Source organism: Spea bombifrons, chromosome 4 (genome assembly GCF_027358695.1).
Source record: "Spea bombifrons isolate aSpeBom1 chromosome 4, aSpeBom1.2.pri, whole genome shotgun sequence".
Classification (NCBI taxonomy): Eukaryota; Metazoa; Chordata; class Amphibia; order Anura; family Pelobatidae; genus Spea; species Spea bombifrons.
The window spans coordinates 98,541,918-98,684,505 of record NC_071090.1 but is presented as its reverse complement, the minus strand read 5'-3'; the positions used below and the strand labels follow the sequence as shown (position 1 = coordinate 98,684,505).

Genomic DNA, 142,588 nt, shown 5'->3' with positions numbered 1-142,588 from the left:
ATAATTCTTAATATGTCAAAAAATATCTTACAGTCCTATTTTTACAGGAGGACTTTGCTAATCATTCTCACATTTTCCATATATATGGGATGCTGTTTATTGAATTTAGGATATATTTAATCCTATGTTGTTTTCCTAGAATTATAGGATGGTGCCTCCAGTGTCTCATATTGCACAGAATATAGTATATATCTACATATATGATATATACACACATATTTGGGGATGATATTTCTTTAATAGTGTCCTAGGGATGCTTTTGAAAGTCAAACCAGACCTTGTGAGTATAAATCTTATGGTGGCACTGATCGGGAACAAATGAGGAAGATGTTTGTTTAATGCTCGACTTGTAGAAGCGTTTGACGTATCACTGAGATTGCGTAACCTTTTAAGCAATTAAAAGGCACATCTAAGTGTTGTTGACTAAAGTACCGTAGTTACACAAGAACTTGTCCTGTGACTCGGAACCTGAGCCGTGCTGCGTGTCCGTCTCCTAGCGGTAACCTCCGTCCTGTAGAATGATCGGTTTTACCGCTAGGACCCGTACCCCCCAGCACAGCGCTTCCAATATTCACATAGTATTAAAGTATACACGCTTCTGGCCGCGCTGCTCCTACTATACATAGCACTGTGTCCTTTCTCTCAATCACCCGTCGCGTTACCCCTATATACAACATCATTCGAGAAGAATCTATATGTACAGCTCTGTTCCTATGTTAAAGATGCTGTTCCAATCAGTGGATACGCAGCAGATCTTTTTTGGAGCTTCTTTTTTGTGTCGTTACCTGGCTGATGGAAATAGTTGAAATATAAGAAGTTAAGAGTCTTCAGGAATATGGGGTAACGGGAAGGGCTGACGCGGTAGGAATTGCCTCTTTCTGCTTGCCTGGATTTCTGGCTACCTGGAGCAGTATGCGTTTGTGTTACTGGTGTGTAATTTCCCGTTACCACCGGGTTGTCCAGCATAACGTGACTTTTAGTCAGCAAGTACACCATGGCTGGTAACTTTTCTGCATCCTTATTTGAGGAGCCCAGACGTTCTCTTCTGGTGGATAAGTGTTGGGCAGGATGGTGGATAGGAAAGTGCGTGTGGCACAGGATAAACCGAATCGCCTACACTTGCTCTTGGACCTAAGATTTGAAATGATCTGAAGAAGAGACATATGAGGTCCTGAAAGCTCATGTAACTTTACACTTTTTTCACTGTTGGCCCAATATAAGGGATCAACTTCCATTTTCCCTTGGGCTAACGTAGCTCCAGTTTCTCACAATGCATCTTGTGACATAAAGGTAGGTATAAATTACAATAACATCCAATGGTGTCTGACGCCCCACGCTGAAGCCATGTTTTGCAGTAAAGGCAGCTAATTGCGTTGTTGTTTCTGGGAATTTCTTCACGCAATGATTGTCTGATGTCATAGCGGGATGTCACCGCTCCATTAGGTCCGCAGCCCGGCTAGGGGAGGCGACACTGGAGAGCAGTAAGGGAGGACACCCAGGGAAGACGAAACCGAGGGAGCTAAGCACACAGTACTACTTTAAAGGCGAACTCACATTTGCATCCCTCCCAATATATCAGGTATCCAAAGTGGGAAACTGACCCCCCCCCCACACAGGAAATGTTATGACTTTAATTTTGCCCAGCAGGGCAAATTTATTTCAAATTGCCAATCCTCCGTATCATTCTGATGTCACACCGTGTCGGAATGGGAAGTGTATGTTATCCCCACTCATGCTTCGCGTTATCCTGCCTATATCTCACCCCTTGGGTGGATACCTAGCTAATCCATCCATTCATTTCAAGATGAATTGAAAGAGAACTTCAGGTTATGACATCATACCGCAGTGCTCTGCTTCTATACGTTGCAGGGTGGCCACACGGGAGTTGTCATTAAAGTGCTGCAAACGAGCATCCCGTTCTTTTGATTTTACATCTCGGTGGGTCCTATGATCTCCGCTAACTGCAAAAGCGGGCGAGTGGGGCAACTTCCTGGGGCAGTGCTTGAAAATCTGGACTGTAAATGGGACACTTGGGAGGCATGCGCCCGAGATGAATCCCATAAGTGAATCCACCACTGAACGCGACATCACTTGAGGGTTTTTTTTCCATTTTCAAGTTATTTAGCTTGACGTTTGCCATCTCTGACATCCCATCGGCTTCCGCCAAAGGCAAAGCCATGATAATTCATGGAAAGTCTCCTTTTTGCATTATGCCTAAGTAATGGTGCAATGGAATATCACCACGTCAGCCCAAAGAAGTTGTAACACACTAAACAGTTACAGAACTTAAAGCACTTTTACGAAAGTGCTGAAGAACATGTAGAAATCCAAGAGGACACTATTTCCCCATCATTAGCATGGCTGCATTATTCTAATTACTTTTAAAGAGCTGGTGCTTAATTAAGTGTAACTTTTAAGTGTCTCCATTAAAGAAGATCTAGTTATCTTTTAAAACTAGAATATGGCAGCTGCAGTTTAATGTTGATAAATGTAAAATAATGCACTTGGGATGTAAAAATTGGTGACGCTGTATGTCAGTGACAACAGAAGAGAGGGACTTAGAAGTCATTATTTCTGATGACTTAAAGGTAAGCAGGCGATTCAATAAAGCGTCACAGGGTGCTGGGTTGTATGGCAACGGATCTCTGCTCAGGGCTCTCCTAGAGTATTGCGTACGTCTGGAGACCCCATCTCCAGAAGGATATTGATATATTGGAGAGAGTTCAGAGGAGGGCTACAAAGATGGTGAATGCTTTGCAGGAGAGAAATTATCAGGGAAGAATAAGAGACCCTGTTATGTATAGCTTGGAGGATAAAGGAGAGAGGGCAGATGTGATAGAAATTTTAAATACATAGCGAGATTTAACAGGAGGGAAGTTTATTTCAAAAGAGGAGATGTGTTAGATAAAAAAAAGATCATAATGTAAAACTAGAGGTTTTACTGATTGAGTTGTAGATTAATGGTGCAGCATCCCAGCAGAAGTGGTAGAGGCAAAAACAGTAAGAGGATTTAACCATGCATGGTATAGGCATAAGGCGATCCTGAACGTAAGAAAAGACCAAGGACTGATTAAGGTCTTAGTCTCTACATCGTGGGAGATGGGCAGAGTAGATGGGCAGCTGAGCTGGGATGGGTGGCTGATTTAGAGAGATTCAGAAGTCGTGGATTTGCCAAGAAGGGCGCCGGAATTCCGACGAGCTGCAGTAATAAGTGTCCATGACAAGGTTTATGGGGGTAATTAGCGTCTGTGGAGCAGTTGCTGAAATGCCTGTTGTTCCTACACCTGAGCAGAGTTTTATTGGCAGAATTCTGGAAATGGTAGAAAACCGATAGTGAGAGAGCTAACGTGCGATGGTAAAGAAGAGAGACCACTCACATCACTCACATCACTCACCAAAAGGGAATCACGATGGACGCACAGTATATAGACTACAATCCTGGGAAAAGTGAAAGAACGCATTTTATTCCTTACATTTCTTTACCAAGTTCAAACTTCATCTTCACTTTTCCTCCGCTGATACAAAATAAAGAAGCCGATACCACACCGTGCTGCGCCCGTATCAGCATTTCATTTATAACGCTCTGTAACGTATAGAATAACACAGGTGCGGAGTTAAGGGGCTCCCTGTATGTTGTCCTCTGGAGGCCGTTGTGTCTGCTACTCATTCTGAGCGTTACAGGTAAACAGACAAGAGCGGCTAAAGCTGAAGAATCACGAATGTAATTTACGGTTGGCATTTGCGTGGTAAGGTGTGGTGGTCCTGCCCGGGCCAGGCGTTATACATATAGGTGACAACTGTCATTTACTGTTTATTAGAAATAAACGAATAAAGTCTAAGTGCTGCTGCAGTCCGCTGTGGGAAAGGTTGTCTCTTTAACCCTTTCTGCGCCACCCCTCTGGCACAGATGGGGTTAACGTCTGCGCAGAAAAACTAAAAAGTGAAGTCCTGTGTTCAGACAAAGAGAAACAGTAAAGAAAGCCTTTGTTTTTGGGCAGCCAAGCAGGACCCAGGAGGTGGAAGTGAATGGGTAATGAGATACGATGGGATTGCTTTGTTTACAGGGGGATCTCCTGGAACACAGAAGGTCACAGTGCAAAACCCGTAAGAAGGGGTGACATTAGAGAACAGCAACTGTTCGCCCCATCCAGACCTAAAACCTTATACAGGTTTTTTTTTATTTCAGCGTGGGTTTCACCAATCCAATGCATGTATCACTCTCTTCACTGTATTGACCTTTACCACTTCTGCAGGGAGGCTGTCCCGCTTATCTACCACTCATTCAATGAAGAAGTGCTTCTTTCATCTGTGCCTCTGACCTAGATTTAGACTCTGACCTCTTGTACTTACATTTGTCATTTGTTTTTAAGTATCCTTCAATCTTCTGCGTTGTGTATTTAAGTGTTTCTATCGCCTCTCCCTCGCACTCTTCCCTCTGAGCTGTACGCGTTGAGATCATATAGTCGTTCCTGATATGTTTTATTTAGTTAGCCATTTCTCATTTCAGTAGCCCTTCTCTGGATTCTCTCCAGAATATCTATATCCCACTGGATAGCGAGTATATATAGACTGCGATGGCAGATATGACCTTTTTGGCTATTCTAGATGGTTTGGCCTTTTTCATATCCCCTATAAATATGTTTGATCATGTATTAGAGCGCCAGGGCTTCAGGGTCAAGCACCCCCAATTACTATCCATAACAGATCTATGTTTCCGCTAACGGAACGTGATTTCTGCTATTTGTGAAGGTCTGTCTATGAAAAAAGGCGGATATTCCCTGTTTTGTTCCTTACCTTCCCAAGGGAACCCCCCTTCCCCTTTCTTACCACGGAAAGAGGGCAGGCAGTGCAATGATCCTGAAAATTGGCACATCTGTATGATTTGCTTTTTTTATTTTCTGCTTCGTCAACCTTTATTTGCAAATATTAATCCCCCCCTACCCCCTCCCAAAAACAAAAATCACCACCTTTCCTTAACTGACTCCCATCACTCTTAATCCCGGCTCTTTTAACCAACCGCTGACATTATATTGGGCGGGTAGCGCAGTAGACCCTTAGTTCACAATAAAGTGGTTTTTTTTGTATGTTAACTGAGAAGTAGATTTTAGTGTGTGTGTGTGTGTGTGTGTGTGTGTTGCGCCATTAACACTTTCAATGCCAGAAGGAGAGTCTGGCTTATTCGCTTACGGCGCATACCAGACCATTCTGGAAATGAAAGGTTTGCCTGTTTAAGAGGGGGGTAGTGAAAAGTAGCAATATGGCTTGTGTGCATCCAGCTCGCCATTATCATCAAGGAGGGGGGGGGGGAGAATATTCTGATTCTTATAAGAAGGAAGGGGGGAGAAAGGAGTATGAGAGGGGGCTGTGCTGAATGGTGGGTGTAATGTTTCTGCTTCCTGCGGTTACTGCTTTGATTTATTCCTAATGAGTTCTCAGCACATGAATGATCACAGCTCTCTAAGGAGCCTGTCCCATAATGCAGCATCACGCAGCTCCCTGCCAACTCCCTGCAGCTTCCACACTCAGGTTACTGCAGCCTCGCCTGAGACCCCTGCTCCCGATACCTCCGCTCGCCATTCCATGCACACACACACACACACGTATATATATATATATATCTTTGGTTCTTTCGTAATTAAAATTTGCTGACTAAATGCTCCGTGTGCCGTGTTTCATCATGCAATATACTGCTCAACAAGATAACCAGAAACAGAGGCATAACTGTAACATATAAGTGATAATGTGTGCATGAGTCCTGCTGATGAAGACGGTGGATACCGAAGTACCAGGGTATTTGGGGACAAACATCCAAATATCCAATACTTCTGATTAGAACTCCCAGCCCCCCTCACTAAGAAGTTGGACGCTGATGTTCGGGGGCTACGTAACTAGCTAACATGGAGGAGTCTTGTGCATTTGGGATTAACCAGACATTTCACCAACTCAACCGAACGCTTCTTGTTCCTCTAAGAGTTTCTACCTCAACCCCTGTGGTCACTACAGTGACGTAATCCCGGCCTAGGTCTACGGCAGCAAGATGGCGGCTGGGGGTGCTGCCCTAGACCTCTTCTAGTGCCAAAGGCATATACACCACTGGGTAACAGATATGGGAAAGACTGAACTTGATGGACAAGTTAACTGGTGACGTTGACATCTCCTGCCATTTACTTTGAGTTATACGGAGTTTCACTTTTATCTTCTTGCAGGAGGCTCGCTGAGGTTGGCCCTTCATATTGCATGGCGAAGTTGATTTGAGGAGTTCAGTTCTTCTGCAAGCAGTTTAGTAAATACAGTTGGATAGACCTTACTACACTTCATCCAAAATTCCTCACATTATCCTTTGTGGCATATCCCAGAATTCCCTGCAAATAGTTCTAGCATATTCTTTAATGTACATACCTGCCAAGTGTCCTGTCCCCCGTAATGCCCCTCCAGTGGAGGCGTGGGAATGAATCACAGCAGGTTATCTCTCAATAATGTGTGTGGAACGTTCTTTAACAATTTATACTCCTTGGTTTTGTGTAGATTTTGGTTCTGTCCAAACTGATTCTCTCAACCACACGGTGAATACATAATGAAGGAACATAGACTCTAGATCAAATTTTGGCACTAGAGTGCCAAATAGTTTGTAATCTGACGCAACTATACAGTAAGGAACAGGAGGGCTGGCACATTATGGCCCAAGGGGCAGATAAAGCTGAGTGCCCCCCCTCCCCTGGTAGGTGACATACACACTAACACACACATGTTCACTCACACTTCTGCGCCTCACACCTAAAACACCTTAATATTACCGCAGAGTCCGGTAATGTTGCGTTACATGGCCACCACTATCCTCCTGCCTCCGCGAGTGGGCCAGATCATTTCACCTGCTTAAAGACTTTTGGACTAGCCCAAGGGGCAATTGACCCCCTGGCCAGCCCTATCCAGTTAGTTAACTATTATTGAAGATGCTGTTCCATCTAATCTTCTCAAATCAGCACTTTTCAAACTATATGCAGCTTTGGAAACTCCATTCTTATGATTGTTGAATGTCCAAACCTTCCATCCCTTAAACTCTTTAATCGTTTTTTTAGGGATTGCTTGTCACGTGACACAAAAAGTTGTCACAAAAAGCTTATGAGTTCCCCTGTTGTTTTTATGTGACTAAACCTTTAGACGATGATGGATCAGTTCTGGTTCATTTGTTTGACATACTCAGTTAATGTTTTGTCTAAGTGAAATAGCAATTTGGGCACTTAGGTGTTTTTTTTCAGGATTATGCATGGTACAAATATCCTACAGGCTTCTAAACTAATATTATTGTAAAGGCCGCATTATCAGAGATGGTTCCTCCCAATACTTTGAACCCAAAATGGAGTGAAACGTAATTACTCCATTGATATATTTAGACTATTATCTTCTTGAAGTCCTGTCCAGAAACACCACCAGCCACAGTTATCATCATGCTTTTTTATTTAAAATATTTTGCTTTACAAATATTGTATTTACATTTTTTTCTGTAAGTTAGGTATATACACAAATGCTTCAATCTGGTAAAGTGTGCAGAGATGCCCCCAGAATCCTGTAAGAACCCCAGTTCCATGCATTGTTACAGACCAACAAGACCATCTGGTGAAGTTCGGTGGAGACTCACTTAGGTAAACGGATTGGTAAGAACGGTCATTTATACCCGGGCAAATATGAACCCATGTTAGGCATATTTGACAGCTAAGCAGCACATGGGACTGATTGTTATTAAATAATTTAGTGTTCTTTTTTGTTATATACTGCTTTATGTAGATCTTTTAGCTGTTCAGTATTAAATGGCTGATCTGGTAACCCAAGTTGAACATAAAACATGGTCATCCACAAGGCAACAAAGGACATCTGTGTGACCATCACAAAACATGGTGACAAGATGGCTTTTAGATGGGGACACAAGTAAAATATGTACCCAGCGGGGACGCACAACCCTGCAGTGGTGATGCATTCTGGCATTGGCCAACTGGGCCTGGGGTGTTGGGAGCCCCTTTATCGCTGGGGCTGATTACAAGGGAGATCTATTTTACAAAATGAATGAGGTAAACATGGTTACTAATAATGTGGCTATTTCAAGGGAGGAAATCTCAGCCTGTAGAGTGTTGGCCATATTCCATTTTGGGTGCTATGTGCTACAGCACTTATCTCCAGTGGCGTGGTCAACCCATACATTGATAAATCTAATGTATGAATTACTTTCATATGTGGCATGCTGTGTATCACCGTGGTTCCTTTATAGAATGTAAGGGTTGTGTTGACATAACAGCCAGAAGTCTGCCTTCGTTTGAAGTTCTTATAAGGAAATTATACAGCGGACACTAAGTTAGGTCATAGCCACTTCTCTACAATTGATTTGTCTGTGGCCACCCTTTAAACACTCAATGGTGCATTGTTAATATTGCTGCTAGCACCATCAATATGCCAGTGCACATACACATATGGAGATGTATTCGCCTATACATTTTTCCATGCACTGTGGTTTCTGCCAACGTAACATAAAGATGGAAACTCGGTATCCGTGTACGCTGTTGAAGTAAACGGTGGATCCCACGGGTTGTACCATATCTTTCGGAGAGCTCAGAGGTGCTGAAGATAAAGGATTGTCCAAACAGAATAAAGTTGCTTTTGTTGTCACTCATCCCAGATATCTTTGGGTTGGCATGGAGATGAGTTCTTTTGCCCATCATTAAGCAGCACTCCCAAGGTCCAACTTCCCTGTTGCTTGAGATAGACTATTAGGTTTGGTAGACACTACAGGAGATCGTAAGCCCCCGCGGGGGTGGGAGGCGGCGCAGTCCTTGCAGTGGAGCTGTAATAATATGGGGAGCCTATGGAGAGAAATGGAGAGAGGACAGTTACACATTGTTAATAAGTCAACTTTAATCTACCATTAATATCTAATCCCAGCTCATCATCATGGAAACAGCATGGGAGATAACCTAATAAACAAAGGAGGAGAGGAGTCACATGATGTGTGTGAATCCAAATATTACCACATAGAATGAATTCCATCACAGAGGACACAGTCCTGGACTTCAAAAAAACATGCAAATACTTTCTCGGTGTACACGGTATTATAACGATGTGTACAGATCAGTCAGACATGTTCCTGGGAATAAGGCCAGCGAGCATTTTCCATCCATCTCGAAAAGAAACTTTCTCCAAATAGCACTTCTGCTGCAATGTGTTAGAAATGGATGAAGTCTTCATGTAGGCTCTTTAAAGTGTCCTAATGGGACACATCTCTCTCAATGGCCCCCTACTTAACAGACTATGAGATCTTTATTGCATTTTACTTAACCTAATACAGAGTGTAAGCGGTGATTTAATAGCCGAGTAGGGATTTCTAGGATAGAGGAAACTATTATTTCTCAAAATGTCCAAGCTCAGTAACAGACTGCCAGTAAGTAAAATTGGCCAACGTGGGCTTAGAACGAGGCAGCTGGACTATTTTTCTTTTCTAGAAGAAATGGAACTGGCATTACATTCCAATAAGTTGCCAGACTGATACATCTAATCCAGATCTATCGAGTTTCAAAGGAGAACTAGTAAACCCCTGCCTTGACACCATAAGCGTGTCTACCTAAGGATTACAGGCATTGTAGTTCAACGGCAGCAGGGGTGTTACTGTCCTCCATGTCCAGACCACTTATTCTGGTTCCATAGATGTAGCATTATGACTAAGAAGGCACGATGCTGTAATGTGAATATCCGTGTGAAATCCCTTCCTTGTAGTCATCGCATTACTTACTAAGAAGGCTGGAACTGGGGAAACGCCAGCTCTCTCCGTACGCAGCGTATGCTCCGTGGCTGTATGCATTTCCAGAGTAATCGCCTCCTGCTGAGAAAACACAAACTGTAAGGTCACAGTGACAACGGGGTAAGAAATGTCTTCTCTAGCTACTGTAGCGACACTGTACGCAGCCCAGCACGCTGTGGGGGTTATATATATAAAGAGTAATTCTGGGGCAAAGCGCTACAAATCAAGCAATCAACATGAACATTCTTTTTAGTTGCTATGGTGATTTGTTTCACAACTTTGCACCAGAATTTCTCTTTATACATAAACCCCAATAAGACATTAACAAAATCCTAAATCCTTCTTCTACCCCCCCCCCACACACACTTAGCCTTAGAGCAGCACTTGTTAGCATATGTGACGTGTTTGTGCAGAACATATCTCATGCGATGGGAACATCTGTGGTATGTCTATGTGTTTTAAACCATATTTTGTCATGATTTATGCTTTAGAATCGTCTTCATGTTCACGTGCCGCAGGGGCATGCATTGAATGATGCAGAGCTAGATGGGGTCTTTTGCTAACTGTGCCCACCAAATATTATATGGTCTTTATTGTAGGACATAATTACAATACTAGGACCCAGCCCACTCCTGCAAGAAGAATGATGTCCAAGGTCTTTTCTTTTAATAAAAACCTCTTGTCTATCACGTTCATTTTTAAAGGTTTTCAGTTTTGCCCTAAAACAACTTATTTAGTGGATTCCGCATCCTAACTGCACTTACTGTAAAACAAACAAGCTATCCAATGCTAAATATGACATCCCCCAGGCTTACTTATAGTTCCTTCTGCGCGTCTCATTTAAAGAGTAAATACAACGAATGAATTAAAATATTAAGTGATTATGTGAATGCAATCAATGGAGTGTGCGTGGGCTGCTCGGGACTGCAGGGGGGGCGGTAGAATTGTGTAAATGTGTGGATGTGTGCGGTTAGGATTGGGATGTGTTCTTGTGTGTACGTAGATCAGTATCCCTCTATGTGCGTGCAGATTATAGGGTAATGGGAATGCATTTGTCTCTTACACATACACAGTTAAAATATAACTGCTCCTTTTTATTTATCTTGACCAATCTCATTTCACGCTCCAAGGGAGGAAGGAGTGTGTGTGCGTCGTGCGGGTGTGTAGTGTGGGGGGGGTATAAGTACTTTATATTTTTAACGCTGCATTAAGCGCGTCTCCGTGGTAACGCAGTAAGACGCTGGCTCAGCAGGTTACGGAGCTATGAGCTTGAGAGTAGCGGGGGTGTTCTGCACGTCTTTCTCATTTAAATGTACCTGCGGAGGTCATCCGAGGTCACCCCACCAAGCACAACCCATTGAGTTCTTTAGGATGGTGGTGACACCTATGCGCTTTCAAAATTTATGGATCATTCAACAAAGCATTGGCGGCGGAAGCCGCTAAAAAATATATCGAAATTCACAAGCGCTTAGGGCTAATCCACTGGCAATCAAAAAATAATAACTTGTGCTTTAACCGGGTTGGGCGCATGAGGTCAGATCTGGATTCATGTAGAACACCAGTATGATTGCTGATCCCCTTAGAAACAAGTTTACAGTTCAAGTCTCGCCAGCTTTGTAAAAAAAAAAATGACTTGTTAAGTCCTTTCCCTATAGACTTTCATTAGTCAGATGGACCCCCTGAAAATTAATAGATGCCAGAAGACAATCTATTTATTTATTAAGCTGCAATAAAAGGTGATATGGACTTTGTGAGTTTGTCTAGGGGACTAAGAAAACGCACCTAAAACATCCACAGAAACTACATGATGAGCAATACGGAGAATTTTTGAAGGAAAAAAGACACAGGATTTGTCCTTAAGGATTATCTCGGTACTTGGACAGCAAATAATGTATATTAAATAAAAGCTAATAATAATATTTACTGTGATATAAAACAGCCTTTTGCTACATCAACAAGGTTTAACACAAACGTTTTACTAACACAGGGACGTTTCTCAAATTGTCTTTTGGGCATTAAGTTTTAACATCCCAACTTAGTGATCAATAAACACCAACCAGGGAAATTCAGTTGAAGATTTTCTCTTACAGTGAGGATAGTTAATATATGGAATTCACAGTTACGTATTCTCAGCCATGTGGGGTTTTTAACAAATACATGTAGCCAAAATCCCATTTTCTTCTTATTCCAAAAAAACCTTAACATTTTATAAATATTCTGTTGTTTTGTTTTACAGACTTGATAAAACCATCTGGCACACTGGGCAAATGCCTGGTGGGTTGCTGGCCTCTCTAGTGGCAGATCGGGTGCTGAAGCGTGTGGCCAGTGGATGGATATGAAAGGCCGCATGCTACGCGAGCAGAAAGTCGCGTGTGGCCATGCATCTCAAACTGTTGGCTGCACATTTCATCACATGGCCATCAGCCTTAAAATGCCATGGCCGCCTGACCATCAGCAGTCCAGCACTGGGTATTCCATCTGAAAAAGTTGGCGTATTGTATTTTATGCCCCCCCCATGGCACCCATAACTTACCAGCTACCATTCCAGCAATAGCAGACGATGCATAATTTCCTTGGCCACTTGGTATGTGTGGGGGGTACCCGGGCAGTGTGGATCCAACCATATCACGCCCTGTGCAAGAAATAAAAAAGACGTATTAAACCCAGCTTTCCATTGGCCTCAAACAACCCAAAGCAGTATGAAAAGTGATAATTCCAGCCCAGTAATATTACTTCTTTCGGGTTACTTCTAAACAGCAACTTACGTGCAAAGCTTTTACATTGTTCTTAGAAACACAGAATTTAATAACAGATAAGAAACATTCTTCCCATCTAATCTGCCTAATGTTTTCTCATGTGTAGTCAGACCTTGGTCTAATCTTATGTTCAGGATAGACACATGCCTATCCAATGCATGTTCAAATTCCCTGACTTCACTAGCCTCTACTTATCTCACACCTTCTCAGTAAAGCAAAGGTTAAATCTAAAAAAAAATTATTTCATTCTTATCACTGTAGCAATCAGTGTAATTTTCCTTTAAGACTTTTCCACTGGTTGGAATAAATAGTCCCCTATGGTGCACAAAATGGTTTGGTCCAAGCCTAAGGTGTGCATCTTGTCACCCTACCCTTCAACCAGACCCTACCTGGAACTGCCTGGCTGGTGAACTGTCCATAAACAGGTGCAGAGTGGGAAAAGGCACTGAAGGGTTGGACTGAAGCTCCTGAGCTGATTGGCTGAAGATCCAGGAAGGTGGGGCTATATAATGATGAAGGGGTGGAGCTAGTGCTGGAACTGTCTGATGTCTCTTGTTTTATGGAGAATGCAGATAGTTCTATGAGGAATGAATGGGATGAATATAAATGAATAAGCAAGCAAACATAAAAACAATGATGATGATCAAGATGAAACAGGATAAGTCCTCCTTTCCTATTTACATAGTTACAGAGGTGTCATTTTTTATTGTTATATATTGGAATAGTGCTGTATATTTATTTGCAATACAGTCAGTAGTTACTAGAGGACATCAATCACCAGATTTTAGACAGTATTAACTATAACACTGGATCCTCTATATGATCTCTCAGTTAGTGTGTTTTGAACTGGACTAACCAGAAGACATTTACACAAGTGTGTTCATGGTGTGCTATAATATGGAGCATTGTTGCTGGCACATCCTTTGGGTTAAAAGGCTGAGTTGCACCAATATGAAGCCTCATTGAGGTTGCTGTAAATTTGGTTTTAGAGAAAAGCTTAGAACTTGAAAACTACAAATTCTGACAGCGTTGAACTCAGGGGGAGAATTTTGCCTGAACTCAGAAAGGAATCGAGTGCTGAGGATTCACCTGGTGCAAAAGGCCATTTCCCCAAAACTGAACCACAGCCACCTATGGTTATAGCAAACCGAGTCCACCCTTAGGTATTAACTTCTGGTCTCTGAGTTCCCATTTCCCCCCTGCTGCACCTGGTTCATAGACAGTCCAAGTGTGCACTTGATTCAATATTAGGATTTGTGGCACAGTAAGTTATGCTGCATTATATTTGTTTTATTTAAATATTTGGTCTATATATTTTTCTATGTACACCTACCAGACAATGCAGAATATCCCTGGTGTGCGGTGAGGTTTCTGCTGAGTGTAGCATTGCTGGAGGTCAGAGCGGATTTTCCATCATCCATTGCGTTGTTAAGCAGCGGTAAGGGATACAAAGCCTGGAATAATAAAGTTGCTAGTGATCATCCAAGCCATGCTTTATCATAGAGAGCGTTTTCTTCCTGCCCCTGTACATACCTGCTCCGCTTTGCTGTGGCTGGAAGAGGGGTAGGAATCTGAAAAATGTTGTCTCTGAAAATGACATTCAAGTCCATCCAAAGGATGTTGTCCATAGGCGTCCGTGCGAAGCTGCTTCCTGCTAAGTCCACCACTACCTTGGGAGTCAATGCTGAGTCTGCAGCTGTCCTGGTCACCTGTAGTCATTCATTTGCAGATATATCTCAATAATGCATCATTTCAAACCATATTCAGAACTTTTATATTGTGAATATGCGCGCTGTGTATTAACAGAAATATGATCCCCTACAGCTTTTCTTTTTATTCAATATTAGTCCCAAGGGTTTGTCACGGTAATCCTATAGCTACGTATATTAATGAAAATTATACTGCTCTACTTACATTGTGCCTATAACTCCCCCTGTCGCTCGGTACTAACTTTTACTGACCTAATTCTGTTACCATAGAACTTCTCTTACAGGTCCGTGGAACCCATCTCAATATCTTCTGCTGTTGCTCCATACCACCTCCCCCTGTGTGTCCTTCATATGATTAGATACATGCGTGGCACCTAAGGTGAAATACGTCTTACTCACTGTCATCTAGCTTTCGTTTCCCATCAGAGCTGGCTTGAGCAATTCCCAATAAGCCATTAATAGAATAAGTAGATCCAAGCGAGTCGGAATGTGGAGACTCAGGAGGAGTTACGGCTGAGCTGGGTACTGTGAAGAGAGGAAAGATTAGGATTCAGGATTAGGCATGAAAACTTGGGATGTATTGATTTTTTTGCACAGGTGCTTTTCCAGTATTCCATCACTAAGTAGAAGTTTATCCTTCTTACTGCTAATTACATGTTAATTATGGATATCTTTAAGCTCCATCAGTATTACACCCCTGAGGATCATGTAGATCCCCAACTTCAAGCATTATGCCTGTAATGTAACACAAAGTGCGGCCAAATGTCACTTACTCAGCGTATGTCCAGGGCTTAATGACTTTACGCAGCTCTCTATAGGCAGATTAAAGAGCTGCTGGACCTTGGTGCGGATTATTCTGTATGAAAGAGAAAACATGTACAGTAAGAATAATCACAGCTTCAACAACACCCAGCAAACATGCATTTCCACCTTATATTTGTAGCAAGCTACAGTCCACACATACCTGTTGATGGAGCTGACACTAGGCACAGTGTCATTGTCACACACTCCTTCTGCTAGCAGACGGTCCCTGATCTCCCAGGCAAACATGGTGGGATTCTGCCGCTTGTAATCTCCAATCTTTTCTACCACTTTAGGAGTGGCAACTTTGGGCTTGGAACCCCCAATGACACCTGGACGGATACTGCCTGTCTCATAGTACCTACTCCAATACAGAACAAGGTATAATTATCCAAAACCGACAGTTGGATCCACCTAACATATGGTTCCACTAGGCACCCTTTAACAAATGATTGTACTCCCCTTATTGAGTGACAGAGGCATGCAATCCATTAATACTTCTTTCCTTACTATGTAGTCCCTATTTTGGATACATATCATCTAGGTGTCCGAGCATTTTCACAATGATATATAATTGATATATAATACATTATATATATAATTATTATAATAAATGATCTAAAATATACAATAACCTTCCATTATACTATGACACTGGCATTATTTAGTACAAGCGTTGCTAACATACCCATCCTTACATATTTTATTTGACTTTCACATTTTATTTTCATTTTAGTTCTTGTCTATCTAACAAGTCATAATCTAAAACTAGCAAGTTTTAGGCTTAGATGTAATATAAGAAAGCACTGAGATGGTGGTACATAAGTGGAATAGCATCCCAGCAGAAGTGCTAGAGGCTAATACGGTGAGGGAATTTAAATATTCATGGCTAATACAAAAGAACAACCATGGGGAATTTTGCAATTTTTTTCAGTCCTACCCTCTACCACCTCTGCTGGGAGTCTAGCTCTTGTTACATTTCCTGGCTCCTTACCTGCCGAGTATCTTGCTGACACACCCATGGCTGACCCTCAGTTGCCGTGAGATGTCACAGGGACGCACACCTTGATGAGCCAGGTCGACGATCCTTTGCCTCACTACCTCTGGCAGGGGGCGCCCATTCACAAATGCCCCACCTAGCTGATTCAAGCCTCCATGACCTGAACGGGCCGAATAAAATAGAAGAATTAGTCTTTGTGTTGCAAGTTCAATGCAATGGGCCCCACATCAATAAATAATATTATTAATAGTATTAAATAATTTTAAATCAACTAGAATATATAATTGTCCCACTTGCACAATGAGCAATACCCCCCAGTTTTTAAGCAATAAATATACCTGGTATGCCTATATAACATACATAAACAGCACTGTAATAATGGAATATTTGATCTATATATATATATATATATATATTATATTATATCTAAAAACTTATATGATGATGTGTAACATATGTATAGACACACAGAGGTTTTTACTTCCCATCCCTTATGTGCAAAGAGCAAAAAGGTAAAATGAAAGGGGGTGAACAGTCTGTCATATATAGAATAATGTATACAAATGTTATGTATGCAATAATAACATGTACCCAGTAAGAACTGCCGTGTGGTATGATAACAGTCTAGTTTATTGTATAATTTCTATAACGTGTACATCAGATCTCGTTCGGTTATATACAACAATTTTCCCACATTGTGCTATACATTGCCAGTATGCTACTGTATCCACTTTTTAGCACATTACATCATACACTTGAGTGCATTTTGCTACATTAAATTGAATGTAATGTGCCTAACCCGTGTGCAAGTTACAATGAGCTCACTAAAAATTACCCAAGGGCACAAAAATATCAGCTTGCCTTCATCTACATGTAGTACAGATCGATATAGAAAACACCTATATACCATACATATACTGTATGTCAGCCTGCCTAGACAGAGGACACCATTGAGGCATTATAGGGCGTCATGGAACATTATTTTAACTTTGCTGATATGAAAGATTTAGCCAAAATTTGTCTTTACGGACATTATGAGCTACAAATGGGACCCAAAAAGTTTGCTTAGCCGGTAGACGTGTCCACAAAACAGTACTCAAGGCCACACCAGCCATAGAGGTGACCTGAGCAGCTGAAGGCCCTGATACATCTTCTCTTGTGCACTGGAGACAACGTTCTCCACCCTGAGACCAGCTCTTACAGTATGGCTGCTAATAGGGAGTTTTTTTCAATGCTATCTATGTGGTTAGTAGACAGTACTGGATGTTGCTGACGTATGTGGGAATATTCAATGCCTGCTTATTATACATGTAATAGAAGGAGCCTCTGACCTATATGCAGTGAGCTGGTGGGTCCTGTGCAGCCCCTCTCTGAGATGAGTTCTGTGGACAAATGAATTGTTTTAGACAAAAAATAAGCAAACTACATGCTTTATCGGGATACACATACACCAAAGAACACAGGGAGATCCGCTCCAAACACACTTCATTTAGTTATATATATTTTTAATTTTTTTTGCTAACAAAAATCATATTGTCCTATGACACAAGGACAAATTATTGTGACACCTGACCATTACACAGGGAGTTTAATGACATTGCATTCCAAATACATAGATATTAATATGTAGTTGGTCCCCTTTGTAGCTATAACAACAAGATTGTGGAGAGTTTCTGTGGGATTTTTGCCCATTCATCCAGTAGAGCATTTGTGAGGTCGGCACTGATGTTGGACAAGAAGGCCCGGCTCACAATCTCATTTCCAATTCATCCCAAAGGTATTCGATGGTATAAAGGTCAGGGCTTTGTGCGGCCGGTCAAGTTCTTCCACATCAGACTCACCCAACCATGTCTCTAAGGACCTTGCTTTGTGCGCTGGGGCCACAGTCATGCTGGAATAGAAACGGGCCTTCCCCAAACTGTTCCTACAAAGCATTGTATTGTCCAAAATGTATTGGTACATCTCCTTCAACAACCAACTTCCTATTAATGTCTATGTATTTAGAATGTGATGTCATAAAAGATAACAATTTTATGATCAGGTGTCCCAATACTTTTGTGTCCATATAATGTATATTTACTTAAGGTTGAACTGTGGTAACATACAATATGCTTCCCAACCACCAGGGACATGGAAAGTCAGCGGTAATTTATTGCAATCAGATAATCTCGCCATAACTTGTGTTATTCAATACATAGTGATTGGTCCTGACAGTTTTATGTGTATATATACCGTATTATAGTTCAAACATATAACGTTAAGTACAACTTACTGTAAGCTACAAATAAACTATGGAGGTATTTTGTAATTGGTGTTGTATACTTGCAGTAGTTATTACCAGGAAGAACATATTAAAGTTTATCTGGGTTTCAATATATCCTGTAAAGCATTCATGTTGATTGTTGCAATGTAAGTAATGGCGATTATCCCGCACATTACACATCAACTCACAAAGAACATAACACAAAAACTACCCCATGAGAGAAGCAAGCAATGGGAAACTGCTTCACTCTGTGTCTTATTGGGATGTGAGTCCCTATGGGGTGATCTGCCCCACAAAAACTGCCCAGGTGCTGCCACCACCAAGGAAGAATAGGCAGCTACCAAGAAACTGGTCCGGGTATTAAATGGGTATCAGTCCTGCTTAGGCAATGGTTTAAGAGATAAATAAAAGATAATAATAATAATCATCCTCATCATATATGCCATGGACTTTTATGGAGTAAGGAAACACAGTAGGTACCAATGACTTGTACTGACTTGGTGAACAGAAGATAAGAGGGCTGCTCCCTTGGGGGATTTCTAATGCATTTGTATGTTTATCTATAAACACTATAACACATGGATATTTAGAGAAGGGGAAATGTATAGGGACAGTAACATATCTGATTCTCAGCAGTGTTTGGAATCCAAGTAGTTATTCCGACTAGTAAAAAGTTACCCAGATATCTCCAAGTGTTTCTTGGATTGGAAGCTAGAACTCAATCACAGCAGCACAATAAATACCATATATTATTAGCTTTGATTTCCAAGTGATATTTATGTGTAATCTGGGTTTAAGTGCAGAATGTTTAAATCAAGTGACCTATTATTATTATTATTCATTGATTTATATAAGCAGTATATATTCTGCAGTGGTGCACAATGGATAATATAGAACACATTTGCCTGCAAACACACAGTGTGCACAATCTGGTCCTTTCCAACACACACTCACACACAAGATAATCAATAGAATGATAATAAAAGTAAATAAAGGGATCCCAGAAAGGATGCAGACCTCCCTGCAGCTATATGTGGGACTGCAGGAGACACACAACACATACTAATATGCAGAGTCCAAATTGTGTTTACTGGCTTGTCCATGTGCTAGGATTCATGTCTTGTAGTTCAATTGAGCTTATACAACATATCAAGGTTTATAAATCACATGGAGATGAGGATAAAGATAATGAATCTTTTTCATATTTTTAAGAAGACCCTTCAAGCTGCAAACTGTGCCAGCCAGGAGTTTAAAACTATAGCAATTTCAATCAATATAGATAATATCCAGTAATTAAAACAGCTCTCTTGCTGACACTGGCAAGTAGCCAGTTGCTCTGGACTACCTCCTGGCCTGGCATCATGAGAGTTGGGGTCCTCAGTGGTTGGGGTACCACTTTGCCTGCCTCTCTCTTGTAGGAGCTCAGAGATGCTACTGAGGCTGCTACATGATGAAGATATCTCAGGACGAGACTCATGACGTCATGCACAATATTATGACGCTGTCAGCACATAAACCAAGTTGGTGCAAGCGTCTATATAGACTGTAATAGTACATATGGTTTACATGCGCTACTGAAATTACTGGGTGTTAATGTATGTGATTCTCTGACCAATGAGTCGATGAACATGGGGCAGCTCCTGCAACAAATATAACATATAGCTGAACATAAAACTTCATAGGATACTGTTTCATTCATAATCAATGTTCTCCACCATCAAACCTTTTCCGACTTTAGCACTTTCAGTAACAGAAGAATGCCCAATTCCCATCTCCCTGGCACTGAAAGGGTAAAACATGTCACTTCTTGCTGCTGTAGTTATTTTATTAGAAAAGGCTTGTTATAGATAACATGCCCAGTGATGGAAAGAATCGATTAAACAACTTATTTATTTAACTTTATTCTGGCTAATTACTGTATCTTTCCCTGCCGGTAAACCGTGCATTTAATCCACTACTCTAGGGAATTACGTGCATTCCAGCAAACAAGTCTGTCTGAGCTGTATGGTGTATACAAGGATGACAAATATATAGCCACGAAAAAAAATTATATCTGCCCTGATGTATCCATATGATCACTTATTAACCCTTATTAACATATCAAATGGACACATACAGAATATATATTTATTATTACATAATAATATGTATTCTATTATAATATTATAGTAATAGTCTTGTTAGTTAAATAATTCCTGTACGAGTTGGTAAAATATATTTAACTATTTATATCTGAATATTTCGTTATTAATAATAAACTCGATTTTACAGGAGACACAACCGAGATAAACTCCTCTAATGTCTTAATACCGGTGTATAGCCGCAAATAAATAATGGGTAATGGTTCATTGGACCAAAATTGAATTTAGTAATAACATGTTATCAGACCCTTATTTTTAAAAAAGACAAATAGGAAACGACCATAAAATGTGTATTGGAATAATAAATGGCATTATCTGAAAAAGCATTGCCCAAAATGCCAAAAAGCAGAGAGTAATATACTAAAGGGGTTTGCTATATATATATATAGATCTATATGATGTTATATTTAAATATATATATATGTAATCAAAGCAAATGTGATATATAAATGACTATTGACATTATATGTATATATATATATATATATATATATATATAAAAATATATTATATATATTATATATCTATATTACATGATAAGAATTGAATTACTACTGCATTAATTCAAATTTATTTTCTATGAAACATTTCTAATGTTTAAATTGGTCTCCAGAAATAACTGGAAAGGTTCAGATTTTCTCTTTCTGGAAAAAAATATTAGTTTTTCAATCTTGTGCAAAAATTTTACATTTATGAGTTACTAAGTATTGAAGTTCATGACCCAAAACTAGCTCTTCATTAGGTAAGGTTTAATCTTTAACTATAAAAAAATATTGTTATTTCCATCTGTCCAAATGCACAAGGAAATTATCATTTTTATTCATAGAATATGTAGATTGAGATTGTATTTAAGGTATATTAATACAAAATACTTTGATTAGACTTAATAATTGCTTTTAATTGCGTAATAATAATAAAAAATGAATCCGCCTTCACAGATCCGTTTATAATTTAATTTTCCCTTTAATATGAAATCCCTCCAGATTATAAACTCAACTGTTCCTGAATAACCAATCTTTTTACTGCATACTGTGCAGCGCTACGGTACATGATGTCGCTACCAATTTATTATTATTGTATTTCGAGCTGCCCCAATTTCCTGATTTACTTAGTGAATATAATCTTCTTAAAAATACATGATTACCCCCCCAACTGATCGAAATGTGAAGAATAAAGTATAATTCGCTATGAGTAGAAAGGGTTTTTCTTGATGTTTTTCTTTAATTTTCTAAATTTTCAATTTATTTCTATATTTTTTTAGTTTGAGATTCAGTAATAAAAAGTTATGTATATATGTATATATAATCAGTAGGTAATAGAGCATTTGTACTACATAGAAAGTCCTGTGGATATATATATATATATTTATATATATTTATATATATATATATATATATATATTTAGGAAATAAAGAAGTAAAGGAATGAGAGCCCCAGCTTCAGGTAATGGAGGGGTGAATTATAGCTGCAGCCCCCAGCCTGGTGTAACTTTAGATCCACAGAGATAAGTAACCAAAACTGCCACTTAAGGCACTGAATAGTTCTCTTGAATTGAGATGACATGAAAATTGTGATCTCCTCCTCAGATCTTCCCTGAAGCTGCATCCATCACAGGGGCAGTTAAAGTGTCACATAGAGCTATAGTGATCATTCTGCAGCCAAGGAAATTATCTGCTAATTAACTTGTATTCAAATTGAGATATGACCTCAAAGCATCTATTTCTGATTCAACAAACACCAGAGATGCACCCAGGATACTTCAACCCACGGAGAGCATTTCACACCTGCAGGAGATGCTGAGGTCCTTCATTCCCACTCAGCATTTCTCCAATATTATATTATAAATATATATTATATTATAACAATAACACATAAATAACATCCATAGTACATCCATATTATCTTTAAGAGTCGGACACAGCACTAACTCGAATGGTAGCATTATTGTTATTGAAGGATTTTGTCTGTATGATTTTTGTGGGTTTTTTAATAATTGTGACATTTTCTGATAATTTGAAAACCAAAATCCACAGAACACATAATGTTAAAATAATCCCACGCCCTATACATTATCTTATTCTCTAACAATAAACAACTATATAAACAATGTGGTCATTTTGTGCAAGAAGCGACATTTGGATTAGAAATCGCATCGCATGCCCTAAGAATTGTAATCATTCTCAGAGCTCAGCGGACTTCAATTTAATTGCAACTATCTGTATAATGCTGCTGCACGATCGTAAATAAATGCGATAAATAGATCGCAAAGTATAAAGAACGCATACGAATACATCTCATTTATAGAAGGGAAATAATACGAATGGGATATTCACAGATAAACGAATCGAGTAAAATAATCAGCCACCGCTACTGGGCTGTTTGGGGGGAAGTTAAAATATTCACCCCCTGATTGAGCTTTTTAATGGATATGGGGACCATTCAAAGAGAATTATCATTCTATCGCTCTAACGAATATTATTTTAATAATATCCCAGATTCCTTAGTAAATAATGTGATATACTGATAGATCGATGATAGACAAATAGATAGATAGATAGAAGATCGATATAGATAGATAGATAGATAGATAGATAGATAGATAGATAGATAGATAGATAGATAGATAGATAGATAGATAGATAGATAGATAGATAGATAGAAGGTGGCACATGCTTCCTGGTCTAATAGAGACATAAAAGGACACAGTTGTATCTAGACGGCTCAATGTATCACCGCGGGGCCCACACACAGCCGCCCCTTCCTCACCCTAATGTATTGTGTACACAGAAAGAGCTATTAATTGAACGAATTTATTATTGATTAGCACTGGGAGGAAAGTCAATTAGAGTATTTTTTTTTGTACGGCACACAATGTACATAGAGCGATATGATATGTAAATATTCATGATATTAGATATATCAAATATATAAATAAACATATGAGTATGAGGAGACCGATCGTTTCTGTAACTCGATGGATTTCCATCGATCTCTATGTAACTGTCCGGATAATTCTATTAGTCTCTCTCCATTCACTTCAATTGGATTATCTGCTTTTGGGTTCATTTCTGTTTCTTTAAGTTTTGCAAGTAATTTAAGGAGTTTATATGATATATAATAAGTCTGTGAGCCGATCTAAGCGATATCAGTATAGCGCACGGTATATATACACTGTAAGGGTACATATGGATGTCAGTACAGGTAAAACCGCCACCCGACAGCACACACAGCGACTATAAACCCTCTGGCCGGCTAACACGAACCCGGGTTTGTTTTTTCTTGGAAGTCGGTATAAGGGTAAAGAATTGCCCCTGTCGGTGCACTTACCCGATCTCATGCTGTTATGGGGCATATTCCGGGCAGATGCCAATATATCCTCGGTAAAGTTCCTTAATGAGAAAGACAGCAGCTCAGCAGCCAGTACCCAGGGCACCTGTGAACGGGAGACAGCGCTGATTCATGGGGCAAAGAGCAGGGGGTAAGGGGCATAGGCGCAAAGGGCAGGGGGTAAGGGGCATAGGCGCAAAGGGCAGGGGGTAAGGGGCATAGGCGCAAAGGGCAGGGTGGCAGAGAGGTTAGGCTGACACAGCATGTGGAACGGCATGGGGCAGGGGTTATTGGCAGGGGCACTGGCAGGGGCTATTGGCAGGTATGTTGGCGAGGGGCATGAGGGGTGGCTGGAAAGGGTAGCAGGAGGTTATAAGCTATCAGACAGATAGAGGAGACGGGAGAGTTGGGAAGGAGATGCACACAAGGCTTGCCGGGAAGGGTGAGAGTCGGGGTGGGAGCGGGTGAGTTGGCAGTGAGAGGACAGCACGGTGAGAACCGAAACAGGTACTGAAGGTTATCCAGAGATCCCTCATCTCACGGCGGTAAATGCTGCTCCTGAGCGCTAATAGTGCAGCGATAAGTGACGCAAATGGTTAAACGCAGCAATCACACGGAGGTGTTAGTGGAATTAGTCGGTGGCTACATGAAGCAGAGTTAGATGGACAGAGGGGCAGACAGAGGGACAGACAGAGAGGTGAGGGGTGCCGCTCACCCGGTAGCCGGTCTCCGGAGATCCCGCACACACAGCCCGCACTCTGCGCGAAGTTTCTGCTCCCACCATAGGCTCCAGGTCGGGGGATTTATCCCTCGGAAGGGTCTCAGGGCTGCCCCGCACTTCGTACTGCGCACTGATTGGCTGCTGGGGATTTCAGAGGTGAAGGGAGGCGGGGCCAGCTCACGGGTGGGTGATTCCTAGAGAGTCAAATCCCCCGAATATCTACATGTGCCTATGTGTGTGTCTATATATATATATATATAATCTATCTATCCATCTATATCTATCTATATCTATCTAACTATATCTATCTATCTAACTATATCTATCTATCTATCCATCTATCTATATCTATATATCTATCTGTCTATATATATATCATCATATATCCATCAATTATCTATTATTTATGTATATTCTATCTGTTCTGTATCTATCCTCAATCTGTTAATTCATCTATCATTTTAATTATTGAAGCCGCATTTATATTAATTCATATAAACATCGCCATGTTTTCATATTACAAATTATTCTTTATGTGACAAACTTTTATATAAATGCGTATAACCGGCACAGTTTTATTTTATTTTCTGAGTTTTCTCTCTAGATAATGGCGCCAAATTAGTCACCAAGAATAACAAAGTCCTTATGTTGCATTTATTCGTCCATTTGAATGTATCTATATGTATATATATATATATCGTGGTGTTAGACAGATCTGCTCATTGTATATGTGTGTTAATGGATGTACTAAAAGCGTTACGTGTTCTCTATGATGCTGTATATTTAGTTGGTCCCGGGCCATTTCATACATACAAGCCTTTGCTCTGCCCCAGTTGCCCATGCGCAGCCCTGTGCACACTGCCAGACTCATCATAGGCCTCATTTCTCCGCTCAGTCGTTTTGTGAAAACAACTAATTGATTAAAGGGCCGCTTTGTATCACTTGGGGAGTTTGAGTCCAAGGCCTGGGCGCTCAGATAATGTAATGCTACAGCAATAAATCTGGCCTCTCCGCGGGGTGCACGGCATTTGGGCTAGTTGGCTAGCTCATAAGGACCCGGGCCGGGGAGGGGCCTTTTCCCATATCACACACAAGCGGAGGGTCCCCGGCCAGCGGGAATAAATTGTCAAAGCCTCTGTTCTGTCAGCTTTATGACCCTGGGCCTGAGAAGACAAAATCTATTAGTTAATGAAAAGAAAACGCACTTTATAATCCGTGTTAAAAAACTTTAATGAGCCGGGGCAGAGGTTACATAGCAATCGTTTGTTATCTTATATTTGTACATACATGACATGCGCAGCACCACACTTTCTTTTTTTGTTAATGTCACTTATATACGTAAGTTGATCAATAGAGCTTACAATTTAAAAAAGCTTGACCCAAGAGACCCTCAATTAGAGTATACATGCCCACCTCATCCGACCTCAGATAAGAAAGGGAATTATAAGGTCAATCGAACAGGGTCACCTTTGCTTACGCTTTATGGCGGTTTAGCTTTGGCACTAATTGTTGCGTGCGTTATCTCTCCAATGTCCGGCATTTGTCCGCACTCGATCTGTGAACGATATTAGGAACAGCCATTTGGCTTGTAATGTTCACGGTGGGCACCAGCGTTAACTCAATGGGCTTACATTTATATTGTATATTAGGCTTTCTAGAATATCAAAACCTAATCTTGTAGAGCAGCCATCTTTTTTTTTTATTTCCTTTGATATGTTGGAGATTTCTTCTACGCGGAGATGGATTTTAGGTTAATAATGCCTCTAGGTGCAGTATGTTAGGTGCAGAGTCATTTTAATGCACCCCTTAGCAGAGGGGGCAGCAGGACCCATACATCAGACATAGAGAGCCCAGCGTGCAAGCTGTATGTTTTGGTAATATTGTATATTTCGGTAATGCGTGTGCGGGGGCATAAGTCTGCAGGTTACATGGATTTGTTGACCATGCCTGATGACCTGGTGGCAGGGCAGTGATATTTGTCCCGCTCCATGTACAGACATACCTCCTCATGCTCAGCGTCCAATAGAGTTTTGGACCTAGGATGGTGCTGAGTTATGATGTCATATTTGCATTGGGTTGATCTATTTTAAAATTTTTGACCACCAGGGTTTTAGTGGAAGTTGACTTCAGGCATCATATACACGGTGACTGGATTCTTTATATTCCACTATACCCTCCATTCCTTTCTGTTAATGAATTTTGGGCAGGACTGACCAGCATACCTTAAGCATCATGACTGTCAAATGTGTTGTTACATATTACATAGTTACGTGCGTCCATCGAGTTCAGCCTTTCCTATATCTGTTAATTTGTTGTCTTTTTATTCCTCTTAGCTGGACCAGCCCCCCCATGCTAAATATTGCCAACCTTGGCTTACAATCTCTCTACAAACAGGTCCAATAAGGAGCAGAAGATGAGAGATCTGTCATGACAGAGCCACTGAGCACATCCGAATATTTGCCACATACTTGCCCCTGCTCTGTTGTAGGGCCACTACTAGAAGTCTTGTGATTTGTTTTACTTGTGATAACACATGTAACAATCTAAAGTCTTTAGACAGAACTTCATTTACTCACTGGCTAGATCCTTTCTAAGTTCTGTCATGGGCTTTCTGCATTTCTCTTTCTGTGACAGGATAGTGAGTGTTCTGTCTGCCAGAATATTGTCTGCTTTATCACTGGGTTGAACATGTACCTCCACCAGCTGAATGGTACCAGTACTCCACCAGTTATCCTACTGGGTATATTACCGGCAGATCCAGTGCTAGTAAATGATGTCTGATGTCTCTGTGACTCTCTCCCCAGACCTTGCATGAGCCAAGCAAAGCTACCAAATGCGAAATCCTTTTTATGACTTCTGATAGCAAGGATTCCATAATTCTAACGCTTCTAAAACTCATCACAACATTGTCTCATCTCTGCGCGGAGTTTCATCCATGTATTTTTAATGTTTTGGGTTATTTTCAAGAAAAATAATACTGGCCGATGCTCCTTGGCAACTTAAACATACTTCCGAGCTTCAAGCCACGCATTTCACATTGGTTCATTCATACACTTTTCTTCAAAATGAAACAAACCCTGTACTAGAAATCAGAAGTATTCGAGATCTCACCCCTCTGCGGCTGGGAAGATCACGTGAAATGTTAATTCTTAAACAAGGGGTTAAAAAAATGGCACTCTGTCCTCTAAGTTATAAGAGATATAAGAGATATGAGCGATTGCCGTGGTGTGAAGTCTCTAATAAAATGGTCATGGGGCAGATTGATGCAGGAGAGTTGAGTCCTCTGATATTTTGTTCAAAGCTTTATCCTTATCAGAGGAAGTGCGAAAAGTGACCTTTATTCTTTTGTCGCGTCCCATAGATCTCCTAACCCTGCCTTATCTGCTAGATCAGAGATGCTGATAAGGACAGGGGCTTCCAATTAAACCTCTACCCCCTTGGATATTATCCATAAACAAAAGGCAAGGTGTTTGTAAATAAACAGGCGCGTTACAAAACAAGGGCAATAAGTTTCAGATCTTCCACAATTATTCTGGAATTTGGGGAGGAAAAAACATATTTGCCACAATTCTGGAGCCAAACTACTTTCTAGAGCAATCGTACAAGAAACAAGGAGATTTTCAGCTTATTGTTGCGCGTTAAGCATTTTACCCCGGCATTGCTCCACTTCTGCCTTGATAAATATGGCGAGAAGTTTGTGACCTTCAGGGCGATGATGTCCTCTCCCGGTTTCTGCATTTTTCCATATAACAAGAATTGCCCTGAACACATTAATAGTAATAAATATTATATGCAAGCGCGATAACTCAGCCGAGAAAACAAACAGATTGACAATGGATAAGAATGAGCGCATCATTCGATGTACCTAAAAGCACCTAATAATGTGTTCTTCCTCATACATTGCAAATTTGAATTTGTTGGTAATTTTTAGTATACTTCCTCCCCTGGGCGGTTGTTTCAGTTCAAACTACTTTCGCACTCTGCACCTAGAAATATTTAATGTACTCAAGAGTTACAAAATATCAAGTTTCTTAGTAATTAATCCGTCTCTTTGTGTCCATAACTCATTAAAGACAAATGATGTGAAGCCTGAATTAAATAATAAATAAGTATCCATTGATATAGTTACATCTAAACATATATATATATATACATCAGCCTATGGATTCCAGCATTTCATACCCGGTGCTGTGTAAAGTACTAAGTCAATCTGTGCTGCGCTATCAATAAGTAGACTTGTCGCCGGTGGAAAAGTTTGTGTTTGTTTTTGTGTTCATTTTCAAGGGGAAAAAATTCCTCTTATTCGATTAAATTCGTCCGTCTTCTTTCCGGACGAAATTTGTCCAACATTTTTTTTTTCCGGAAAACCTATTCGTGCGTCCGGGTTGCCATGGGAACAAGAAATAAATGCATAGAAGAAGTTGAATTAAAATAGCGAGATTCTCCTCCTCTTAGCGTAGTTACAGCGGCGGCCGAGGCCACTCAGACGAAACGGTAAAATTCGTCAGGAAAACGCATTCGTACAGCAAGTCTATAAATAAATAAATCATAATTAGCATTTTTAAATGATAATTATTGTGTAAATATATATATATATCTACAGAATTGTAAATAAGTGTAAAAAGAAAAAAAATGGAATATTGTTATTTATGTATAAAACAGTAAAGGTTAAACATACTGAAAAAGATGATGTGACAATCCCTGCTCGTGATATAGAATATTTCACACCGTGGATTCTGCATGGATTGCTCATCGATGTCGCGTGTGCAGAGAGGTCTGATGCTGAGGAGTTCACATGAATCTCCAGCCGGGATGTAGGGAAAGGCGGTTAAACGATGTCCCGCAAATGCAACCCTTACAAGGCCCCCCATAAAGGTACCTGACCCTGCCATTAAATCAAGTAACTGAAAACGTCCTGCAACGCTCGCCCACATACTTAGGTCATGCCCAAACGGGACATCTGGCAGAGTTGGCAAATGCCCAATGGGCCAGTGCCAGATGGCATGGGTCACTAGACCTTTACTGCCTCCGGTGCATCACAATGTGATGGCCTTAAACTGCGAGGGCAGCTTGATTTCCCAGTCTGACCCTGATTCAGAGTCTACTGGCGTGGGTTCCACTGGGATTTTGGGAGGCTGCAGGATCGCTGAGTAAATGCATGGAGGCGATGCTGGACACACAGTTTGCATACTTAAATTATATACCATATACTATAGACTATAGACTTATCTATAAGCCCCAGGGCCAGCCCTGGTTTTCCACATCTGCACAGGACATCACAATAACGAGAAGACCCCAATATACCCAATCCCAGTCCCTTTACAGTATAAGAGTAATAAGAGTAATAATGGTAATAATAGTAATAGTAACTATATATTATATCCGGGGAATGGACTGGGCAAACCGTGCTAATGTGATGTCATGTCTCACATGCCAAGCACACGCATCTCAACGCTACTGAACAAATATCAACAGAGAGATCAACTTAACAACAACTTAACGCGAGCAGACATAAGACATATTGGTACAGAAGGAGAAGAACCGGTTCTTGCGAGCTTAACATCGAGATCATGAATTCCTTTGAAGACCTTCCTAACATTTTGTTTTTGTAAGTCCAGATTGCTATGTTATGTTTGCCCATTGTACTGTACTGCGGCATATGATGGCGCTATATAAATCAATAAATAAGAGTAACTATTATAATTATTAGAATGTGAAATGGAGATAAGCAGAGGACAGCCTCCTAAGAAACTGGAACACAAGCATCGTCACTGCTGGAGAAAAGCGGCATTTTACTGTCTCGGTTTATTAAAAAAGATCTGGAATTCTGGAAAAGTCTGCGCCGGTCGGAAGGACAGATAATTCTAGATAAGAAAAGAAGACAGAAGAAAGAAATAGCGGCTACTGCCAGCAGTGAGCCGTCCCCGATGCTCTAAAGACAAACCGATATCCTGTATATGAAATATGTATTAAAAATAAAAGTTTTCGTATATAATAATAAAACGGATATAACATAAATATCAAATGTGCAAGTGAGCATAGAGAGCGCTTCCAATTCCACAAACTCTGCTCTTCAGATTGTACAGAAACCGAATTCTCAGAGCAGAGATAACGCTCACACGATCTATTTTATATATATATATATTTACTTATTTATATATATTTATATATATATATATATAGACCTGACATACTCTGCAGAGCAGTACAATAGCAACAAAAAAAAATTCTATCCCAAATTCTAATCCACAGCAATTCTTCATATATTCACCGTATGCACCGTATGTGCTGTTCCGTGATACTAGCGTGACGTGTAGTGATATTAATTATAATTTGGAATGAATTCATCAAATCCCAAACTAGTGATGATATGCAGCGATAAAGGGGCTTATTCACTAAACTGCAGTAAACAGATCTCAATACACAATCCTCCCACATTATGCAGAATACAGGGGAGGAATCAGCTCTGTGTAATCAAACCTAGGCATTCTCAGGGGTTGCCCCTAAGTCTTAAGGGTTTTTTTGCCCACATCCCAGGGTCATAGGGTGAAGGGGCCGATTCTCAGGGTCACACAGTCTGGAACGGAGTCCTTCCTATTCTACACTGAGGGGATCATATATAAAACCGCCAGTTGATGTTTTCGCTGTCAGTATGTTACGGCTGATATCCCTGCTTGAATGCAGGTGACTCAATTGAGTTTATCTTTGCAGGACCTGTTTTAAGGCGTTTGTTTAACACACTTGGTGAGTCACTAAAAAGAATCTTCACAGTGGGCTATTAAAGGGTTAATAATGCATAGGCGTGTATAATGCATAGGCGATGGGGGTTTAGTCATTTATAACGTACATCAAAGGCTGTGAGGCGAATGTTTCATTACATGTTTCGTTGCATGCTGCAGCATCAGGAAGGCTGGATTAGAGTAATGGGATTTGTGATCTATTCCTACATTTAAATAATTAGATAACCCTACCCTACTAAATATTGCTCTGCGTTTACTGTCCAAACCGCCATGCAGACCGGGTGACACCGGCAGGTGCCGGGACCGAGGGGGACATCTTTCCCAGACTGAGGAACCTGGCCTCGCTTGTCACCGCTACAAAGGGCTTTATTCACTAACGGGAGAGCGAGTTGTGCTTTTAACTCTCACTTCACTATATAGAGCCAACACTAGCAAGAATGGCTCAGCTGGCCCTGTATAATGTATAATGTATATTGGGTCAGAAGACTTTGGAGGAATTTCACTGAATTAACTATACATTACACAGGACCGGCCAAGCAGAAGCTTTACATAACGTATAGTGAATCCCAGCGGTTGAAGCAAGACTCTCCTTTTAGTGAATAAACCCCTCTGCTGTAACACGACCATATCAGGGTATTTTCGCTGCTGCTTCCAGGGTGCCCTCACACCGCTCCATCCCGACAAAGGCTAGGAGTAAAGACTAGCGATTGCCCAAGTCAAATGTATTTGAACACCACAAACATACATAATAACACGCACACGCAAGGCTAGTATAAATGACAGCATGACAGACACACAAGGCTAGGAAGAAGTTTCCATAGAGCGCTTTCCTAATCTCCCTCATTTATCTTAAGTGGCTGGGCTATGGCTGGGGGACCCCTTTCATGCGTGGCACTGTGTGTGCACTGGGGGGGTCCGCGGTGTGCCCCCCACCCTCCCTCCACTCCTAGAGGAAGCATCCAACAGCAGAAAAATCTCATTTTCCAACAAATAGTTTGTCAGAAACTGCAGGACTGGCCATAAATCATAGAGAGGGAGGAGGGGAGGGAATTAAGAGGCAGACAGCTTGTATGGAGAGCGAGAGAGTCAGGCAGCTCTAAGGTGCGACACGCAGGGACAGGGGAGACCCCCAAGACCCTGTTATACGGGACAGAGAGGGCCGCCAGGGACGAAGATCAGCAAAGCCCATCCACAGATCTGGTCATCCAAACCTAATAAAAGTCAGAGCCGATCACACAGGGATGGCCCCCGTCACCGATATTCCTTTATTCATAATTAAAGAAATATACAGCCGCTGGCATGCACTTATTAATTATTGGTTTCTATATAGCGCCATCATATTCCATAGCGCCGTACAATGGAATTAGTAGATTGTCAGCTTGCGAGCAGGGCCCCCTTGCCTAATGTATTGGTTGTTCGTAGTCCGCCAATTCTAGACCCTTTCAATAGAAACACAGAACTTGACAGCAGATAAGAACCTTCTCGTCTGCACATTTTTTTTTTAAACTCTACCACTTATGCTGGAAGGCTGTTCCGCTTATCCACCACCCTCTCGGTAAAGAAAAACTTCCTTACATTACACTGTACAACAAGTACTAATAGAATAATAACAATAATAATGATGATGATGATAATAATAATAATACTGATACTAATAATAATTGCCCTCTTAATTACTCTTCTTCCCCCTATACAGCCTATGTTGATTCTGGTGCTGTGCATTAGAAATCATTCTGTATGTTGAGGCAGAGAGAGTCCTGATATGAGTTATTATTTTTTATTATATGTTAGTTTGTTACATAGGACTGCAAAGAGGTTAAAGTACGACATGCACTACTCTGCAGTTTAAGGAAAGTCTGCCATTAAAACATTATATTGGAAACACCATAATTCTCCCAATGCCTGGGCTCCGTATAAGAGATATACGGTATGTGCCTACCTCCCACATGAGTTTTTAGCCGTGATAATATGTATATAAAGGGCAGGACATTTGTTAATTGTGTAGAACGCTACTCTGTCTCAAAATAACTCAGCTGAATAGGTCACAAAGTCCACATACTCCTAAAATCTCAAACCACTAACCCCGAAAACCAAGTGTCCCTCTTTGGCTATTTACAATGTTCTTGGAGAAACATGTAAAACATACAATTAGCTGTAATGTCCCTCAGCCCAATATCCTTATTATGACATTAAATCATCCAGATATCATAATTAACAATAAGAAAAACATCATGAGCATTCAGAAGAGCCCAAAGGCTCTGCCCGGTTTGTAGGACCAGGAGCTGAGACAACTGAAACCCCATCTCTATTTCAGCCTTTCGGTCCTTGCACACTCCGGCCAGTCCAGCAAACCTGGGCTCACCCACCTCTGTCTTTCAGATATCACTTTACGCATAATTCATGACAGGGAGGATGACTTTCTGAAACAAAAAGTACCAGATGGCCACTTTTGGGCCATTACTCAGCATTAAGTAGACTTAGGTCCCCATGCACATGAAGGTCTGATACACCCTGAGAAGCTCACCAGCATGTCCATCCTGACTGGGCTTCAAGCCCTGCTAGATTGTCCCTAAAAGAAATCATATGACTCCTTATACGTGAAGCAGAGAATAAGAAGGATTGGAAAATGCTGTAAATGATCGAGTTGGTCGAACATCGTGTTCAGCGGAATTAACATTTCACGTGTAAACACTCAGTAACTCTCCATTTCTTCATGTAAATCCAATTTCTAGTTGTGGTGCCAGATCCTGTTTTGAACGCATATCTCCAAAATGAGCTACCGTATGTATTATGCATGTATCAGTTTTAAACATAAAGTATGACAGTCTAAGGTGGCTACAGTATTTACTGTATATGAAACTAATGAAAGTATAAAAGGATCTCCCGTGATCCACAAAGTCTGTAAATATGGAGGGATCTCTCATGTAAAGAGGAGCAAAGTCTAAACCCGCAGCCATGGAGAAGACCCAGAAGTGGATCTGTATGCGTATTAAGGTCTTGCTCTGACATCCGATGTGTTACTGGATGGACTCCCATTCTAATTAGCTGGAACTGGAAGCCACATAAAATGCACTAAAAACCGAGGAGCATAATATCTATGCGTTAAAGAAAAAAAAGGTATGAAGCCAGGGAGCAACATACGAGCTGATAACATAGGTGTTACATATGAATTAGTTCAATAATGGCGGCTTTGAGATCCCAGGCAGAAAGCGATATATTGTTTCATACTAAATCCATTGTTTTTTAATTAATTCCTCCCATTCCATACACCTCTGTAAATACAAATCGTTCTTAATTCTGTACATCTGAACGGAACAGGAACAGTAAGAATAGAGAGGTCCTCCTGGGTACCTCGAATCCTTGAGGAAATGGGCCGTATTCACTTACTTTATATGCCTCTTTGGGAGAGTACTCTGAACTACACTGCGCCCATAAGGGTAAGGTAGACACTCAAAGCAGCATGCGCATTACTGTTTCTTGTTTTTAATATTCTCGTACATTGTTTCAATCGGCACATGCATCTGTCACCCGTTCCTTTGTAGACACCCTCGATGAGATGGGGTATCACTGATCAGTTAGGTGGTGGGCCTCGTATAAGACACTGGACCTAATCCTGTTTGTTGTATGCATGCTCCTGCATGACCTGATTCCAATGGAGAAGGGACGTTTTACACGGACAAATGTACCACCTTTATATGATACATTGCTCTCATACACTCATACTCATATATACAAACAAATGGAGGTGATCATCCTTTAGACCTAAAATCTCATAGTTGAAACTAATCATCTAGCCACTTCCCCTGTGAGTGTTGATTTAGCCACTACTCAATGTGAGTGGGGATCCAGCTCTTTTTGAAGGTAAGTGTTGGTCTAGCCATTTCTCAAAGTGTGGATGTAGCTCCTTCTGAATGTTAGTGTGAGTGAAATCTGTTCTTGGCAGTAGTGGGGGTCTCATAATGTAGCCCCTTTCTAGCCAACAAAATACGGGAACCCTTTCATCTTGCCTGTTCCCCTCATGTCATTTTGCCCTCTTTGCCCACTTAACGTCCCGTCATCTCTTCCTTATTTTTCTTTTGCCCCCTCCGTGTCAATCTTATCTCAAGTTCATTTTTTTCCTATAGGTCTTTATTCTGCTAAATCTTGTCCCATACGCACTCCTCATCAATAAGCTTCACTGGTGACCGTGCAGGATCTCCTTGGACATTCCATGGAATGCAGAGAATCATTGACATCACCCTGCGCTCCTAGCTGGAGAGAGATGGGGGAGAATAAGAGGCAGACTGTGGGAGAAGGAGGGAGAGTAGAGCCTGAGAACTAGAGGGAGGCGCAAAGCTCAGCTGAGGAGTCAGGATTTAATTCAATGCATCATTAACTAGTCCTCTGTATGCACTGTCCCCGATATATCATCCATGCTCAGTAAACAGCCGCCTGACACTGCATTAGCCTGGAAATGAATTCTCACTTTTATAGGGAAATTGCAAATCCGCCAAGAAGAAAAAAAAAAGAGGGAAGAGTGAGAAAGAATAAGAATGGATGGAAAGGAAAAGAGAGAGAGAAAAAAAAGAGAGAAAGAGAGAGAGAAGGAGGGAGAAAGAGAAGGAGAGAGAGAGAGTGAAAGAGGAAGACAGAGAAAGAGAGAGGAATAGAAGAAGTAGAGCGATGCAAGAGAGAAAGAGAGATGGCCGGAAAGGTGGACTCAGTGGGGTAGTAAGAGATGAAGGGCATTAAAAAAGAAAGGGGGAGAGAAAAATGTTATAGAGGATGCAACAATAGTGGGAGAAGGGGAGAGAGGGAAAGAATGAGAGCAAGGCAGAGAGAAGAAAATGGGAAGGCAATTATCGAAATCATTAGCCGTGGAGTTTCTCCTCTGTGCTCCACAACACTTAATGTTTAACTCCTTCTCATCTGAGATAGCTAACCAAATGCTTTTAAATCACCCGGTTTTGTATTCTCCTAGCTATACACACCAACAAGATTACATTTTTTTAATGATTAGTAATCGCTTTTAACTTTTTAACGGGAGGTATGCACTCTCAAAAGCTCTGGGAAAACCTGAAATTAAATGTTTTATTACATCCTACAGATCACGCTTATGATAGAGATAGATAGATAGATAGATGATAGATAGATAGATGATAGATAGATAGATAGATAGATAGATAGATAGATAGATAGATAGATAGATAGATGATAGATAGATAGATAGATAGATAGATAGATAGATAGATAAATGGATACATAGATAGATATAGATAGATAGATAGATAGATAGATAGATAGATAGATAGATAGATAGATAGATAGATATAGATAGATAGATAGATAGATAGATAGATAGATAGATAGATAGATAGATAGATATAGATAGATAGATAGATAGATAAATGGATAGATAGATAGATATAGATAGATAGATAGATAGATAGATAGATAGACAGATAGATAGATAGATAGATAGATGATAGATAGATAGATGGATAGATAGATAGATAAATGGATAGATAGATAGATAGATAGATGATAGATAATAGATAGATAAATGGATAGATAAATGGATAGATAGATAGATATATGATAGATAGATTAAATGCTTTCATGTAGAAATTAATATTTTCCCTTTATCGAATACTTGAAAATCTGTCTCCCAGTTGGTTATTTGGAGGTGCCCATTTTTTCTCACAAGTTATAGCCCTGACAAACATCATAAACCAACAGTGTCCCTTGAAGACAGGTGAGTTCATCGGTTTCAGCCGGCCATCTCCAGAGGCTTTAATCCGTTCTTCGAGCCCTAAGGCCTACAGTAGGGCTAGGTAGGTAAATGGCTGGTTAAGTTTAACATGTATAAATCACAGGTTAGGTATTGTGCAACAAAAATTCAGCCAGATCGAATGAGAACAATGTTAGAAGAAGAGGTTAAACGCCAAACTTTAACGAGAGGGTGGTAGATACATGGAACATCCTCCCAGCAGAAGGAAATGTAAACATGCATGGGACATGCATAAAGCTATCCTTAATCTAAGACAAGACCAAGTACTAATTAAGATCGGGGTCTCTACGTCAGAAAAAATGGGCAGATTAAACAGGCAGAATGATTCTTATCTATGTTTCTAAACTTATAGCAGTGCAGATGGTGCTGTAAATACATTAACTGCAGCGGCTCTCAGGGGGTCTCTGACCAAGTGGGCACACTAGGCAGCTGATTATTCTGGTTATATGGTAGCCACCGATAATGTGCGCATGCGGCGTGTGATGCAGTACACTGCATGTCTCTGTAGATGTGCCATGATGCACCTGCGCTGTTCTCTGAATTACATTGTTGTATATAGAATGTATACGGTACTTATTACTTGTGAAGGTGCGTGTGATATACCGTACCTACATTATGATGCAATACATGATATTCTGCATTATGCTTACCTGCTACTGTGATATGTTTTCTTTTTACATTGTATAATATATATATTGTAGATATATTGTATACATTTCTGTTGCTGTACATGCATATAGAGATACATCTGAATTTCACGTGTATGATGTATATATTATTTACATACATTTACAATGATACAGCCATATTGTTTTAGATGTCTCTATAATAAACTCCTTTCCAACCCCTCTCAAGACTTTGCAGCTGGTTGAGTAAAGTATCTACATTAATTAACTCCCAATTTCCTTCCCTCCTCTTTATCTTTTTAATTAGCCCCTTAGTCTTTCATGTCCTAGTCAGCTGAAGACCAGAGGTCAGATGGTCATCAGTCAATGCCCAAGACACAGGGACCCATTCAAAGTTCTCTCCCAAAACTCCAAATAGTCCTGATTAACCCTTTTTACGGCCTGAGGCTGCAGGACCGGACTGAAACTAAAAACAACAGCAAAAACAATGCATACTAAAAGAGAAAAAAAAACTGAAGATAAACCAAACAAATATACAAAATGAGTTATTGGCGCTTGCAGGGGCAAAAAGGAGAACGATCCGAAAGTGGATCAAATGGAAAGTCCCACTAGTGCACCTGTCACTCAAAAATGATGCGTGCCTGCTGATGATAACCACAAGTGATTTACGTATTGGGCATGTCAAATCGCTAAGCAAAGATTATTTTATGAATGCCGCTGTGCCAGGGAATGCAAACACGATTTATAAAAAAGTTATTAGCAAAATTATCTTGCGGTCTATACAAGCGCAAGCAATTTGGTGAAAGTGTTCCACAGGGAACACACCGTTTCTAAATACCAACATTTTATTTTATATAACATCATTTTTAAGATGGAATAATTCATTTTTAACAAAGCCCTCTGTTAGAAAAACATTATTGTAAACGTAACATATTCCTTGATTTAACCACAGTTTTGAGAAATGCATTTTTAAATATTTTGAATTCTTGCTACATAAAGCTCAGCGTTGAGATCGAATCCGTGCCCAGCTGCTCAGTACGCGTGCCCAGCCGGTCAGTACGCGTGCCCAGCCGCTCAGTACACGTGCCCAGCCGGTCAGTACGCGTGCCCAGCCGCTCAGTACGCGTGCCCAGCCGCTCAGTACGCGTGCCCAGCCGCTCAGTACGCGTGCCCAGCCGCTCAGTACGCGTGCCCAGCCGCTCAGTACGCGTGCCCAGCCGCTCAGTACACGTGCCCAGCACATTAAGGTGCCTTTACCACACTACTTACTGACGTTGGGTGCTCTTCGTGAGACTCACTGGTGTCCTGTGCTGATAGAACATCACATGTACAGCAGCTTTAAAACATGTTAATTACATGTCATTAATGACCTTTAGACATTATCGTTATTTTGAAGGACTAATCGAAATCATACAGAAGTATGCAGTCCCAAACATATATGACTGGTGGCACGTAGACGGAAAATCTGGTCAAAATAGGTCTCTAGGTATCCTTAGCAAAGCTTGACCACTGTCATATGTAAACAATTTTTTTCCGCACTTGTTAACCCCTTAATGACAAAGTCCGTACATGTACGGGCTCACAATGCATTGTTTTCAATGGGTTTAGGGACCGCCCATTGTCCTTAAGGGGTTAAAATTAAAGATTTGAGAATAAAATAAATCTGAAAGGTGGTCAAATCCCTTCTATGGGACTAAGACATATTACTCCCAAGGTGTTGAATAGTGAATAGCCTGGGTTAATTGTCCACTAGAGTATCTACACGTCAGAGAGCTAGCACGCAGCATAATACCAACAATAAAATAGAGTAGACAACAAAGCCCATAAATCTTGATGGTTTCCCCAAAAAGTTTGCCTAGACAGCCCAAAAATGTCAAGTTCTGGTGTTAGACTGGAGGCAATGATATCTGTACAGAATCAGTGTTGACAATTGTCTGCTGCGTTGGTCCATGGGGAATGATGGCTGTCCAACTGAATGGCCAGGAACATTTTAGTCCAGGAGACTTCATTGAGCATCCTTCGTCTGGTGTTGTTGGAACCAGCCCTGACAATGCCATCCATGACTAAAAAATCCTTCATGCCTGCCTCCAATTGGGAGTATGCCAAGTGTTAGCTTTATTGTGCCATTACAGAGGAAAAATCTCCATCTATCCAGTCTATTCCTGCCCCAAGGGCAGTCCGAAACCAAAATGTGAGGCAAATTTGCACCGCATGAGGGAACCAACAAACCTCAGACGCAGGTTTTGGCCTTCATGGCCTCATCAGTTGGATGGTCCCGGGTTGGGACTCACTGTAACACATGCTATAAAGCGGGAAGCAGCTGAGTTTCTCATATTTGTTTTGCATAATATTTTACCCTTTTGGTGATCTCTTTGGGTGGATACAGATGTGGACCTTCTTGCTCTCTTGTGCCTAGAGGGATACCAACTGTGCACCACTGGGGAGGCAACTGAAGGCCGAAACGTACGTCTGGCACAAGAGAGCTAAAACTTGAGATGCTTCCAAGCAGGGACTCACCGTAGGACAGGCTATCAAGCAGCTGTGCATTCTTGGTTCACCATTCTTAGTTCAGCATGGTAGACAGTGGCAGCGGAGGTAAGTGGTTGGGGCGGCAGGGGAGCTGCCCTCGGTCAGGCCTAGGGCAGCCCAGTGGTTTATATTTTACAAATATGGTCCTACCTGCCCCAATGCAGAAGTGGCTCCGCTTGCTGTCAGCCTAGTAGCCAGAACACCATTTCCCAAAACTATTCTACAAAATCTATGCGGCCTATGTAATAAATCACCATTTGCAAAGTGGACTTATCACCAGAGTAACCAAAGAAATGTTTATATTATAACATCATACTTTAGCACCAGACTGACATAAAGCTCTGTGTGTAACTTATTCTCGGTAGGTTCGCATAGCCCCTACTGAGAAAAACGTGTACAATATTGCCACCTAGTGGTGTAAATATATATCGTATATGCTGACACGTATACAGTACTGCCCCCTGCAGTAAAGATGAAAGGCACTTCCCCTGGAATTTAGAGCAGAATATACTTTATATTGTTCTATGTACCTTATTGTTCTTTCATTAGATATCAGAGTCACTTAAAAAGCCTTAGTAAAGCCAACCCAAACAAACCATAAACTTGAAATGTTATGGGTTATTTCTTAATATATTCGCATACATTGGCCCAGACAGCAACAAGCAAAGAAATATAGATACATCAAATGTAAAACATGTATGTAACAGAATTGTATTGTTATTTGCACATTTTTTACCCAAAAATCTATAATCCAGGACACAAGGTAAGAATTCAGTGTATATGTTTACATAAAAATGCGCGCAAGCAATGTAACAACAGAAGACTCCCACGTCCCAGTCTGTCTTTGCCCTCTTCTCTCTGGGGCCCAATGGAACATTTATGGCCTTAGGGTCACATTCCTCAGGTTAGGCACTAGCATAAAGCATGACATTGCTAGGGCAGGGGAGTGCTGAGACGGGTGCTGAGTGCTGAGACGGGTGCAGGGCACCAACGCTGGCCGCTGGCCAGAGGGGTCACAACGTGTGTATCACGTGACCCTTCCGTAGTATGCAAGCAGAGATGCTACAGTGTATGCATAGTGTTAAAGTGTATGTATAGTGTTAAAGTGTATGTATTGTGTTAAAGTGTGTCTATTGTGTTAAAGTGTGTGTATGTGTGTATATATAGTGTTAAAGTGTATGTATAGTGTTAAAGTGTATGTATTGTGTTAAAGTGTGTGTATGTGTAGTGCTAAACAAAACTCAAAAAACATGGCATATGTTTGAGTCAATATGGTATTTATTAATGCCCAAGAAAGATCAGTAACTAAATGTACTTTGGTTTATTCAGTGAATATTATTCCTGGAAACTTGTGTTTCTAATATAGAAATAAGCACTCAGCTCAAAATAAGAAATATACCCTAAAACTGAATGTACTGACAGTGTTTTGCAGGCTGGGGCGTCCTTGCAGACGCCTGTAAGTACAGCTTTATCCATAGGTTTGCACATACGTGTAGGCTTTCTCCTTGTTCCAGAATTATGTGTTTATCTCCTCCCGTTACATGCATAGAAAGAATTGTGTAAAAGATACCAAACTAGATGGGAAAAATGGTTCATATGAACAAATTCTATATTTTAAACTTTGCAGTAGGCGCTATATGCATTCCGGCAGGTATTGTCCGGTAGGAAAAGGTTGATTTATCAATCCAGAGAACACGTTTCAGCTACTCCAGAGTCCAGTGGTGATGCGCTTTACACCACTTGATCCGGCGCTTTGTATTGCGCTTAGTGATCTTCGGCTTGTGTGCAGCTGCTTGGCCATGGAAACCCGTTTCATGAAGCTCCTGACACGCAGCGCTTGTGCTGATGTTGCTTCCAGAGGCAGTTTGGAACTCTGTAGTGAGTGATGGTACCGATCATTTTTATACACTACGCTCTTCAGTCCTCTGCGGCCTGCTCTGTGACTGTGTGTGCATCGACTGCTTTGTGGCTGAGCTGTTACTACTAGACATTTCCACTTCACAATAATAGCATTTACAGCGGACCGGGGCAGATCTAGCAGGGCAGAAACTTCACAAACTGACCGGTGGAAAAGGTGGCATCCTATGACACTGCTGCATTTAAAGTCACTGAGCTCTTCAGTACGACCCGTTAAACTGCCAATGTAATGTTTGTCTATGGAGATGGCTGCCTGTTCTATTGATTTTATGTACTTTTTAGCAACCTGTGTGTGGCTGAAACACCTAAATTCAAAAATTAGGAGGGGTGTCCCAATACTTTTGTCCATATAGTCTGATTATTAGGCACCCAATCCTTTGATCAGGGCCGCCATCACTAGGGTACAACCAGTACCTTTGTATAGAGTCCAGACAAGCAGGGGCCTGGCATCCCTGTTCTGTCACATGCCTCCCCATTGGCCCTTGCAGCCTTTGTGGGCTTTGGGGCCCCAATAGATCCCTTTCTGGAATTTGAGGTCTGGTGTCCCCAGTGAATACAGGACAGGGCAGTGGCCCTGTTTTATGGTGTCTTCTGGGCCCCAAGATTTCTGAGGGAGGCCCTGCATTTGATACTTTTTTCTCTCCTGCCACTGAGCCATTAGATATCCTCCTGGAAGCTCCAGTGAGTGAGATTCCAATTGAACGTTGCAACCGCCCAATGGTGCTGTGAGTGACTACAACCAGTGATGATACTTAATTTGTTTAAAAGAAATCCTGTACAGTAGACTTGTGAAAAAGAATCAAAAATAATTTGGACTCATTTTTCGTTTCATTTTTGGTCCATAAGGTTTCGGACAACAAAAGGGCAGAGCCTCCAGACACACCATCTCCAATTGGTAGAACGGGGGAGGGGATGTACCTTTGACTCCGCCCTTTTTTTGCAGAAGTCCACAGAGAGGCCAGAGTATTACAGATTCTCTTTCTCAGTGAACCTGTCTTTATTATTCTGGCCTCCTGGTGAACTTCAGCAAAATGGCGGATCGTCTGGGAACATCCCCTCCCCCCATTGGAGGAACGAAGGAGAGGGCGTGCCTGGAGGCTCCGCCCTTCCAGTGTTACATTGTGTGGTTGTGTTACATTGTCAACTAACAGTAAGAAAAACCAAGTACCGGTGGATTGGAAGCGCGTTCTGCTAATTTCATATTTAAACCATTAACTAGGTTTATGTGAAATAGACTTGGATAGTTTATGATTTGATTTTGATTTGATTTACAGTGTCCTGAGAGTGATCTGCTTATCTGCCTTAAAACATATTATTAGTAAAAAAAAAAACTAGAATACAAAAAACAATATTTTTGGAAACCGACTTTTAATACAATACTAATAATAGGATTTTTGTGAGCGTCACTGAATATCAACAGAATACCCACAATTCCCATGACAATATCTCTGAAGAATAGACATAGCCCATTATGGTGCCATCTTTACCAAGGTTGCTTGTTTTCTTTCCATAGCTGATGCAGTACAATTCTATACCTTTACCTTGGTGGAGCATCATGGGAGTTGTAGTTTCCTAAGAGACAGATAGCTGTTTGCTACCATACGGTCTCCTGCATGACAAACGCGGCTCTTACGGCTTTCTTTTTATTTCTATTCTGACCAGAAACTCCCAGTCTGTTCTTACTCCCCTGCATTCTCCCACATGGTGGGTGTTTTGTAATACTGACACATCAAAGGCTTTCTATGTTCCGGTCCCTTTCTTATATTATATAGGAATAACATATAAGAGATCATACTGTCTGGACGGTGTGCTCTTAGTTGTGCAATAAGTAAGGAGTGCCACAAAGCTCTGCTTATTTGTGTTTCTAACACTTCAGATGCCGCCTATATGTCGAGCCAGAAAGTGTCACCTGCATCACTCACGTGCTGAGTAAAACTCACAGGAATAGTGTGCGCGGTGGCCTGTAGTGTGCTTCTTTTTCCTAAATTAGATGGCATTTCTGGCTCATAATAACATGAATAAAGATATCAGAATACACACAAATACTTTAATATATACATGTTTGTGTATATTAGTAAAATGCCCTTAAACACATGTATATGGTACAATTCAAACATTGAGAATAGCTTGGGGACTCTCAATGATTTGGTTGCTGCCAGTACCGGTCGTAGACCAAACAAAACTCCCTGGCTGTAGAACATTATGATTCATACTCATACCTGGGAACTGTCTGGGTTTGATCTGGAATTTGATCTGCTGCTTTCCCGTGTTTCCCAGTCACTTTCCTCTTTCTCCAGGCAGGGGCCGGTGTGGACAGGCCAACCTTTCTGGCCACTTTTCCCCAGCTCTGCGTGACCTATCCTGTGATGATCAACTCATACCCAGCAAACATTCTGAGCTCTTAGCAAGGATGGACATCAGGGTAGGAAAGAAAGGCACAGTTGCCACCACTTTGGACCTGTCTGCGTATGAAGAATATGTCTAGTTCCTCCCTGATTTAGGTGATACCTGCTGCTAAAACCAGGCCTGGCTATTGTCTTTATCAAGATGTCTTAAAAATAATGGCGCTTCATGGAAAAAAAATACTGAATTTGACATTTTGGGTAAGGAGCCAGTGGACCACTGAGTCTTCAGGCAGCCAAAAACATTGTGCCACCAGATGTCCTCACTAAATGTTAATCACCAATCCATAAAACAAGTGTTTTTATTTTTGTAATAGTTCAGCCCTAATGAGAAAGCATTTCAATCAAAGATTGGCTTTCTAAAGTATTGGCTTGGGCACATTGACCAGCGCAATAAAATTCTGCTCAGCCAGCCACCTTCCGATTTTAGTCACGTTGTTAAGTAACATTTAATCGGTACATGTGTACATTTCTTCCACTCTTCAAGAATGTAACACTAATTTATATTCCCTCTGTATAGCATTTTTAGTGTTAGAAAAAGTATGTTTCTTAGGGGTATTGGTTAAAATAGATAAAGGCTAACCATTAATGATACATTCCTTAGCGTGTACATCTGGTGCCATCTTCAACATGTACGCCATGTTCTTCTTGCAATACATCACATCCATTCTCCATTGATTGCCCTGAAGCCACCATGTAGCTTTCCAGCTATTTTTTAAGCTACTGTAATAGGCATTGATTATCCATAAGGCGAACACGGCTGCTGCACAGGTCCTCTGGGAGGGTTATAGATGAGTGGGACAGCCTCCCAGCAGAAGTAGTAGAGGTTAACACAGTAAGGCAATGGGCCGGGCATACTGTTCCTAAATATAAGACGTGACCAAGGACTGATTAAGGTTTGAGGCTCTACAACAGGAAACAAAATGGGTAGACTAGGTTCTTATCTGCCGTCAAATTCTGTTTCTTTGGTTAAGTGGCGCCCACACAAAGACTACAGCAAGAATTCCAGGCCTGTGCGTTCCAACTGCAGCTCATGGACCGGGGTGCTCTACTTTAATACTTTGCTTTGGGCCCAGCGGCATCCCTCCGGTGGAAATGTGTTAGACATCTGCACAGTGATGTTGCTCCTATCGAGGGTCGCAAATACAAGTTAACATTTTTAGGTTTTGCAGCTTCAGCGCAGGCACTTCAATGAAACATTCATAAAGCTGCTTGTTTTCAGGCTACAAAGCACAGAATGTCTGGCTTGTGTGTGGACCTCGAGCACCGGCGTTCGGAAGCCTCGCTATAACCTAAAATGTTAATAAAAGAAAATAAATAACTCCAGCTACTATTAACTGTACATATTGCCCCCGAGGCACTCAATGACTAAGTTCAGCTGTGTCCGCAATATACAGAAAGTACGGCCAAGTGGTATTTGCAGAACACTCCATGAGAAAAGGTTATGTAACTAATTATGAAATATTAGAGAGCACACTTGACTTAGAAGTGTGTTGGTGTGCGTGAGCATGTCTGAGTGTAAGATTGACCAAAGGGTAGCAGACGTGATCTCGGGTGTAGTAAAAAGACTCACTGGATGGGAAGGGGGTGCAGAATTGGTCTTTAGGAAGCGGGATATCAGGTAATTTCTGCTTAAGGGGTCACTCAGAGCTGCATGGACCTCTAGGCTGTCACTTAGTGCTGCATGATACTCTGAGCTGTCTCTCGGTGCTGCACTCAGACCTGCATGGACCTCTGCACGCTGTTCCACTGTCCTCTGCCCAGATATATGTGATACTTCTGGACAGAGAATCCTGCTGATGCCACGTTCTACGAGCCAGACGTTGGGCACAATAATTATGCACAATGGCAAAATAGTTATGGCATTACTGTGATATGACGTGAGGAATCTGGGAAGCAATGTATAGATCTATTTTCTTCCAACCTCTGAGGCCCTAGCTTAGACTAATGGGGGCCCTACATACATAAGTGTGTGTGAGCATGAATGTGCATGTGTCCGTGTGTGTGTAAGCATCAATGTGTGTGTGTGTGTGTGTGAAAATCTGTCAGCAAAATAAATACATAGTCATTTGAGGTTTATCATCTTACCATAATTTACCCACAACACCCATCTTCCTGTTGGCCAGCGTTTGGTGTACATACATAGAAACCACTACATAACACTTATGGAGTACTTAAAAGTTCCAAATATTTCTCCAGTCAAGTGGGTTATTGATCCATATAATTATACAAATGGCTTAAATGTTTTAAAAATGCGGACAAACACATCTTCAATGCCCCAGAACTAGACTCATAAATAGATGAAGAATGGCCCTGATGACATAGGTATAAGGAAAGAGTCTCAAACTCGTCGAATTGTAACTACACAGTCCCTTATTACACGTCTCATGTTAGAGACGGGAATATGCAGACCCCCCAGTCCTGATCACTGAGCGCTGACCATACTTACCATAAAATATCCCTAAATCCACAACATAAAGTGTGCCCTAAAGTGATCACTAAACGGAATATAATTAATGCACTACCCTGCCAATATTATGAATTGGGACTGGAACTGATCAATCAACATAAACCCGCCACGCGTTTCCCCGTACACGCCACTACGGCATCATCAGGAGATATTCATGAACATAAGCATGGCGGAGCAGAAGTGTAACAAGGGATTGTGTAGTTACAATCAACAAGAGTTTCAGTTTTTACTGGATCAAGATTAAAAAATAAGTTTTCATGGATAGGATTTGCTGTTAATCAAGCATACCTAAACCTCATGTCTCCTCAGAATTAATATAATAAATAATAACAATTATTAATAATTAATAAATGCACAGATGTAAATGACAGGAAATGTTCTGTGTCTTCCTCACTTTTATTGCTTTCCAGTCATGTTTGTGTGCTGTATTCAATGATGATACATTTTTCAGGATGGGTAATATAACAAAGCGTTAGGAAATGTAAGCAGGGCACTGGGTTCTATAGCTTACCCCTAGTAGAAGAGGAAGGTGGCTCTGTATCTATCCCCTTTCTTTTATCTCTCTTTGTTCTCTTTATCCCACCTTTTTTCCATTTCTCCTCTTTGTTTATCTCCTCTCTTCTTTATCTCTCCCCCTCTCTTTCATCCCCCTTCTCATTATCTCTTCAATTTATTTTTATCACATTTCTCTCTTTTCTCTTTACTCTCCTCCTTCTTGTCTCTCTTTTTTCTCTGTCTCTTCCATTTCCTTATTGTCTCTCCTCTTTTTCATTTCTTTCTGTCTTTTCTCTTTATCGCTCCCCTTTCTCTTTAATCTCTCTTTGTTCTCTTTATCCTCCCATCCTTTCTCTTTATTTCTCCTCCTCTTATTCTGTGCCCTTTTTCTTTATCTCCCCATTTTTATCCCTTCCTCGTTACCTCTCTTTTTTACTATCTCTCCCCTTCCTTAAGTCTTGTGGTTGCGAGTTCTGTTCATACAGTTTTTTTTCTCACTGCTCCATCTTGGTGCGCGCGGCTTCAGTGGCGATCAGCATTAAAAGCCGGTGTGCTTCGTGAGGGAGCAGGGAGACAAAGGTCTTTATTTTGGGCTGGTTGGAGATCTATGATCTCCCCGCCTGCCCTGGCGTTGGTGGGCAGTATGATTGAGTATGAGATTATGTAGGGTGCACGGCCCTCTCTGGCCACCCTAGCGACGCCACTGAAGAAAAGTCCAAGGACCAGATAATGTTTGGCAGGAGGGCAGACTGGATGGGCTGAATGGTCTTTATCTGCCATCAAATGTTGTGTTTTTTTAACAAAACAGCTGTCACATTATATTAGTAATAGTATGATTGCTCAAAGCGATTCCGGGTAATAGTTCTAGACACTGGGGTCAGTATGTAGATTTGATGCCGTGCTTTAGGTTCGGGCAGGATGGGACGGCATGAATGCAATGAATTGGAGGATCATCAGACTGTTTTCAAATCATCCGTGCGAGTAGGAAGCGCAGACTTCAGGGCAGCATTGAGTAAAATGTAGATTCCATTCCGTATATTGCTGAAATCATCCCTGAAGTGCGCTTTTCTTTAAGTCCCTGATCAAACAATGGTTTGGCAACCCCGCCGCATCATGAAAGTAGCGTGTAGGAGAGGTACACACGTAGCAGAGGGGGGCATGTGTGTGTCGGGCTCTCAGCCTCACTGACTCATACATATGGGCAGCTACGTTTGCACACCTTCCTCCGGCCGGAGTATAAAAGGCTGTGTTTGGAGGGGACCCTGCATACTACGTGCGAACATGGAAGGGACACGCGTCACCTGGGTCTGCGTGCTGTGCGTCATCGCAGGTAAGGATTCTGCACATGCACACGCATGCCGCACACATACACATATGTAGTAACAGAATACATCCCTGATTTCAACGGGGTTTTCTCTGGCTACGTCTCCAGCCATGACACGAGAACTTTCTGAAAGGGCTGCCATTGAGACTTTTTCGAATATTAACCCTTTAATAGCCTGTCACAAATATTTTGTAGTTACTGGCAAAAGGGTAGAATTCACTAATGGTCCTTATGAAGAATATTACTTGGGAGGCAGTAATATTCTGAATGAAGTCACCTGTAATCAAGCAGGGATTTCATCTGTGATGTACAGGTGAAAGGCACCAATATCACTAAATCAAAATTAGTAGCGGAGTCATCCAGAGGATGTGAGCTTAAGAAGCTGCCTTTTCCTCCTAAGACTGAGGCTAAAAACCTGAGAATCTGACAATTTCCAGGTACCACAGACTACAACACCTGTGATCATTCTTCCAGCCTAAAATGACTGAAAGTGATCATTTCTATAACGTATCTTGTTAAACCTTATTTTTAGCTATATTGACTGTTTGTTGGTTTAATATTTGCTGTTATTTTATAGTTTTTTGGTTTTTTTTGGTTTGTATTTTATTGTTTGTGCATTGACCCTGTTCCTCAGTTGATGATATGCCGCTTGATATACGTCTCAACTGATAGATGTATTGCTAGTATTTAAAATGGATATCACATAAACTATTTGTGAAACACCAGATGGAATCCACGTCTGTTGAGTTTATGTGTCATCATTGCTTGTTTAAGAAGTTCATTCTCTGATTCCATTTTGCTTGTCCCTTTAGGTGTTTCTGGCAACGTCCTAGTGAAGGATGGATGTGCCCAGGGTCCAGAATTCTGGTGTCAGGATCTGGTGACGGCTGCTCAGTGTGGAGCCATCGATCACTGCAAGGACACTGTTTGGAAGGAAGGAGAGGTAACATCAAACCCGAGATACATCGGACAGCATGTGAATATCCAGAGGCATTAATACAATGCAGCATAACACACAGGGCTGCTTGGCCCCTGGCAGCTTTATGTCACAGTCCAACCAGAAATATATTAAATAACGTCTGGATTTATTAGGGAACACCCAGACTTATAGCTGAGATCAGGACTTGTAGGGTGTTGGCATTCACAAAATAAGAAAGAGACAAAGAATTGGGTATAGGGGACATTGCTGTTGAGCTATACATTGTGCTGTGTGTGCGTAGGGTAATGTGTGAAACGCGGGTGGTGTATATAAGCTACATGGGTTAGGAGACTTGAAAGTTCTATTGAGGTTAGTCAATTCCTCTCTATCTTGGTTCTTGATGTCTAATTTCTTGGCAGGAGACCCTGTGTGGGGAGTGTAAGCAGATTGTCGCAATAATGCTCAACATGGTGAAGGCATCGTCTATCCAGGTAATTGTTATGGTTGCTGAGCTTACAACGTCCTGTAAGGACAGCATAAATTAGCAATGTTAATTTGTACCATTTTGTCCTAAATACGTCTGTATCCCATCCAACGTAGGACACCGTCAAGAGTTTCCTGCACAAGGAGTGCTCCCACTTGCCTATTACCCCTCTCATTGTCCAGTGTCACCAGTTAGTGGAACAGTATCAGGGCATCCTGGTTGATGTTTTGGAAAGTCAGATTGTGAGTATAAGCTTTGTGGCCTGGCTATCTTTTTAGGGCTAACCTGAGGAAGCGTTTCACAGCCTTTACTCAGAAATTGGGTGATCTCGGGGAACTCAATACATATAGAACCGTAGTTTCTTCTGCTACTTGGCGGTAACAGCGAATCGCTGTCTCGGACAGATGGAATTTTATTTACAGTCTTATCCCATTTATCTCTCCCGTATTGTTCCTCTTACATTGCAAGTCAACATGCCTCAACACTATGCCTCCTTACTCTAACTTTCCCCTTAACCTCAAGTACAGTTCCCTCTTGCGCTTTGATGTCGGAATGCGCGTAGAGATCAAGGACATTAATATTTGGGGTTTGCACTCTCTCTAAAGCCGTAAAAACCACTCCTTTTAATCTTAAATGGTGGCCTCCTGTTATTTGATCAGTCCGAGAGCTGAAGAATTCCTCTGAGAGGTCCTTGTATTGCCATTGAATGTTCTTGTACACAGTAACGCACTTACCTCTTTACGAACCTCTTGAAGAGGGTAAATATACATATTGCAGCTGTATACCCTTCACCATTCCAAATTCCTCCTCCCCGCCCCCATTTGCTGTCTCATATTCTCAGGTTTTTTTGACACAAAGGATTTGGGACACTGGCACATTGTTGCGTAGTTATTCTTCCCATCCTTGTTTTACAGAAGCCACAAGCTATATGTAGCTCCCTTACCTTCTGTTCATCGGACCAATCGAACAGCTGGAATTCGGATCAACTGACCAATCACATCCTGGAGAAAGTATTACCCCTTATCCAAGAGAATGTACACAACGTATATACCAAAGCTTCACAGGAACAGGTAAAGCAAGTGCTATAAAATGTTATCCAACAAGAATGGATCCAGACTCTCAAATATATGGATCTCGCATGCAGGATATGCAACATTCACTACTTAGTGTGAAATGCGACCGGGAGACAGAAGAAAGAAGTAGATATTGGGTATTTCATGTATGTAATAATCCGTATGCAGGTCTATAACCATTTCTTGGTGTTACAGGGTGGAAATGGAGACTTCCCGATCCCAATGCCAATGTGCTGGATGTGTAAATCCTTCATTGGCCGCTTCGAGGCAGCCATACCAAAGGTGAGTCCATCAGCAGGTTTTTTTTTTTCTTAATCGTGACCCATTAATAAAGGGAAAATGCCCCAACGACGTTTCTTCTCCCGCAGGATGCCATTGCAAAGTCAGCCACAGCGCTGTGCCTCGTCCTGCCCGGGAAGATTGCTGGGGTGTGCCAGTGCTTGGTGGAGAGATATACCGTCATCATACTAGATCTCATTCTTGGCAAACTGGGGCCAAAACTGGTCTGTGGACTTCTGTTCATGTGTTCCACTGGTGAGAACTGTGGGGCAGGTAAGGGCAGCCACGGGTGAATGAGGTGGAGGTTGTTAATGGTGTATAACAGAACCCGGGGGGGGGGGATTTTCAGGCAGAGCGGGGCAAATCTGATAACTACATCCATTCCGTGGACTTTCCACCTTAGACATCAATGATATAAACTCTGTAATGAAAACAATCAAATTTAGCAGAATTTAATATTTTTGGGGGATGAGGTGCATATAGGAAAGCTTTCTAAAATCTTTGTGACTTTATACAGAGCTACCAGTAATGCCGGTCCTGAGTCACGATATCACGTGCGATATGTGTCTGGCCGTCACGTACAAAGTGAAACCCACTCTGGGTGAAAATGCCACCGAGGCCGACATAAAAGCTGCTCTCCTGCGAGTCTGCGCTGACCCGGAGCTGGACCGGAAGGAGGTGAGGGGGGATATGGACTGAACCTGAAACATAGAAATGCTGAAATTCCTTAAACATCTCTTATTTTACCCCAAAACGTGTGAATCGAAATCTGTATTCAGATAGTAGGAGCAACTCAAAGCCAGACAGTCTTAATGAAATACGACTTGCTTGAATAGCTCCCCAGCTGCTGTCATATTAGAACTCACTACTATTGCCCCACCTTGTCAAGAAACACCACTTATTAATTACACCAGCACCCATACAATAAAGTGTTATTAAACACTCCGCACTCCAGATGCGGAAAGGGTTATAGCACACCATGCCCAGGAATATGTAAGCGCAATAAGTATCCTCAAAATAAATCAGCACTGCATTAAAAAATGCATTTATAGTAATAGTTACATCTGATGAAATTATAATAAAATGTAGTTCTGAACATGGAATGCGGCAAATAGTAATCCTAATCCGATACCTGTAAATATATTCTGTAATCTAGTGTACAGGCATTCATTAATATGTCTTATTCTCTATTCAGTGCCAGAACTTTATACAAGAGCACCTGGCGCAGCTGATCCAGATTCTCCAGAAGCCGTGGGACGCCAAGAGAACATGCAAGGTACAGATTACACAAATATTAAAAACACATTGTGAATGAGGATTTTTGTAAAAATGGACCTGCAAGAAGCTCATTTAACATCCCCAGGAACAGTGATCCCCCTCCCCAGAAATTAGTAACACAAAGTCAATTATTAATATTATATTCCACAGCGTTGTAGCGCATGTGTTTCTAAGGGGAACAATATAAACAGCAAAGAGTATGTCGTTCTTAAAACATAAATTAAACACATTGTCCTAATCCAGAAGTCTTGCTTATATATAAACCTCTCTCACTCTTATCACATGACATTTGGATAAAGCGGACCCTTTGTTCTGTATAATCAATATACCTGCTAACCAAATCCCCTGCATTATGTATTGTTAGAGAGAGTGCCAACGAAAAAGGCCAGAGACTAACAAAAAAAGCCTGAAAGCTCAATGATACAGAGTTCATCATCCTAACATACAGCAAACATTCAACTGAATGCAAAGCTGCACCAAAAGAGACGTTACACACACACACAAGAGAAGAACGTTTTAATATAAAACTCAGTTGCCGCTCGCTTATTTTCTTTTTGGTTTCAGGATGCAGGTTTTTGCCCCGCCGTCACTAATCCTGCCCCAGAACATACGGGGTGTGCAGCGGGACCATTGTATTGGTGCAGGAGCCTGGAAACAGCCAAAGAGTGCGAGGTGAGCGAGAAGACAACAATATCCACCACCGGCGGAGTCAGCAGCCATATGAGTGTGCTGCACCATGGGAATATTTCGAGTTAAATCAGTTTCATTTTATTTATACATTAATAATTTGCAATTCCAGCGTACAAACTGTCAAAATATAGTGTTGTCTACATCGCTACTAAAACAGAATGTTTGTACGGACGCAGGTTTTTTCACGTTTGGCCTCCTTGGCGCAGTGCATAGACTTTTTCTTGATAACAGAAATCCACCGGGAAGCCAGAGGTTTTTAACAAATATATCATCTTTTTCCCCCCCAGGCTCTTGGTCACTGTCTGACCCACGTTTGGCATTAAAGTCTACTATAGCAACTCCAGACGTCAGCACTGCGACTCGTGGCTCTGAGATCGCAGATCCAGCAAGCTTTACTTCTACTCAATTCCAATAAAACACTTTATAAAAAGAACCACCGTCTCCTCTTTCCACAGTGAAACCAGGGAGATCCTCACATGAAGGGTCATTCCACAAACAAGTTATCCCATTAATACCGCAATACTTTCATACTAGATGTGATGGATCATGACATATTAAAGTTAGGGAAACAGAACATGCTGTAACATAGAACCCCAGTTGGTGTGTATTTCACATGATGCAGGATCTTCCACACACACCTTTCAAAAAGAGTACACTAATACAAACCCCTTCACTCCACTATTCATTACGAAGGGCCGACTATGACAAGAGAGGCTGAGCTGGCCCTGTATAATGCATAATTTAATCTATGAGGAGACAGGAGAAATCTCCACGATTTAACTAAGCATTATACAGGACCAGCAAAGCTTTTCTTTAATAATTTTAAAGTTTAATAGGGATGATCCTTTAATGACACATAGCGAAGTCGAGGAGCTGAATCTCAACTCTTCCTTCAGTGAACAGACTCCAAAGAGATGGCCGTCTTTACAATGATGTGTTTTCTGAAACAAATATTCACGAGAGGGATGAGGAGGGAAAATCCTTAGAAACATACATCGTAACGTATAAAGGGGTTCAAGTACAAATTGATGGATTTTACTTAGATTTTTGATCTATACATTTGCAAGAGGTGTCGTGAGGTTTTGACGGCTTAGAGTGACTGTACAACTTTTTGTCCTAAAATATTGATAATTAAGAACAAATACAACATAATTAACCTGTGATGAAACAAGTTTAATAAAAAGACAAAAAAAACAAAAAACAAAATATATATATCTTTTTTAAAATATCAAAGTCTCTGACCCGTGGCTGCAAGCACAAACTGTGAGAAGATTTATCTGTACAGACATAGCTGGTTCTACCACGCGACGATCAGAGCACACGAAGGGGACAAAATCAGGTTTTGCCTATTAGCTTCACATAAACCACTCTTCTCAGACACCAGGTAGAAAGGCATCGTCACACCGGAATGAGATGAGGTCAGCACGCATCGCTCAGTTTCCTACAACCTGTTTCCAGCATCTGATCCTGCTTTATATAAGATGTCTTCAAAAATGATTGGTGTTCGGGGGGCGGTCATGCCCCCTGTTGGTTTTTCTCCTCATTGTCTCTTCTCTTCCATATCTATGGATATTTACATAAGGAACAGAGAGCCATTACAATGAAAGATCCACAAGAAGATATTATTTCACATGTGAATGTAATGTTGCTGTATGAAATTAAGGCCAACACAAAAAAACATCCATAACCTGCTCAAACATCCTGAATTCTCACACCAATAATTTAGTATTACGTGTGTGGCTACAAAGATGCTGTACAGAGTAGCCAAACGAGAGAGATGAAGCCTTGAGGATGCGGCTCAAAACCTTCAGTAAATTATGGGGGTAGATTCTACTAGAATAGCAGTTTCCAGTCAGTCCTCAAGTCACAGACTATTTATATATAAACATTTTAAACTACTTACTACACAGTGACATCTCCTACTGCGATATCCTGAACAGGACTTTCTTCAACGCAAACCAGTTAGAACAGAACCTTCTATTTATATTTTCTATCGAAAAGTGTGTGAGAATTATCCCTGCCTGCTAGCTAGGTCAAACCAAGTACTTCATTTTCAAAAATAATCTAATTTTAAATTCCTCACAACCATTTGCTTGCATTCAACCTCCTACACTGGAGAATAATCAAGGATACCATGAAAACTTGCCCCAGTCAGGTTTCGCCTCGAGAGCATCCCGATAAGACCATTCTACGCGTACACGCACCGCACACAGATAATCAATATAGACTTTACACACATGTACAGATGGTCGAATGGTCTCGACAATACACACCTGAATGTAGGCCTCTGACAGAGTGATCATCTGGGGCAATATGTCTGTTACTTGCAGGTCCTGCATTTCGTACCACTTTCCAGTGCCCTGCGGAAACACAAGAAACATGAGAAGTAATCCCAGATGGGCTAATAACTAATAATCAAACATAAAACTACAGTATATAAAGTTAAAAACCAGATCAGAGCCGATGTCGTAAATCATGGACTATGGAACACGTCCCCAATGCACCAATAATGGGGCTTTAGAGAAAAAGCCTAATGAACCGGTGAAGAGTTCATCTATATTAGCAATTTCCAACCGTTAATCATCTGACAATACATTAGAGGCTCTGTACATTAAGTTATTCCTTCTATTAGCAGGCTAGGACAAACATGGACTGCTTGCCTATGTATTCCTTAGGTCTGTTTCATAATTTAAAACATAAAACAGGAGACGGTTGTACAGGACACTCATATGCTAAGATAAAAGTGAGCCATAGTAAATCCAATGTGATGAATTCCATTTCTTCTCTCATCTGTGTAATCTTTACATCCTCCTCACTTTCCTTAAGCCCCACCACCCTCTTGCACCAGCAGCTCAGTAATAGACACAACATAAAACAAGGGAGAAACCCAAGTATCTAACTACACAGTTTAGAATTATCATTATTAAAGAAATATCCTATCCATAAGCTGATGAGCAGCCCCTCTACAGTAGGCTTCTTCAAACTTTTTTTGGTTACCTGTGACCCAGTGCAGAACTCTTGTGTACAGCCATCTACTTACAGGGGAGTGAAGGCAAGTCTAAGACTATCGGCCAAGGCCAGCAACATTTGGCAGAGAGTAAGCAGATGAATCCGATCAGTATTGTAGGTCATGTCAGAAATTCTTTAACAGCAGGTACAGCGTTACATGCTGGGATGAGCAAGAGAACCGTTAGCAACCCAGCGATGGGCATCTCTCAAACCAGTACCGGACCCCAGCACCAAAGTCGAAGAAACCACAAGCTGTGGGACTTACGTGATGCAGGACGTGTATACGATAAGATCCCTCAGTGGGTTTCCCATCATGCACTATGTTTGCAACAAGGTCGTAGGTTGTGTTCTTATGCACAGACTGAAATTCCTCTGCCAGGTACTCTCGCAGATCTACATTCCTGGATACCAACGAGAACCAGACATGGTTACTGCAGCACAGATCAAGTGCATTAACATGAATGACAGCTGCAGTCACGAGACCTGGCCCTTCAATGCTTAGAGTCTGTGGACCAACTTACGTGATGGGGAAGTTCACGATGGTAGGATTCTTCTCTACAAAGAAATTATTCTTAGTGAAACGTTTGATGCAGAAGATCAGGTATGGGGGCAGCTTAGTGAGCTGGAAGCGCTTCAGAAAGTTTTCTTTATAGGTCTTGTATTCCTGTAGAAAGAAATTAAAAAAATAGATACATGAACATCTACACCGGCCATACATCCCGATAACTAAACAGCCATGGTCCTTAACATATAATAGTTTAAAGATATATTCAAGGCTTTAGGGTAAAAGCAGTTTACAAAAGGCACTTTGTATTTTTTAGATGTTTGGAAGTTCTGGCAGCTGCAATGAGTCACTTGTATGCATTCTAGCTCAGTCATCTTAGCCCAATCTACGGAACAAGATTCCTTATGCTGCCTTGAGCATTTGGTTTCTTCTTGGATTGCATTCAGATAACTGCAGCAGAGTACCTGTTCCTCTTTCATTTTTGAAGTATATACAATATGAGTCTCTCCAAATCAGCCTTTTCCCCTTTGCCAGTACCTTTTCAGTGATGCCATTGAATTTAGCCAGGATGCTAAAGAGAGGGACCTGCGGGATAATTAGTTGTTCTTTCTCGTCCTTGTAGAGAGGGGCAGTGGGGAGGTCCAAGGTCAAGAACATGAAAGGAGAATCCACCACAGTCTCCTGGTACTCGTCATTATGCAGCAATTGCTCCTTCTCTTCTGCAGGCTGAGGATGCAAGAAAAAGAAGAATCAAAGCCAGACCACAAAACCTTGGGAATTGCCTTATCAGCTCAAAAGGGAAATCGAGGCAGGTCGATGCGATATAACAGATAAATGCAAGCTAATATGTTATGGGAACATTAATACACTCACAACATAGATATAAAATGTAGTCAAAGTTAAGTTGAGGTTATTGCAAACTACAGACTAGGTAAGAGGGTGCATTTTCAATCAGTAGATATACCATTTGCCTCTATGTAAATGAATATTAAGACCTTATGTTAAAAGTGAGATATGATTTGGCTTTTTCTTGCTTCATATTTTTAATGCCATTTTCAAGAAAAGGTGAAGAAGCTGGGTCTATGCATTTGAATGCATTAAAATGGTTAATTCAAGGAGAAATTCAATTTTTTCAATGACCATAAATATGACCACTGCCCATAGAAAACCGAGGTACTTAAGTATGTGGTTGAAGTGTCATAAAGGTCAAAATAAGAATAAGTAAGTCTTACCAAATCTGGGTGTGGGAGCTTTTTGGTGAATATCCTCATGGATCCCTGGAACACATCGGTTACAGTAGCTGGAAAAGATCAGGAGTACAGTTAAGGTATCAAGACTGGGTGACTAAAATTTGATGCCAGAAAGGAGAAAAAAAATAATCAATTGAGTGATAAATCGAAAAGGAAAGAAAAAAAAAAAAAAACTTCCAACCTGTATCCATACAGCAATAAATTACCAATAATCACACATCAGGGAGTTTAAAGTTTGGAAGTTTTTAGTAAATTCACAGGTTTAGATTATGTAGCTAATCACACAGATGGTAAATAAAGTCTGATTGTAAATTAAGTCTTCAATTTACATTTTAAAGAGGAAAAATTGTTCCGTTTCTTTGTCAGAGCTGTAATTTCTAGAGACTTACTCTTTTTTGTCTTGGTCCCACCGAGTGCAGAGTTAAGAGCATTTAGGAACCAGGACAGAAAATCCACCCCATCACCTGTAATATTAAAAAATAATAAAAAAAATAGATTAATCTGCAAAACATTCTGCTCTATATCCCAACATTCACGCTGCGTATCTGTATCCTTTAATTTGCATCAAAATACAGACACACAAAGCTGCAAACTCTCTGCATACATATGGAGCGGTTACATGTTTTTTTTTTTTATTAGATATGTAAATGACTACTTAAATTCTCCAGTACATGCTGTATATTCTACTATAGACGCATTAAGGCTACCATGAATATAGAAACAGAGGAGTTGATGGCAGATAGGAACCAATTGGCCCAGCCAGTCTGCCGTTTTCCTGATGCAGACTCAGACCTTAATCAGTTCTCAGCCACATCTTAGATTTATAACCACATCTGTAGGAAAGCTGTTCCGTCTATCTACAACCCATTTAAGATTAAGATGCATTTTAGGTGTAACCTTTCCTATAAAACCGGGGAGCACGTTAACTGATCAAGAATAGAATGCAGCCACGGAGCACTGCATGTATTTTGTGCAGGAGTCAGCCTCACCTTGTTTTGTGATCTGGAAATTTTTCTTGCTGCATAGAACCACAGCTTGTAGCATCTCGTGGGGGGAAACATGGGCCTTAAAATTCCTGGGGTTCCACAACTTGCGCATTAGCTCCCCAAACCTCTGAACCAAAAGGAACATGATGTCCCCTGGCGGGCGCTTGATATCCCGATAATTCTTCTCCTCCAGGAAATAATTCCGCAGGGGAGGAACATTGGAGAGAGCCTTCAATGACAAACAATAATTCAGATTTAGGGCTGTACCGCGGTCAGTTCCATCGCCTCATATGCTTAAGTCACAGCTGGATAGTCTTAACCCACAGCAGTCACAACTGCCCAGAAATCACTGCATAACTGCAGCATACAAATAATAAAAGTCCAATGTGTAAGGCTTTCTTATACTTACTTGTAATACGGCGTTTGCATAATCATTAGCTTTGATGTTGTTTAATCCAACAATGCCAGGGAGATATGTGGTTCCATCGTACGCTCTGGAAAGCTTGGCCTGTTTGTCCATGCTAGAGATCAGAGCTTTGGTGAATGTTGGCTTAAGAACGTACTGTAAGCAGCAAGGAGAAAGAGGGTTAGGACAAATAATCAGGTACCGAGTGCAGACAATACAATGAAGTAAACAAGAAAACACTTGCTTATTCCTTTAACTACAAAGATGAATCATTGCCACATATAAATTATTTATAATTTACAGATGCATACAGATACATATGCAATGGGGGGTGTATGTAAACGAGCAAAAACACAAAATAGTATTAACTCAGATGACACTGTATGTAAAGTCAGTAAAGAAAGAGTGTTGCAGTTACCGTAATATCCTCCAGGGAAGAGTCAATGATGTTGTAGTTATCAGGCAGGCAGTAAAACTTCAGAGTGTGCAAATTGAGGAAGACATGGTGGCTGAGTTGCACACTGTGGATGTACGCATGAGATTTCAAGCCTCGACCTGGAATCAGAGGAGGTAATTTGATTATTCAGTTTTATATACAGAGCAGCAGCAGATTTCGGACTGCTGGGTAAAGAGACATGGTTATGACAAGATAAGACCTTACAGGAAAAGCTGGTAAGTTGGAGGAAGAATAAAAAATAAATAAGGTATTGGGAATATTACAGAAGGAGCAGATGAAAGGGATAGTTGGTGAGAAGAGGAGAGAATAAAACAGATAATGTTAAGCAGACACGGGCTGTGAACAAGAAAAATATACCATACAGGGGAACAAAACGATACCGATAGAAATAAGCCAGTGAAAGGTAAAATGCATAATGAACTATTGCGAAGGTGACAGGAAAGTCATTGTGGAGATGCATAAAACACTGGAATAAAGAGAAGCAAATAACATTAAACAAAAACTTATTATAAATCATTTAGGAGGACCAATGTACACACAGATCAATAGAGATTTTGACAAGAACAGTACAGCAGAGGATAATACGCTCCAACGGCTGAATTCACACAAGCATTTACATAACGGGGTATTTGTTAACGTGACTTACCCTGGAAATATTTGCCGCATACAAGGCAGGCATACACATTGATGTGTGACAAGGAGATGGAGCACAGCTTCTCGAAATCAAAATCCAGGACACTCCTAGCAGCACAAGAAGAAAACACGTTATTAGCCTCATCTTCCGGACCACGAAGCCAGCGATACACAGAGCCCGTATGCCACACTGACCTGTTGATTGTGTCCAGGTACGGGCAGTGGCGACTGCGACGGTCTTCTGTTTCATGGCGACCTTGCTTCGATACAACTGTCAGAAGAGAGAGCGTTATTACAGCAAATCATAAACCGACATGCAACGCAAAATATCCAAAAGAATGAATGTGCTGAGTGCTGACACAACGGTACTACAAATAACACAAACGTGTTTTCATAAATACAGATTCCATAGCGCTGTTACAAGGAGGGGGACGGTGCAGATTAACAGCAACATTACAAATGATACAGAACAGCGACACATGCTACTACATGTTTCTGTTCTTATGAGCTTACAGCCCATACAACTTCCAAAACAAATAGACTTATATGTGTGATCGCTGTACACTTGTGATCATACTGTCTGTGTGTGTAAGACTTGTGTTTGTCACTGAGGAGAATATTGTTTGCTACACTTCATTGCAGAAAAAGATAGAGAAGCCATTCAAAAATGTTACTTAAATTGGGATACATTCAGGTAATTTGGGCTCTGGAAATGTAACCAATTTTAAGGTGACCGTTGTTTTGCGTTTATACAGCTACCAGTCTCGAACTTTCTGTAAACATCTATGACCGATCGTTTCAGCCCATGAATCGCTGCGCTTTCTTTCTACCAAGCCTACGCCGCCATTTTATTTCGCTCACCTTCGTCTTCATCCACATCCTCCTCCGGTTCCCGCTTGATGCGCTTTTCTGGGTTCATTCTCCCGGTATCCCTAACCCAGCGTCTCAACCCTCGTTGATTTCTTCTGGCTCCACCTCTAACGCGTCCAATGTATTGATAGGTTACAAGGAACACCACAACGAGGCTTGACACACAGCCGTATCGTAGCCTATAATTGGCTGCTCAATATAGAACGCACTGATTGCTCGCATTGCAGGCCAATCAGCGCACCTTGTCTTTCTGAACGCTAGCGAGCAAGGGGCGTCACTCCCTAGCCAATCATCGCAAACCATTGCGGTGTGTGCCCAATCACGTTTTGTTGTGTGGGGAGCAGGCTTAGAGAGGCGTCTGGGGGGCATGGAGGAGGATGCGGACATTCGGGGCAGACCTGGGCCCGGGGGGAGACTTGATATGAGCCACGGTTTTGTGCATCATATCCGTCGCAACCAGAAAGCCAGGTAAAGGCAGGAGGAGGAATCAATGGGTTACAGCAGCAGTTACATGCGAGTGATGGCGAGTTACTCGGTGCGGACTATTAGAGCACTCTGGAAAAGGAGAGTACATTCCTATCCCAATCTGAACGTGTGAGGAGACAGGGCGCATTATTACATATGTATATATATATATATATATATATATATATATATATATATATATATATATATATATCTCCCATTGTACAGCTCTATGGAATATGCTGGCGCTATATAAAACATATAGTACGGGTGGGTGTGAAAGTAGTGCTGCACAACGAGTCCCCAACGCATTTTGTAAGCAGTCCTGGACTGGCTGTCTTGCAAACCCGGCAAATGCCCACCGGGCCCCTAGCATGTGGTGCCGGTCACTTATCGCACATCGCTTACCGGCTGTGGCCACTCCGGCCCTGTACTAAGTATCGAGACGGGAAAATAAATGTCGGGAAGAGGTTTAAGTGCGCCGGCCACAGGTGGTCCGTTTGCTAGAGGTGGGTGAGTCGGATACTGTGGCCTGTCCGGAGCCGCCCCAGACTCAACACCAGACAGATGGCACGAGGACCAAAACTCGGTCCCGGCTTGCGGTTCTCGCTCACCTGCTCTATGGCCAGAACCAAACGGCCCTCTGCCGCGGTTCATCCTTCTGGCTGAGAATTGCTAAAATGATTGTCCTCCTTGTACATGCAGAGATGATTATGACAAAGAAGTGAAGCAAGCTAAAGAAAAGCAGAAGAGGAGGTGCACTCCGGGACCATCCCGTCCCAAGAAGCCCGACCTGCAGGTCTACCATCCTCGCCCAAGAGGTGAGAGTGAAGCGGAATGGTTTAGGTGGGATCCGTCCGTAAGTCGGATGGGGTGTAGATCAGCGATGTGCTTGCAGGGGCTTTACGGACGTGGAAAAATCCTGTATCTGTTTCTCCTGTTAGGAGGCGCTCGCCCGGACGGTGCTTTACACGACGATGACTCCAATAGCAGCGAGAGCAGCACAGACCCCGAGCAGCCTGGAGCGCAGCTCTTCTGTTTGGAGTTTGAGGCGGATGGAGGGGAGATCACGTCCATCATTGTATACGAGGTAAGCGGATATGGTAAAGCCATGCTATATATACTGGGGAATGAGATGTATAGATGCCCAAGGACCCTGCACTACTTACATCATAACTTTCATTCTTATTATGAGTCTTTGAGCAGATCACTGTGATCTCAATGCTTATTTATCAACCCCCCCCCATATCCTTATAGGGCTTATATCTACATCCTGTAGAACATAGAATTTGACATCAGATAAGAACCATTCAGCCAATTTTTCATGTTCTAAAGTCCTAATCAGTCCTTGGTCTCATCTTAGATTCAGAATAGCCATATGCCTATCCCATGCATGTTTAAATTGCCTTACTGTTGTAGCCCCTTTCTCAGTAAGGTGTCTTTTTTTTTTTTTATTATGACATTTTGTTTTCCCACATAGCACTGCTTAAGGGTTTAAAGAACTTGCCATGATGTAATACGTCTAAAATACTTTATCATCGTATGCCCCTCCTCTAGGATGACGATGCCGATCAAGTGGCCGGTAAAATCTGCGTTCAGAATCATCTGGAGAATAGGATGAGGGAAGCCCTGAAACGACGAATTCAAGAGGAGATTTCCAAGCGAAGACAGCACCGCTGAAGCCATCCCCTCGCCCCTCGGTGGGGGTTACAATTAATCGGTCTGTGTTCGTGTGACCCGTCGCACTGGCCATCCACGGCTCTGCATCGGAAGGAGAAAAGAGCTGAAAGGAGAACGTAAAGGCTAAGGCTCTGTTATCAGCTGCGCTCTGCACAATCCGGAGCAGTACGGTCACGGGATCGGCCGGTCTGCTAAACGGCACGCTGACAGGCTGCCGGTGCCTCTGAGATTAGTGACCTGGGTGGTGTGCGCGTGGCTGCGAGCCGCGATGTGTGTCAGAAGCCGCTGTTATATGAAGCGCCAGAATTCTGCGGGAGGATCGGAAACCCTGAACGCCAGCAGACCGGTGCTTCTCTCTTCTTAACATTAGAAATAATATTTAAGTTTTTAAAAAATACAAAAAAATACAGAAACATTCTGTTTAGCAATTTGTGGAAAATAAATTGCTATCTAATGTGAAGAAAGTGGATAATGTTTGTGTTTTGGAAGCTTCTGGATTTTTTTTAATAATGTATAAAGTGGAAATAATAAATACATTGGCGGTGTCGCTGTTGATCGGCATGTATGTATGTTCATTATTTCATATCCGAGGCGGTGATCCGTGCCGCAGCCCGCTGCTGATGGAAGATGTTGGCCCGGAGCGGAGACCGGCGTGTATTTTTAACAGTGCGTTGTGTCTTGTGTATTTCTGCCTATGATCTTAAGTATTGGTTGGAAAAATGCAAACAAACCTGTTTTGGCTGCAGGCAGTCCCTACACGCTCCTCCTCGTGTTGATCTCAGCCAAAACATGTGTTCCCCAGGCAAAACCCGACACCTAGCAGGTAACCCGACACAGGATCGTTTTAAGACAATTCTTCTTGGGGATCTACGAGTCGTTTCTACCATGAAACCCGATCTGGTTAGTGCCTCGCTCCAGGCTGTAGGTGCCTCTTGACAATGGTCTCAGCCTGGTCAGGAATTCATAAAGATGTATATTTTTTATATGGCTATTTGGACTGCGGTACCAAGCGATGCTTACATCTTCTTCACATATATTATTTATTGATTTTTATGTCGCCATCATATGCTGCAGCGTTGTACGTGGCACGTATGCAATGCTATATGTGATGCTTTGAAATTCTTCCTGGTGTTCTACAAATAAAAACATAGAATCTGAAAGCAAATATTCATTCATTCTGCTTGGATTCGCCTTATATTCAGGATAGCCAAATGCCTGTCACATACATCTTTGGATTCCCTCACTGTTTTAGCCTCTACCACTTCTGCTTGGAGGCTGTTCCACTTATCTACCATCCTCTCAGTAAAGTAAAATCAGATTTCTGCAGTTGAATACTATAAGAAGCAGTGTCAATTTTTAACGAAAAAATTTTTGAAAGACAAGCCGATACGGGCACAAAGATCGCTCGTACCCTCACTTTTAGGACAACCCTCCGTGACATTCACTTCAAAGAGCACACCTTGCGGACGTAAAGCACGTTACCACAAATACCTAGACGACGCGAGTACGTATTTCAGCCTCTCTGGCGCGGTTCATGATGGGAAATGTAGTCTTCGATTCGCATTCAGGCAACGAGCGCAGCAATTCCTGGCACCACAACTCCCAGGAGCCTTTGCAGTGATTGCGAGTTTAATGACTTAAAGGTCTCCTCGACGGAGGCTCTGGGGGATCCGGGGGTTGCGGGGGTAAGGTATGTATACAGGGGTAGTTGCTCACATATACGTTAGCGGTAGTGCGCATGTATGGATAGTGTGTGTTTCCGTGTTTTGTGCGTATCTTGTAATGTATGAGTTTGACGTGCAATGCTTGTAACGTAAGATACGGAACTATACAGACATATATTGTGAGCTACGGAAGCATACGCGCGTATCATGTATGTATATATATGTATATATGCATGTACATATATGTGTGTGGGGGGGTACAGAAGGAGATCTCCTGGGCTTGGCATGCACATACATGTCTGATCCTTAAGGAACACGTTGTTTACATGCCCTATTCATGCACACAGCCATATGCATATTGTGCAACAAAAGGCTGAGCCCAAGCTGGATGTGGCAGCCTAATCATCCCCCTCTGCTGATCTCCTAAACCCCTCTTTGGCTTTACGGCGTTCCCCCGGGCAGCCGGGTATGTGTTTCTGCATGAGATGTATAGGGTGAGGGTATAATGACAATGTAAAGAATGGCACAGGGCATTCCGCACACCAAAAAGCCGTTTGGCCCGTCTGTCCGCCCGTTGGCCTGCTGTGGATTGACGTATCGGTGTGTGATATAGAATGCTTGTATTGTGTTATTATTTATTGTGTTTTTATAACGTGGAGTGTTTTATGCGCCAGCGTTGTTGGCGGTTCCCATCAATGACTTGTGTTTGGATCTCGCCTTCGGAACCGTAAACGCGTTTCTGTGATTGCGTGAGAATTTAGGAATGTATGACGTATTAAATCTGTGACATTATCTCGTGGTTATCCTATCTGTTAATGATTGTTAATGATTACGCTGTGGCGCTGTACAATGTGTATGTATGTATGTATGTATGTATGTATATATATATATATATATATATATATATATATATATATATACACACACACAGGAGCCGAGGACCCTGCCTGAGAGCTTGTTATCTGGCTTTATGGCGCGTTTGTACAAAGCTTGTGAAGATCAGTAAATAGTCATGTTTGTGTAGTTTATCATTGTACGAGGCCGGGCAAACAAACCCCCAGAAGCCAAGTGGATTCTAAAGTCCCGTTATTTTATTGATCTCCGATGTTGCACCATTTCCCGGCATTTGAAACAAATAGGCAGCCCTGTTTAGGTATTAAATCCGTTACGTTCTACGCGGATTTATCTACTCCTGCCGGTGTCCCGTCGCTTTTCGCGTACCCGGTGCGTTAATACGGCCTTAATGTCCGCTCGCCCTGTTCTTGAAGATCACTTCTATAGGTGGATCGCTAGCTAAGCCGGTTCTATTCCCTTTTGTGTAACGGCGCAGCAGTGTCTTCAAAAGCAGTATGAATAATTACTGCAAAAAAAGGTGAATTGTGCAATTATGACAGCAATTCCAAGCCCTGATAGAAGGGAAGTCCTCAGTGGCCACCGTAACCTCTTGGTCTGGATGTAGAACTAGTCGTCTCGTTGCCCCGTTGTTTTTGATGCCCCATCACATGGTCCATGACGGTCCTCCTTCTTCTTCTTTGTAGGTGATCGCAGCAGAGTCTTCCCCGGGTGGTCAGAGGTAAGTCTGGCTGTGTTTCCCTGCTCATTCCTCCTGTTCTACTCCATGCTTGTTTATCATGTCCGGCATTCCCAGTACGTTCCAGTTAGAATGTCAGTGGTCTGTCTCTTCTCTTCCGTAGGTGGTCAGTGAAATGTCGCATGTCCATACAGTGAATGCCTGCTGATGATTTGCTGCAGAGCCCCCTGTTCTCACTGCTTGTCCCCCACCCTTGATCCCCGGACCCTCCTCACTAATGACTGGCTGGATTGTCCTTCCCATCAGCCTGACAGCGTTCTCAATCCCCGGGATATGGATTGTGTAAGGAGCCTTTTTTTGACGCATCTTTTAGAAACAGGACCGTTCACCCCTATTAAAGAGAAGAACTTACATGGGGGGCAGCACATAGCGATTCTATGCATTAAAGTGGAGTGTCCCTTTGAGGCCAAGCCTTTCATAGAGTGGGGTGTATACTAGTGGTATATGTGTGGGTTAGGTTATATATATATACTCGTGGTGTACATTATGGGGCAGCATTGGACTGATTTCTGTGTTTCTTTATTCTTTGTTACAGTTACGCTATGGCTGTGATGAACCATCATGTGTGTCCGGTGGAGAACTGGTACTGTACACACATCAGTCCACAGGTTTTATGTATATGCGCGCGTTCACAGGATGTATTTATCTCTATATGACGTTACAGCGTGGGGTGTAGTTTGAAGGGTAATGAGATTAGGGCCATGTCGGCCAAGGTAAATATTGGAGGTGTCTAAAGGGCTCGTGTATTGAGACACCTTTGCCTATCCCCTCGCTATCCCTATAGTGGTCTTATATTCAGTAGTCTGATCTGTTAATACACAAACAATTCATAGAGCGGTAAGAATACGGCAGGGCAAGATCTTAAAAGATACCCATTGAAAAGAAATATTTTTTTTAAAATGATGTTTTTGTCTAAAAAGTGATTGTGGTACAAGTTTGGGAAGTGGTTTTATCACCATTCCAGCCCCTTGGATTATCATATGACTGGACAGGTAGGGTACAGATTGCCGAGGATGGTTTTGGGGGACCCTCAGTATGTTTCAGTATGGATGTCTTTGAACAACTCTATGACAAACTTGATTTTCATGATTCGCTGCCGCCCCGCCGTTCTGCTTTTGTGGGCAGCGGGGATCATGGGCCAGTTGAGTAGATCTTCTGACGAGCCCAGGTAGATGTAAAATGAGGAGAGGTCTTTGCTGTTGCAACTCTTATGTGGCCACGTTGCGACACTCTGAAGATAAGTTCCATGAAGGGCTTCTTTGGATATGGTGGACTGGTTGTCCCAACCATACTTTCTTCCTCATATAGCCAAGGCCCAATACAAATGTCCCAATTTCGACAACTGAAATATATAGGGGGTTATCTTTTGTTGAGTGACTTCTTTATATCTAATGCCCTTCAATACGCATGGTAGTGTCCATCCATTTTTTAATCTGTTAATCTTTCTAGCTTCTAAGTTGATAATAATTGATAGTGAAAATTGTTGACAACTATTTTCACTATCGATTAGTTTGTTTATTCGGTTAGTTGATGTGAGTGCAGCACACACTATTGTTTTAAAGTTTAACTTAAACTCCGCTTCCTCCCATACTTCAATCTGATCTAGTCTAGTGTCTCTCTCATCCCATCATTAACCCCCCCATTCTCATCATTAACCCCCTCCCACCCTCTGCTCTTCAAATTAAGTAAACTCCCTCCCATCCTTCGGTCTGATCTGGTTACCAGTCTTTCTCTTATTCCATCATTAACTCCCCAGTCCCCTCATTAATCCCTTCCCGCCCTCCTTTCTGCAAATTAAATAAACTCCCTCCTATCCTCTGGTCTGATCCAGTCCTCAATCTCTCTCTCATCTCATCCCATCTCCTCTTCTCATTGACCCCCTTCCACCCTCCGCTCTGCAAATTAAACTCCTTCCTACCCTTTGTTCTGATCCGGTCCCCAGTTTCCATCATTAACTTCCCGGTTGCCCTAATTAAATTATTTTAAATAATTGCCTTTTTTTTTTTTATCAGATTAATAAAAAAAAATAACTGTTAGTTGCAGCACTAATAGCTTTATCTGTCGTATGCGTTGGTCGGTTCTATGAAGCTCACATAGTCCATGGGGAAATAGGAGACAGCGGGACTCCTGGACCCCATATAATTATATAGCAACAATCCTCACGTTCCATCTCTTTCTTCCTGGCAGGTCATACAACCTAACGTGTGCCGATGATAACACCAAGCAGGGGACACCCAAATCATGCTGCACCCTGGAAGATGTCCCCCTCATCAGGTGAGACGTTCTATACTGCTGAGTCCCACCACGGTAGAGGACTGCATTGGGAGGCCGGAACCGCCAAGAAAGTTGCGGGCGGTCTTGCTGGGGTTGCAGGCGGGAGCGGGCGGTCAGGCACAGTACCTGCGGGTCCCGGTAATCCCGCGCAGTCCCGCAAGGCTGCCTTCTCGCTGCTCCCTTACAGTGTCTCCTGTCTTGCTCCGCCCAGGAACAAAACAGAGTCATGTGATGTAACCTCACTTCCCGTGACTCCGCCTTGTTTCTGGGCGGAGCAAGAGAAGAGACGCTGTGAGGGAGCAACTCGAGGGCAGCCTTGCGGGACTGCACGGGAAATCTGCAGTTCAGGTAAGGAGGTGGGCTTTTTTGGCCACAAATGTGGCGGGTGCGGGCAGGATTGGCCACAAATGTGGCGGGAACGGGCGGGATTGGCCACAAATGTAGCGGGAGTGGAACACCCACATTGCCGTAGCGGGCGGGATTGGGCAAAAAAAATCAGTGGGAGCTGTTTTAAAAAAGCAGTCCCGTGCAGGGCTCTACACCACGGCTCCTCTGTCCTACGCTGACCTCTATGCTGTTCTACAAATATATATATATATGATTTATTTGCTTTGATGCCGTGTCGTGAGAGCTGCTCATGCTTTCTGCTCTGCTTTCCAGCAAGTGTGGTACTTACCCTCCTGAGAGCTGCCTCTTCAGTCTGATTGGAAATGTTGGTGCATTTATGGGTAAGTTGGCTGAGAGGAATCTACACCCCCCATTTCTTCTAATGCCTACCGCCGTACCCTTTTCTCCCTCCCCCTTTTCTCCCCCCCTTTTTCTCCCCCTTCCCCCCCTTTTCTCCCCCCTCCCCCCCTTTTCCCCCATCTCTTATGCGTCCTTCCTGGTCCCTGACTTTCCTCTCTCTCAGTGGTGATGATCTGTTTACTGAGATACAGCCAGGTGATTGAGCTCAGCCACAGTTCCTGGCTGAACACCGTTGCTTTGATATCCGGCTGCACCAACGCGGCGGGTCTGGTCATGGTGGGAAATTTCCAGGTAAGATTTATTAAAAATTCTATCTTATACCCGTGTCAGTCAGAGTATGAGGAGACGCGAGAGGCTGTGTCTTTTACACATGCTATAATAGTCTTAATGGATAAGGTTGCAATTACTTAGGAAAGATACTTCACACCGGGTGCTGGCAGCTTTGATCCAAGCTATGTAACCCTGCTTTAGTACAGGTGAGTCAGCTTCTGCCTACACTCAGCGGAGGGGTTTCTAAGAGAGACACTCACTTAGGGGCCGTACGGAACTTAGATATTCAAGTGTAATGCAGATCTTCCCATGTGCATCATCCGCGCACTGTGTCACCTGGGATGTAATAAATGCCTGATTTAGTACAATGAATTATGGCGATAGCCGTGCATTGTGTCACAGTCTAGAACTCTGGAATGAATTCAGCTTTTAAATCCTCATATTTGAAGCTTGGGGTGGGCATTTTAACTATTTACTACATATCCTTCTATCTTGTATATTTTCTATCCTTCTGATAGAAGCCCCAGGAATACCCACCCATATCTCTAAATCTAGTTCAGCCTACAGCCCACATACCAGCAGCTCCCAGTCCAGTGTGTGTATCGTGTTGAATTGGTGGTCTCGTACTTGCAGGTGGATTACGCCAAATCTCTACATTATATCGGAGCAGGAGTGGCGTTCCCGGCAGGCCTGCTCTTCGTGTGTCTGCACTGCATCCTCACGTACCACTTGGCGACCAATACGCTGGACTTCTGGGTGGCTCATCTACGTGTCAGCCTAACCACTGTGGCCTTAATATCCCTCGTTCTGAGTATCCTTCACGAGCCAAAAACAGCGCTGTGCACACTTGTGGGTGTTGTGTGTTTGCGTGTGTGTTTCATGTTTTGTCCCTAGACTAGATGTTAGACTGCCGTGTAGGGTTTCCATTGTATATCATCGCTGCATGTACGGTGGCCGTTAAGCAGACATGGCTTTTCCTTAACAAGTCTTGTAGGTGGGGTCTTCTTCATCCATGAAAGTTCCCTCCTCCAGCACCTGGCTGCAATCTGCGAGTGGATATTTGTCCTGGACATCCTGGTCTTTTACGGAACCTTTGCGTATGAGTTTGGCTCTGTCTCCAGCGACACTTTGATGGCGGCGCTGCAGAGCGCCTCTGCGCGCAGCTGCAAGTCTCCTGGGAGCAGCAGCACCTCTACCCACCTGAACTGTAATCCTGAACGGATTGCCATGATCTGAGGGCGCTGGGACGGGAACATCCGATTACCGCCCTCCCCCAACACTCAGGACGGCTTTTTATTACTTTTATTTTCTTTTACGTATTTACCAAATATATATATAGAATATTAAGCCAGTATTAACTGATTCTCTGCCGAAGGGAGCTAAAAATAACAGCCCTCGGCAGCGAACAGGTTCAGAGAACTAAAGAATAGTATTTGTTCTGGCTCACTTTATTATTTTTCACATGTGCTTTTTCTTTAACACTCTCTTGGGGCTTTTTTTATATCTAATTTCTCTTTCCGATTGTATTGTAAGCATTGCTGGAAGAATGCAACTTGTCATGTTCAGGAGACTATTGGTCCTTGTCTACAACAAGAGTAGGGTTAATGGGCAACATTCTAAACTCAAAATACTGGTGCCAGACTCAAAGCAACTTTTGTACTTTCTACTGCCTCATACTAAAACACAACGCACTTTGTACTGATGGTGGTTATGCTTGTGTTGTATGCATAACATACACACTAGCAGGGTTGTGCACCAGCAACTACCATTACCCTTAACCAGCAGATTGTAACCCATCACTACCTGGAGGGTGACTGGTTGCCTAACCCCTGCGCTGCATAGTATGGTGATGCTGAGTACCTGGTTCTCAACATTCCACATTTGATTCGAAATGCTGATGGTTTGTACACTCACGTGAAGAAACTAACCCTCACTAATATTTCTGTAATCACTACATATAGTATGCTGCATATAGTTGTGTATCAATGACAGCACAGAGTATTTTTGTTAGTGACCTCACAAATGAAATTGTTACCCAGATGCTCACAACTTATATAAATATGTAATGTATGTATATGATTACCAGATTACTTACAAAGCCTAAAATTACAGAAAACATCCGAGACCCATTTCTTCGCAATAGTAACAATAACCTGCTGTACCCTAAATGAGCCACTAGGTGTCGCCTTGTTAGACCTTAGCAAGCAATTGTATTTGTTAAATCCCCAGCCTAAGGTCGCATTTCCACAAGCCTTAAATTTTGTATTGTATAAATATGTCAGGTTTCTACATTTTTTTTCTCGTTTTCTCTTCCTGGAGAGTGACTGTTAATTCTTCAGATGGGAGGGAACTGATCTTCCTGTACAAAACTGTTATTACAGGCTTCCTCACTGCCACTTAACACATACAGGAAACCTCAAATGCAGCAAAGCCAGGATTCCAGTCCCCGGGGCTCCCTGGGGGGCCCTCCGCAGTAACATGATGCTGTTCCACATGGATCTGGGGCATCGTATGTGTTTTCTTTTTTTTTTTTTATCGATAATAAAAACATTTTTTTAGCACATTGTTGCGTCCCTTTCGTGCGTCTGGTATAAATTGGTAAAGTATTTCTCTACACTAAATAATCTCATGGACAGATTAAAATAAGTGTATACAGAGATCAGCCATATCATTATGACCACTGACGGGTGAAATAAATAACATGGATAATCTTGTTATATATTAGGCAGCAAGTGAACATTTTGGCCTCAGAGTTCATGTGTTAGAAGCAGGAAAAATGGGCAAACGTAAGCTTCTGAGCGACTTTGACACGGGCCAGATTGCGATGGCTAGACTACTGGGTCAGAACATCTCCAAAGCTACAGCTCTTGTGGGGTGTTTGCAGTCTGCAGTGGTCAGTACCTATCGAGAGTGGTCCAAGAAGGAAAAGTGGTGAATTGGCGACGGGGTCATGGGCAGCCAAGGCTCATTGATGCATGTGGGAGGGTGAAGGCTGGCTGTGTGGTCAAATCCAACAGACGTTGGCCTGGTCTGATGATGGATCACGTGTTCTTTTACATCACATGAATGGCCGGGTGCGTCGCTTTCCTGGAAAACACGGCACCAGAATGCATCCATGGAGGCCGCTCCTCGCAACCTACAGGATCAGTAGCAGTTGACCTGATCCATTAAGGACTTAACTGTAGGTCCTACAATTGATGAAGCACGTCAGGTATGTGGCCGGCTGCTGCTGATATATTTTGACATCTTGTCCACGCGGCCGCCGTGTCCTGATCTCCCCGACGCATTATCAATAAAGACAAACTTTTCTCTTGGGTACGGGTCTAGCCTCATGAGTGACTGCTTCTGGATTTGTCAGGACAACCAACTTGGAATTTTTCTCCTCACTAGCACCTCTAAAGTAAACTATTTTTCCTTCTACGTCTAAGACTATGAGGGAATCTCTTTGCTGCAGCTGATCTGTATGCCTTCCATAGCATCGTTTCAGGATAAATTCCTTCCTAACTACACCCGCGTCAGACATGCCTGCAGAGCGCCATACAGAGCCGCTGGCATAATGGCCACGTAAGGCACGGGGTAGTTGCACAATCGGGTGTATAAAGCAGGAGGCGGATGGCACTGATCCAGTTTCACCCGAGAATTGTTAGATATTCAGCTTCTCATATTTCAGGGCAGGATCTGTATTTAGTAGCAGAGCTGAAAGGGAGGTGATTTACAGCATTTAAAAAACATTTTGTTTTGTTCGCATCAAACTCTTAAAGGGACATCCCAGCATTTTAAAGAAGATTAATATATATTTAGTAAAGTAAGTAAATCTAAAAGCAGCAGTGAAAAGCCTGCTCTGGGTGCAGAGAGTGGGGACTGGGGGTGCAGGGGGGACACCAATAAACTTTAAGGGACTATTCATGTACAACAGGCTGGATTGTGCCTTTAAGGCAGAGATGTGGTTTCAGCTCCTTGATCTCACTATACATTATGAACGCCCAACCCCATTGAGTTCCTGCTGCAGGAAGAGCTTGGGCGGCCCTGCATCATGTATAGTTAAATCAGTGAGATTTCTCCTTACACATTGAATTATGCAGGAGCAGCTCAGCCATTATTGCTAGAGAGATTTGCAAGCATCAGCCCCTGATAATGAATAGTGAAGCTGGAGTTAAAACCACAACTCTCCTGCAAACTCTGCCATTAGCGAACAGACCCTAGAGATGATCATTAAGCGCATTACATTTCCTACAGCACAATCATCTGAATCCATCCACACCAACACGTATATTCCCAAATACCAGATCTACTCTTCAAAAGAAGCAGAAAGAACGTCAGATCTCTCTAAGCATCGGGATGCAAACTATCCGTAGCATATATATTATATATATATATATACACACACACACACACCGTATATATGTTTGGAATTGTCACACATAATCATAAAAAATAGCATTTTATTGGACAAATCAGAAGTAGTATTAAAGAGCTCTTTTATTACACTTTAAATGATTAATAATTAATATAAAGTGTTATGCATGCATGTGCACCCAGCTCTGTTGAGTGACCGATGTTAGGAAGCAGGTAAGTGAATAAGCAGGGTTTCTGCCTGAATAAAAAAATAACGCACTGAAATAAAAAGATGGCTGCCCTCGCAAATCCGGTGACACACATACTGCGTCCTCCTCGGCAGCATTTTTCTCAGGTTGGCCACCATCAGATGGAATACACAGAGATCTGAGAGAGACAAACGTACTAATAAAACGCCACGGCTACATTCAGAGGGATTTCCAAAAACGAATACACCGTCAGAGCGAAGCCTGGCCAGTCCTCATTACTGAACAGCCCTGTTTAAGTGTCTCTCTTTCCCGCTGCCCTGGCTCACGCAGGTGGGCGATATGTATTAATGTATTAATTCCTGCTCCGGGTTCTTTATTGCTGGATTTGAGCTCCCCTGGCGCAGCAGGGAAAGGGATTTAATAATATTCTAATTAAGACTGCTGGGTAAAGGAGGAGAGATGCCACTAAAGAATGTCTCAGGTGTACATGGCTCCATGCAGATCTTCCAGCCGCTGTTCTTGCTGCTTCCTCCTTGCCTAAAACAAACGAGAGAGGGGATCAGAGACATTCATCTGGTATAAAGAAATGGTAAGGTACAAACCGTTCCCCTTTACTGTTTGTGCAGAGAGGGTACCTTGTCCTTTTTGTATTCCTCGTACTCCGGGCTGTCTGTGGGAAGCTCATCTCTGCACAGGGGACAGGAGTTGGTCTGTGAGGCAGGAGGAGACAAGATCTCACACATATAATAACAGTGGGGGCTTCCTAATAGGACACCATTTCCATGGACACGTCACACATATACAGGAGAGAGGGTAACCAGCAGCACGAGAGACTGCAAATAACAGGGATCACCTTCGGAAACCCATTGCTGATATCCGCTGGAGCAGAATGCTGGGTTGTATAGCGAGAGGTATTAGCAGTAGAGAGAGGGAAGAGCTCACGCCGTTGTACAGATCACTGGTGAGACCTCACTTGGAGTATTGTGTACAGTACTGGAGACCGGATCTCCAGAAGGATATAGAAATGCTGGAGAAAGTTCAGAGAAGGGCTACAAAAATGGTTCATGGATTACAGGATAAACCTTACCAGGACAGGTTAAAGGATCATAACCTATATAGCCCGGAGGAAAGACGTGACGGGGGGGGATATGATAGCAACATTTAAATACTTAAAGGGAATCAACAAGATAAAGGAAGAGAATAGCAGTAAAGACATTAAAGCAAGCATGGGATAGGCAGAAGACTAAGTTAGATATAAGATAAGGCCAGGTACTATGGAAAGTATTCAGACTGGATTGGTCGAATGGTTCTTATCTGCTGTCACTTTCTATATTTCTATGAATACATAATATCATATTCTCTAAACCCGAAAATGTCTTTAGCAGTGTAATCCATGATAGCCAAAGAATATTCTAATCTCCATATCAAGACAATGTTACCTTTACAATATGCAACTGCAGGGATCACAAATAACGCGCAACATGTTTTAGGAGATGATTCGAGTGAACGATGCTGTTAACCCTGAAAATGATACCCATTAAGATTATGGCTGTCCTGGTGTGTTGGTAAGCTATGGGTTAATCATTGGACTGTCAACTGATCAATATCCAATATGTCATACCTAACAACATCCCAAACAGCCAGCGGCACAGCAGCTGCAGTCAGCAGAGGCTTTTGGCCCTAGGCCAGTGGCAACAGGCAAACCAAAGCTACCATCAGGTGTACTGGGACAAGTTCATCCTGTGCCCCGCGAACCAGCAGGTGAGAACAGCAGGTGGCGGAAGAGTTAATAACAGGATTTATAGCAGGGAAATGAAATAAATAAAGGGAAAATCAGCACAATAAGAACAGCAGACAATAAAAAGGGAATAACATAAGGAATTGGTAATTTAATAATTTAGTGTAATAATATACCATGAACGGTCTAGGTGGGGAAATTAAACTGCATTAATATATATGTGTATATATGTGTATACGTGTATATATGGTACAACACACATCCAGATGACAAACACAAAGTCATACGTGCCTTTGTTTGGATCACCATGACAACCCTCTTTCACATTTAACACCTTAGTTTCCAGGGTGCAATTTCGAGGTCACAACATGGATCTAAGGCAATGCATTACCTTTCCAAGCCAAGGCAGGATGCAGGCAGAGTGAAAGAGGTGCTCACAGGGTAATCGACGGACAGTCTCGCCCTCCTCGAATTCTATCAGGCACACAGGACACTTAAGAACAGTATCTGCAATGATTAGGGATCACGTGGTTCATTTAAATCCCTGGCTTAATGGCCATCTTTCACTGGATCAACCTTCAAAGCTACCTACTTACCTGCCTGCTCGGGTGTTATAGTAACCCTGGGCAAACTTTCCACTACTTGTTTGGAAGCTGGGGGTGGGAGTCGCTGATCCCACTCCGTAAAGTCTAAACCTCCAAGGTCAATATCCATCCCACTGAGGAGACTCCTTCGGAAAAGAACAGCTGTTAGCGCCTGTACCTGACAGTATGGTACCCTTAATATGAAATAAAGCAAGTCAGGAGATCAGTGATACAACACAGCCAACACTGTCTAAACCTATAATCTGTGGTTAAAATATCTGATACAATCCCAGCACTCACCGAGCTTCTTCTTTCAATCTAATGCCTAACATTTCCAATGTTACTGAAAGGGTGGTGGATAGGCGGAACAGACTCCCGGTAGAGGAGGTAGAAATGTATACAGTTATGGAATTTAACAATGACTAGGATAGACAAATAACTATCCTGAATATATGACCAGATCAAGGACTGAGGCAAGTGATTCTTATGTGCCGTCAAATTCGATATCAACAATCCTGATGATCTGCAATCAGGAGATCACGCTGCTTAGGCTACAAACCCTGAGATTTACCGGAGCAAGGAGATCATCCTATGAACCAGGCACTGTCCGAGCCGGCCCTGACCACCTGCGGTCTCTCTGAACATGAGCTGCACACCTAACGCTGCTTGGCGTGGTGTAGATGGGAGAACACACCAACCTTGCCAACTCTAGAAGGGCATTCTGACGATACTGCTCCTCGGGCACCGTCGGTTCACAGTTATGTTCTTCAAAGTAGGAAGCCATGGAGAGAAGCGGCACCTGAAAGTAAAGCACATGTTAAGACCCTTGATACTTAAAAAAACACAACTCACTAGGATACTATAGAGTTTTAGAAGCCATGAATGCCACACAAAGCAATTTAAACACAAATAATAAATGTACAGAATGAATTACGTATATATAATGTAGATATAATATCTCTATTTATATGATTCCACCCCTGTCTGTTCATATTGGTATAACCCTTTGCAAAATGTAGCAAATAATAACATTTACTGGAGAAGTTTCTATGAGAATACAAGCAGGAACTCACTACGGTGTTGAATGACAAAGCTGCTTCGTCACGTGATCACCATTCTCGGCATCTCAGCCAATCACCGCATACGAAGACGGACCTACAACCCAATCACTAGCCTCGTGAATGACAAGTTGACATTTGAACCCGGAAGTGAGTGGCTCGCTGCATTGACTAACCAATCGCAAAGTTCAGCGATGTGTAGGCGTGGTTTGGATTGGTAAACAGGCTAGGTTATGATATTTCCTGATTTCCTGGAACAGGCTTGTGTGATCGCAGATTAGTCGATCAACCTCTGTCTCAAAAGCCGCTGGTTAAAGTGGTTATTCCTTCCTTCCTTGAAATACACGCCGCACACATATATATTACAAACGGCAAAGCATTTTTATACTAAATACTATAATATATATATATATATACACACATTATATATATATATTTATTATATAATATGTGTGTATATCTATATTATTGTAGACTCGGATAATAAAACTACCCTTTGCATTGTGTTTGTTATTATTGTGTGCATTGTGTTTGTTATTATTGTGCAGTATGGCCCTTGGTTGGTCAGAACCTGTGCACAGAAAGGTATTTTATTTTGGGACATTTATTCTAACCCAGGCCACCTACGATGCGGGGCAAAACTGCCACCTGTGCAAGGCCCAGGCCTGCCTCTGGCAGCTGACCCCATCATATAGACAAAATCAGGCAACTGCACAGAGCGGGGCTGGTCGGGCATCTCTGCTAAAGGGCCCAGCAGCATTACGGAGAACAGAAATATAGGAGATTTTTAAAATGTTCTTTAGCTGGAAGCCATTGGCTGTTTGAAATAATCATTTGCACGCCGTGCGTATGGGAATTCTAAGGCCAAGCTTCTGCCGTTCCCGGTGTGCTCATACCCCTCTGTTTTCCACCATTATCATTTTCATGTGGTTGTACCTTCAGTATTGTTCTCACTTCCTCTCTTCTCCCAATCACTTTGTTCCATTCCCGATCTTCATGAATTCACTCATTCATCCCTCTCTCCATGTCTCATGTACATGTCATACATTCTTCCTGTAGTCATCGTTCTTGCCTATTGTTCTTTGTTGCCCTAGCAGCACCGACACAGAAGTGGCATTCACTGTGGGCTGGGCACGTAGCCCATGAGAAGGGCTGAGCGGCAATAACAATTAGTGCGCAGATAGCTTGGGGCAGACAGAGGATGACACAGAAATAACAAGCAGCCCGGAGACGTACAGTGCTAATGTCGACAATTTAGAAAGAGGAAGTCAGCCCTTTACTGACCCAAAATACTTAGAAATCCCCGCCGTGACCCGCACAAAACAGGATGTGTTTAAGCACTTTTAATATCACACCGCACCGCTGTTCCTAGCATTTATTTACATAATGCTTATATTTACCGAACCCTGATGTCCCCAGAGAGACCATCTGCAAAAACTACAAGAACCAAAAATACCAGGGAAACGCAGGCCTTCTTCTCCGTCTCCGGTTCCTTGCCTTTATTTACATAACGTTCATATTTACAGAACCCTGGTGCCCCCCGAGAGACCATTTTTAGAGCTTCTTGATCCAAGGAGAAATCTGATAACCTTTTGGAGCCAAGAAGGAACTCTTTCCCCCCTTGTGTATCAAAAACAGGAAGTATACGTAAAAGGGTTGAACTTGATGGACTTAGTAATTTGGGTTGGGGAAAAAAATCTGCAACAAAAAACAGTGCAAGAACCCAAAATACCAAGGGGAAAAGGAGGCGTTCTCGGTCTATGGTCCCCTCTCATACAAAAGCCCCCTTTAGCCCCGTTAGCAGTCATTTCCACCTCTTGACTCCACTTCACCTCCCGTATTCCAGAGTCCCACCAGGACTACCATGAAATCCAGGGGTTTAATATGAACTTCTACTATGACACGCATGTTTTATTTAGAACCGACGTTGAAAGAAAGAGTACGTGTAAATAACGCATACCCACTTTTTAATTGTCCACAAATAAGGAAATTGTTTTATTCTAAAAACTTCACAGTACATTACGACCTTGACAAGGCATCAAATCAAGATGACCTCTAGAAATCAAAGGGCATTATAGCCGGACAATAGTGAGTCTTCCTGACCCTAAGTTGCCTGCTGTTATAAATGAAAGTAGAGATCCCACCATAGTTTGGGACTCCTACGGTAGCTTTATTTACATTGTGCTTAATCCCATAAAGTTTCTTTTTTTTACATTTTGATCCCTACCGCTTTTCTTACTTTGTACTCTATTATTCTTTATATAATATTTATTAGAAAGTTACACACAGGTTATGCAACATTTTATTTTTTTCTCCTCTTGATTTAAATTGCAATACTCAACACTAATCATCAATAATGTTTTTGTTTTTTTTCTCATGATAGGACCATCTCATTCACTCTGACATATCCGTATGTATGAGAATTTCCCGAAACCAAGTCATGATAGTTAGTAAGGAGATGAGATGGTGATGTAGCCCGAATGCACTCGTCCGCGTCCTTTGTCTTGCACGAGCAGTAAAAAGACTTTCTTACATTACGCTGTTGCAATAGCAGGGCCCGTCCCATTGCCCGCTCCGTGAAGGCGCTGAGCAGCACTTAACTCTAAGGATGAATAAACATTCTATACATTATCTTCAGAGGCAGGCAAGAAGCAAAGTTCCTCAAGTCAACGGTAAAACAAATGTGTAGAGTCCTGCAGACAGACATGTTCTGCTCATACACAGAGTATATTTGTTACACGTTATTTGGCAGTGGTCGCGGGTATGGTTTTGTCTTGGCTTCTGGTGGTCTTGGGGTGGACTGAATCAGTTGGGGTCTTTTTGCATAGCTTGCTCAGGTGAGCTTCCACCTCCACCCACCAGAATCACGATAACGATGATGAGTATAACCACCACAAGTAGAACTATTCCTCCAAAGATCACATAGCAACGCCATTTCTGCCATCTTGTGTGACGTTCCACCGTCTTGGACGTCTTCTGGAATTTGTTGGCCTGGTGAGGTAGACGGTAGTTAGTAGTAGTCAGCAATATACATATGAACAAAGATATACATGTATTTATACTTGTGACACATGCACTTGTGACATACATTGGATAATATAACTCCACTCAACTTCGACTGTACCCCAGTCCCTACTTTTCATTATTTTCTACTATAATGTATTGTATATGGGCAAACCTGATGGCTGCCTTGGGTCCTGAGCTGGTGGTCCCACCACCGCATGGTTCTTCACTCTACTAGCAAGTTCTCCTCCCCGTCAGGCACCATCAAGGTTACACCCCTGGTGATCACAACTTCAAGGGTTATAAAGACTTCACTCACGCGGTTTAGGTTACATATTGATACGAGTATGAAAAGTAGTCTCGTCACTGAAGAAACCAATGGAATCTTTTTGCAATCAGTTGCTACATGACGCAAACATGTTTTGAAACTTTAGAATTTTTTTTTCATTATTAAAAGAGGAAATATATGATGTGTCTGGAAGAAGAAGGGGACAGATGCCAAACCACACAGGAAGCTTTCCTGAAACAGCGAACTAAAGAGGGCCATCATAGTATTTCATTTATTTCTTTTCAGGATTATTAACGCAAACACTGTTTCCACGTATAATGACGACGAGGACACCTGTTCCCAGCGTATTCCCCACTAGACACCGGACCAACAATTTGCGTCAGCAGACAACAGGTCTAGCAGGTTTGGAAGCAAACATCGAAGAAGGAAATGTAAATCTTGCCCAATATTCGGGCTACCGCTATATTATAAAGGAGAATAAAATTAACAAGGGGTTCACAGAATCGAGTGGCACAGGGTAGGAGCTGCAGAAGAAGGCGGTAACAAGATCATTGTTCTCATGGTCACCTTCTTCTGGTCCTACTAATGCTATTGACTCCATGTCCTCGTCTTTCTGACGCCATCTGATTAAAGTCCCCGATTTACACTGCCGTCTGTGTTCTTGTTCTCTGTTAATACATTTCCGGCGGCCCCCGTCTACATTTTGTCTTTAGTGCCGGGGTGACTTTTCACCATGAAGCATGTGGTTCTTCTGGTTAGCACCGTGTATCTAATGACCATCATATCAGAGAAGGTGAGAACCCAGCTTTTGTCAGAAGAGGAAAAAAAAGCTACAAAGCACTTTTAGAACCCTAAGAATTGCTTATGAGAATAATTATTAGAATTATTAGTAATGTTGGTTCCCGACATAATTGTCACAGAGAGCATACTATTGTCTTGGTGGTGAACGGACAAGTGGAGTTTGGGCCGCCTGAAGTCTGTTGCAAATTTGTTTTAGAAAAAATATAAATAAATTGTCTCAAATCCTATTTTTTACCCCCCCTCCCCCGTGAATTTTTATTTTTTTTAATTTATGAATATTAAACGGTGAGTGTTTGATGTTGAAACATACCAAATTAAGTAGATCTGCAGATCTGCCTTCCAGCTCCGATAACTTTCCTTCTCTCTCGATGACCTTTTCAACATTATCTTTCATCAATACTTTCACCTCGTCCGCCTGCCGTTGACACATCTCCAGGTCCTGGGTTGACTTGGTCTGAAACAAGGAAATAATAATAATAATAATAAATAATAATAATTACAACAATGATAATGAATTAGATTAAAGTTAGAGGGGGGTAAAAGGGTCGTCGATACCTGGAATAAATCTCCAGTTACAGTAGTTCAGACAGGTCACAGTAATGACTACATGGGCCACAAAACCCACGGCACGTGTACAATGGGGAAAGGTATCTTAACTAACTGTTCTCAGGAACTACACATTTATTCCCCCCCATTAACGTATCTCTGTCTTACTGTTAAGTCACCTGTGTTTGTGAATGTTCACGACAAAGTATTAGCTTCTACGTTCCTATATGCCAAACAACATGATGTAATACCCCTAATAATATACATCATAATGATGTTTGCTGTCTAAACAGGGCGTCTGAAGAAGACCAGGATCCGGTGCTCCTAAGACAAGCATCACGTGCAAAGATTAAACATCGAGCTTAGCATCTGCGTTTAAAACAGCGTTTAACAGCGATTCCCACTCCTTCCCTCTGAAGGTTTATTTGAATAAAAACAAGAATAAAACATCTAAGAAGTTTTTTTCTGTTTCTATGGAAACATCCTATCATGTCCCACTTTTTGTATCATGTGACAATTAAACATTCCCAGCCAAAAACCCCCCAGAAATTACACAAAATGTTATTTGATTAAATGATTCCTTTCTGGGAAGGGTTTGTGTATTTAATAGGAAATATGTTTCTAACGCTGCATTTAGTTAGTGATCACCAGCGCGAGTGGGACGGGACCTTTAAACGGCGCGATCTGAGCCGACATTCGGCCGTAACGCAGGCTGTAGGAACCTTTGACTTTGCTCTGGTTACAATAACAAGGCAGCTTCTACTACGAACGGACCCAGATCACCTCCGCAGCCTGCTAGGACTCGTCCGCTATATGTGTTACAACGTGTGCGATTGCTTAATGCGACATTAATAACCGTGTGATCCGCTGCAAAGGTGCAATTAATCCAGGGATCGCAGATCAGAAACATTAACTCTTTGTTCTCTGAATGCCCCTGTCAGTACCCGTGCTGCGCCGATCTCACCATAAGTGGGTTTGATTAGAATGGATCCACACGCCGCTGGTTTCTTATGAGCGATCATTTGTTTAAGTCACGTGACATAATGTTTACCGTCACTGCGTGTCATGGCGTCAGCGGGTGGATATTCCCAGTTTACGGACTTTGGAGTCTTGAATGGGCAGCTCCCAAGCTACTGGTGGCCCGCTGGCTAATGCCAAGCAGCTTTGAAGTGGTTGCCACACTCCACAGGGTTTATTCACTAAACAGCGAAACGGCCGGAAAGTTACTGAATACATTATACGTTACAAGGGGCAGTCCCTGGAAAATTTCTCCATAAGCAGGGCTGCACCTGCCCTACCTAAAGATCTACCTATTTAACTATGCATTATACAGGGCCACCCAAGCTCTTCCTACAGTAGAACTTCACTGGAGTTGGCAATGCATTGTTATGCATCGATTTATATAGCGCCATCATATTCCATAGCGCTGTACAATGGGTCCGCAGGACGCAACAAGTAGCGCATCACATAACAGTTTAGATTAACAGAAACAAAGGGTATGGCGGGATCTGCTCAAAAGAGCTTACAATCTTTCTGTAAAGCGAAGCTGGCGGATTGGAACCCCAACCCACCGACAACACCATTTAGTGAATAAAGCCCTATTCAGAATAGGACAGCATTCTATAGATGTCTACAGGGAGGAATATACCAGCTGTGCCGATCTGCCTGCCACCGGATTGTATCTGAAAGTGAAACTACATTAAGGTTATGGGGCGAATAGAGACATTCAGCTTTCACCGAACGCCCGAAGGTCTGGCTGAAGGTGATAGGAGTTGCGGGGCCGCAGGTGATCACCGCGATCGGAGAGGTTTGTTACTCACCATGGTGAGCGCTGAGCGGATCCGAGCGGGCGGCGCGGGTGGAAGCGTGCGAGGCGGCGTCCTGCCGGTCACTGAGCGCCGGGCACATACATTGTGGCGAGCTGTTTGGATCGGGTCCCGGTGCTGCCCGCCCCGCAGGTCCGACACCGACACCGCCCGTCCTCACACCGCCCCTGCTTCCTCTTCTCACTTCTTGCGGGGCTCGGTTTCTCTTCCTCTGCGTTGCGTCTCTTTCTAGATCTCTTGTTTACTCCAGGACCGTCCCAAAGTCTCAAAGTCCCAGCTGCCTCTGGCTGGAAGAGTCAGGATCAGTCCCACCCCCTACCGATCAGCCAGGGGCAGCTGGAGGAGAGAGCCCCGGTACTGGGAATGGGGAGAGGAAAGTCATGCAACTCAATGTGTGCTCTCCAGCCCCAACCTCTCACTCCGGCTAAGGGCCACTCTCACCAACACTACCTTACAATGTAAAATTCGCAACGGCATACCCCCCAAGTGTCCCTCTTTCAAACAGACAGTCCCTCTTCTCTAGTATCTAAGAATGTTTGCTGGATATGAATGTATCACAGTCTACTACAGCACTAAATGGTGTAATAATGTGTACAGAAACAACAGAAAATGTCATATATATATATATATATATATATATACATATATATATACACATGTAAATAAAATATGCCTCGGTGACTTTGCGGCCATTAGAACTGTTGGGAGGTGTGGAGAATTATTTTTCGGACCCGATGGAGCTCGTTAGTCGTAACTTTATATGATGATTATTAGCTTTGTTTCGTATTTCCCGTCTACTTTGATTTACCGCATGTCTGAAAGCTGCCACCAACATATATATATATATATATATATATGTCCGTATAATACAAATGTTTTGGGGCGGCTAAGACCCCTTCCCCAGCGAGTCGCCCCTCATTATTACTTTTAGGGCTGCGAGAACATTGTGAACCTCCGAATTCTGATCTCGGAAAGAAGGCGGCTTTTGGGGAGAAAGAGGGATCTGAGCCATAGAGAAGAGCGCTTGGGAGGTAAATAACCGATTAACCCTTTCCATTTAAACGGGCTTTTAGTAATGTCAGCTGGCGTAACACCCCCCCCCCGCCACCATCCCCCATTCCTGCTTCTATTTTCAGAACTTTGCTGCCCTGCTGCTGAACTTCTCTGGAAACGTCGGCTGTCGTGCAACCTCTAGATGAGTTATAAAGCACTGGATCTGGTAACGCGGGCGCCGGGCTATCAACGACAAGCGATGTTTTCCAGACAAACATGTAGGGCCCGCGTTTGGTTTCCAGGATTTGTCTGCGTGGAAGCAGGGAATTATGACGCGATAAAGCGATATGCGGAAAGGGGAAGCGCAGCGACTTATATAGAAACGTGAAAACAATGCAAGGAAAGGATGTTAAAGGCATGTCTTGGAACGCTCAGGGGTCCCCTCCTCCAGCCTTAGGGTAAATAAGCATTTCATCACAACCATACAGTATGAGAAAAGCACTCCCGTCAAAACCAATGCGAGCGATTGCTGCGCATGCACACGCTTCATCACGCAAAGTGACTGGCGCCAAGTATATGACACGCATCAATAAAAGCGTATCACATGCAAGGAGATGAGTGCGGATGGATGCATCTTCTGCATGGCAAAGGGATATATATATTTGGGGTGACATCACGAATTATAAGGGACCTCTTAGCGTTAAAGTGCATATGATGAATGGCATACCCTTTTATAACAATATCTGAACATCTCAATAATTGGTTTTCCTGCTTCAACACAGGTGATTTAGGAATATCATTATCCTTATTTACTACTAGAACCAAATGGTTGCCATCATTTACACACAGAAAGAAAAAAAAAAGTATGAAGCTAACCCAAGGGACACATTAGGGTGCATTGTGCTGATCCGGCTCACGCCTAGCGGGGTTGTGGGAAAATCCAAGCATTGTGGGTGCCCTCGGTGCTTCTACAGATCCTAACCGTGCTGAGAAAACACAAAAAGAGTACTGTTACATTACAATATACACGAGAGACCCGGGCAAGAACACGGAGCCAAGAGGTGCAAAGGGCAGTGAATGCGGAGGGGGGCGGGGGCTCTGCCCACTAAAATCACAGCCTTTTCTTGATATAAAGACTCAGACCTTAATCTCGTCTTAGAGTCAAGATAACGTTATGCCTATCCCACGCATGTTTCAATTAACTCGCTACATTAGCCTCTACCTCCTCTGATGGAAGGCTGTTTCATTTATTTCCCACCCCCTCTCGGTAACGCAACCTTTGATTTCTGGCCCAATCCTTGTTGATGACTGCAAATCCACATATTAATAGAAGGCATAAGTCATGAGCGGTCTGCCATGGAAGGCTAAGGTGAGCACCGTGCAATTTATTTCTCTGATTTGAGTAACACGAGTCACAGCTAGAAGCTTTCCGTGTCTTAGGATTCCACCAAGTGTTTGGAAACATTGTATGCTCCGTGTATGGCGATGTTTGCAGAAACCTTCAGCAGGAAGCATCATTTGCATCATATCAGTATCAGTACTCCACCAAAGTACCTCTATGTTCTGAAGGTAAAGAGCTCTTGGAATAAATCAGGCTCCAGCAGAAGTACGCCAAGTGGCGGACGGGGCATAAGCTAAGGAACAATTGCTAAAGGAGTCCCAGGATCCAGGGTGCCGCAGAACAGGGAAAGATCCCAGCATTCCAAATGAAATGGTGTAAAAAAGACATGACACGCACCAATTAAACGCATCCAAATTATTTAATAATGAATTTTATAAATAAATCCTGTAAAAATCATCAGGCTGGAAACAGAAGGAAACTCCTATTAAATTCATTTGTATATCCACATCTGCTGAAGAACAAGAACGTAGCAAGAAATTTGTCTCACAAAAGGGCATTACACTTTATCACTCCTAAAAACCAGATGCATGAACTGGATTTATAAAGTGCTAAACTTCAACACCCTTCGACTAGTAGTAAGGCACCGAGTGTAAATTTGGTCAGTTCAAGGGCATCATTGTTGAGCACATTATAGACACAGCGCCAAGTAACAGGGAGCAGAACCTGGAGCTTGGTTAAATCCGCAGCTTTGCCTGCCCCCTGCTGCTTGGTGAGAGTACTGCAGATGTCTTCATTTCCTTCGCAGGAATAATGCTGCCTCCTAGTGGCCACTGTCTGAATCACCTCTATATTCCTGCACAAAAAGGGATCACATTTCCAGAGCAGAATGAATATGAATAGTTTCATTATTTTACATACTTTCAACCTGTTTGGACATACAAAACACAGAAACACTCCCAAACACCCTTATTGCCACAAAAGCATGTCTGAGGCTTGTGGAATTTAACAAAATACATTGTCTGAATATTCTCGAATTAACTTTGTGATGAAGGCCACTATGCCAAAGGAAGGGTCCTTCAATTTATTAACATAAAGAGTGAACGTACATTAAGCCTCATTTATCCTACAGAAACTGTTGAATTAAATTCCTCTAAGTATATAGTTTTATATAACTATTTCTAACCTCTAAATCCCCATTTATGCTGCCGATTACCTCCCCATCTATAATCTGCATGTTCTGCTGCTTCTCTGGGCCTGCATGCCCTTGTAAAATTACATACATACATGTTTCTAATATATAACTTTATGTTTAATATTGATCAACTAAACAGTGTTTACTTAACACAAGGTAGATATGGCTGCGCTCAAGCTATTGGGACAAACTTATACAGGCATCCATAAAATTATATCAATCCTACCCATAAAGAAGAGTATACATTTCAGAAGGATTAGTCCAATTATTGCTTCATGGAAACCCAGCAGATGAATTCATATAATTGGGGGACATTGTGTGTTTTCAGCAGGGGGATTACAGAGGAAGAGAGAGTTGGGAAATATTATGTTGGTATGACTTTAGTGGCCAGGAGAATGATCAACAGGAGAATGATCCCAACAACAACACAGATTATAATGATCATCTTCACGTTCTTCCACCAGTACTTCCTGGAAACCTTCTGCGAAGTGGTCTTAAAGTGCTCAGACTAAAAGAAAGAAAACAGGAGTGCGTGTCAAAATGGTGCTTGTACTGAGGGATCAACACCATAAATGTTGGTGAAGTATGGGGTAGCAGAAACATGATCACCATCAGGAGGGTGGGAAAGAAAAATATAGGTGGTCATCCAATGAGTAGACACTAAAAATAGGCACTAATGAATTAGAAACTAGACCGGAAATGTTAGGTTGCGAACTCACACTTGCTTCCAAATCCTCAGTTTTGTTCCTCAGATGGTCAAGGTTCTCTCCCCGAGCAAGAATTCGCTCCACATTTTGGGACATAATATTTTTCACACCTTCGACCTCACTCTGCAGATCCCGGACGCGCTCGCCGCCGACCGCCCCTGAGGACTCGCCCATTTCCTGGTAACAAAAGAAGCAAAAAAAATCAGAAACTCAGAACAAAGCGGTGTTTGGGGTGCGCATCGGCTACAACAGAAAGGTCATCTGCTTTGTTTTTTTGTTTACTAGACAGCTTAAGCCCTTCCAGGCCTCTTCATACCATAAAGGGTGGAGATTTTGCCATTCTTACTATATTTTTGATAAACAGAGATTTCTTTGTTTAGTAACCACAAAACTATACATTTTTGGGGGGTTTTGGACACGTAGGTTCTTAATACATAATACAATATTTGTTCTAAATATATTTAAAAAATATGGGCTAAAACTAGGTCCCCCCCCCAATTTTGCTTAGGTTTTTTTCTTCAAAATAGGTGCCACTTCTGAAAAATGTACGTTCTGCAAAACCACATGTCCCCCCCTGCAGAGTAGTGTATTATTTGTTTTTATTTTGGTATTTTTATGCTTCTAAAGGTAGGAGTGTAAAGTACCAACTGTGCCCGTGAACTCTAGAAGGAAAAGGGCCAAATTCAAATCAATCAGCAGAGCTGTGGCAGGGGATACCAAGGAGATGGCTGAAGACGGCACTGGTCCCAGCTTGGTCATATATGATCCCTTTAGTGCCACCCCATAGCCCTACATACAGGTTTTTTTCTCCTAAGAAATCGTGACACGCTAGGCTGGAGAAGATCCCCCGTTACTGATAACACAGAGGGGTCCTAATCACAACGAATTAGTGACATCTCTAATACATACAAGGAAGTGTGAACGGCTAGAAGATTGCAAACGACATCCCGAGTAATGAGGAAGTAATGGGGTAAGTAAGGGACCGAGTTAAATATTCTTTTTTTTTTTACATTTACAATTTCTTTATTACTTTACATCTTATATAAATACAATAGAACAAATACACACAAAATGTTAGCAGGTTTCATAAGACAAAAATCAAAGATCGTAGATTGTAACGCATACATGACGGGACTTTCGTGTCGGACTTTACGGCTTCTAAAGCTTATCCACGTTTTTATCAACGTGGGTGACAGGAGGTCCGCGTGATTACTGTAAGAATGCAGCACAACAGGACGCCGATCAAACAAACATATAGATACCGACATCTAAATCGCTAATACATTTTCCGCATTGCTCAGCTTTAGAGCCGTGATACTTTTGACTGGAGAGGGACACTAGCGAACATGCGCTTTAATAAATACAACAACAAAAGGGTCTGATTTTTTGGTGGTGCCCCGCTGAAGGTCTCCCTGGTGCACTTTAATATTCTTTTATTAAGTTGGCTAACTCGTTCCCATTATTATCAACATATATTGAAGACGCTGTTGATATAAGTTTTTTTAGGTGCTTTTGTGCTGAAGCGGGTGGAACCGGTATAAATCCAGCCAGCGGAGCACCCTAAGCAAGGCACAAGCCGTCAGACTCGTCCCACGGCCCCGTCCTCTCTGCAGCGTCCATCCGACACAGGAGTGACAGAATGTACAATAGTGTGACAGCGTCCACGAAAAGAATGCTATTATATGTGAATAAAAAGAATGCTATAAAAACGCACAACATAGAGGTATTTTAACCCCTTACATGTACGGGCTCAAAATGCATTGTTTTCAATGGGTTTAGGGACCGCCCATTGTCCTTAAGGGGTTAAGAGCTATTCACTGTATGAGGGACACATTCCAGAACCCAAGGGACCATGGCTCCTTCAGAACGTCAACATTTTAGTTGAGTGGGCCACCAGCAGTAAATGTTTGGTGTTTTTACAGTTTTTTGCACTATAAATGTTTAATACGTGCGTAACAAGTCTAGGGTGGATTGCTCCCTCCCAATGGATTTTATGAAAGGGACTTGCTGATTCAGGGCCACCTTCTTAACCTTTACTGCATTTGATCGTTTAGGGGTCCCTTTAAAATTTACATTGTGTCCCCTTAAAATACACGGGGAATTCTGTGATACGCATTTGCCTCTTTGCTCATTTCTACATTTCACGCAGACATGCTTGGCTAAAAACATCTCTGGCGCGTTTTATACTGCCAGTCAGCTCCAGTGCTGGCTCTCCATACATTCTGGGTGGGGGTCTCACAAGGCCCCCTTGCACAGAAAGTACTCTCATTGATTTAAACTGGAGCATTTCCCTGCCACTCATTGGCTAGTTAACAAATCCAATCTGTGGCACAAAAGGCTGGACGACAGACAGGGTGGGAAAGAGATCGCCCCCCCCTCTCACACTGAACAATGCATATGGATACCTGCAAACGACTTTATAGACACAGAGTTTAGGGGGGCCACTTGTGTCCCTATATTCCTATAAGAATACCCAGTATGTGAGACAGAACAAGAGATGTAAAACATAAAAAACATACACCCAGGCTCAGAGTCTTGGCACATGGTTTGATGAAAGCCTTGTGGTGTCTTAAATGTTACATTCATAATCGCCGCTTTGCTGAAAATAATCATACAGATCCTGAGAACAGTAAGAAAGCTATGCATTTAAAGTGGGTTTATATATTTTGGGTACTTTGCTGGTTTTTATTTGTAGATATGTGTTTTTAGAGTACTGGACCCTATGATGTATGATTTGATAAAAGTGATAGAACAAAACAATTGTAAACTTTCTTCCCCATGCGATTTAAGGAGTACAAGCTCCTTCAGACTGTGACGCAGATACCCAGTCCACACCCCGGATTCTGCTCATAAACAAACAGGTTATTCAGTAATAATAGCTTTGTTCACCTGAGAATGGCGAAGGACCAGCCTGGCAACAAGAGAGCTGGGATGGAATTAGCAACCATGCAAGAAAGAGGAGGGGTACCACTAGAAATAGGGCCAGTGGGGGCCAGATGAAGTTTTACCCTGGAATGTGGGGACAGTGGCATTATACAAAATCCTGGGGCCCCGACTCGTACGTATTCTACTGATGACAAAAATGCCTGCGCCAAGTAAATTGTGTCGCTGTTTTAAGAAGCTAATAAATGCGAGGTACCAACTTTGCACAGGAGTAAACCAGTGATGGGATGTCACGCGGCACACGCTTGGTAATAAATAGGTCATTAGCAGCGAACGTCATTAGTTACAGCTTCAAGGTGAGCAAAGAGAACCCAACTAAGAGACAGAGGTTGGCCCGGCGGTTCTGTGCCAGCAGAGGCTGGCAGATGGAAGCGCACACAACGCAGTGCCAATAACCACAAACCTGTACCCTAGTCATACAAGCTCTGGCACCGAAAGGGTTGCAGAGAACTGCTTGTTACCAGTGACGTCATCCCACGCACACGCCTAATCTGTGTCCTGGAAAGTCTACAGTCTCATTGTCACCAAAGGTATCGTTAACCCCCGCGATCCCAGAACACAAGAACCTGTAGTGGTCTTTACAGATATACCTTTACAGAATGGGTCAGGATCTAACATGAGGTGTAAACACATCGGTTGTGCAAGTTTCCTTTTCAGTTAAAGATCTTTATCATAAGGAACGGTCAATACTTAAACAGCAGATGGGGAAATACGCATAGTTTAATTACATAACAGCACTCAACACACTGCAAACTTCAGAGCATGTCACAAGTGTAACGACACACACCTTGTCCCGCACTCACACACCCGTACTCTATAATCTGTTGCCCAGTCACTGCAAGCCAACACACACTGGTTACCCAGCTGGTCTCCCAAAATAAACATTGGTTCCCGTTGCACGGGCAGCAAATTTGTGATTTTAGCATTATCTATTATTCCAACACCACTACCAGTAAAGCCTTTAAGAGGCAACAGACATGCCCTCCACCCAAGGATAATTCTAAAATATGGCGCATGTTGGGCGGCACTGATTGATGGAAACGCAGAACATCACAGCATGGAAGAACCACTCAGCCCACCTAGTCTGCCCACCGAAGCCGCGCAGGATATATTTTCCATAATCTCCATCTGGTTAAACAGGAAGTCTGGTCATCCTGCACTAACCTTCTTTATTTGACCCAACCCGCACATTCCAGATACCCTTTCGCCTGCTCAGTACCAGCACACCCATTACTATGCAGCTGCCTGACACCAAACATCAGCCATCAGGCCCCACTAGTCCAGGCCCTCACCGGCCCACCGCTTAGAATTCAGGCACTCACATTTATTAAATGTTTTGTCACAAATACCTGCAGACAAACACATAACCAGGATACCAACAAAAAACACAACAGAACAATTCTGTCACAGAGTGTAAACTTTAAAGAATTTAGTAGAGAATATAGGCGATAAAAGTACTTCAGTTTTATCTCTGTAAACACGGCCTATTATTACATGTAATGTCCCGGTCTGGGCACGGAGTAATCAGCAGGCTCCAAAGTCCACAGAACACTCAGCTTCTGCCTCTCGTTACTCAGCCTCTCACTTTACAAGTAAAGCTGCCATTTCCCTTAAAACTCTAAAGTGTTTCATTTAAGCTCCCCCATCGCCCCCCTGACTCCCCCACCATTCCTCACTTCCCATAGCGATCAACTACGAGAGAAAGAAAGCCTGTAACTCGTGTCTTTCTCACCCTGCCCATAGTCTTTTGATCAGTGACCCACCAACTAACTCTCCCCCTTGGAGCCATATCTTTTTTAGCGTAACCCACTTAAAGCCCAGGCACACCCTTCCCGTCTCCAGATCCGCGCTTACCGGTCTCCTGTCCATGGCTCAGCCCTATGACAAGAGCTGTCTCCCGAGCTTTTCTAAAAGACGAACAGTCTCTTCCGGTTCTGTGTTGTGAAACCAGCCCTGCCTGGTCTGATCGCACCCGCCTCTCTATGCTCGGGGGCGTGGCTTAATATGCTCACCTTCTCGCAGGTATTATGGGCGGGGCCTGGATACCTCTGCAGTGACACCAAAGGGGAAATCCAGCTCAGGTCCCAGAAGAAATAAACAACATTCAGGAAACTGAGTCACCAGACAACACTAATCTAAATATATTTGGAAATATAAATATATATATATATATATATATATAGATACCGGTATATATATATTTGCATATTTCATAATGACTGACATTCTGCTTATAAATAGTTCCTATGTGAGTTACTTCTCCTTAAAGTATTAGCAGAGTACGTTAACATGCATTCTTCTTTACGAAGGCAGTTAGGTTTAAGATACATTGCGAATATTAAGAAAACATAAAACATACATAAATCAAAAGAAATACTATAGTCGCCTCCGTGCAGATGTTTGAACCTCGCTAACCCCAAATCAGTAACTGACTTATAAATGCAGCCCACATTATTTTTCTTTTAAAATCCAAAACAAATAAAAGTCACAAAAACTAAATCATTTTCTTAAAAGTTTCCACCCACCTTAGAAAATGTACACAATATACAGTATTTTATTAAACATACATGTAGATTGCACACACAGCCTGTGCAGATCACAGTACACGACATATCACAGGGTAAACATACATAAGGGATGAGAAACATCGTAAATACGATGCCCACATGTATTTTTTCACACTCCTGGCGCACCTGTTTTAGTGAGCTACAACTCCCATCACTCTCATTAGTATTCTGTCTGAGCGTGGTTGGAGTTGTAGTCTACAAAAGCACATTAACGTATATAAATATATATAAACATATATATATATATATAAATATTTATGTCAAATGTTTGTGTTTTATTCTGCTTTGTTGTTATCGGGGGATGTGGTGTTTTACAGGGAGGGGTACCTGTGATATTACATGCCAGCCAGTTGATAGCCCAATAGATCAGTAGGCAGCATGCTGGCTCTTCTACCTTTCCTCCGGCTCTTGTTACCATAGTAACAAGCTGTCTTGGCTGCCTACTCCGTGGACCCATAAGAACGGAAAAGGCTTCCTAACTGTTTCTGTGTTGATTTTACGTGATTAATGCTTCAGAGGAACTAATACAATGCAGTTCTGCCAAGGTTTAGTTGCTTAACATACCAGTGAGAGCAACGACTGTTTTGTGTAATTTGGAGCAGTACTTTTAAAGAGAAAAGAAACTTCTGTTTGGATTTTATGTCTGTAGGGGGATGCCAGTCAGCTGGAAACAGTTCCCTTGGGGTGCTAGAAGCCTAAGGCCCAGCCTTGCGTGTTTTGCCATTAGATCAGGGCTGTACTGGCGGCCTGCCATGCACTGGTTTGTGGCCCACGCACACATCGGGGTAGGAAATAGAGGTGGGCTGCAGCGGCCTCAATTGCCCCCATTGCTGATCCAAAATTCTTCAAACAGGGCTCGTCCAAGTTGGAGTAGCCGCTCACAGCGGCAGGTGGAGTCACTTAATGTGACATTACGTTACTCTGTGGTAATATTGGAGCTGCTCGCACAGTGTGCAATGTGTCTGTATGTGTAAGAGTGTGTGAGTGTGTGTAAGTGTGTGCGCCTGTATATGTGTAAGTGCATGTTTACATGTGCATCTGGTAATGTGAGTCTGCATTAGTGTGAGTGTTCATTAGCATGTGTGTGTATGTGTGCTAGTGTGTATGTATAAGTGCATATGTGTGTTTGTGTTCTTATTTGTGGAACTATGCTTTGGTTCAGTTCTTCTGTCTCTATTGGAAAGCAGGAGGAGAAACAAGCAGGCCCCAGACACACCTGGGCCGGGGTCTGTCACGGGGGATTTTTATCCTTTTGAGATGTTCCTGTTGCTGTTTTTAATGAAACCCTTTGAATATACTGTTTATTCTGGTAAATAATAATAGATTATAGCGGTAATACCTCACCTACCTCATTGCAGCTACTCTGAGGAGACAAAATGGTGGCAAAGTGCGCCTTAACGTGACTGGCAGTCCAGTCTCACTGCTGATTGGTCATCTCTGTGTCACATGATTATAGTTGGATTCTGTTATAACATCACACATGTTGTGTTTTGGGGATTCAATATGGAGACCTCTGGCAGTGCAGCCACTAAACTGAGCATTTGCAGGTTTTTTGAACACTTCAATTCTCAGATTTATCTATGCATTATTAGGAGCCGCCGTCAGAGGGTACAGTCAATACAGCTGTAAAGGGTCCGGAATCCTGGGCCCCTCAAGGATCTTCACTGTCCCTACCACTCTGTGCCTATCTACCCTGCTTGTCCCAGGCACAGTGTGAAGAGGCATTGGCACAGGGTGGTTTTGATGCAGAGGGGTGGATTGGGCACTGGGGGGAAGGAAGGCAGAGGCGCATGGACACTGGGGAGAGAGCGGCAGAGGGGTATGGAGACTGGGGAGAGAGAGAGCGGGAGAGGGGTATGGACACAGGGGAGAGAGTGGCAGAGGGGTATGGAGACTGAAGAGAGAGTGGCAGAGGGGTATGGACGCTGGGGTGAGAGCGGCAGAGGGATATGGAGACTGAAGAGAGAGTGGCAGAGGGGTATGGACGCTGGGGAGAGAGCGGCAGAGGGGTATGGACACTGGGAGGAGAGGCAGAGGGGTATGGACACTGGGAGGAGAGGCAGACGGGTATGGACACTGGGGAGCGAGCGGCAGAGGGGTATGGATATTGGGGAGAGAGCAGCAGAGGGGTATGGACACTGGGGAGGGAGCAGCAGAGGGGTATGGAGACTGGGGAGCAGCAGAGGGGTATGGAGACTGGGGAGGGAGCAGCAGAGGGGTATGGAGACTGGGGAGGGAGCAGCAGAGGGGTAGGGACACTGGGAGGAGAGGCAGAAGGGTATGGACACTGGGGAGAGAGCAGCAGAGGGGTATGGAGACTGGGGAGAGAGAGCGGGAGAGGGGTATGGACGCTGGGGAGAGAGCAGCAGAGGGGTATGGAGACTGGGGAGAGAGCGGCAGAGGGGTATGGACACTGGGGAGGGAGCAGCAGAGGGGTATGGACACTGGGGAGGGAGCAGCAGAGGGGTATGGACACTGGGGAGGGAGCAGCAGAGGGGTATGGAGACTGGGAGGAGAGGCAGGGACACCGAGAGGATAAGAAAATGTAAATACAGGACTGGGAAACAGAAAAGTCCTCAGAGAACATCATGGGGGGGGGTTGCAATGCTGATGGGGTCCCCAGGCACAAACATCTGGGCCCACCAGATCCTAATGGAGGCCCTGGAGGTATCACGGGGAAAGCCGCTGAAGTACGCAGCATGTTAGAAGATTACTAAACCGATGACAAGGTGTGACTTTTTGTTTGTATTCTTTTTCTCTTTTTTTTCCCCTTTCCTTCCTTCCTTCCTTGCACCCCCCCATCCCGCTACCTATGAACAAAATGATGAATATTTCTCCTTATGACAAAATAAAAACAAGGTTCAATATATAACATTGATCTACTGATCGGAGGAGCGGGGACAATCCCAGCTTATTAGGAACAAGTAACAAAACATCAACCAAAAGCCATAGTCTCACATGTAATGCTTTTAGTTCCTTGGTAATTGTCTTAATTATTGGAGAAATATTCAGCGGATAAAACGTTTTTTGGGAATGTGCCCAGGTCTTAGTTGGGAGATTTGGTTTTAGTTTTATTTTAAAGGCTGTAATTTGGGCTCCACTGATCAAAAGGAGCAAGTAGCCAATAGAAATATATAATAAGCGATCATCGGCAAATGCTCCGATCCTGAGTTGTGTTTCGGCCAACATGAATGTTCTTGAGCTCAAGGGAGGTTGCTGTGATTCTTATAATTGAGTCAAGGGCTACACTAAATAAAAATGGCAATAAGGGGCAAGTGCGGGCTGTATGATTAAGGGTCCACAGACCGTTAACTCCTATCCTAGTTGCAGGGGTGTCATATAGTTTGGACACCTGGTTCAGGAACAGTTGGCCACGGAGCTGGAATTTTGGAATGCAGGTCAGGTGTACAGAAAGCTATACATTAAATGCATTATCAGCATCTGTAGACAAAATATGATCACTCCGAATGGAGTGATATATAACATATATAGGCATATATAACAGCCACTGCTGTTCTAACATTTACAACCGAATGGTGGCCCCATATGTGGAAGGCCAAAGTTTGAAGTCACACAGCTGTAATCTATTATAATTTTGATAACCTGGTTCATTAACGATGTATTAACCTCTACCGCCTTTTGCAGGGCGCGATACCGCTGAGGGCACCTCCTTTGTGGCACTGCCAAAGGCGCTGGCTGGGGAAATCCAAAGATCCCATCCCCTGCCCTCTCGGCATACATGCGGGAGTCAGAGCGTCGGGGCACCTGTCGGCAAGGTGCTCCCTCCAGAGGCACACTGGACTGCCCCCTGCTGGAGGAGCGGGGCTCATTGGGGAGATCATGGATCGCCCTCTAGCTGGCCAAAAATAAAGCTACAAAAGGCCTGTTCCTACAGATCTGTGCTTCACCGCTCCCTAGCGAAGCGTGTCGGGCATTGAAGCTGAGCGCCGGGATATGATGCCCCCTGGAATGTACACAGACCCTAATATTTCACTAATAACGAAGTTCCATGTTAACAAAGCATTTTCTATTAATCTGCTTAAAAAAACACAAATATTAATATTATTAACTCCAAGAATACCAGAAAAAGTCCTGGAAAATATAAAATCTTCTATGGAATGATGGAACAGATCTGGCATAGGGTATTGGGACAGAATTTGGTAAATTTGACACTCAATAGATCACAGTTTATTTTTACTTTTATTAACAAATTTGATTTACTTTTACACAAAAACAATTGAAAATAATTAAGTTATTAATGTGTGTGTATATATATATATATATATATATATATATATATAAAAGTAGATAAAGTAAAAAAGTTAAATATTATTTTATTTATTTTTTCAAACATACCGGCTAGTAATATGTTAAATACGCGTGCTTTATAGCAGTAAACACACAGCTTGAGAGTTACACAATCGCATATTTTGTTGTGTACCTGTCTGTGCCTTGCTGCTACTTCCACACGCTTCTGGAGCTTGGCCAATCGGATCGCGCTAGCCTTGGTAACGACAGCGAGGCGTGGAACGCACGAGGAAGCGGTAGACGCTGTGTGCGCATGTGCGAGTAGGGAGACACGGTGGTGCCTCAGTGGCACTTTTTTGAAAGAGTTGTCTGTGTTAGCGGTGATGGAGCGGCAGAGAGCAGCAGGTAAAGCGACGCCGGCTAGAGAGTTACGGGGAATGCACCAATTCAACGAGAAATAATGCATTTATATTAATAGTCAGCGGCAGGTTAGAGCTTATTATTGGCTGAGGATAAAGTTAAGTAGAGTACAGGGGTAGTGGGGTCTAGCAGTGGGAGCTTATTGCATATAATCTGTACGAATAGAGCCACTGTGTACCATCCTCTAGGAGCCACAGCCCTGCTTTTAGATACAGATGTGTAGATATGTAAGATGTGTTAGCTTTTACTGTACTGGTAAAGCGTGTCCTTAGCGTGCGCTCTGTGTCGGCGCTGAATCGTATAAAGCGTTGTGTTGCTTGGTGTGTCGTGTTGTGTATACAGATTATATTGTCCAAAGTGTTCTGTATTCAAACAGTTGGAAATAGAACAGACACTTGCAGTAATGGGTTGATATTGTGTAAAGTCCATTATTATTATATGGCTCGATGACATCAGCAGTGGATACTTGGCTAGGACACTAGGTCATAGATTAAAAGCAGAGGGTCAGAAGCTTACGTGTCGAGTAACAAAGTATTTTGTACTGGAGAGTGGTGGATAAGTGGGACAGCTTTCCAGCAGCAGTGGTATAGGTTAACGCCGCTAGGGAAGTTAAGCATGCATGGAATTGGTATGAGGGTGTCCTGAACACGAGACACGAACGAGTAAGGTTTGACGTGTTACGGTTGGCAGAATAATTGGCAGATCCGGTGGGCTAACCATTTCTTACTTGCCATCTGAATGTGTGTTTGTGTTTTTCGTGTCACAGCCTCGCTTCGGGCAGAACCTTTGCCGTCAAGAAGACAGAAGATGAGCGGCCCCCGGACCACGGAGAAGAAGGCTCAGACCCCCAGGAAGCATGGCAGCTTCACAAGCAGGGTTTTTGGGTTTGAATGGTCAGATTTATCAAGCTGGCAACGATTTGTCAGTCTGCTGAACCGTCCCACGGACCCCGCAGCGCTCGGGGTGTTCCGCTTCATGTTCGGTAAGCAGTACGGACCCAGCCGCCAAACTATTAGGGGGGAGCAGGGGGCAGAAAAACGCTCTTCTTCACTTGTATCTGTCAGCAGCCAGGGTTTGGTGTGTTTTGTCAGCTCTTCCTACTTTTTACAGCTGGAGTCTCTCAAAAGACAACCTTGTGAATTATCATTGACTTCAACTAGACTTTGCAGCAATAAAAAAAAAAAAATACCCTGCATTTTTAATATTTTATAATTTATTGTCCAGCGTTCCACTGCCGTGTTTCTACCGTCAAACAAATCATCAGAAATTACCAACTGATAAAAGCTGGGGAGGCGTTATTTCCGGCTCAGTCATAAATATCTAATTTATCTACTAGCTGCTTCACGATTCGCTAAGGATATTTCGGTCTGACCCCCTATACTCGGGGATCAAACATAAACTGCTCTGTAATTCCACATCTCATTTCACTATGTCTCACCTCAGAACTAGACACAGAATCACACTATATAAGAGACTGAGTAAGAAGACCCCGGGGACTCTTTGGGGACTCCATGAGTTGGGAAGTGAATGGTCTACCTTGGTGAATTCCTCCTAGGTTGGGGCCGAGTTGGCCTCCCCGTAATGCATTGCCTCCCGCTGTCTTTTAGCGTGCGGCCACATGCCTGTGGTTATCCAGTGCTGGCTTTAAACTGTTCTATTTTTTTTTAACCATTCCAGTGCGGTTTTGATGTAATGTATAGTTATATCGGTGAGACTGCGTTCCAGAAATCTCCCCGCGTTAACCACGCATTGCTATAATTATTATTATTTTCTTCATTCATATAATGTATATATCAAAGACACTCCCTGCGGTATGGGAAAAAGACATCAACAAAGACAAACCAACACATAAAGTGAAGAGGGATTTCTGTGAACTCCTTCAGCTCGCTATGATTTGCCTACAGCTTAGTGAATAAGTTTTGGAGTGGCCGGTCTGCTAGAATGTGAGCCGTGTGTCCAGCGGGGGAGGTTTCTGCACACAGGGGGAGAAGGTAGCGCTATTTAAACATTGTCCTGACCTTTGATTCATTTACATGGTGTCTGTGTGTTTGTGTGTGTGGGGGGAGATCTAACATTTAAACACACAGAAGCCAGAGAGGTCACTTTATCTACTTATCTTTTGAGACCTTAGATAGTTAATCAGACTTTTTTGTGTTGGGCAGAGAATGCAATTTTTCTGCTATTCTCGTTACCGCTGCAGAGAACTGCCCCGCGCTTTGTAATAAAGAGCCGTGTTGGGTAAACATGCGGCATGAATGCTGTTTATTATTTAACAGATGCTGGATATTATTGTGCAATTTACAAATAATATGTGGGTATTCTGTCATTAATATACCGTGCAGCACACTATTAGTATGTAAACACCCAGTATTATTATACATACATATTTTCTTGTATTTAGGAATATTATATCATACATATTAGAATTTGGATACCTATTATTATTATTATTATTATTTGTTTATTTATTTGTAATTTATATTTCTGATATTTAGAATAAAAAGATGTTACTTATCGCCCTGTTAATCTCCTCACAGGCCTGCTGATGGTCCTGGACATCCCCCAAGAACGTGGCCTGAGTTATCTGGACCACAAGTACCTCGACGGGTTAGACGTTTGCCGGTTCCCACTTTTTAACTCCTTGCGGCCGCTGCCCCTGGACTGGATGTACATGACCTATGTCGCCATGCTGCTGGGTAGGGGGCAAAATACATTGTGTTTCTGCTATGAGTTTCTTAGCTTGAAATCCATACCCTGCTTTATCAGGACCTTCTGACTTATTTTCCTTTGATCTCTTTCTTTGTCTTTCCTCTCCATTGGATTTTAACGCCATCCCCTTTGCTTGTTGTCCGCCATCTTTCTCTGTCCCCCTCCTTGGTTTGATGTCCCTAGGATTTTCTTTATGGAGGTTTAATGGTAGTAATCATGTAGGCTTAACTACATCTTTCATTAATTCGCTCTTTTAGGTGCCCTGGGTATAATGCTAGGGTGTTTTTATCGCCTCAGCTGCCTCCTCTTCCTCGTACCATACTGGTACGTCTTTTTCTTGGATAAAACCACATGGAACAATCACTCTTATCTCTATGGTCTGATCGGCTTCCAGTTCACCCTGATCAACGCTAACCGCTACTGGTAAGTTGTTGAGGTTGAGACGTGTCCAAAATTTCCATTTGCTTATGCACTCCTAAGAGCCCCTGCCTTATAGAAGAAACCGTTAACCGCCATGGGTAGACCCAGCAAATCCCCAAAGCTACATCTGTAATGGAACTTGCGGAGCTCTCTGTATCAGGCTTTGTAGATCCAAACTCGCCCGCATCATACGGACCTTTTTACAAGGACCAAAACCATTCATGAAGAGTCACATTCAAGCCAGCTTGCACTCCTCAAGCCAGGAGTCTGACTCAAACCAGCTTGCCCACCGGTATCCCGTACAACTTTCACTCTAGCCGCCTCTCCTTTACATTCGTCTTTTTTTTTTTTTTTACCCTTACAGGTCTATTGATGGTTTACTGAGCTCCCGCAAGAAGAACGCGCATGTTCCTCTCTGGAATTACACACTTCTTAGGACCCAGGTAACAGCTTACTGTGTTAAGTAAGAATATAGTCACTCAACACAACTATCTGTACAATTCCGATTACTCTGAATATATTACACATGATTTGCTTCTACTGAGTTCATGGCCTTTATTATCAAATATCTTTCAGATCTTCATTGTTTATTTTATTGCCGGCATCAAGAAACTGGATGCTGATTGGGTAGAAGGCTACTCAATGGGCACACTTTCACGTCATTGGCTGTTTGATCCCTTTAAGTAAGTATAAGTGCAATTATTTCCTAGGTTTTGTATCGCACTTCTGTGTTTGTGTATGTAGTAGAAATACACAATTTCTGTGCTGCTGCCAGAGGGGCCGTTCCTTTTCACAGTGGCTAAACAAACATGGCTGAAAGAGCACAGACAAAATAGAAATGAAAGCCATCGTTTGCATACAAATCGGTCCATGAGTAACAGATTCTTCTTCCCTGCCAGCTGCTGAGTACTTAAGTGCAGATAAAATAAAACATCAACAGTTTTATTTTAGAACTCCTTCAGTTTCTTCATTTGAAAATATTTTAGTGGATCTAAAAAAAAAAAAAAAGCATGTATTTTGTACCTAACCCTCCTTATATCAAACTACCACAAGGGGGTGCTGATTGTTCTCTAATAACATTACTTCGGAAAATCATTTTTGGCTGTTCCTGGTCTCTTGCTGCGTTCACAATTAAAATATTGCTTTTGCAATCTTCCGAGGCTCCACATCATGATAACCTACAGTCTGTGGCGGCCGCGATATAGGAGCGCGTGTACCTCCAGCCATGCTGGAACTCGGAGCCTCTCCGTAGTTTGAAAACTGACAGGGCAATGTTACGTGTCCGTTGGGGCCACTCTTTTGTTTTCCTCTCGTAGGTTGTTCTTGTCAGACGAGATGATCAACCTTGTGGTTGTACACTGGGGAGGACTTATTCTGGACTTGACTGCTGGATACCTGCTGTTTTTTGACGTCACGCGCCCAATCGCGTTGTTTTTCGTCTCTTATTTCCACTGCATGAACTCTCAGCTCTTTAGTATTGGTGAGTGATCAACTCAGGAGGTAAAATAGCGCACCACTTAGAGTGAGCTAATACCCCCAACAATATGATTCTTAGAAAATAAAAACACTTAGTGTATGCTATTTCCTGAAGGAAAAAATCCCAAAGGTTCTTTTCTCCATTTCCCAGGTATGTTCTCCTACACCATGCTGGCCACCAGCCCGCTCTTCTGCTATCCTGACTGGCCCCGTCGGCTTGTGGCCAAATTCCCCCGCTGCGTACAGAATGTCCTCCCTGCTGTGCAGCCCCCACAAGAGAGCACCGAGTGTGTATACCCCGGGCGGAGGGGCAAATCTCAGCTCAAACTGCGCCAAAAACTCGGAGCTGCCTTCACTGTGCTCTACATAATGGAACAGCTCTTCTTGCCTTATTCGCACTTTATCACCCAGGTAAAATCACCCTTTTACTTCTTAAGCCACGTTTTACGTTACACTCCCTGGTCTTTCGTAATCCACCCCAAATTATTTAGAAATGTTGTCTTTTTTTGCAGTGGGTTATTGTAGTTCATTATATAAATTATATATAATTTTTTTTCTGTCTTAAGGGATACAATAACTGGACAAACGGCCTCTATGGGTATTCATGGGATATGATGGTTCATTCACGGTCCCACCAGCATGTCAAGATTACCTACAAAGATGGCATCACTGGAGAAATTGGGTACCTCAATCCTGGGGTGAGTTTCTTCGTGTAAAATGGACACAAACCCTGCCTAGTGAAATACAGTACTATACAGAAGCAACCTTAGGAACATACGGTATAACCGTGTAGGTAACGGTTTCTCGTTGGTCCAGAGTTGCTGTTAAAACAGGCTTCCCGCTGAACAATTCTGTAGGGTTGCAATGACATCATGATAACCAACTGAATTCAAAGTTATACAAACTTCAATTCAGATCCCCTGTTATTATCATAGGATTTAGTTTTTGTGACTCGGTCACATTATCTGTCCCATCTCTAGCTCTGCCCATGATGTGTCTGGGATGATAACTGTGCCAAGAAGCTAAGGGTGGAAAGCTGTTCACGGTCTGCCCTCGTCTCTTGTGGCCCACACTTAGTGTGTAGGGGAGGATTTCCAGTAGGAAAGCCGTCTTCTCTATCCCGTGACGGCGTTAGAAGAACCACCTCCAGTATCTCTTTCTAAATGCCAGTTGGCTTCTCTGCTGCATTTGTTACTCGTTTAAGACAGTTAAGCCGAGAAAATAACAAATGCCGAACAGGGATTTCACATACAGGGACTACATTGTAATACTTTATGATTTCACCTCTCGTTTCCATTTCTGTGTGTAATAAGAATCACTCGCCGTCTAGTCTACATTTAGTTCTTTGGGAGCCTTTTTTCCCCCCTGGAGCAGCACCTTTACTCTGAGAACCGGAGCGGCTACTAATCTTGTAGCCATTTTTTGCAACTAGCAAATGTCCCGCTAGAGCCCCTGGTTCCCGTTACAATCATATATACCTTCTAACGTAATCTTCTTTTGCGCCAGGAGAGTCGGCTTTTGGTTTTGATACGTTCTTTTCTGTCACCGGTATGGTAGGTGTTCACACAGACCCGGCGCTGGAAGGATCACGCAGACATGTTGAAACAGTATGCTGTTTGTCTGGAGGGTCTCCTCGGTGCATATAACATCTCTCGGCCAGAAATTTACTTTGATGTGTGGGTCTCCATCAACGACCGGTTCCAGCAGAGGTCAGTGAAGCCCACAGACGCTGGGGCAGAGTACAAACTTCATTATAGTTGTTACTTCCAGTTATTAGAAGCACCTATAAAATGTCAGCCGTGCTTTGTGGTTCTAGTACATTAACCAGGATGAATGATTGTTAATTTTAACTTAAGAACGGGCAGAAGCAAACAGACCTTCATCACATCCCATCCCGTAAGTTATATATTGAGGCAAATTCACATATGCACCCTTTTTTTATGTTTTCACAGACTTTTTGACCCCACCGTGGACATTGTGAAAGCCGATTGGTCACCATTCCACAAAACACCTTGGGTAAAACCTCTCCTGGTTGACCTTTCCCCCTGGCGGTCAAAGTTCCAGGAGGTGGAGATGTCTCTGGACAATCAGACCGACGTGGTTTTCATTGCCGATTTCCCGGGTAAGTAAGGCATCTGCGGTTGGGTTACCATCCTGTAATGTATGATTATAGCGGCTGGAGTGTGACAGAAGCCATCCACTGTACAGAACACACCAAGCTTATAAAATACAGGGAAGCACACCCTAAAAACATACATATTCACATTCAGGGGTGCTGAGGAAATGACCAACATGCGCACACCCAGTAATTACTGTTTAAAAGAAAAAATCTTGGGGATTGCGTAACATCATATGGCCATATATTGCTAAGCCCACCAATATGTCGAAGTACCCCAATTCGGGAGAGCACTATCTCATTTTACAGCTATGTTTTTACCATCAGTGGGACTGCACTGTTTTTAACTAATTGAGGCTCTCGCGCCATCTAAAGCCCTCTCTGGACACCATTAATGAGACGTCTCTGGATTGTATAGACACAAAGCGCACACCTAGTGTGGTTATGTATGTTACGCTGCAATCAGGACAAATACTAACATCACATAATCTACATACCTTTTTCATGACCCACATCCCATGTATCCGTGTATGGTTAATGCATGCTCGTGACATATAACATTATCTGCTGGGCAGAGCCATTCATATAATTCAGTATTCAAGCATTCCTTACAGTCTCTCAGTTATCAGAGGATTTTATTTCTCTCTATGATCACCAATGTGGCCCAATAATGAGAACACAACGCAAAAAGCCATATATTAGTAAAATGCTTATTATCCAAAAACATTTTTCATGTTCTCTCGTCACCCCGTCTTGATTGCCGTTTTCCTTTTCACCCCCCCCATTGTATGTCTCCGACAGGCCTGTACCTGGAGAATTTCGTTAGTGAAGATTTGGGGAACACCAGCATACAGATCCTGCAGGGAGAGGTGAATGTGGAGATTGTGAAGGAAGCCAAAAACTATACGCTGAAAGAAGGAGAGCGCATGCAGGTAAAACGTCTAGAATCGGTAGTATCTGTATGTGCGGTAATGAGTAATAAACAGTGCAAAATACTGATATCGGTAAAGGCTGGAAACCGGAAGGACAGCCAAGCAGCCTTAAAGTGGAAATCCTATGGAAAATATTATTTCCAGTAATGTGTGTGATTTTTATGTTATCCGTATAGTTGAGCGAGTACGAATGTTCTCATTTGTATCGATGCTAAAGATTTTTGTGTGTAAAAATGTTGATGCAAATGAACCAGAACAAACATTTGGGATAAATGTCATGTTTGAGCCACCACGCACACAGATTAGCTTTAAAAGAGAAAATATCTCCCGCAGGTAGAAAGGAAACAAATAGATGCTGATGTTTTGCATACAATGGTCCGTTCCCCCGCTTTGATCTTTGCCCCGTCACGAGCCGTCGTAGAGATTAGACACAGGCTTTGTGTTGTTTGGAGCAATGTTCTCAGATAAGCGAGTAAACAGAGGGAATCTCTTGTCAGAATTGGATATAAATAGTTTGTTACTTTGTATAAATCTAAAAGTATGTACAATTCTGTTACTTCTTGGAATTAGACTGTTACACGCAGCATTTATCTCCCCAGCCCTTTACAAGAGTAAAGTTTCCGCACAGGGGGAGGTTTGATAAACGCCAATTAATGGAACGCAGAGTTTTTCCCGGGTACGTCGGTATAAATGCCCTGGGCTCGTGTTGTTGCCTTTGTGTTGGGAATCTGTTGGGTTTCTGTATAATGTCCATTGTAAATATCAACATTAACTGGGCTTTTGTGCCTGCCTGCCTAAAAATGGCTGCCTGCATGAAACAATTGGCCCTTTGTGCAAGCATCGCAACCTAAATTGAGCCCGTCTATCACTGATTATTTCCTACCGCCCACATTTACCGGTCAGGTAAATGGGGTCTGCGGGTAATGGTTAGTGAGTTATGATGTCATAACCTGATATTTCTCAGCACAGGTGGACCGTACAGGGAGCATAAGGAGCGAGATCGCTGCTGGCTGAGAAATAGATATACCTAATAGTAAGAGGGGTAAGGGGGGGATCCCGCTTGCAATCTTTAGGCTGTCCGCCTGGTCGCAACTTCTTCCTCTGTTAACCCTGTAGTTACACCACCGGACATGGCCGCCTTGTGGTTAGTATAAGGAGGTATGAATCTGGGTGTCTGCTAGCACAGATCCATTGGTCGCCTGTGAAGGGCAATGACACTAGAAGGCAGCCAAAGGCACTACAAATAATCTGTGCAAGGGACCTCATCACATACTGCTGGGGACCAGGGGCCCTCACAACTTGGAGAATGGACATCACCCTGCCCTCAGTCTATCTCTACAAACTAACAATTTTCCCAACCCTATCCCCAGCCGTGTGAGTCTCACTACTCCAACCTTTTGCCTGTTCTTTTCATCCGGATCATTCTTTCACCTCTACTCATTCTTTTTCTCCTTATCTCTTTTCAGTCCCTGCTATGTCTCCATCATCTCCCCCACCCAATTCAATCACCATCTGGCCCCATTACTGCCCTAGCCATCCTTGTTTCTTTCTCCCTACCCCTTGCCCTCCTCCACTCAATCCTGACACCCCCCCAAATTCCTTTTTTTTAATAAAACTATATACAAAGTTATATATTCTTTGTCGCTGCTTTTAATGGAATTTCAGATTAAATGTAATCTGTTATTTATTCTTGAAAATAATTTACTCTTAGCGCTAGTGGAACAGGTTCTAGATGGTGCTTCATACCGTGAAGCACTGGCCCGAGAGAAATATCCGATGAAATAATAGCAAGCAACCAGAAAAAGGTTATATTTAAACAAAGTTCCTGGATCAGATTAATACAGTAAATCCTGTCCACACTAGTTGGTTGACCGAAGACAGATGACTATGTGATAAGTGAAAGAAATCCCAGCCTGTAGGGAGACCAACCAGACGAGGGCTAAAGGGATTTAGTAGTTTCATATAAGGGCATTTCTTCTTTATTTAACCGTAACTTAAAATTAATTCAAGAACTACGAACTATCCCAAGTCTTTGCCCAGCCCTTGGAAATCCTTCTCCCATTACTCATTGTGGCATAGACCTAAAATTGCGGTGCCCGCTGGGGAGTGAAAGGGACAGACCCGCATCGGGCCACTGAAAACGCTGTGGGCACTACCAAGAATTATTGTTGGCATAAATAACTCGAGGCTCCTGTATGATATATATTTGAGGCTCAAATGGAACTAAATCCCACTTATTCTTAAACTTGAATTCCATTGTGTTTCCTTAGAAAACCATATTCTGGTTCCTTACTAATATCTTTGCGCGTCACAGAAGACCTGGTGTTTACCTCCGTATCCTCAGCAAACAATAGAATAGCAAGCGTCGTGTCCCATTCAATGAGAGTATTAGAAACAAATCATGGATTTGCAGTTATAAATGCTAAGGGGGGTCTTTGAAATACACGGAACCTGTTGCCTCCCGTTCATCCTTGCCAGTCAGTCCAAAAGGCCAGATCCAGTGTCTTCCATGAACTGTATCGGGACAGAAACTGTGATACGACTCTTATCGTAAGAACACCTAGGAGGAAAAAAGACTCAGTATAAGACTTTAAAGAATAAGACTGTTATCATAACGCCATGTACCTGAGCGCAGGACACGGGAGATGATGGGGTTTCCGTGTTCTGACTAATGGGGGATGGGTCCTGGGCTGACGTTCCTCAAGGTCTAGATATCTTCAGTGTCCTCATTTCTTCTTCTTGATCCATATTATGTATATTTCTTCTCTTGGGTCAGAAGGCCATAGTCGCCGTGTAGCAGACGGTGCATTTGTCCTTGGAGCCACTGCTTATTTTGGCTAATGGCTTATTTTACAAAACATACAAGGCCTGATTACATGATATATGCGATACATGGGGAAATGCATATGCTTGTAGGACTAAAGATTACAACGTTTTCTAGCTTTGATATCAAACTATGACTTTGTAGCATGCCAGCCTTAGCCAAGAGGTCCTGCATGCGACCGTATAAGCAGACAGACTGCTGGGACCCCTATACAAGTCGTTATGTTACCGGGACATACATCAGGGTCATCTGTTAGTCCTGCGGGGAGGACATTAGAGATGGACCAAGGGGCTCTAACGATGTAATGCGGCAGAACGTATGGGTGTCTGAAATAGGGTGGGTTTTAGGGAAACAAAGGGGCTTCTAGTTCACAAAAGCTTGGTCAAGGGGTACATTTTATCAATCCAAACAGCACGCAAAATAACAAGAACATTGCCGTAACCCATACTTTTGTACATTTCAGAAGACAAATGCTACTTGCATTGTGTTGTAAGTAAGTACTGATATATTTAATGGAGGCTTCACAGATAATAACTGTATTTTAGGTAGGAGTCTCCATCTCTCTTTCTTGTGGAGATTATAAAGAATGAGGAAAGTTGTGGGATTTGAGGGTCAGGAATGTGAACCTTGTGCAAATTGTTGCATTAGCTGTCTGAGGTCAGGCGAAAAGCCATTGTTCAATTAATTGACAGCAAATAAGAAGCATTCGGCCATCTAGTCTGCCCGTTGTTCCTCGATGGAAAGACTTCGGTCACATCACATCCCCCAGCATACTTTCATGCCTATCCCGTGCATGTCTAAACTCACTGCATGCACCAAGTCGGCTGGGAGTCTCTGCCACTTATCTACCACCCTCCCAGTTAAGTAAAACTTTTTTACATTACTTCTAAGTAGGACCATCTTCACAATGGAAATCTGCATCAGCGGGCCGAATCAAGTCTTGTGGCTTCCCAATATCTCTCGTACCGCACTGCGTTATATAATGTTATGTCGCCATGTACTTATGTTTGCTTTTCCAGGAGCCTTGAGTACGGCAGCTAATATTAAACACTGGTTAGTAAGGTCAGCGCTGGCTATAGTTTTACAACAGGTGCAAAGTCCTCCTTACTGAGATGATGACATGAAGACCTGCCACCAGAGGGCAGATAATAATCCAAACATTCGCCAGAGAATTCATCTACTCCGGCCATTTATTTGCACCTTCTCTAAGGCATGAAACCCATTTATCCATCGCCGTCCTGGGAAAGCAGTGCTATGTTACTTTACATCCATACCACCCGCCTTCATTATATAATAAAGTGTGTGGGACCAAAACATCTTAAACTGACAATGAATATTTTGTTCTTTAACCCCTGCTCAGACAATCCATAAACTACAACCAACTGATATATTTACTACATAACATAATTGCAATATAAGTAAATATTAGACTAAAAAAAAAAAAATTTCCATTTGCCCTTTCGGTTGGAACGAGATTCCGAGGGCTTTCCGCTTCAGTGTCCCCGTCTCCTTTCCTGCCGCTCTGCTTCTTTTCTAGACTCTTCTTGTTCTTCTGTCTTGTTCGCCCGCTTCTCCACCAGGTCTATTTTTTCTTTGTCCCCTTCTCCATCAACCTGGCCTCCTGGTGAAATTCTGCAAAAGGGCGGAGCCTTCTGGCACTCCGTCTCCCCCGATTGGATGAACTGGGGTGAGGCTGTTCTGTGGCTCCACTCCTTTGCAGAAGTGCACCAAACGAACTTCCACAAAGGGACGGAGCCCGCTGGCACACCCTCTCCCCGTTCTTCCAATCGAAGGAAAGGGTGTGCCCGGAGGCCCCGCCCTTTTTTTGCAGAAGTGCCACCGGAGGCCAAAATAATGCAGACAGATTCGCAAAGAAAGATCAGTGTTTCTGTACCCCTGTTTCTCCACAAATCTATCTGCATTATTCTGGCCACTTGGTGTCCTTCCTCTAATACCAGGAGGCCAGGTTCACAGAGAAGTGGACGAAGAAAGAAAACACGGGGAGAAGCGAACGAGGAAAGAAGACACAAGAACAGGAAGAGTCAAGAGGAGAAGCGGAGCTGCCACAAAGGAGACAAGAACATGGAAGCGGTCAACAGCGGTCTAACAAAATTTCTGAGCTCTTTGATTTCAATTTGTTTTTTTTGGGGGGTCTTTCTTCATTTTTGGACATTCGTATAAATGAACAAAATTGGTACATTTTGGTTAACGAATCCGAATGCTTGTTGCGTAAATACGTGTCGTATAATGTGTATAAGGAAAGTATACTTAAAACCTTTTTTGTAAGGTGTTTACCAGGACCTAGTAGGCAGTGAAATGTTAATACTGAACTCGATAGTCAGTCAATAGCAAATATCCCAATGGGGGGACTGCTGTGTTAATTAGGATGGGTTTTGCTGCTCTGTAACAACTACCGTTTATCAGGCACCATTTAAGTACCATGCCATTTCTGTTTTTACATCTTTTTTGTTCTTTCGCAGCTGCCGGCTGGCGAGTACCACAAAGTTTTCACGGTGTCCCCGGGTCCCTCATGTTACATGTACATGTATGTGAATACCACAGCCGTGACATTGGAACAGAACCTCACACGGCTACAGGAACTAAAGGAGAAGGTGGAGAACGGAACTGGTGCGTATTTTTAATGGGGGATGCAACTGATTAGGCATGTTAATGGGCCGGTCAACTCTACATTTTGGGAAATCATGGGATCTGTGGTTGAGCTGGAAGCCATTAGTTACATTAGGAGAGGAGACCTTTGTGGGTTTATTCTTCCAGTCTGAGGTGTATATATACTTTTGGCAAAGACATTAATACAGGAAGGTCATTCAAGGGCTTAGAGTCATGTCGGGAGAAGACACAAGACTGTCCATGTTAGAGAAGATACCAGTGAAAGATTCCGGTTTGCTGTAGGGCAGAATGCCTGCTTGTTAGACGTACACCCAGGGCTAACTTTCCTATGTCCCCCCTCGTTCCAGAGACCTCTCCTCTGCCTCCTGAGCTGCAGCCCCTGTTGTCTGGGATAGTGGAAGATGACAATGTCGCTGATCCCCTCGTGGTCACCTACCTGCGGAGGCAGAGGCGCGTAGAAGAGGCGCAACAGAGACGTAATGCAACGATACTGCAGAGGTTTGAGCGGTTCTTCAAAAAGAAGATCTACGTGATGCGTCGTAGGTGAGTCCGAAAGGAAGTTTGGGGTGGTTATGAATTTAGTTTTCTAGTGCAGTAGGAAAAGGAATAACACAGTGTTTGTTCTGGCCAAAGATGGAAAGGATCATTGTCTGTAATATCCTGTTAGAAATGGCCCATGTGCATCAAGTGTGTGCTCTATTCATTTTTACATAATAAAATTGTAATTAAAAATGAAGAGGCATAAGAAGCTTTGAGTTTTTTCAATTAAGGAACCATCGGATGTTTTTTTTTTTTTTTTTTTTTTAAACAAGATTCTTAACTGCTTAACTCTAGTTGAAACCCGTAATGTCAGAGGGTAGCTAATGGACAACTTTACTGTGGAAATGCTGATAAATGGGATGCATGAGCGCTGCGGGGCTTCATCCTGCATGCCCCGATGAGTGTAACTAAGAAAAAACAAAAAAAACCCAGGTGAAGTCTATTTAAAGTTTACGCTGCCAGCTGTTCGAGGGTGATATCCTACCCATGAATAATAGACATTCTTGGCTGGAAACATATTATGGGGACTCTGAGCTGTAATTGCCATTGTTTCTTGAATGATCATGATGTGCTGCAGGAAAGTTATGCCTCTGTAACTGTAGACTCACAGTATAGAACATGATATACATTTAAATCCACAACAGGCCGAACGCTGAGTAACCTATCTTTGATGTAAGCTCTTAGAACATACTCAAATATTCTACTTCCGAAAGCGATTTTGCTGCACGGGATAGTACAGCGCATGTCCTACTAGCTGGCTGATTGCTGCGATTTTAATGAGGGGCAGTATAAAAAGTATATTTTTATTGATCCTACAGTATAATAGCATGTGAGCTATACATATAACGAGGCTTAGAAAAGGGTGTTACAGTTAAAGCAGAGATTGAATCTGTTGAGGTCAAAATATGCTGTTGTATGAAGCTCCTCTAGCATAATGTAATATGAAAGAAGCTGCAAAAGTAGAAACAGAACAATGATGGAATTTGATGGCCCTATATAAAACCAAGAAACCCATCCATGATATTTTTGAAATCAGTCTCCTACCCCTGTGAGTAACATTAACACATATACCAAGCTGGTAGTCTGTATCCTAGACTGAAGCTCTATGCGGTTCCGAAATAACGTACGTTCAGGTGACATTGTACAGCTTTCCACGTAAACCAATATACTTCAGAAAATTATTGGATTTGTCAGGACAGTTCCCTAACTTTCTGCAAGACCACCACTTGGGTTTCCAGCTAGGAGGGAAGCTGAGTAGTAAGTCTCTGCAGAGGAATGGTTAATCACATTTTCAGGCTTGCACACTACTCCAACCTTTATAGCGACATTGTATATGCATGATTTAATTCCCGCATAAAATTCTCTCCCTTTTCAGTTTTCTCATGACTGCCATCTCCCTACGGAACATTGCGTTAGGCCGTCCGTCGCTGGAACAGCTTGCAGAGGAAGTAGCTTTTGCCAACATGAAATATGAAGAGCCAAACAAAGAGGACAAGAAACAAGAGTTTATTCAGAAGGAGCATGAACATTCAGATTTGTGATGTGTATAAGGGAGAGAAGATTTTTCCTCTTTAATATGCAGAATTTTCTACATGACAATGACCTTCACTGCTATCTGCCCTTGTACATTTGCTGCTTTGTGACATGCCCGGGAGCTGTCTTTTGTATATGCCAACAAAATGTTACCTAAAGCTGCTGTCTGAAGGACCCCACATTAAATATTGCACCAATGTGGCAATAATCTTATCTGTACATGTTTATATTCAAACCATTGCTGCTATAGGTTCTAGATAGCATTGACTGCCATCTGTTTTATGTCAATGTTTCACAATATGGACAGACCTCTGTATGATAGTTTCAATGTAACTGTTGCAGGTTTTAGCAGCTGTATTGTAACAAACCACATGGAAGTTGAGTGGTTGGGGTCTGATATAAACTCAGTATTTCAGGCTCCATCTTTTTAATCTGCAACATTGTTTAATACATACAATTATAGCCTTAAGCCCCTCCCACCACCCTGATTGACTACTCCCATCTAGATGCTTTATAGTCTCACTAGGATAAACCCCACCCATAGAGCAAGCTCTAGTTCAGGAGACCATCAGCTTAATTAAAGAAACACAAGTCAGACCATAATAGAGGGAGAACTCAATACTTTATTGATGGGTAAGTCTTCCGCTGTGATCTTTAACCAGAAATATGGATTTAAAATAGGGCATTTTTATGTGGCAAGGTCCTAGTTAGCGATCTCTCTGAAGGACAGCTTGTAAACAACCAGTTTCTCTGTACCACACTGGTAAAGTGTGCCAATTCCAGCAGAGAGATCTCTTCCCAAGACCAAGAACACATGATCCAGAACCTCTGCAAGATTCAGGACTGGTTTTTCTGTACCACACCAGTACCTGCCAGAGGATACCAGACATGGAGTACAAGAACACAAAAAAGAGACCACTGTAAAAGGATTTTTTAAAAAATGTTGCCTGGAGCAGAGGCTACTCTGTACTTACGCCTGGGCCAGGCAACACAATAAATAAAGTTACACAGCAATGTTTCTTCAAGTAAGATCCTTTTGTACCCCTCCCTGCCTCACGTGCCTATTCTGTCTGGACTCTGCACTGGGCTGGTTTCTCTGTAGCCACACCAGCCAGCCGCAGAAGGGGAAATACAGACAGAGTACAGGCACGCGTCTTACAATTAAAAACTGGCAGGGTGGGGGTTTGTGCAGTGTGGCAGTGGAGGAAAAAATAAAAATCTTAAATAAGGAAAAAAATAAAAAAAATTCCATGAGTCTACAGGCACCAAGAGACTTGTCTGCACTAACCAGGTCCATCATAGACATTCAGGTAGAAGGTTTTGTATTCCTTGGGTCTAAAAATAAATTTTGGTTTTTCGATTCCCTCACTGTCTATGCAATGGGAGCCAATACTTTAGAATATTGCAGATACAAGTATTATGTCATGGAATATAGAGGGCACAAGCCCTTTGTACTACAGCTAATGGAGCAAGACCAGTTAAACATCTAAACTGAAACTGATCCAGGACAAGAGGCAGATTAGGGTACTTGGTCAAATGTTTCAAACACTTAAAGCTACGCTACATACAAGCCCATCTGCTAGAAGTACTGCTAGATAGCATGAACATGAGGGAATGCAGGGGAATAGAATCTGTCATATATGGTTCCCTCTCCTTACAAGCAAGACATGGCACTAGTTACTATTACAGTGAGCCAGGAGTGACAGGGAAGATAGGATGGGGCCTTTTCCTTCCATAAGAGCCTACAGGTTTCTCTGTATATAACGCCAGTAGGTCTAGTGGGGAAAAGCCTAACAAATCAATACTCCAGCTTTTTGGGCACTTCCCAAGGGAAGCTGTCCCTACCAAAGTGACCATAGGCTGCAGTCCTCTGATAAATTGGTTTCTTCAGATCCAGATCCCTGGAATATACAATTCCGCTAATTAATACATAGACAGAAACAATTTTCATAGATTAACACAAAACCACTTTTCTACTGAATGAAGCTGCCCCGGCCACTTACCCTGTGCAGTCTGTGCACATACAGGACCCATCATACTCACCACAAGAGTGGCTATCCAGGATCCACCAGTGGCCTGAAACCCCTTGTCAATCTTCACAACAGGGCCTATATAGTCATCACAGCAGGACATGCCAACTGAGAAAAGCCCTTCCTGACTCAGACTAGCTATGGAGTGACATCCAGCTCAGTGATAACTGTCAGCTTCGGCACACCCCCCCAATACACAAAAACTGTTACCAGCTTTACCTGACAATAACACCAGGACGAAGATCAAAGTTCTTGTTCACGATCGCCAACAGCTCCCTCTCACTCTTTTGAGAGGTCCCATAGTGGAAGATTGAGATAGACAAGGGATGTGCAACACCAATTGCATATGACACCTGCAAGATGACAAGAGGCAACGTAAAAAAGGCAGCTCCGGAAGATAGGAAGGAGTAACTCATTAAAATAAATGACACTCACCTGGACCAGGACTCTGCGGCAAAGGCCAGACTTTACCAGAGATTTTGCCACCCAGCGTGCAGCATAAGCAGCAGAGCGATCCACTTTTGTGTAGTCCTTGCCAGAGAAGGCACCACCTCCATGGGCTCCCCATCCACCGTAGGTGTCGACAATGATCTTGCGTCCTGTTAATCCAGCATCACCCTAAAAATAAATAAAAATTCAGTAAGCACTATGGCTTCATTTCAGCTGGGATTGATTTAAGGTGAACACGGGTCCGTCTGTGGGATGTCATTAAAGTTGTATAAATATAAACCTTACCTGTGGACCACCAATTACAAAGCGCCCACTTGGCTGCAGATGATAAATTGTATCATCGTCCAGGTATTTGGCAGGAACCACAGCCTTTACCACTTTCTCCTTTAAGGCATCACGCATCTCATCCAGGCAGATTCCTTCATCATGTTGCACAGAGACTACAATGGTGTGCACTCTGATTGGGATGACAGCTCCACGGTCCTGCATGTACTGAACAGTCACCTAAGGGGGGGGAAGATGCCACATTAGACTGCGGAATTCACACACACCTGTTTCCTTGCATGCGATGCTTAACTTCCAAACAACTCTAACCTGGGTCTTTGAGTCTGGTCTAAGCCAGGGCAGGGTTCCATTGCGACGTAGTTCTGCCATCTTAGCATTCAGTTTATGTGCTAGGACAATCGTGAGAGGCATACATTCTTCAGTCTCATCAGTAGCATAACCAAACATTAAGCCCTGTAGAGATAGATATACATAGATAAGTGTCAGGTCACACCTATTTTACCTTGTTAGTACAAAGGAAATCATAAGATGCCAACCTGATCTCCAGCTCCCACATCCTCCTCATTTCTGTCCAGATGGACTCCCTGTGCAATGTCTGGGGATTGCTGCTCCAGAGCCACCAACACATTGCAAGTTTTGTAGTCAAATCCTAATAGAAGAAAATAAGAGTTTTATACTGACTGTAGCAATGTATTGAACACCACACAGTTAAGTCTGAAAATCAGTTAATTTACCTTTAGAGGAATCGTCGTAGCCGATGTGCTTGATTGTGTCCCGCACAATTTTTTGGTAATCCACGGACGCTCTGGAGGTGATCTCACCAGCAAGGAGGATCATGCCAGTTTTTGCAACCGTTTCTGTATGAAGAAAGGAAACGGTTACCTCCACAAGCAAATACAGGCTACTGAGAAACTAGTTCTTTCAGACATACAGAATAGCCTTACCACAAGCAACTTTGGCATCTGGGTCTTGTTTCAGGTGGGCATCCAGAACAGCATCACTAATTTGGTCACAAATTTTATCTGTTTGAGAAAGGCATTAAGGTTAATAAATAAAATGTCAGGTCTCTTGCTGAATACAGCCAATCTTTAGATGTTCAAGAAGAAATCCAGTTTCATTACTGTGACCAAGACAGATTCTGTAGATGTCCCAAGCCTGCTTCAGTAGATCAATGAGCGTTCTAGCACATCAGCCTAGAGACAGACTTCCATAAAAGGAGACCAACACCCCCCAGCAAGCTTTAGAGCGCAGGATCTGGTTACAGCGCTAAGTAACAGCTGACACCATACGCTGACCCTGCCAAACTTGTGCAGAATGAAGTCAATAGGGCCAAAAACTCCTTTCATTATTTCCAGGGAAATTGCAAACCAACTCCAATTTGTATGAAATATTGATTCTTCGCACACCACGTAGCATCCATTAGTTTAATTTGCTTGGACCACATGCTTTGTGTGGGGGTGGCAGAGCTCAGAGGTGCCGCTTCTACAGGCGCTTCCAGAAGGCCATATAGAATCTCGGTTGAAGGCAACGTGCATCACATTACCTAACCTGAAACTTGATCCGTCATAGACACACAGCTCTGTCATTTGTCATTCCTTTCACGCCCATAGTCACATGGCTTCCCAGCCTCCCTAGCTAGAGGGCACTTTGGGGCCGTGTGGAATCCGTCACCCACTGTAATCTTTTTCCTGTTAAAGGATAAACTATCTAACCTAACGTGTGACAAAACTGTCTGCTTCCATTAGCCATATGCAGTTAGCCTCAATATCAGTACTACAGGTCAGATCACGTGTCCTATAGAAGCATCCCTGCTGGAACCGGGATATGCTGCAGGTTAACTCCTAAAGAGCCGTGCCGGTGCTGCTGGAAGAGAAACATACTTCAATTCAGGCCATAAAGAACAGGCTGGGACACGCGGCCAGGATCTATTCGGTAGCCGCTGCCACTCGCCAAATGGGAAGCCCGAAGACACGTCTACTTACTGCGCCAACACCATAACGTGGGGGCACGGCTCAAGCTTAAAGCGATTATGGTGAAAGCAGTAACATGTGTCTCACGGACAGTCAGGTGGCCGTTTATCTCCAGTAATGTCGGTCTCCACATGGAGCTCATAGCTCCTCCCCAGGCAGCCATTAGCTGGCGGGAGGCTATCTGCGCGGGTTACCCGCGGTCACGCTTCAGCCGCACCGGACCACGTGTTCCCAGCTGCAATGCAGCGGAGCGCGCAACCGGCAGCACGAGGCAGGCGGAAGCGAGCACGCGCTCCGTCACACACTACGTCTTCGGGTTTTTTTTCTATATATTCCTCTTTATTACAGCATTTGGCGCTTACATCGTAACTGCGCCATTTCTATTCAAGGCTTCTAAACTACCGCATAAAACGCCACTAGAGAGCACTAATAACTCACCAGGATGTCCCTCCCCGACAGACTCCGACGTAAAAAGAAAGCTGCCCTCGTCGATAAGAGAGTCGTGGAAACCGTTAAGCATCTGGCCGTTCATTTTGCCGCTTAAGTTGCTTTTGTTAAAATACCAATGCGAACTGAGCTCCCACTGCTTGGTCCTCGCCGGTAAGAATGCAGGATTGACGCCAGGTGGTGTGACTTTATAGTATTCCCGCATTGACGTCACCAGTCCCGCGCGATACTCCCCGGCCATTCCACAGCCCCCTCCGGGTGTGACGTCACCTGTGAGGAGATGGGCCGGGCTCTATGGATTATACTACTTTACGGATAGTAAGGGGTTCAGAAAATTGGACAAAATACGAAATACTGTAATTTTACGCTTTATATGTTTTTAATATAAAACTTCAGTTGCACATAAATGATACGGAGGGAAATCACCACAATTAGCTTTTCAAAATCTTAGATTGTCTCATGAAAAAGATGGTACGGTCTCAGCCGGCTAGAGTGAACGCTAGTGGGCGGGGCTCACTTAGTCTAGCCAGAGCACGGCAGTGGGTCTATTGGTTAACGGGAATCGGTACAGGTTGCTGACGGGTTATACAGACGGTAAAAAAGCGTAATTATATTATCAAACATACCTCGAAACGGGTAACTTTCACAGGCTGTCGCTATTCTCTTAAATATTTAAAGGCGCGTGCTTGATTTTGGGAGTAGAAGGTTCTAGAGCTTATATCAATAAAGCAAAGTTAATAAATCGTTTTATGACTTTACCGGTAGCGACCCGGACTCAATAATGGCAACTGACCGCGGAGAACAAGCGCCCTAAACAACCAAAGAGACGCTCTTATATATTACAATGATTAAAATGCTGCATGAGTGAATTCATGTAAAGTACATAGTTACCCAGCAACCAAATATTAGCAACATGGTCAATATGGGCATGAAAATGTATACACTTATTTTTGATAAAATGTTTTTTTTTTTTATTCCTTTTTATTTATTTATTTTCTGGTAGTTACCAGTTTCTTGTTATAATAACAAAGTAACTGGTGAATAGGCAATTTGTGTATCCGGGCACTTTGGGCTGAATGGGTAATTCAGTCTCGGGCACTTTGGGCTGAATGGGTAATTCGGTCTCGGGCACTTTGGGCTGAATGGGTAATTCGGTCTCGGGCACTTTGGGCTGAATGGGTAATTCGGTTTCGGGCGCTTTTCTCCATTGGATTGTGGCAGACATTTATTTATTTTTATACCGTGTCCTGATTTCTCCCGTGATACCACCTGATTCCCTTTGGCAGAACAGAGGCACCCTGCAGCTGCAACTGCCTGTGTCAGCATTATGCTATATTGATTTTATTAGTTTACTTATAAACCAACCTATATAGGAGCGTTGTATAACTCGAAAGAATTCATATTTGCATAGGATAAAAAAATGGGAAGTAACAGAGATATTGCACCCACTGCATGCTTATAAGTGGAAAGAGTGTTATGAATAGTTGAATCTGGTGGAGGGGTATTCAGATCATTTATGGTTAAAGGAGGCAGTTCGGAAATAAATTAAGATATATATTCACCCTTTGAAATGAATAGTTGGACCCGCAGGTAAAGGGCCGCAGTATTCACCCCACACGCCCCCCACCCACCAACCCTGAGATAGTAGACATGCCTGCGTCTTTGTTCTACAGCCGCATTTGGGCCCGCAAGCCTTTTTCCTGTGGTTAGTTTAGAAAAAGGGTTAATCCTTTTCTAGCAGGAAAGCTCAGCGAAGCTCTTTGTGTTCGTTTTCATCACTCCGTCGAGTTATTCTACGCACGGCAAGGTTGGTTTTTCTGCAGCTCTCGGAGCGGGTTCTTTTTTGTTCACCGGGTTTGTGGGAGGTTTAAGTCAGTAGGCCATAGGGTTGTGGAAAGTTATACGAGTGCTCCCTCCTCCCGTCGCTGCAGATTTCTCTCAGAATCAATGCTAAATGAAACAAAGGGCTAGCACGTGGATCCTGAGAGAACCGTGACACTGCAAGTATTGCATTCCACATACTACTGTATGTATTACACTCTACTGTAACTCCAACACGCAATACTGCAAATCATCCAGGACAATCCATAGGTAACTTAAACTCAATAAGACTACGCGTAAAATACTTATTCGGTATCATGTACTTGATTTGTACCAAATGATGTATAATTTTTAAAGGGACGCTCTGGTGTCCTACTCAGCCCCACTACTAACGCATATTATAATCAGTCGTATTTTAATATGGATTTTTTAATCTGCATTGGAAAACAAAAACTATTTGCATCGCACCGCTCCCTCCGCCTATCCGACAGAATATCACAGATGCTGCAGGTATTTTAGACCATTGCGTACATATCTTAAAACTGTTACGTACTAAAGGTGGAAAAAAAATGTAAGTCCATCAAGTCCAACCTTTCCAAGATATCGCTAAATTGCATCAGGTCAGATAAAGGGCAAAAAAATATTTAAAGGAGCTGTTCCACGTAGGGGGCTTCTTAAAATAACCTCAGATAAGTTCTGCATTATGTAGCGAGAAGTAAAAGAACGCTGCCTGTCATTTTGTATTTCTCATTATTGTTCCATGTCTCTTAAAGGTTTTTATGCAAATGCTACAGTAGCCCAGCAAAAAAAGTCCTGTCATTCCTTGAAAGCCCTCCCCTTTGTATTACATCACAGCGGTCTGACCACCAGCAGCCACTCCCACCTGCCGTTTCATGCTTCTGCAGGTGAAACACTTCCACATGACACAGTGATGGCCAGTGAGTGTGATTGAGTGAGGTGTTCTGTGTGATAGGTGTGATGAGCTATTAGAAGAGCTTAAAGGTAACGCCCCTTCTGTGATGTCAGAGATGGACAGGCTTAGCAATGGAGATACTGTGCATACTATATCAGAATAAATCATGTGTCAGCGGTAGCCCTGGATATTCTTCTTATCAAAAAAAGCAATCTAGTTAAAAGCCCCTATGGTACCCACAATCCCCACCTACAAAGGTAATGCATTTAGAGTTTTAGGGACACCTACTGTTAAGAACATTGTTCTATATGTGAGATAGGACTGTGACTTCTCTTAAGTGTTCTGCTCATGGGGTAAAAATTTCCTCAAAGGCCTCACATGGACATGAAATACGTGTGATGAGGTCATCTCTTAGGCGCCTGTTTTGTAGAGTAAATAAATCAAATTTAGCTAACTGATCTTAGTAACTATAACCTTGCACCCTCATTCGTTGTGGAGCACTTTGTGCTCTTTCCAATTCAGTTACACGTTTTGTATGAATCGGTGCCCAAAATCGAACTGCATGTCGTAATCGAGACCTAACAGACTGAAGCCTCTTTTATACTTCCTTTGACTTGTAGCTGAAGGATTCACAGAAACCTTCAGCAAAATATCCCGTATGATTAAATCTGAGATGGAATTTAGTGATAATCGTATATATTTACTTCTGTACGTAGTTTAAATATACCAATAGTAATTGGTCTGCAGAACGGTGGAGGAAAGCATCAGCAAAACTGGAATGATGACAATCCCTTCACAGCCATTCCCATGAGAAGAATCGAGCTGACATTTAACCCTTCTTGCAGGAAAACGTACATGGAATGCTATCCATCAATTCACAGTGAAGTTGGTGAGATGAAGGGTTGCATCTCATCCTGTTACACCTACAACTTCGGCTTTATACCTTAGAGCAATCATTCACCTGTCCTGTCTCCGGTATGAGATGAGTTATTCTACTCGGAACCCCTTTTAGTTACAGAGTCAAATCACACTGTTAATGTAAGAAAAGAAAAAAAACATCACTAGTACCAGGAAAATAATTATTTTCCCCAAATAAGAGATTTTTTTTAAAAAGCGTGTTGTAGTGCTTTCCCATGAAAAATCAATATGTGTTCTTGTGTTTCTTTTCCTATCCCTTATTTTCTTTCTTTGGTGTACAACATCATACGCATCATATCATAGACTCATGTAGTAGTGTCCGTATACACTGTATATGAGCCATCGATAGGGGAAATAGGGAGTAATGCTACACATACAAAGATCGAGTGACATCAATTAAGTAATTGCTATGGGTCCTATTTGTCTACTTGGCCTAAATGTTTGATGGATGGTTACCTTAAGTGTGGTGGCCATCCTTGGGTGTGCACTATGCCGTTGGAGGGGATAGAGGTGATACCTCATAATGGGCCAAAACAAAAACGTTGACGTTTGTAAGGAATAAGACACCTCTTAGAGGTACTGAGAATTTATGTGACTTAACATCTGTTTTTGCATTCTACCAAAAGGTATCAACTTCTAAAGACTTCATCCTCTCCTGAACCAATATGGATATATCCATTGTTCTCACCATGCTGTTACTCATTTGTGCCAAGGTTTGTGGGTGAAGGGTTCTGATCTACTGTTCATTGTGTTACATTAGATTTGCCTTTATTGTAAAAGTGAGACCTCTTTGCCAAACCTAATGAACTCCCACATTGCAAGACTTCAAAGAGAATCGTATTTTTAAATACCGTACATCAAGTGAAACTTTTGTGGGAAATAAAACCAGTTGTAAGGTGTGCGACATTAGAGAGGTAGCTGCTACATTCATAATCCCAGATGGAATATGAAGATACTTCAAACCATGAGGGACAAGAATGTGCATTAGGAGTTTGTCACCAACTCTAATGTTATTTTTATATCGGTGTTACTGTAAAGAACTCCAGGCTGCAAGTAATCTTTTATATTTATTTTTGGAGACATCCCTTATCCCCATATCAAAAACATTTTGCCAACAACACCCAAATTTAACTCTGTTAAGTTCTTCTTAGGTGACCCAGCACAAACTGAAACTAGAGATCGCCTGATCCGCAACAGACCGGTACAAGCGTGATCAGAGTGGTTCTAGGAACGGACATGTGATCCGAGCCGTATTGGATGCACATCCCAAGGATCAGCTGCCGGAAGGGAAGTCACATTTCTATGGGCCTTGTGCCCGCACCATCATCTAGCAACATCAATATTATGTCCTCTAACACCCATTACACAACTTACTATTAATTTATTCATCCATCAGCAGTGCCTTGGATTCATGCTGGTTTTTACCCCACCCTAGCGGCCAGATTATTGCTTACTAGTTGAATAGATCTATTTCAATACGTGCCCTTCAACAAAGCCTTGGATTCAAATTTAAAGCGTTCTGTCACATTTTACATGGAATGTCTTCTCTTAGAACATGTTTCTTCAGTCATCATATTTCTGACCAAAAGCTCCAATTCAGTTAAACATATCCCACCGTCTTTACCGCAATGTTCTTCTGATCTGAATCCTTTCACACAACGATGTCAAATTCAATTGTGGTTACCAGGCTTACCTCACACATAATTCCATTCGGGTGGTAAATGTGTAATCCTTCTGACTTGTTCTACGTCTAGGCAGAGCATAACGTTGAACATCTGGATGCATTGTGTGTCAGGCAGGTGGGAAAAGTTGATTTAAGTCAATGCCAGAAGAGACATTCTTTGGCAAGTGCCAAAGAAGAGGGAAAAGATCAAGGTCTCAGTCAAGTATATTTTTTTTGGATATTACTACTTTTTCTAGGAATGCTACGTATAGGCTGAGGGTGCCAGAACAACAAAGCCCGTAAGAGTGCCACAAAGAATGTGAGATAGAGATTAGAGACATTCATAAGTCTGTGAACAATGAATTGGAGAATATTTTGTCTTCAAAGGACAGCCAACTTAGGATAACTAACTGTGTGACCGTTTGGCGATTTGTTTTAGGGATAAAAAGGTGTGCAGAGAGGGGAAGCAACTACTCTGTTAATGGAAAGCTAGTCTGGAGAGGTCTGGTACTGGCATTCAATTTGAGCAGGGATGAGAAAAAAAACTCTTTCAACCCTAGCTCCGGCCAGACATGGTTTTAGGATTTACGCAGATCAATACAAAAGTGGGTTCGATGGAAAATAATTTAACAATGAAAAATACGTTGTGCTCACATTGTAACATTCTAAAGCCAAAGAGGGAGAGCTATCAATTCTAACCTATTTGTTTTGGACAGCTCATGGAACAGGCTGTATCTGTGGTCCCATTGGATAAAGGTTTTGTGTTGATATTGGAATGTTTTGTTTTTGTGATATCATTGACTGGGTCATGTGACCTGGGTTAAAAAAATACTTAGGTAGCAGTAATTATATCTTAATTCTACCATGTTATGCATTGCAAGAATAACTCATGTGGATATGTATCAATAAGAGTAAACTACAATTGAAAGGATATAGTGGAACCCTACACTACTAACTTTGTAAAAATAATATTTATAAGCCAACAAATAAGTAAGGCTATTTTTTGCAGTCTTTTTTTTGTTTGTTAAGAATTTGGTATTTTTGGCCATTGATAGTAAACATTACTTTTACACGCAACAGCTGCATTAGCGTGTACATATACTGAATGTCCCTCCATTTAAGTATTCCACGTTATAGAAAACTTTTCATTGAGAGATATTATGGGTAGCGTGGATGGGCAAAGCATCTGTATAAGGCTCGTGGAAATCATCAGTGCTCATAGGTCCACCTGAAGGTCCACCAAAAACTGGAGGTGCCTTCCTTGGACATGCGTACACAGAAGGCTATAGTATTAGTAGGCTTTTGTTGTTGTTGGGTTCTACCATGTATAGTGCCATACGTGTTAGGAGAGGAGGTCATTAGGTCTAAAATAAGGAAGTTTTACTTCATTTAGTGAGTGGTTTATAAGAAAAATGGGTAGAGTAAATGGGCCATATTTTTGCTATCTGACATCAAATTCTATGTTTTTGTTTGTGTACAAATCTCTAGCTTTTTCCATCACGTTGGTTAATGTGAATATCATCGACAAGAACACCTAGTGGTGTAATTAATATGTATCTAGCGCTGAAATGCTGGAGTGCTGTAAGGGTGATGCAAACCTATAAGGATTAATCAAATGGGCTTTTCAAACTAAAAGTAATATTTACTCAACAAAGTTATTGACCTAAGAAACCAGAAGTCAGATGTCCAGCTGGCACTATTTTGTTATTTTTATTTTCTTTTAGCTTCCTAAAAAGGATCATGGAGTCCTTGATAGATAGAGTGTAAATAAACAGATTCCCGTATATATGGGGGAATGAACTTTGAACATTGATTTTTCCGTGCTGTCCTCTGATAAAATTGAAACTGTTTCCAACTGTGTTATCTTCGGGACAAGAATATAGTAAAGTATACTCGAGTGAAAATGGTCCAGGCTCACTAACCTTTTCAGTAACACAATGCTGTTTTTTTAATGGTTATGTGCCATGAATGGGCTGCATGAAGACCGGGTCTGGGATAGCATTGGATCACTTGATAAAACATTTGTGAAGTTTGTGCACATGAAAAAAAAAATGTTTTTCAATTCCAGATGGAAATTCTTATTTTTTGTTTAGGAACCCTTTTTAAAGTAGAAAATACTCAGGAAATAACCACATCATTAATTTATTCCTTCTTTATACAGCGGGACAAAAGAATCCCATTTCTTACATTTCTGCAACATTTTTTTAAACTCTACAGTATATTGTAAATCATGTTTGTAAAAACGTTTATTTTTTCATTAGGCTCTGTGATAAATTGAACACAATACATTGACATAAATTAAACTTATATGGGGACCTGTGTCATGATGTCAGACCTTTAAAAGGTTTCAAAAAGTACAAATTGCACAATTAAAAAATTAAAAAAATGGCAATATGTGATTCCCACATCCAAGACTGGCCATTGTGCTCTGATCTCAGCAGACCCCATGATGAAGTTTAAGTTAATTTACTGGTTATTAAAATGTCGATATAAAGGGTATATTATGACAGTACCCTTAAATTTAGGGATGCTATATTCTTACTTCCATAAGGTAATTGGCCCTCGGATGTATTTATGCCAAATGGATGGATAATAATGAATAAGCAGCAATAATAACTCAAGCTCTTCCCACCTCATCCATGTAGGCTAAAGCTACACTGCCTTGTTGGAAACCCTTTCCAATGGAAGCCGGATTTTATGATCATTTCTACGATAATGAAATACCAATATTTTGGTCCTATTCACCATGCAACCACCCAGGAGGATGAAGAGGAGAATGGTGGAAGACCATGGCGGAGTCCAGAACATAAACACAACTGGATCTTTGCAATGTGCTCCAGGGTTTTAGTCGGAGGGCTGTATGTGATCTAAAAGCACAAACTAGGATAGCCAGAATTAGTTAATTTATATAGTTTAATGGATCATTCTTAGGGAGACTGAGGAAACGCACAAAAATCCCTTGCGTTTCCCCGTCTGCCCATTGTTACGGGACAGAGGATTGTTACAGGGACCTTTTGTCTGGGCTGCCAAATATTTGCTATTTAATCTAAGAGAGCAAATGCAAAATTTGCATGCATTGTGAACATGTATTTATATTTATAGATTTTCTGGCTCTGCACAATAAACAGCTGCTGCATGATCTTAAAACACGCAAATTACATTTAAAACATATGTGAAAACAATACCTTACGGAGTATCCACACAGTGACAAATCACATCTATTCCTTCAAAGCAACCACGGTTCATGTTCTGTTTATTAAAGATAACATATTTGGAATGAGCAGGGTGTATAGCCGTATTAGTAACACAATGTACTCAAGTTTTCAAATATAAACAGAGTGGTTTGAGTATTAAAAACAAGTTGTTAATAATTGTGTTGTAGTGTAACTATATACCGACCGAGGCATTTATTTATTGACGGACTAGACGTTTCTAGGTTTTCTGATTATAAAAACTTGGGGTATTTTTGCGTAGTGGTGGGCCGAGCAAAATATGGCCATTTAGTGTTACAGGATCCCCAATATTTATGCTTTTTGTGTTTTTTGAATGGTATGCACTGAATTCTGGATTTATTTTATGTTCTGGTTAAAATGCAAAGCAGTCCCACAGATTCTGCTCCTTGGTAAGCAATATAGCCATGATTATTAGATAGGACTCGCCAAACTTGGGGTGCTTTGGCATAGTGGCAGTTAAAATGATATATGGCCAAATATTGTGACGGAATCCCCAATATTTATGCTTTAGATGGGCATGAGCTGAATTCTTGCTTTGTTTTCTATACAAACATATCACCAGCTAATTAAATGCTCCTTTGGAGCCTGAAATTTCCCAAGATTTCTCCGATTTTAATTCCTACTTTATTGCTATGTATCAAATGAAGCATAAATGACATGTTCTGCACTTTGTGTCTGGGTAATGTGATTCCAATGTGCCCTCCCCACAGCAACCAGGGCAAAACAAAATACCCAGGTAACAAAGGTTGCCATCACAAGCAACACCCTTAACACACCCCGCTCCAGTGACATTTTGTTGCCCCAGATAAAAAGTCAAAAAGATTAAAAGTGTAAAACACAGTATTATACAAACAGTCTCTAGGCCAATCTAAGATGAACTTTTGCCAGCTACTTGGCCGGATTCCTGTCCCAATAAACTTTGTGAACTATTGTGCTGTCCTATTTCTACCCTATTTCTGTTTGTTAAATAAGGAACATGTTTCTTTCTCTGTTCACTATACTTTGTGTCCAGAATTATTGCATATTTACTTTTTGTAAAAACGATATGTTTCTGCAGGTGGGCTTTCTTAAAATTCTCCCTGCTTGTATGTTGGTGTATGAGAAATGTCTGAGGGTACCTCCTAGTTTGTGGGTCTGATTTGCCTTCAAAGGCCATCTCAGCTACACAACACCTGTACATTTTACAAATCCTCCCAGAACGGCATATAGTGATGATCACGGTATTTGTATAAAAACATGCTGATGCAAAATATATAAGAAACTGTCATCGGCAGCTTCGTTTAAAAAGGTAGCAGAACTAGCATATAAATCAATTTTGTGTTTTTATGCTACCCCCCTGGAAGCAAGCCCCGTTAAGGTCCTCTTAACCCCTTAATGACAAAGCCCGTACATGTACGGGGTCAAAATGCATTGTTTTCAATGGGTTTAGGGACCGCCCATTGTCCTTAAGGGGTTAATGACATCTGTGTTATCCCAGCATACATTTCTGCTAGCCAGAATAACGGGCTGCAGGCTGGTCTAGCATGAATGGTGGGAAGATTATGGTCTATTAAAATCATCTCCTAGTGGGCTAGTTAACCATTATGTACCTGTTTGGTTTTGTCTTCCTAACGTAGGTTAAAAAACACCACTTGGCAACAAGTAAAGGCCATTGAACTCAGGGTCATAGCAAGTGGGTATATTGGGAGTTAACGAGGCCTCCTTTCTCCCCAGGTTGGCAAGAAAAATCCGTTTGGTTTTAGTTTGGGCCAAAGATGGGCACCAAAGTCTAGCAATGGCCGGGTTCAGGCATAGGCTAAAGGTGTCACAACTGCCCCGGGGTCCTGGAATTCCAGTCCCTCTCGCGGGAGTACAAATGGCGGGTGCTCTTGGGGCAATCTAGTGAGTGCGGCTAAATTTTAATATGTTACACTGGGCACGTTAATAATTTTTGGATCTCTACAAGTGACGCAAGCTAATGCGAGATTGTCGTCCTTACCAAATGAATTTAGCAAAGCTTTTATCCAAAGTCACCAGGTCACTAGGGGCCAGCACGGCTGGTAAAGTTTGAATCTGATAAAGTATCCTTGGAAAACTAACCATTTTTTATCAACACTGCTCTGCCTGAGAACGATGGAGCATCTCCCACCTGTTCCATTCAGCTTTCATTTTCTCAACAATCGGAGGTATGTTAACGGAATATAATTCTGAAAGGGCCTTAGGGATACATTGGCGCCTTAGTCTTCCAATTTATACTCCAATCCGACGCACCCCAAGGGCACACCTGGGGTGACAGGTGGGATTTGTGGCATTCTTAATAAAAGATCGCATGGCAAGGGTAATCCAGATTATAAACTATCATAACCCCATTTTGACAGGGACAGAATGGTATCGTTTATAATCATCATGAATTAGGGAACGTTAAAACCTAGGGTTGAGAAGATTTTCAACTTGTGATTGCCTTTCCCAACACACCATTCACACCACAAAGATCAAGACCAATCCTTATTTTCTCACAAATTCATTGATAATAGTATTGTTATCTAAATCGGAAATGTTTTTAAAGGGAAAATTTGGTTTTCAAACACGGGACCTTTGATTAACTCACAATATTCATGTCTGGTCATCACGTATTCCAAACAGACATGTTCAACTGGTTTTATCAGTGATAGTTTCCAGGTTTTAATGTGATGAAGAACATCAAAACTGTAATTTTAGTTTTGAGTAGGTTTTTCCCCTCTAGTCTGCTAAATGATCTTATGGCCCTACATTTTTAGGGAGCTAGCTACAGTAAATAGCTCACATAGCTACCAAAAATATTCTCTGTGAATTGAGTTTCATAAGATATTCCTTTTGCCTGGAGTCTTTTTCTTCCTATTCTGCTTTTATTGTGTCAAGGCATCAAGTGATAATATCGGTCATTACAATAATAGTATGAACATGGCCGAATAGGGTATGAGCAAGGACATGACTTCTGAAAAGGTCCTCAATATTCACCATATAAGTATATCTTGCAGAGAAAGGAGAAGGAGATTTTCCTAGAAAATTTACGAAAGAGAGAGAGAGTTTCTAGTGGAAAAACAACGTATACGTACCCAATGATATAAGTAAAATATAGTATATAGTATCAGTAAACCTGTTGTAATCCGAGATCAACTCAGAATGTAATTGTGGGGACAGAACGTTGGGCCGGTAGAACCATTTGAGCTCCGTTTCATGGATCTTGCCCCTGGCAGACATGGTATAATCATCCAGTCGCTTGATGAAATCTACTTTTTGTAGCCAGGTTGAAATTGCTGGAATAGGATTTCCAGTAAAGAGGAATAATTGACTTTGGAACATTTAATAGATGGGCAAATAGATTATACGCCCAGAAAAGGCAGGTTGTATGATGGAGGGCTGCCTCCATGGTGAAAAGAAAATTGGAATTGGCAATGGTTTTAATAACTTACTCAACAAAGGCTTTATGCGGGGACAGGACTACCAAATATGAAGGTAGCTTTCCCACGCCTGCCTGGCACCCCCAGCACGCCTCATACACCTGCTGTAGAGAATGGTGGGGCTTTACAGGGAGTCCTACTTGATATAGTAACTTTATGGTTGATTTTGTGCCAAGTCTTAGCGTCTAATATGATTCCCACATCCGTTTCTCAGAGTCTGATAGAATAACGCAAACTAGACCTACTACAATATCGATAATTAGCTCCTTAAACTTAGTTAACTCCTGGGGGAGATGATGACCCCCTTTAGACAACTGGCGAAAACAATGTTTTGGCTTTTGAAATTGTGGTGGCAGGAATTACCAAATAAATATGTCATATTTTGGACAGACAACCTGCAATTATACATTTTGTAATTTATTCATTTGTCATCTGGGTTGCTTCCGTCATTTGTCTGCTCATGTATCTAGTTTTACTTTGCATGAGGCATAACATTAGGCCAAACGCGTCCCATGTGGTGCGATTGTTTTAGCCGAAGCGTTATCCAGAGATGATTTGAGATTGGTTTTATTTCTAATGAACCTGGCATTTAGACCTGCTGATTGGGAACGCGTTGTCCAAGTAGACCTGGTAGTGCCACAGAAAGAGATGGAACAGGTCGGTAACCTTTGCGACTCCAGATCTGCGTGAGACTATTTTGATGTTAGACAATCTCATTTGAATGCTTCAGGGTGTTCCAGAGCAAAGGTTGACAAGGCTTTATCAGCCATCTCCGTTTTAGTAAATTGAAAGGATTTGTGGATCGTAGAGATTTGTCGTACTAAAAATTATGGTCGGAAGAAATGCCATAAGTAAGGAAAGGCTAGTTTGACTTTTAGGAGCACTAAAGGAAGTTGGTTTAATTATAATGTCCAGTTATTCAAGACATATTTTGTGCTTCAAGAATGAAGCTAGTGAGCTACCGTAGTTGCCCCACACCAATCGGCCTGATTTTATAAGTTAACGTGGCCGATGCAGCGGTTTTATGCTGTAGTCACAGGTCTAAGACTGGCCAGGCTGCAAGGGGGGGATGGGTTACAACGTAGGTGGTTGATGGCATTACATGGCCGGTTAACTGTTAAGGCTTACGTAGTCACCTCGGATAGTCAGCCCTTTAGTGTAACTATTAATGTTCTCCGCTATTTGCAGGATTTATTAGTGTTTTGCCTTTTACCAGCACTAAAAGAGTTAATGTGCTAGATTCTTCCAGATCAACACATTGTGCTTTGAAGTGTAATGTTAACCAAAATTCAGGATATGTTGTAATTGTGATGTCATATAAGGCACGAACTGGCCCTCTGGCAATCTGGGCAAATTCCCGTTGGGCAGGCCCCTTACCTTCCCGTTGGGCAGGTCACTTGTGCGTCAGTTCAATGGGACTGTAAAAAAACGTGCACATCCACGTGTTCATCATATAGAGGCCATTGGCCTTAAAGTATCAGGGCCCGGTGGCCGGCAGACCAACATTAAAAACAAGCTCTGAGCGGCTGCGAGCGGGATTGAAAGCTGCCATCGTGCGGCAGCCGGGCCTCCTTCTCCGGCCGCCTCACGACGGCCACTTTCAATCCCATATATATCCCATATATATCATGGGACAGAGTGGCATATAGGAGGGTATAAGGCATGTCAGTGAGGCAGAGTGGCAAGCCTGGGGGCAGATGTGCATAACTGGGGGGGGCAGGTTGGCAAATGAAAGGAAATAAAAACAAAGAAATATTTTTCTCAATCACAGCTTTTATTAAATCTGAAAAAATAGTTTACATGAACTAATAAAAAAATAAAAGTTTCTTACAAGAATATCGAGAAGAATTATGTGATCACTGTTTTGTTCCACTGAATAAAATGGAACTTGAAACTTTTTTTTTTGCAGTAGCAAATGTTTTGATTCCAATATGGGTGTGGGTATAAGAGCTCGACCGCGAGAAAAACTATATGGGCCTGGTCTCCAAATGTTTCCAGGGCTGCTTTTCGTTCCCAGTCCGGCCCTGCCAGCAGCCAGTGAATTCCATTAAAATGCCATTAAAAACTCGAAAGACATCAAAGGGGTCTATTCACTAAAAGGGGAGCCGAGGTTTCAACTCCATTACTTCACTACCCATTAAGAAAGGCCAACACTGGCAGGTTTCTTAGCTAGAGGGGCTGGTCTGGCCCTGCATAATGTGTAATTCATCAGGCGAGGAGACTGGAAAATGTTAATTGATTTAACTATGCATTTTACAGGGCCAGTCAAGCTCTTCCTGCAGCAGAAGCTCACTGGGGTTGGGCCTTCATAACATATAGTGAAATCAAGGGGCTGAAACCACATCTCTCCTGTCAGCTCTTCCTTTAGTAAATAAACCACGTTATCACGGTTGTCAATGAATAGAGCTGGTACAAGGACCACAGGTATTCTGATTTGTCATGGCTGGGCTCAGAAAGTGGGTTTATTCACTAAAATGAGCATTGTCACGAGAGTTCTATTATGTTTGTCTTAGTCTGTCAATTCTCATCTTGTCATACCCCTTGAATATATGTATTGTATTAAAAGCTGCGTAAATTGTTGGTGCTATATAAATAAAAGATAATAAATGAAGGACCAACACTAGCAACTAGCAAGTTTCTAGCGTGAAGGTATGAGCTGGCCAAGTGGCCCTGTATAATGCATAATTCAATGTGTAGGGAGACTTAAAAGAATTTTTGCTGGTTTTGCTATACATTATACTCAAGCGGAATGTTCTTTATAATGCATAGTGAAGTCAAGGCACTGAATTAACCCTTAGTGTTATACCAATTGCTATGACAAGATAGAATATGTAATGTATATTGAAACCCATGCTACCCATCCTTCAGTTAAGGATTTTTATCAGTAATATTCAACATCTCCATATATCGCATGTTTTCAGGGAGCTGTCTGTCACTCTCGTCAGCAGATGTGTCTCTCCAGCCCATACCTGATGATACGTGTAATATGTTTGCAGGCAGAGTCCACGTGTACTCAGATTTTGACCCCAAACGATCACTCTTAACCCGATAGAACCTCGGAAGACTCGTTATCTGAGTGTAGCCCGCGGTCAGAATGTGTGTCAAAGAGCACAATCACCTTCTTCGTGCCAGAGGTCAACAAGCTAAACAGGTATGCAACTATCAGATACTGCAGATATTGTGATTTAAATCATATAAAATGTAACTTAAAGAAGGTTCATAGCAAATATCCCCTTGTCTCAGGAACCCGGGTTGTAATTAAGGACCGGTAATCTTTGCCTTTTCAGCTGTTTTATACTACAAATCCCAGTATGCTCAGCCAACCAAAGGCAGGGATTTGTAGTCAGTTCGGCAAAACACAATATGGGCTCTGTCAGCATACATTCATAAAAGTGAAAGAAAGCCTTGATTTACTCTCTTGGTGGCTGTATTTGGAATCACAAAAGTACCAAAATATTTCAAGCATAGTTTCTCGCGGTTGCCCAATTATTCCCGGCTCTTTCACTTTCACATGGAGTTCAATATTTGGATTGCAGTTTCTTGGCATTCCCTCGCTTGCGCCTACTAGTACGGTTTATTATTTATTCGTTGTGTAATAACAGTACTGGAAAATCTCCGTGTTACACAATCATACATAATGCTGTCGATTGTTATATAACACTACAGACTGGGATATGTAACTTGTGCATTGCACAACAACTGAGCCGTGGCCGTGTCTCCCTGCCCCCTACCTTGCAGAATGCCCCTTGGGCTAGGCACTATGGCGGATAGCAGGTATGTAGCGTAATATGAGCTTGTATTTAGCAAACACAAGTGCAGAAGTAGGTAAACCTGAAATTTCATACAGATAGGGAAAGTATACCCTATATATATATATATATATATATATATATATATATATATATCTCTTGTAGCAGGATGGCCCGATCAAAACAAGAAACTTTTTTATAAAGTCTGAGGGCCTCTGGCTTGACTGCCTCTCTCCCTGTTTCTAGACCACTAATGCCTCTAACGGCCGCCCTTTAAACACCTGAGTGCAGGTTAAGTGGCTCCACCTTGCTGACCTCCAGCAATTAACCCCCTCATGCTGGGAATAATGAGCGTTCCAATCTGCCACTTATGTAGACAGATTCCATTACCTTGCCACAATATATATATATATACTGAATATTCCAACAGTAGGAACTTACCTGGTTTTAGGGTAAGGGCTAAGGCCAAAAACACAATTAGCCTGCTTAGCTCCATATGTCAGTCCAGCCAGGTTATACCCTTCCCAGGACGTCAGGGCCGGACTGAGAATGAAAAGCAGCCCTGGATATATTTGGACACCAGCCCCATGTATTGTATCGGGTGGTCGAGCTCTTGCACCCACACGCCACACTCCCTTACACACGCCTATCTGAGCCGAACTATTTACCATCAAAATAGCTATAACTCATTCTTTTTAAAACTATATTAAATTGTTCCTTTACGATAGCAGAATACCACATTATTATTAAAATCCCAGGAACCAAAAGTGTTAAAAACCCAAATGAGTACCTGGCAATGGACAGAATCTTAACTCCTCACCATCCATGTGTACTGGTTAACATCAGATGACATCAGAGCTTGGCAGATGTATGAGATAGAATCTTATGTGATGGGATTGGGAGTACATCCATACACTAAAAAAAGTCATGATACACCCGAAGCCACAATTTAGTGCCACTGATCCTTTTTGATAAAATATGCAGATTGAAATAACACAAAACCTTTACTTTTCCTCTCACTGATTTCTAGGCCTAGAATGTTTTGTCCTCTGAATTGACTACAAATTCAGGAGGGTGTGTTTTATCTCTGAATAAGTAAAAATTAAATAATTAAATTTATTCCTACAGAAAGTAAAGTACCAGGAACCACAACTATACACACCAGGACAGGCTTTACCACACCGACCTCCAAACACAGACACACCAGGACAGGCGTTACCACACCAACACCCAAAAACACACACACCAGGACAAGCTCTGCCACACCGACACCCAAACACACACCAGGACAGGCTCTGCCACACCGACACACCAAACACGCACCAGGACAGGCTCTGCCACACCGACACACCAAACACACACGCCAGGACAGGCTCTGACACCCAGACACACACACCAGGACAGGCTCTGCCACACAGACACCCAAACACACACACCAGGACAGGCTCTGTCACACTGATGCCCAAACACACACACACACACCAGGACAGTCTTTGCCACGCCGACAACCAAACACACACTGGGATAGGCTCTGCCACACTGACTCCCAAACACATACCAGGACAGGCTCTGCCACACTGACACCCAAACACACACACCAGGACAGACTCTGCCACACCGAAACCCAAACACACACACCAGGACAGGCTCTGCCACACCGACACCCAAACACACACACCAGGACAGGCTCTGCCACACCGACATCCAAACATACACACACCAGGACAGGCTCTGCCACACTGAAACATATTTGATGTTATTGCTCTCACAGTCTCTCATACTGGTCACTGGAAGTTCAACATGGCACCTCATGGCAAAGAACTCTCTAAGGATCTGAAAAAAAGAATTGTTGCTCTACATAAAGATGGCATAGGCTATAAGAAGATCGCCAAGACCCTGAAACTGAGCTGCAGCACGATGGGCAAGACCATACAGCGGTTTCACAGGACAGGTTCCACTCAGAACAGGCCTCACCATGGTTGACCAAAAAAGTTGAGTGCACGTGGTCAGCGTCATATCCAGAGGTTGTCTTTGGGAAATAGACGTATGAGTGCTGCCAGCATTGCTGCAGAGGTTGAAGGGTGGGGGGTCAGCCTGTCAGTGCTCAGACCATACGCCGCACACTGAATCACATTGGTCCGCATGGCTGTCATCCCAGAAGGAAGCCTCTTCTAAAGATGATGCACAAGAAAGCAAACAGTTTGCTGAAGACAAGCAGACTAAGGACATGGATTACTAGAACCAAGTCCTGTGGTCCGACGAGACCAAGATAAACTTATTTGGTTCAGATGGCGTCAAGTGTGTGTGGCGGCAACCAGGTGAGGAGTACAAAGACAAGTGTGTCTTGCCTACAGTCAAGCATGGTGGTAGGAGTGTCATGGTCTGGACCTGCATGAGTGCTGCCGGCACTTGGGAGTTACAGTTCATGAACTATGAATGACAACATGTACTGTGACATACTGAAGCAGAGCATGATCCCCTCCCCCATGATCCCCTCAAATAACTGCTAACCCCACATAATGCATAGATAAATCAGACCGCTTCAATGTTGTCTTCTCATTTGCTGGGGTTAGCTTTTAACAATCCTTAGTTAAGTAGGTAATTTATTTTAAAAAAATCTCACAACACTGCTTTAACTCAAGCAATTAGTGAATAGACCCCTTAGACTCATGTTTAGGCTCTGAGAACTTCCAGTTATGAACCCTTTGGTGAACCTGATGCAACTGTTTTAAGATATCAAGAGAGGGCCTCTTAATCCAATGAGCAATATATTGCAGATGTTTTTGAAGGATCCACTTTAAAACGACCTGCAAACAAGGAGGGAAGTTATTGGCCTTGGAATTCTTTCATTAAGAGAACCTTAGTCACAATCTGTTCTGTATTGTTTTGGTTTATAGGTGCATATTCAGGTCAATTTAGGCAATAAATCTACCGTTTGCGGAATCCTTTAATCTGGAGTCTTTCTTTGCAATCACTTTTGTTGATTATATGTCGCTCAAGTCTGGACATTACACACAGTTGAAACTTCCCAAGGTTGGCTGCCCAGAGTTTCTCCTGTTCTAGGGCTATGGATGCATTCAGGCAGTTGGGCTAACTCAAGCAATTAGTGAATAGACCCCTTAGACTCATGTTTAGGCTCTGAGAACTTCCAGGTATGAACCCTTTGGCGACACCATAAAATATGGTAACGTTTGCATCCGACATCTAAAGAGATTGCCTGGGGACATCCGCTTAAGAGGGTGCCAGATACCCTTCTAGGTCGTTAAACTTTAATGGGTAACTAAATCACTGACGCCAGCTTCTCCCTCTGGTATGGGGTACTGCTTAGTTTAATTCCAGCAAGGATCAAGTTAGCTTTTGGCTAATCTTTTTTAATGCATAAAATATTTTCCAAAACTTCGTTATTTCATGGAAAATGTTTCAATTCTTGAAACAAGGTACTCAGACATGTGTTCTGGACCCAATGGGTATAAATACTTGGAAAGGAAGTCACAAGCAACTTTTTTTCTTTTATTAGTTTGTTTTAATAGCAAAATAAACAAGCCACAAACAAGGAGAAATAATGTGACTAGAATGTAAGCAAACACCAGGGTCATCACCGTAACTGTGATGAATCTGTACTGAATTAGTCATTTATCAAACAAAAATAATAAGGTGACTTAAATCTCTGGGGCTAAATTATTGATAAACTTCATGCAACTGTTTTAAGACATCAAGAGAGGGCTTCTTAATCTAATGAGTAATATATTGTAGACGTTTTTAAGGATCCACCATAAAACGACCTGCAAACATGGAGGGACGTTATTGTCCTTGGAATTCTTTTATTAAGAGAACCTTAGTCACAATCTGTTTTGTATTGTTTTGGTTTATAGGTGCATATTCAGGTCTTTAGGCAATAAATCTACCATTTGCTGAATCCTTTAATCTGGCGTCTGCTATGGGCTTTCTTTGCAATCACTTTTGTTGATTATATGTTGTTCAAGTGTGGACATTACGCATTAAGTGTTAGTTACGTTGAAACTTCCCAAGGTTGGCTGCCCCGGACTTCCTCCTGTTCTAAGGCTATGGATAGATTCAGGCAGTAGGGCTAACCGTCCATGGGGAGGTGATGTATTTACCTTAGACACTCCGACACCTAAGGACGCACATCAACAGGGTACAGTACGTTGTGGAGGCTAGGCCAGCTGGGGAGATAACAGATTTCCTGTGTACCCAGCACATTGATTAGCGGTGTGATCACCCAATATGTTTGATGACCCTCTGGACCTGCCACCTTAAGCCTAATTAGCCTAGGCAAGAATACACCACTGCATAGGTGTTGGGCTAGCTCCAGCTAGACTTTAGTGGGTAGAAATTGGACAGGATAATGGCATCTGAACATACACAATGCCTAAATTGGCTACTGCAGAGATGGTGCATTAGTGTTACATAGGCACATACGGTCAATCATCAAGTCATGATGTCATGTACAGTTAGGCATCCCAATGAAGATACCATTTGAGCTCATAACTACAAAGGGTGGTGCTAATAAAGGTTCTACCTTTCTGGTCTGTGGTTTACCGTTCTGTGGAACCGGCTATGAAGCATGTGAAGGCTGTAAAGGCATCTCTGCAAACTAAAGCTTTGGTTGCTTTTATACAGGTTAGACCATAAATCAAACTAATTAAACTAAATAAGCTTGAATTTCAAAGTTCAGTCATGAGAGAGTTCAACTTCCAGAGATTAATAAACAGTAGTTGATTAGTCGGCAGGGTAAATGAGATCTGTAAATATTACCCATCCATAAGACAAAGTTGGTGGTAAACTCTAGTAACCTTCACGCGTGAATCTGATCCTTCTGATCCGGCATTTCCAGGAGTAGAGGGTATCACGTATCCCGAAGGATACACTGCATGCTGACAAAGACAAGGGATGCAGCTTACTCAGGACAGTGGCACCTACACTGTGTGTCACATTTGGGGGGAAATTGGTGGGGGTTTGGGGGGCAGTTCCACCATGTACAAGCAGCTGCTGGGGGTCTCAAGTTGTCTGAGAGACCCCATACAAGTTGAATAGAAAACTCTTCCATGAGTGTAACACCCATTTCGATTTTCTTTTATTCTTTTTTTAAAGATGGGGCACAAAAACTTCTGGCATCAAACCATTGACCGTGGGGAATTTAGTGGATAGCCATCTTTTTTTTCAGGAAAAAAAACAAGAATTTTGTCTTTCATGTATGTTTCAAAGCTGCTGCAAACGCATGCCACACAGTGGTTATGCCTATTGTCTCTATATGTAATTGTATCTTTGTTATGTATTTGTTAACCAACCCATGTTGAAATTGTATTACATGAGTCTTTGAAATGCCAGATCTTATGCCCACTGACAAGCTGGCTTGTTGCCCTGGTAACGAGTCCGCAGAGCCGGCCTTAGGTGTTCTGGCGCCCTGTGCGGACTACTCCTCTGGCGCCCCCCCATCCCAAAAAAAAGAAAGGAATAAAAACTTGTAACAAAACCCCAATCACTATATACTACGCCAAACATTGATGTGGTGTAGGCCTACCACTTCATTGTCTGGCTTAGTAGTAGGGATGCAGCGAAACGAATTCTGGACTGAAACCGAAAGTGCAGCATTTACCTGGCCAAAACCGAATATGACCCCCCCACACCATAAAGAAATCTAACACTTTTATTTAAAGTAAGTAACACACCAAAATAGGACAAAACAATTAAATAACAATATTATATATATATATGATTAACAGCAATCACATTCCTATCATGCCCAGGCATACCCAGATTCCAGGATGTACTCGCAGACTTGGCATGATAGGAGTATGATTGCCCTATCTACCCCTTCTCACTCCCTTCTCCCTATCTACCCCCTTTCCCCTGTCTCACTCCCTTCTGCCTATCTACCCCCTCCTAACTATCTACCCTTTCCCTCTTTGAAGTTCACTTACCTTTCAGGAGTCCTGCGGTGGGGGTGCATGGCCTCTGCCTCCCAGCTCTGCCACTGTATGGAACAGTATAGAGTGATGGGAGTTATGATGTACTTTTAGAGCATAATTAGATCATGAAAAAGACATTGGAAATGGTACAGCATAACACCCATCACTCTCACACATTTACCAATCCACACACATACCAATCCACACACATACCAATCCACACGTATACCAATCCACACGTATACCAACCCACACGTATACCAATCCACACGTATACCAATCCACACACATACCAATCCGCACATACTAATCCGCACATACTAATCCACACATATACCAATCCACACACATACCAATCCACACATATACCAATCCACACATATATACCAATCCACACATATATACCAATCCACACACATACCAATCCACACATACTAATCCACACGTATACAAATCCACACGTACACTAATCCACACATATACTAATCCACACATATACCAATCCACACATATATACCAAACCACACATATATACCAATCCACACACATATATACCAATCCACACACATATATACCAATCCACACACATATATACCAATCCACACACATATATACCAATCCACACATACACCAATCCACACATATACTCATGCACACATATACTCATGCACACATATACCAATCCACACAGACTAATCCACACATACACCAATCCACTCTCACTGAATGCTTTCCTACCTTTCCTCTTTTCTCCTTACAGCTTCTTTTCCTCTTCTTCAGTTCTTCTGTCCTCTCTGTCTTCTTCCGGGTCAGAGGGCACGGACAGCGGTGGGCGCGGCTTCAGTGCTGTGCGCCGGGATCTGACAACAAACCCCGGCGCACAGCAGCTGTTGCCGCGCGGATCACAAGGGAGCGATATCGGAGGTCTTTAACAGCCCTCCGGCTCCCTTGAGTGATTTTAAGCCGGGTTCAAGGGAGATCCTTGAACCGGCTTAAAATCACTCAAGGGAGCCGGAGGTCTGTTAAAGACCTCCGATACCGCTCCCTTGCGAGCCTGCTCCTCCAGCGGCGGACATTACTGTCCGTCTCTGGAGGGGTGCCGGGTGCCCCCCTGATGAGCGGCACCCGGTGCGGACCGCCCCCCCCGCTAGGTACGCTACTGGCGGCAGCGGACCCCGCGGCGGCGGACCCCGCGGCGGCGCCCCCTGGAGTGTGGCGCCCTGTGCGGTCGCACAGGTCGCACACCCCAAAGGCCGGCCCTGCGAGTCCGTCCTCTTCACCTGTCAGGCGCCCCTTCCCAGTTTGCTGGGATTATGAGTGCACTGGAGCCGAGCGTCTTGTTTATGCTCTGGGCGGTTTGATAACAGCACAACATCCATAATGGAGATAATATCAGGGAAGCCCAACGCTCCGTGCATTCACAAACCCGTACATCCGCACAGCCAAAGGGAACACTTTGCTGGGATGTTGGACGTGGAG

General features: G+C 42.4%; 10 protein-coding genes across 14 annotated transcripts; 4 read left to right on the top strand and 6 right to left on the bottom strand.

Moving 5' to 3' along the window:
* Window positions 1-8,323: 8,323 nt before the first annotated feature.
* PAX8 (paired box 8) lies at window positions 8,324-23,889 on the bottom strand. Its single transcript, XM_053464491.1, has 12 exons — window positions 23,779-23,889; window positions 17,379-17,429; window positions 16,042-16,207; window positions 15,211-15,411; window positions 15,020-15,102; window positions 14,646-14,771; window positions 14,071-14,246; window positions 13,871-13,991; window positions 12,927-13,115; window positions 12,315-12,413; window positions 9,773-9,862; window positions 8,324-8,849 (listed from the first exon to the last, which is right to left on the bottom strand). The coding sequence occupies exons 1-12, from the start codon at window positions 23,801-23,803 to the stop codon at window positions 8,773-8,775; spliced, it is 1,404 nt and encodes a 467-aa protein (XP_053320466.1). The 5' UTR covers window positions 23,804-23,889; the 3' UTR covers window positions 8,324-8,772.
* Window positions 23,890-48,649: 24,760 nt separating this feature from the next.
* SFTPB (surfactant protein B) lies at window positions 48,650-53,928 on the top strand. 2 transcript variants are annotated; one of them, XM_053464480.1, is made up of 11 exons: window positions 48,650-48,778; window positions 49,585-49,715; window positions 50,111-50,182; window positions 50,292-50,417; window positions 51,090-51,245; window positions 51,444-51,530; window positions 51,617-51,782; window positions 52,045-52,205; window positions 52,723-52,803; window positions 53,370-53,477; window positions 53,783-53,928. In XM_053464480.1, exons 1-11 carry the CDS (start codon window positions 48,730-48,732, stop codon window positions 53,816-53,818), a joined length of 1,173 nt encoding a protein of 390 aa, XP_053320455.1. In that variant the 5' UTR covers window positions 48,650-48,729; the 3' UTR covers window positions 53,819-53,928. The 2 variants fall into 2 exon arrangements, with proteins under 2 accessions (XP_053320455.1, XP_053320454.1); XM_053464479.1 differs by having other exon boundaries at window positions 51,617-51,800.
* A 719-nt stretch (window positions 53,929-54,647) lies between these two features.
* Window positions 54,648-61,751, bottom strand: USP39 (ubiquitin specific peptidase 39). Of its 2 annotated transcripts, XM_053464475.1 has the most exons (13): window positions 61,603-61,751; window positions 60,937-61,012; window positions 60,755-60,849; window positions 60,070-60,206; window positions 59,655-59,807; window positions 59,249-59,474; window positions 58,649-58,723; window positions 58,242-58,309; window positions 57,547-57,735; window positions 57,026-57,168; window positions 56,770-56,905; window positions 55,769-55,855; window positions 54,648-55,058 (listed from the first exon to the last, which is right to left on the bottom strand). In XM_053464475.1, the coding sequence occupies exons 1-13, from the start codon at window positions 61,658-61,660 to the stop codon at window positions 55,011-55,013; spliced, it is 1,491 nt and encodes a 496-aa protein (XP_053320450.1). In that variant the 5' UTR covers window positions 61,661-61,751; the 3' UTR covers window positions 54,648-55,010. The 2 variants fall into 2 exon arrangements, with proteins under 2 accessions (XP_053320450.1, XP_053320452.1); XM_053464477.1 differs by lacking the exons at window positions 54,648-55,058; window positions 55,769-55,855 and adding an exon at window positions 56,507-56,637 and having other exon boundaries at window positions 56,684-56,905.
* Window positions 61,752-61,926: 175 nt separating this feature from the next.
* C4H2orf68 (chromosome 4 C2orf68 homolog) lies at window positions 61,927-63,899 on the top strand. Its single transcript, XM_053464485.1, has 4 exons — window positions 61,927-62,079; window positions 62,782-62,897; window positions 63,021-63,166; window positions 63,634-63,899. The coding sequence occupies exons 1-4, from the start codon at window positions 61,979-61,981 to the stop codon at window positions 63,754-63,756; spliced, it is 486 nt and encodes a 161-aa protein (XP_053320460.1). The 5' UTR covers window positions 61,927-61,978; the 3' UTR covers window positions 63,757-63,899.
* A 1,442-nt stretch (window positions 63,900-65,341) lies between these two features.
* On the top strand, window positions 65,342-72,865 carry TMEM150A (transmembrane protein 150A). The gene is made up of 9 exons (XM_053464482.1): window positions 65,342-65,446; window positions 66,959-66,993; window positions 67,115-67,293; window positions 67,547-67,594; window positions 69,199-69,285; window positions 69,946-70,013; window positions 70,196-70,323; window positions 70,936-71,113; window positions 71,297-72,865. The coding sequence occupies exons 3-9, from the start codon at window positions 67,229-67,231 to the stop codon at window positions 71,536-71,538; spliced, it is 816 nt and encodes a 271-aa protein (XP_053320457.1). The 5' UTR covers window positions 65,342-65,446; window positions 66,959-66,993; window positions 67,115-67,228; the 3' UTR covers window positions 71,539-72,865.
* A 1,898-nt stretch (window positions 72,866-74,763) lies between these two features.
* Window positions 74,764-78,259, bottom strand: RNF181 (ring finger protein 181). Of its 3 annotated transcripts, none has more exons than XM_053464488.1 (6): window positions 78,242-78,259; window positions 77,867-77,967; window positions 77,181-77,314; window positions 76,976-77,091; window positions 75,482-75,556; window positions 74,764-75,383 (listed from the first exon to the last, which is right to left on the bottom strand). In XM_053464488.1, exons 2-6 carry the CDS (start codon window positions 77,950-77,952, stop codon window positions 75,324-75,326), a joined length of 471 nt encoding a protein of 156 aa, XP_053320463.1. In that variant the 5' UTR covers window positions 77,953-77,967; window positions 78,242-78,259; the 3' UTR covers window positions 74,764-75,323. The 3 variants fall into 3 exon arrangements, with proteins under 3 accessions (XP_053320463.1, XP_053320461.1, XP_053320462.1); XM_053464486.1 differs by having other exon boundaries at window positions 78,199-78,242; XM_053464487.1 differs by lacking the exon at window positions 78,242-78,259 and adding an exon at window positions 78,205-78,236.
* A 1,931-nt stretch (window positions 78,260-80,190) lies between these two features.
* Window positions 80,191-84,968, bottom strand: VAMP5 (vesicle associated membrane protein 5). Its single transcript, XM_053464489.1, has 3 exons — window positions 84,686-84,968; window positions 82,630-82,773; window positions 80,191-81,217 (listed from the first exon to the last, which is right to left on the bottom strand). Exons 1-3 carry the CDS (start codon window positions 84,686-84,688, stop codon window positions 81,032-81,034), a joined length of 333 nt encoding a protein of 110 aa, XP_053320464.1. The 5' UTR covers window positions 84,689-84,968; the 3' UTR covers window positions 80,191-81,031.
* Window positions 84,969-87,908: 2,940 nt separating this feature from the next.
* VAMP8 (vesicle associated membrane protein 8) lies at window positions 87,909-93,845 on the bottom strand. Its single transcript, XM_053464490.1, has 3 exons — window positions 93,723-93,845; window positions 88,938-89,102; window positions 87,909-88,726 (listed from the first exon to the last, which is right to left on the bottom strand). Exons 1-3 carry the CDS (start codon window positions 93,735-93,737, stop codon window positions 88,583-88,585), a joined length of 324 nt encoding a protein of 107 aa, XP_053320465.1. The 5' UTR covers window positions 93,738-93,845; the 3' UTR covers window positions 87,909-88,582.
* A 5,158-nt stretch (window positions 93,846-99,003) lies between these two features.
* On the top strand, window positions 99,004-114,462 carry GGCX (gamma-glutamyl carboxylase). The gene is made up of 15 exons (XM_053464474.1): window positions 99,004-99,088; window positions 99,870-100,085; window positions 101,641-101,799; window positions 102,070-102,235; window positions 102,597-102,675; window positions 102,809-102,915; window positions 103,549-103,712; window positions 103,860-104,119; window positions 104,275-104,406; window positions 105,266-105,417; window positions 105,661-105,830; window positions 106,626-106,756; window positions 112,061-112,208; window positions 112,556-112,751; window positions 114,124-114,462. The coding sequence occupies exons 1-15, from the start codon at window positions 99,067-99,069 to the stop codon at window positions 114,287-114,289; spliced, it is 2,268 nt and encodes a 755-aa protein (XP_053320449.1). The 5' UTR covers window positions 99,004-99,066; the 3' UTR covers window positions 114,290-114,462.
* Window positions 114,463-114,886: 424 nt separating this feature from the next.
* On the bottom strand, window positions 114,887-119,695 carry MAT2A (methionine adenosyltransferase 2A). Its single transcript, XM_053464478.1, has 9 exons — window positions 119,455-119,695; window positions 117,991-118,068; window positions 117,781-117,903; window positions 117,583-117,695; window positions 117,356-117,499; window positions 117,047-117,265; window positions 116,747-116,929; window positions 116,531-116,664; window positions 114,887-116,182 (listed from the first exon to the last, which is right to left on the bottom strand). The coding sequence occupies exons 1-9, from the start codon at window positions 119,666-119,668 to the stop codon at window positions 116,080-116,082; spliced, it is 1,311 nt and encodes a 436-aa protein (XP_053320453.1). The 5' UTR covers window positions 119,669-119,695; the 3' UTR covers window positions 114,887-116,079.
* Between the last annotated feature and the right edge of the window lie 22,893 nt (window positions 119,696-142,588).

What these genes read in the sequence shown, in the direction of transcription:
- PAX8 (XM_053464491.1), bottom strand. Translation starts at nt 23,803, where the DNA reads ATGCCCCATAACAGCATGAGATCGG. An exon ending in CACCAGCTCACTGCATATAG is followed by an intron (nt 16,208 to 17,378) that starts GTCAGAGGCTCC and finishes CGGCCCGTTCAG; the next exon opens with GTCATGGAGGCTTGAATCAG. An exon ending in AAGCCCTGGACATACGCTGA is followed by an intron (nt 14,772 to 15,019) that starts GTAAGTGACATT and finishes CTCTCTTCACAG; the next exon opens with TACCCAGCTCAGCCGTAACT.
- SFTPB (XM_053464479.1), top strand. Translation starts at nt 48,730, where the DNA reads ATGGAAGGGACACGCGTCACCTGGGTCTGCGTGCTGTGCGTCATCGCA. An exon ending in CCAAAGCTTCACAGGAACAG is followed by an intron (nt 51,246 to 51,443) that starts GTAAAGCAAGTG and finishes TTGGTGTTACAG; the next exon opens with GGTGGAAATGGAGACTTCCC. An exon ending in ACGCCAAGAGAACATGCAAG is followed by an intron (nt 52,804 to 53,369) that starts GTACAGATTACA and finishes TTTTGGTTTCAG; the next exon opens with GATGCAGGTTTTTGCCCCGC.
- USP39 (XM_053464475.1), bottom strand. Translation starts at nt 61,660, where the DNA reads ATGAACCCAGAAAAGCGCATCAAGCGGGAACCGGAGGAGGATGTGGAT. An exon ending in TACCTGGACACAATCAACAG is followed by an intron (nt 60,850 to 60,936) that starts GTCAGTGTGGCA and finishes TTGTGCTGCTAG; the next exon opens with GAGTGTCCTGGATTTTGATT. An exon ending in GTATACACGTCCTGCATCAC is followed by an intron (nt 55,856 to 56,769) that starts GTAAGTCCCACA and finishes GTGTTTCCGCAG; the next exon opens with GGCACTGGAAAGTGGTACGA.
- C4H2orf68 (XM_053464485.1), top strand. Translation starts at nt 61,979, where the DNA reads ATGGAGGAGGATGCGGACATTCGGGGCAGACCTGGGCCCGGGGGGAGA. An exon ending in CTACCATCCTCGCCCAAGAG is followed by an intron (nt 62,898 to 63,020) that starts GTGAGAGTGAAG and finishes TTCTCCTGTTAG; the next exon opens with GAGGCGCTCGCCCGGACGGT. An exon ending in CGTCCATCATTGTATACGAG is followed by an intron (nt 63,167 to 63,633) that starts GTAAGCGGATAT and finishes CCCCTCCTCTAG; the next exon opens with GATGACGATGCCGATCAAGT.
- TMEM150A (XM_053464482.1), top strand. Translation starts at nt 67,229, where the DNA reads ATGACTGGCTGGATTGTCCTTCCCATCAGCCTGACAGCGTTCTCAATC. An exon ending in GAAGATGTCCCCCTCATCAG is followed by an intron (nt 69,286 to 69,945) that starts GTGAGACGTTCT and finishes TCTGCTTTCCAG; the next exon opens with CAAGTGTGGTACTTACCCTC. An exon ending in CTTAATATCCCTCGTTCTGA is followed by an intron (nt 71,114 to 71,296) that starts GTATCCTTCACG and finishes CAAGTCTTGTAG; the next exon opens with GTGGGGTCTTCTTCATCCAT.
- RNF181 (XM_053464488.1), bottom strand. Translation starts at nt 77,952, where the DNA reads ATGGCTTCCTACTTTGAAGAACATAACTGTGAACCGACGGTGCCCGAG. An exon ending in TATAACACCCGAGCAGGCAG is followed by an intron (nt 77,092 to 77,180) that starts GTAAGTAGGTAG and finishes TAATCATTGCAG; the next exon opens with ATACTGTTCTTAAGTGTCCT. An exon ending in AGGAATACAAAAAGGACAAG is followed by an intron (nt 75,384 to 75,481) that starts GTACCCTCTCTG and finishes CGTTTGTTTTAG; the next exon opens with GCAAGGAGGAAGCAGCAAGA.
- VAMP5 (XM_053464489.1), bottom strand. An exon ending in CTGCAGATCTACTTAATTTG is followed by an intron (nt 81,218 to 82,629) that starts GTATGTTTCAAC and finishes CTACCTCACCAG; the next exon opens with GCCAACAAATTCCAGAAGAC.
- VAMP8 (XM_053464490.1), bottom strand. An exon ending in CTGAGGATTTGGAAGCAAGT is followed by an intron (nt 88,727 to 88,937) that starts GTGAGTTCGCAA and finishes TCTTTCTTTTAG; the next exon opens with TCTGAGCACTTTAAGACCAC.
- GGCX (XM_053464474.1), top strand. Translation starts at nt 99,067, where the DNA reads ATGGAGCGGCAGAGAGCAGCAG. An exon ending in GGTGTTCCGCTTCATGTTCG is followed by an intron (nt 100,086 to 101,640) that starts GTAAGCAGTACG and finishes ATCTCCTCACAG; the next exon opens with GCCTGCTGATGGTCCTGGAC. An exon ending in ATCAACGCTAACCGCTACTG is followed by an intron (nt 102,236 to 102,596) that starts GTAAGTTGTTGA and finishes TTACCCTTACAG; the next exon opens with GTCTATTGATGGTTTACTGA.
- MAT2A (XM_053464478.1), bottom strand. Translation starts at nt 119,668, where the DNA reads ATGCGGGAATACTATAAAGTCACACCACCTGGCGTCAATCCTGCATTC. An exon ending in CTACGACGATTCCTCTAAAG is followed by an intron (nt 117,696 to 117,780) that starts GTAAATTAACTG and finishes TTCTTCTATTAG; the next exon opens with GATTTGACTACAAAACTTGC. An exon ending in GACCAGACTCAAAGACCCAG is followed by an intron (nt 117,266 to 117,355) that starts GTTAGAGTTGTT and finishes CCCCCCCCTTAG; the next exon opens with GTGACTGTTCAGTACATGCA.